Genomic DNA, 144,179 nt, shown 5'->3' on the forward strand with positions numbered 1-144,179 from the left:
CTACCTGCATAGAACATCAAACTTTCTCAGCAAAGATGAAATTAATGGTAGTTTTTCCTTGGGATTAAATTTTCAATAGTTCTCTTCAAAGATTTTCATTCCGTCAGATATATTACTGTATCACAAAACTCAAAAATCACAGTACCAAATAGTATAGATGCAATAAAGAAGAGCTACCACTCCAACACTGTGACTGGAGTAGGAAGATCTCAGACTGCTACTTTAAAGGTATACAGTCACCTGTAATCTAAATATGCCCATATATGGTCAAAGGGGCGTTCCTTGGTATTCAAAATGCCCATGTGAGGGCGCTGTTTTTTTAAAAGTGGCCACCCACTTAAAATCTGTGATTGGTTAGATTTTCTCTTTCCATGGTAACTGTGGCAAAATTGGAACAGGTGACAGTATACCTTTAATGCTATTCTAGCCATTGTGATAAATATAATTCTCCTAGAGGTCTGGTTTCTGTTCCTTTTCCCTTCTTACATCATTGAAACATACAATCATTTCTAAGGATGATCCTTTCAATTAAAATACTCTTTACCTATCTTGAACAGAAAAATTCATTATTGCAATATTGCATTACTGTGATATCGTGATATTATTGCATTATTGTGATATTTTAATCAACATATAGAAATATTTGCAAACAAACAAGTGAAAGAAATGTTTGTAGCTATTAACTTTTACTGAACAGATATAATTTGACTTGTTTGTTAGGTTGACTTAGGGTAAGTATTAAGATAACAAAACTAAACAAAACTTCAGCCACATAAAGTATATAGAAACTAAGCAGATGCTGTTGTTTTACATGAATGGAACACAGACTTTGAATGAGCAGAAGTACGTAATATATTTTCTTGTATAAAATATATGTGCATATAGGGAAACACATTTCCATAAATGTCATTTTTGGAACCACAGTCATGTGTGATGGGGTTCCAATAATTTTATGCCTATTACATGATACACTATGTCTATTCACAGTCCCTGAGAGAACTGCAGCACACTTGATGAATCTTAATGCTCCTTCAGATTCATGGCTTTGTTTTACATGTACTTACAGGCAATCATCAGAGGTCACAAGGTCAAAGCCATTCATGGATTCAAGACTGACTATATAGCCTTGACTGACATGTTTTGATTGCCTCACATTTTAGATGCGTCATTGACAGCAGTCTCACCTTAAATTACACTGGGACCCACTTTACAGCGGCCAGATTCAGTCGTGAAACACCAAGTAGATAATTGTCACATCTAATTAAATTTGGTGAGTTTCCGAAGGGCATTACAGCTCCAGTTCAGCAGATAGTCAGGAAAATCAATGGGGTGTAAGGAAATGATCATACTACCATCATAGCTGGTTGCTATAACAAGGACTTGAAAGCATTCATGAGAGAAAAGTATGTCTCCTGACCAGACAGAAAACAAAGTAAAGTGTCTGTATAGGGATCTGGGCAGGATGATTTGATTGATATCATAGCTGCTACGTATACACCTGAGTGGCACTTTAATGCATTTAAGTAAAACTTCTCATTTGTTTCCGTAATATCTTATCCAGCATATACCGGTAAAATCTCCATAATACTTTCAAAATTACTTGAGCATAGTACAAGTTGCCAGTGGACAGAAAAGAGTACATCCTAAATTTTATATTTACTCTGGGCATAACATTCTCAGCTCTGCCAAATTAAAACTATGTTGACATAATGATATAACCAGACCAAGAACTTAAATCATGAACCACCTGTTGTTGACCTTGTTTCTGATGTCAAATGATTACGGTACAACAGTATATCATGGCAAAGAATAATGAATAAAATTCATCGGTAACCTTCCATTCGAATGTAAAAACCTTTCAAGTTGTACCAGGTTGTATATTTCTGATTTTTCTAGTGGATTTACAAAACGACTGGTGGTGACTTTGGTGACTCCTGAACTCCACAATCAGAATCAAAAGACTAGAAACATGTACTCTCTACAATGATAAACACTGACATGCATTTGTTTATACACTTCACATCATGTTAAGATGCTTTGCTGTACTAAATTTGAATAATTGCTACTTGCATGTAGAAAAAAACAGCTTGGAAAATAAAATGACCGCTTTATTTGATCATATTGTAATAGTAACAGGTGCCACATATATCAGTATAAACTGGATATGTCTGTAATATAAAGCATCTGACATAACTTCATTTTACACCTTCCTTTTGTGAATATGACGATACCCCATTGTGAGTATGGGCTTTGTCTGATATCTGTATGAATCTATCAAGAGTCTGAACAGATTCACATGAAAGTTTGAATGATAGGATTTGAATGACAATGAATATTCAAAGGATGTTGTGTTATTCAAAAGCATGTTGTCTGTTATTCACAAGCATGTTGTGCTGTTCGAAGCATGTTGTGTAATTCATAAGCAAAGTTTTTGCAAAATAGACTCGGCATTACCTGTATTGGGTGCCAGATGGACTGGCATGGATCAATTGATGGATGCATGATAACTAAATCTTTGCATTCCCGTTCAAACTTCACAACTGACCGTGGTGATGAACAATGAAAAGAAATGCGAACGTTCCGACTATTAAAATAAAAAGTGATACCATAATTATGGACTAGCTGAGAGTCTACTATGTATTCTGCAAAGATAGGTGACTGTATATCATATACCATCTCATAGATGATTACATCATTGTCTATTTTTAGAAAATGCAGTCAGTTGCCAAATATTAGTATGCTTTAAGTATTTGATAATGTGCAAAAGGTTGACTTCCAGAATGTCATATCTAATATCTGAAATTCAAATGTTTTGTAGCGCTGTATTAAATATTAACAAAGTATCAACCAGCTCTGAGGAAATCAATATTGTTTTTGTAAAATGAAATGATCTCTCAACTGTAGCAGGGGAAAAAAATTCTGTGACAGATCTAGATGTACCTGTACAAGGCAATAGGAATACTCTAAGGGCAAGCTGATTGCTAGACAGAGTCTTGTTACCTGCAATTGCCTGAGTCATACACTTAGATGTTTCAGTCCTTTGGCACAACGCGGCAAATGCGTCCTGAATTAATGAGCCATCTCTCACGTCAGCAGAATTACCGGGTATTGATGTACCAGTAGCACCAACTATCACATGACTGGCAATCAAAGGGTCGAGCTAACCATTAAATTTCCACATTACGCCATTGGCAATAAAATCCAAGTATTTCATAATATACAAGAAGTTTTTTTGGAAGTTGTGATTCAGGATGACTCATGCGCTAAGTGCCTAAAAACTTGATTTGCAGCTCTTTAAAAACTCCTACCAGTATACCAAGTATTTCTCGGAACATATTGATGTTGGTGTGAATTTCAAAATTATGTGAGTGTTAAGTGCTGTCAGTACGTATATGTCATGCACAATGACCGCAATATTGCTGTTGAAAACTGGCATGACAAGATGCCATGTAAAGGTTGATGACTTGTGGTTCTAAGCCAACTATACAAAACCAATCAAGCGAAATAAAGTATTGTATTGTTGGGGTTCATTTTAAAGCTCTTTGTGTAAGAAAACTTTTCACTGGCTTAGTTTTTGGAAAATCAAAAAGTTTATTTTTTTCTCCATTGAGTTAACACAGGGATGGCGACCATTTGAATTTTAAATATTGGTAAATCTTGGGTTATTTGTTTCTCTAGTAACAAAATTTGCCTGTGACCCCTGATTTTTATTCTTGATTTAGTAAGAGAATGGCAGAACATTTCATTAAGGAAAGTTTGAGCAAAGGTTTAAGTCTTTCACTTTCGAGGTGCATACTACCTTAAATCACACTATACTTCTCTTAGACTCATACTCATAGGTAAATACTTTCTCACTCAAATATAGTCCAAAAACTACTGTTCTATGCAGGCATAATGACGATGAGCATCTATCTGAAAAGTTAAAAATACTGAGATGGTAGCTCTGGCGGTATGGGAGCCTTTGTGTGTGATGGACATACATCGGCACATACATACCCACAAATATACTGACATACAGACGCCACCGACTCATCATATAAGCTCTTTTTTGGTATTTATATACAAAACCAAATATGAGCCAAAAAAAATTACACATGATTGGCCATCAATTCATCTTCCTAAGAAGATGAAAATGCTAAATTCAAGGTACAAAGTATCAATACATGGTTGACTTGTTGTTATTCCTGGTAAATATCAGATGAAATGCTTTCAAAAGTTGTTATGTTCAGTTCATTGAACTGCATCAAAAAATAATTCTCTGACCTAGCGGGCACTACCGAAGATTTACATCAGCAATATGCACATGGATGGAATTACTGATTTTATTAGTTTTGAAATATGTGACTTAAGTGACATGATGATGATGAAATAAAAAACAATTACCATTTAATAATGATAAGTTGTTTACATGCATATTAAAAGAAACATCAATCTTTCATTGACTGAAATAAAGTTTAGTAGAATTTTAGACACTTAAGTTAGACCTCAAATTTGTATGCTGTTTTCAAAGTGATTATTTTCACAGATATCAAATTAATGTGTATGACAAAACCAAATTAAGAAATTGTCTTTTCACATGTATGAATGTATGATTTTTCTATATATGTTGCCTCAACACACTTTAGCATGGTGAAAAGTTGGAGACTCAGATGGATGACAAATACAAACTTTTGTATTTTCATTGCACCTTGTCGATGAAAACTGGAAATGTTACCACTATTTGCAATACTAAATTTTGTCATGCATTTGCTTTAATACGTACATTGTGTAACCTTCATGTAAATTTCTGTGATCCATATATATATATTTTTATCTCGCATGTGTTTCGTGCACACATTGTAACTTTTTACAGCGCTCAGAATTCATAATATCTGCTTTCATTCTTATGATATACCACAGTATGTTTATGTGCATTAGAAAACAAGCCCTCAGAAATTATACCTCCGTAATCCTGTATTCAGCTCGGGAAATTAGAAAAGAATGTCCTCTAAGTAATTCTGCAATATTGTACATGTATGATCTTGTCTTCTTTTTTACTTTGGCAGACTTCGTGGATTTTCCCTCTAGAAACAAGTCATCGTTGATGACACAGTCCCCGCTTGTCCATTTTGTTATAATCTTTGGTGTCTAGGTAGCTGTGGTCTGGGTCGCTGTGGAATGACATTGATGCAACGGGTGCATCAGGCCTGTGACTTGCATAATGAAGTAATCTGAGGAACGTTCAATAAATGACTCATCTCTGCCGGTAATGACCACTGAAGGAACTTTTGATTACATCACACATAACGATGCCATCACTGCCTCTAGTGTCATGACGGCACATACTATACACATGGTTGGTGGAATTTTTGAATGCTATGGGATTGGGTATGTTGTTGTAATCAGCCATCAGCCATTTCGGATCATATAATGAAACAATTTAATGTGCACAAGAATGCAGCCATAGTATTTTATCTTCGTATCACGTTTGAACAAAATCAGTCCATCGAGGGACAGTGACCTATGTTTATGTTTCAAAGACATAAAAAAATCACACCAAAATTGAAATCAAATGGCTGTCTCTTGACCATATGGATCATAGCACAAAATTAGTAGACATGCATATGTATGCCATGGTACTTTATCTTTGTACCAAGTCTCAACAACATTGGTTAAGGAATATTTGCATATGATTAAGCCTCAAAGACATGAAAAAATCCAAAAATGACCATCGGGCAGAGATATTGGAAAAAAATTTACAATCTGGCAGCCAAATTGACATGTATGCCATAGTGCTTGATCTTTGTGCCAAGTTTGGACAAAATGGGTGTAATGACCTTTGAATTATGCTTCAAAGACATGCAAAATTCCAACAAAATGGCAGTTCTGCAGCCATATTGGATCCTATCGCAAGGTTAATTGATACATGCATATGCATGCCATAGTACGTGCTTTGCCTTTGTGCCAAGTTTGAACAAAATCGGTTCAAGGATGTTTGAGTTACTGTTCAAAGACATGAAAAAATCGCAAACAAAATGGCCACCTGTCAGCCATATTGGATCATTTCACAAAATAAATTGGTGTTCATATGAAGGGCATACTATTTTGCTTTTGTGCCAAATTTGAACAGAATTGGTTCAATAATGTCTGAGTTATGGTCCATAGACATGAAAAATCGCAACAAAATGGCCGCCTCACGCCCATATTGGATCGTATCGCAATATAATTTGACATGCATGTGTAGGCCATAGTGTTATGCCTTTGTGCCAAGTTTGAACAGAATCAGTTTGAGGATGTTTGAGCTATGGTTCAAAGACACGAAAAATCGCAAACAAAATGGCCGCCTCGCGGCCATATTGGATCGTATCGCAAACTTATTTGACATGCACATGTAGGCCATAGTGTTATGCCTTTGTGCCAAGTTTGAACAGAATCTGTTCAAGGATGTCTGAGTTATGGTCCAAAGACACGAAAAATCGCAACAAAATGGCCGCCTCGCGCCCATATTGGATTATATCGCAAAATTATTTGACATCCATAGTGTTATGCCTTTGTGCCAAGTTTGAACATAATCTGATCAAGGATGTCTGAGTTGTGGTCCAAAGACATGAAAAATCGCAACAAAATGGCCGCCTCGCGGCCAAATTCGATCGTATCACAAAATAAATCGACGTGCATCTGTAGGTCATAGTGCTATGCCTTTGTGCCAAGTTTGAACGAAATTGGTTCAGCAGTGTCTGAGAAACTGTTGATGACGGACGGACGGACGGACGGACGGACGGACGGACGGACGGACGCACAGACGGGACCCAATCTATAAGTCCCCGCCGGACTTCGTCCGCGGGGACTAATAAATGTCGACTTTTCAAGAAATTTATTTGCCTTATCTCTGATCTCTTTAGAATTTATGTAGCCAAAGGGAATCATAATATCATGTGTATGTTTCTTTTGAGTATATTAATCATCTGATATACAGAGCGTAAATGCAGGACAAAAAAAATTTCCACTGGCTGCACCAACTGGGATTTTACGGAAATGTAACTAAAACAGATTGGAACTGGCAATGCAAGTCCCCCTCAACTGCTGCATTTTGATATCAGTGCCAGACTTCAAAGCAAATTTAATTGTTTAGGTTATTAAGGTAGTTCCCACCTCAAAAATGAAAGACTTAAACTTTTGCTCAAACTTTTCTCAAACAAATTTTAAACCATTCTCTTTCAATATAAAGAAAAAATTGGGTCAATATGCAAATTTGGTACTAGAGAAGCAAATTATCAGAAATTTACCAACATTATAAATTTCGAATGGCTACCATCCCTGAGTTATCTCTATGGGCAACAAATAAATTAACTGATTTTCTAAAACCTTTATGCAGACTCACAGTGAAAATTTTGTTCACTCCACAAGCTTCAAAGGGAGACCTACAAGTGATACCAAAAGAATATTGTAAAAAAGTTTGTGAGTTAAATATCTGTATCCAAGGTGCATTCTTCCTTAAACTAACAGTTTTTAAATTTATACAAATGACAACTTTTGCAAAATATTGAATCATTTGATAAAGCTGCAAGGTGGTTGAAAGCACATTCAGACAGTAAAATTCTCATCTCTGTGGGGGCTTTCCCATTTGACAGATTGTTGCATGAAGTTTATACAACCTACACTTAGGCAAAAAAAATGATTTGTTTCTGGTCACCACCCACATCACTTCAAAGTGTGCGCATCAACTCTTTTTTTCCTCTTTTCATTTGCCCATATGGAAAAAAGGGGAAAATGTATCAAATTCCACCAAAAATTTTTTAAAAAATTTTAAATCACATCGCTGAATCAGTTTTGCCACATTTCAATGACCAGGAAAAACCTATTTTTATTTTTAGCCTTAGTTTAATCTAGTTGCTAACCTCTGAAGCCACTTGATTAACTTTTAATCTGACCAATGCCAATCATGAAACCTGTTTTCCTCCAGAGCTAATCCCAAGCTGCAGTCAACTTCTGTCAAGTTAATCAAAACACATTATGTAATTGGCCCGCTTGGATTTGAAGTAGCCGAAGTGTCGCAAAGTTAATGAAGAGATCGTAAAAAATTTAAATTTTGTATCTTTAAATGAAAAATTCAACATCATTCGTGTAAATGCTGTATGATTCAAAAAATTTTACAACCTGCACAATCAGATAACACACCTGACACACGCAAGACGTAGTCTCATATCATTTAATTAAGCCCTAAAGCCTTGCCATTACAGTGCCCTATAGATCATTCTTTTCATACTTCCTGTCATGGGAGTAAGTCATTAAACAGGTTGCTTCCATATCTTTATAACAAATCTCCTCCTTATTTGCATACTATGATAATGAACATCTGGGCCTATTATAGCTTAATCCTTGAAACTTGTGATGGTCAACACATCCCAACACTCCGTCTATAACAGCAATTTGTTTTCCTGTAATTATATCTCAGAATACATACATTATTAGGAGATTCGTTTTTAACATTCGTAACTCATCATCTGTCTATTTTTTTGATGTTGACTGTTACAAACACAGAAAACATCCATTATTTGCAATGATGGTACTTTATTTATTGTCAGTAGATGATTCTGAAATGATGGTGTAAATTTACATATGACAGAGCTGTATATGCAAATGATGATGGTACAACTGAACGCCACAATTCAGTTGTTATACAGTAGCTCACTGAGACTTTCCTGTGCTGGGGTTCAATCACAGATATGCATGTGATACTGTAGGCCTCCGTTTGCAATGCTACAAGACCATTTACTTTGCTTTTCCATGCTATTTCTTCAAGTGCCTAAACATTAAAAGCACTCATTCACTATTGCTACATATATGCAAGCAACAGCAAAAACAAAACTGCTCTATCCATTTTGTGATGAATAAGACAATAGCAAATCTGAGAATCACGCGTATCTGTGGAAGATATCAAATTTTCAAAAGTCAAATGTCAAAAAAGCTGAAAATCAAAACCTCTTCTTTTCGGTTTCTATGGGCACAATATTTCTTGTTCTTTGAAAGCTCTACAGCTAGTTTCCAATTTCATCAAATACTGGACTTCCACTGAATCATTAATTACAGGATGAAGGACGCATCCAGGTATACGGTAACAAATGCAGGCTATGTATTACTTTCAACTGAAAGCGTTTTGTCTCTCACCTGCAGTGCACGTAATATGTGACTTCATTATGATACATGTGTCATCAATTACAAACCTGTGAAAAGAGTTTTTTCATTCGTATGTCTTTCCTCAATAAAGTTTTATCTTCCCTTGGATTACAGTAACCTCCTCTTGTTTATTTAATTTATTGTCACTTAAGGGTGATTAAGCCACTACATTTTCATTAAACAATGTGTTTTATATCTTTGTCATTGAAAGATAATCCCAAGAAAAATGACCAAAAAAAAGACAAGTCACCAGACTTGTTTCTCATTATAAGCTCTTCAAACATACAAACTTTTCCCAGTATGTTTTAAGTTTAACTCTATAAACTGGACTTGAACAATTTCATTAGAATGCGATATTTTTCCATTAAAGACTTATTACCTAGACTTCATTGTACATAATTTATAAACCAGCCATGCTTTTCCCATTTATATTTAAAGGAATAAAAACTGAAATACTTTCAAATAATTTACCATAATTTTTATTTTATGCACTGAAATTCATTGTTGCCACAATTTTCATATTTCTAAACTGTTTGTTTCATATTTGCATATATTGATGCTTATTCATTGTGTAGTAGATTGACGAAAGAAGTTAGGGATCACCAGACTTCTGTATATATTATTAAATTATACACCTCTGAACAACCCTCTCCAAGCAGCTTTCATTTTAAGCAACTTGAATTATCATTAATTTTTCATACTTTTTTTAAAGAATAGCTATTTTTTACCCCATTATCTTATCAGCTGCATATATCATTCTACTATCCTTCCAAGTGAAAAGAAAACCTAGCAGAAGTGCAACTGAGTGTGTCTAAATACAGTTTGCCCTGCAGTGAAATTACCCATAGTGCATTGCAACATGCCACATATTCCTTTGAGAAATGCTGAGAGAGTTTATAATCTTTGGGGCGTACAAACAACAAAAGATGCTTTTTATTTTCGCAAGACGATTACAATAAAGTCAGCTGACAAAATATTGATTGCAAAATTCTTCATCCTATGATGTATCAAGTGGCTTGATTACCCTTGCTGGGAGTTTCTGTTCTTTCATGTATCCTAGAACTAGTAGAGGAAGCTGATCATTTGAAGTTTTTTATCAGAAATCACATAAGAGATAAATTAAGCTGGAACCTTTAATCATTCAATACTCAACTATTTTTTTAATTTTTCATTGTGTATTGTTTGTGTATGTAAGAAAAGGGGCAATTTTCCACATAGTCTATGAAGACCTATGCGATATCTCACTTGTGTAAAGTATGACTATGAATGTATAATTTTACTTTGCAACATACTTTTGAGACGAAGGCCTTTCATCGATCATACAATGATGCATCTAAACTGAAGGTTACATTTTGTAATAGACAGGGCCAAGGTTGGCTTACAAGTCATTGACATACACAGAGCATGTTGAACTTCATCCATTATGCGTTCCATCACTGAGAAGGAAACTTACACAATTATCAGTGTTACAATCGCTGTGCCGAGCTGATAAGATGGATTTTCCCCCTAGGGAAATAACGCTGAATAACTTTTTACCTGTAGCCCGGGGTCCCCATGTATGATTGAAAAATTCATGGATAAAAAAGAAACAACGCTAATGACGTCCTACTTCATTCCAAATAATATTCAGTAATTGGTAATGTATGCATATAATGTAATCAGCTACAGCTGTAAAATCAGCACGCAAGTGCAATAAAAACTGAGTTATCACAAATGTATTTGAACAGAGAATCTGTCGCATCAAATCAAAGTGAAATTTAACCCAGAATTTTGTATGTAATCATGCAGTTTTGCGTACGTGTCCTTTAGGCGTACATCATCACTGTCTATCAACGCTTACTAATCAGAACAAATGGCATTTTGAATTACCTGCTCAGCTTGACCTATTTCCCTCACATATTGCTGTAATCTACTGTCATCTTTTCCATATGAAAATATCAATTTATATTAGATTGAATATTTGCTGTATTTGGAAATTTATTTTTGCACACCAGGACAGGCGTGTCCAGTCTGGACAAAAGCTTCAGTGGTCAAACCATATATCTCTGAATGTTAACGACAATTTATTAATCATTTCTTGTAGTAATGCAAAGCATTTTCTACCAAACCAGTTTAATGCACATCAAAATTGTACAATATCCTAATGAACTGCATAATGCTTGGCAAGATTTATCCAACACATTTTATCTGTTACATAAAAACCTGAATAACTGAAATATGAAAATGTTCTAAATGTTTGTTGAAAATTCAAAAGAGAAATCGAAGTTTAACATTGTGATATTTTAGAGTGAGCTCGGATAAGTATTTTCAAAAGATTTGATCGTCCTTTTTCATCCATTATCTGATATTTGTCTCATTTCAATATATTCATGAGCTGCTGAGCATTAATTATCATGATTTGTAACTACATGCAGTCCCTGGTGACAAAAGACAATTAGTGACAATCAACATGAAACGTGTCACACGTAATTCGTACTTGAATACCTAGCTCATTTAAATGACAGTAATTGGTTGGAACATACTCTTGTTCAACTATACCAATATGTGACATAATTTCATCTGCAACATTCAAAAATGAAAATAAAATATATTGAAAAATCTGGAAAGTTGAGGAAGAAGTAAATGATGTTTAACAAAATATTACTTAATAATGATGAAGGAAAAGCATATTCAATGGTTCTTTTTTAAGGTAGTTTATGCCTTGAAAGTGAAAGACATACACTTTTGCTCAAACTTTCTTCAATAAAACATTCAACCATACTCTTACCAAATTAAGAATTAAAATCAGGGGTGGCTGCAAGTTCGGTACTAGACAAAAAATTACCTGACATATACCAATTAAATGGCTGCCATCCCTGTGTTAAATCTATGAGGAAAAATAAAAATTTTCAAAAAACTAAGACGGTGAAAATTGACCACAAGTAGTAGATCAGAAAAGAATTGTAAAAATGTGAGTCCAAATAGCCATCTCCGAGGCGCATCCTACCTTAAGACTTAAGTACTGTGATAGCCCTATACAAATGCAACAAGATGATAGGACAGCTGTATGTAAGTAAATATGGGCATTTATAGATGTGTACATGTCACACAAAAAGCCTTGGACTGGAGACACAGTGTCTCTGACAATGTGAATGAACTGTCGGAGAGTAAACGGACTACATATTACTTTGCTTGGCAAACTTTCTCTGTGATTTATGCGTTTCCTGACTTCTGCTATAAGTAAGGCACGCTGTCAATGTCATTTCAAGTTGTTTACCGTTTTTCTCTGCGACCCTGTTTCTCGCATGAGTCATCATCATAAGTTGTAGTAGTCATTATTTACAGGAACTGCAATTGATGTGGTCAGGTTTTCATGTTTACTTCAAATCAATACAATCATGGAGGACGTCTCTCCATTAATTAAGCACGTGATAATTCCATCAAAAGTGAAAGAATTTTATTTCCAGACCAACTAGATCAAAATTATAGGTAACTCAACGATGCATTAAAATTATGATAATGACACAAGTTGTACATTGTGCGAGTGGCATCATGGTATAATGACAGGGGGCGATGACTTGTAGGTCATTAACCCCAACCACAGCCGGAGATCAATCATTTGTGAATCCACAGTAATCCCATTGTACAATTGGAGGTTTATTTTTTTGAGTAATTTAATGCATCACTGTTTAATAGTCGTAAAGTCTGAAACAGAAAAATTATAGCACTTGTATAGTACTTCTAAGAAACCACACTTTTGTCAACGATGGTTCTTTCCTGACTATTCAAACAAAGCTGGAGTTATTGATTTATGCACAATGACAAAACAATGGTACAAGATGAACTCTCTGCATTTTAGAACCAAACAGACAATAGTAGCCTTCCACAAGCTTTGTCATTAAATGGTCATGCCGGAAGACTAAAGGAATATTTGAAGAAAAGACACTAGACTACATTTACATCAATTGTACAATTATACGGGAATCAGTGTAGTTCACATACAAGTGTTATGTACACGTGCCAGTCCAATTGCTGAATTTAATGAATTTAATGACGTTCACGAAAAGAAGGTACTGGAATTTGGAAGGTCAAGGATGTTTATTTTCCACTTTATTTATTATCTCTTTTTTCAGAGTGATATCTACATTACATACACGTATGGTGACAGCTACATTGTACCATAATATGATAATGTATTATAAGGAACTTATTTCATATTAAGGCATTCCATTACATTATTTTGTGTTTTAACCCTGTTGTATTCTGTTTATTCAATGCATAAAAATCCATTTATGGATGCATTGGTTTTGAGAAATATAATGAAAGGAAATGAATGTGTTAAAATTGTTACTGTATTTGCTTTAGTGTTTATACCTATATTTTTGTATACGTACTGTGACATTGACAAATTCATTTGTAAAGTCAAGACTGTGATGGTTCATTTTACATTTTGTGAGTATAAAATTGATATTTTCCGGTGATATCCTATTTAACAACAGCGGAAATACTGTCACACATAGCAGGAATGCATATTAAGGATGCCATATCAAGACATATGATGTATGTGTTGTGGTAATAAGCTAACTTGGACTCTGCAAATTTTGACAAAATGTTACACACATGACTCATAAACGATAAATTGTTTTTCTGCTGATGAGTGATCAACTCTGAATTTTTAAAACAAAAAATTGTCATTTGTGTGTTATCTCTTCTGACTCACGTAATTACTTCACAACTTACCACCTGTGTGTACACCCTCTGCATAGTCAATTAATGCACACATAATTAATAATTTTGAGGTGATACATTGCAAACGCACGTTATAGAGGGATGTTCACCTCACAGTTAACAGGTTGTTGACTGTTTACGTCTATCACAGCACAAAGCTAACATAGTGTATTCAAATGTTCCTGGCACAAAGTCTGAAAACATGAACCATGCTGTGATTTCGAAATTATTTGTATTGAGCATCTATTGTCACTAGGAAATACCTGAAAATCCTGTGGTTTACCACTCTCAACTCAAAAGTCAATTCTCTTCATTAGACAATTGAAGGCTCAGCTCTCGTCGTGATCTGCAATTTCCCCTTAGCTTGGACACCTTTTCACATCTTGCGTCACGGGATGGTTTTTGTCATACATTATTTTGGATGGAAACAAACATGTGCACAAAAGTATTCCCTAGTTTCATTTAGTAACAGAGGATATGTATTTTTTATTTTTTACATGACCAACCTTATAAACATTAAATGAGTCTGCTGGGGCACAATATCTGTATATGCCTTGCTGTCGATACAACTGTTCCATCAATCAGTTATCTTTTGCAAAACTTAAGTTCACCCTTTTGGCTACCGTTTTCTGGAGACAGCACCTGGATTGGACCATGCAGGGAAAAAGATTGACGAAATTCAAATTTCCAGATCTTGTCAGTAACAAACACAGTAACACGTCTTACATGCCATTTGGTACACATTAGCAAAAATTTAAAGCAGCTTTATCACCATTATTTAGGCTTACTAGCAAATACTTGTAGTTCAAAAGTATCATAAATCTGGCAGCATTCAATTTATGAATTAAATTTGAATTAAATATGATGAGAGAAAGTTTATGACTATCCTCTTCAAGTATCAGGTTGTGCTGAATAAAATGTATTATGTAATGAGTGGCAGGGCGAGTTTTGCTCGGTTACAATACATCAAAGTTTTGTAAACAAACATACATGATAGAATCTTATGCAATTGAACAAATCAAATAAAATATCATTTGAAATGTCCTTTTTCTGTAGAATTCGAAAATCATCAAATTTGCATATATTTATGACACAGGTTTATCATTCAACTTGAGGCTCATTTCTTTCAAAATCAATAAACGAATAAGAAATCACATCAGGCTTCTACGATGGATAAAAAAGTAAAACTTTCAAATTTGCTATCATTTTGAGTTCAAAATATCACATCCAGCTTCTCTCTGAGGTTAGGCGGATAATGTCAACCTTAATAGGCTGGAACACATTTTGATTTCCCATAGGAATATATGTTGCATGTGATACTGTAGTATTGGCCTGTATAGAATGTAAATGTATTACTTGTGGTTGTTTTTGCAAATTATGGACTGTCAATTTTTCTAAAAATATTTTCCCAATTCCAAGAGGACATGGGATGAATTTCAATTTAGTTGAAGTCAGAAATAATATATTGTATTTTTCAATTTGTGAGGCTCTGTCCGATCAGAACTGGCTTTTTAAAATACGGTTCACGACATTTTAACCCATGCCTGACCCATCATAATAGCACACATCAATGAAGTGCCAGTGGTATTGATAGGAATCATATCTTGACGGATTGCAAGCTTGATTTCCATCCATAATACATGGCGACGTCAAAAAATGAAATCATGAATATTTCATGAACTTGATTGCAGTATGCTGAGAGCAAGCATGTACATACATCTCGACTTGAAGAAAGAAATTGATTTTTCTGTTTTCTCTGATTCTGGAGATTAGTGAAATACTCTGAGCAAATATCAAAAAATAATTCCATTTGTGTTATTATTTCTGAGTACTCCATCTGTACCAAAAATATTCTAATCCAAAAACATGAATGGAATTTTCAATCTTGCAATTTACTTGCTAAATATCAAAGAGACCTTGAGGTCACTTCACACATTTTCCCTTCACTACGCTGTTGGAAAATCAGATGCCAGGGAGACTTGGACTATCACAAGCAGTAGTGGCTATGTTTACAATTTCAGTAGGATCCTCACTGCCCGAGGTAACGTACAAATGTACGTCAGTGATTGCATCTGTATGCAGAGGAGGACAATATTGATTAGTTTGACGATTAAAGCACTAGCAAGAGCTCTATAGCTGCTATACATGTCCTTTCAACATCTCACAGGTGAAGAACAAAATTGTAGAAAATTTTGATTTTGTCTATACTTTTGCCATTTCTATTATTTCTAACAGCATTTTGACAGACAGGCACATATAAAAATAAGTAAAAGTGTCAACAAGAACATTTACGTTCACAAGTATTCTAAGATGGGCATGTTTTTCAGTCATGACAAAATTGAAGATGTTCTATGGAGGAAAATATTCATGGCTGTTGACGTAAGACTGCCTTAAAAATGTATTGCAGCTTTTGTCCTGGCATATTTTCACTTCTTAACAGTATTGAAAAAACTGTTTGTCTAGCTTTGCAAATCAAGTCACAGCTGTGGCGTATCGTGTATTTGCATGCACCCTGCCTTGGTATTCCATCCACCTTTTAGCTCAATCCACTGAAGTGATACTGATAATTGCAGTACTGCTGCCTTGTGATCGACTGAAATGTTCTCAGCCAATGGATGAAACCTGAACTACGTATACAGGCTATTAGCCAAATGTCAAATCAGCCCTATTGAGTTTGAAGTACCTGCACGGCATGGGCGAACATGATTCGACAGAGATTTTTGCAATCTGAGAAATTCGATTTCACAGTATTTGTAGGGGGTCAGTGGGGAGTCAGGCATGTTTCAACCCGGTGTAAATTGTAATGTTGGTGTATGACAGAAATCAATTACTTGACACTGACTGTGGAAATCTCACTCATAAATTACAAACGTTGATACCTTTTTGCAGCTCATCTCCGAATGGTAGTGTACAATCCTTCATCATATGAAGATTTCATTTTATCGTCCACGAAAGATCAATACTGTTCTGTCAGCAGGAAGTAAATTAGGTCGAGATTCCCCATTTGAAATTTACATGAAAGATTACCTCTCTTATTTGTTCAATAAATAAAAGTGTCATGACGTGCAGTATTGAAGGTTGGCCTGTCTCTGTGTGTTACCTGGGAGCAATTGGCAATGTTTGGACATGGCAGCTACGTTGATCTAAACATACTGACATCGGGATCTCCATTCTATATTGGATACTGAAGCTTGTATACATGTGAGGGCAATGGTGACCAACGTTCTTATACTTTTTTATTCCATATATTGTCATATGCATGGACTCAAGGATAGAACTCAATATGTCAAACTCTCACAGCAAAAAATCTTCCTCATGCTTTTAATGGTACATGTATTTGGATGAATGAAACGGTGTTACGTTTTGTAACTTTGCATCAACTATCACCATAATTTTCCTGTTGTTACCTTTAGACATACAGTGTACAGTAACTATACAGAAACTATTATTGTCAATATGACAGAACAACAAAGATGTAAAATCCAAGCCAACTTCTCTACATTTGATTTTAATCACATTCACAGGTTTCTATAACAATCAGGCATTCAGAAACTCTTACGGCTCCTGACATACACTTGCTATTTTCCATTACCGAGGGGAAATGAGAAATAAACCCATTGTAAAAAGGGTAATCTCTACCACTTCTCACCAATCCATTGAATCTAAAAATATGGCAAATCACTTGAAATTTCCCATTTCCATCGGCTTGCTGTTGCTGGGGCTCCCGATGCACTGAAACTTCAAACCATGTTTACTCCACTGCTTGTTGCTTAGCAACACTAATGTGTACAACATACATTACACTGCAGGCAATTATGTGTAAAATTTGATAAAATAGGGGGATAGCTACAGATACTTTGGGTACGATGTACCATTTTCAACCACATGTTCAATCATCTCTGGGAAACTGTCCATGAAATATTTCATCATGCACATCACTGACAACTCTTTCAGAGCAACTTTCCGAAAATTAATGAGTAAATATTAACTCCAAATTTCATCAGCAATTGTTGGACATCACATGCTGCATTGACAATGTCAAAATTTACTTCAATTCAAAGTACCATTTTCAACATCTAAATTTCTGAGCTCTTTTGCTAAATACTTTTCGAAATTTCTCTCAGTAAGCTCTGTACCAATAAATGCAGAATTCAACATTATTGAGTCGCTGGTGTGTTAACCCTTTCACCCCCAGTTCCCTGTATACAGGTCCAACTTTACCATAGAAAACAATGGATTTGGGACAAACCATGGTGGTGAAAGGATTAAACCAGTTTACTCAGGTCATTTACAAATTGCCTTTTTATTGTACCTTAGTCCATTTCTTGGTACACCAACCATCTGGCCTTTGGACATCTTGAGGAAATATACAGCCACTTGAAGTCTATTTGCAATCTAGCATATTTTCTGACTTTTAACAAAGTGATGAGTACAGAAATAAAATGAGGGTTGAGTTCATTTGTTAGGCCAAGTACGTAGATTTATTAATGTCTCAAATAAGTTATTGGCAACAATGAATTATTGTATTTGGCATAAATAATCACCAAACACGGCGAGATTATCATTTATGCATATGCTGTTTTTCCCCAGAGAGTGGTTTTATAGCCAGTACCAGATATCCTTGCCTGCAATTTATAACTTCTAAATCAACGACGAGTAAAATATTATACAGATTAGCTGAAGAAATTTCTCTTTGCTCAGCTTGATGAGTGAAAAGAAAGCAGAACAACTGGGTATCACGCACTGTAAGAAGGGGACAAAAATGCCAGGTCATTAGAATTCCCAGAATACCCCGGTACATCAACCGTACACAATATCACTCAGACAGAAACATTGAATAAAACAGGAGAAGATCCATTGTACAGAAATGACCCCAGGATCACACTTGAAGGTAAAAGCTTGCATAGAAGCAGTGATCAACAGCAGACATCTTCAGTGGCTGACAAGACAATATTTTAGGACTTTGCTATTCGACAGTCTCTCAAAGTATACTAAATCGAGAAGTGTACAACTCAATTTCAAGAGACCAGGCACTCTTTTTTTATTTCAAACTCTCTGATTTCACTGTTACGGGTTCTTTATTTATTTATTATTTACTTATTTATCTCATAATATACTGTAAACAGCCCGGAAGGCACCATTCTTTAATTCCTTACTTTTCTTCCTTTTCTTTTATGTATCATATACACATTCTCAGTAATTTCTACCTCAATCATTTCTCAATTTCAACCTCCTTCATGCGACTTTATAAGTTTAAATAAAACCATGCATATGGATTATTTACACGCCTTCACTTTGCAGGGGATACGACTTTTATCATCAAGATATATATACTCATGAACGTGTCATTCTCAAGGGTTAATTAAAAACATATATTTACACATAAAAAACCTGTCATACTGAATTTCGTAAATCAAAATTTTAGATTGCTTCATATCAGGAATGGGTATAATGGGCATCTTGCCACCATATGTACTGTCACGCTGTAGGCCTTGGCAAGTTAATTAATGAGAATTGATGGTCACTATCAGGGGCTCTCAGTCCCTGGAGTAATTTGACAAAGTAATTCATTAGGAAAATTGTAAATCAATATTAATGATAACTTTACCCTGTTTGAATATTTAATAGCGCTAAGCTCTCAATCTTCACTGTTTTCACTCATCATTTGAGGCTATGCATATTCATGATGTGGGTGTGGCTATGTATACGAACCAGGATGTAATACACTATAATTTTGTTAGTATACATATGGTCCTGTATGTGAACGTGTGTACAGGTGTGTGTCTACGTGTACAAATGTTAATATCATTAGTCTAGATAGATACAATGAAAATAACAAAATGACCCAGAGCATCAGCTCCCATTCATAATGTATAGATTTATGATTTCAAATACTACTGGGTGTAATTTTTTTTGCATTGCTGTAGATAGCAGAACATCATCACTTGCTATAAAAGGTTTTAGTGCAATCTGGTAGTAAAGAGTTCAACTTCAAATCATTGCAGATATTTTTTTTACATGTACATCAGTGTGTACATTTACAAGGGGATTGTTTAAGTTTGAGGTTTATATCATTTTTTATTTTGTATAGAAGAGAGGACGCCCTGCTGAAGTATGAATAAATCATAATTGACAATCAAAGGTGATGTTGAAAATAGTATATCAATAATCTAGAGTGTTTTAGTTATGTCTTCAGCTGATTGGTAATCTTACTACAGACAAATGAAACACCTCTAGGATTAACAATTCCAAAAGAAAATTACTATTAATTTCATAGCTGTATTAAACGTACCTGGCTAATAAAAAACATCACTTTAAATGACGAGAAAACTAGTACAGACTGCCTTATGCTGATTTTGACAAAGATGTGAAAATATAAATTAGTGTCATGATCTCATCAAATGAGGGGAAATAGGAAAACTGAGAAAATGGATGTCAACGGACCTGGTGACACTGATGAAAAAACTTCAATTATTTTCCAGATGGGATTGGTATGAGAATAATGTATATCCTGGTTCAATGCAACTAAACTGTACATGCCTATGGGTTCAGTGTTCGCAGGCGGAAAATCCTTCGATGACTATGATACATGAAGATACAGTATTTCAATGCTCTGATTAAAATGTTTGATCAAAATATTTATTCTGATAAAAAATAAGTAAATTCATTATATATTGAAAATGCATACTAGACAATTCTACATATTTTCAATTGATAGCGATATCAAATATCTGATTGCAAAAAAAAACGTTTTTATTATTCATTCACAATGTTTGCATTAGCAAACTGTCCTTGTCCAGTAATTGCACTGCAAAAAAAGTAGAATTGAAACAATGGCTTTCTGAGCAAGCTATTCTATAGGTACAGTAGCATGTCTGTACTAGCTGGAACTTAGTAAGGCACTGTAAATAAAAATTTTTGTTTGCCATCTGCGTGCTGGTAGGTTTTCAGAGAAAATTCAGAAAACAAACACAATGTTAACACTATTACAAATGAAAGTATTATTTTTTCAAAAGAAACTAAATAAAATATGAACTTATGTTAATACACTTGTGTTTTTTTCTCTGTTTGTTTTTTCCCTGGCTGGCTGGCAGGTTTTTCAAAAATCCATGAACGGTAAAACAAAGACTTTTATTTAAATGGCCTAATTGTCATTTTTGAAGACAAGTTTTTTCTGGATTGAGCCAGAGAAAAGGTGCAGTGGACATTTGTTTTGTAAATTTGCATCACTGAAAGTCTGCAGGTGGTTCACTTCAAATCTTCCTCCTCTACATAGTAAGTTAAATTATCAAGCAAGTTGCTGTAAAGAAACCACAGTGATTCTCAAATAAAATACAAGGGAGATAGTTATAGGACTTCATGAGTTTATAAAAATTAGTCATTCTTCAAGGGGATTTGATTGGATGGAAGATCCAATCAAATAAAACTTGAGGGAGACAGTTGAACTTCTTCAGTTCATGCAAATTAGTCATTCTTTCAAAAAGGGATCTGATTGGATAGAATATCCAATTAAAAATACTTGAGGGAGAGAGACTTCATTAATTTATGCAAATTAGTCATTCTTTCCACTAAATTGACAATGGCGATTGTGAACTGTAATCCCTGGGGAAAGATGAGGAATTATTAATATTCACAAAAATGAGAAGGTGAAATCCATACTTAACGCATTAAAGTTTAATTTTCTTGATAATTAGTTCCATAGTACAAACATTCATCTCCTGATCAGGTGTGTGTGTGCACCATAGACTAATTATTCTGTTTTGAAAACTGGTTTCAGGCATACTTTAATAATCATGCAACAAACACAGTATGGTATGCATTGCATTTACTTCAACATTGGTAGATATCGAGTTCCAGAAATTTCATAATTTATGAGGAATGACATACTTTGATATCGTATGTTCATCAATTATTCATGCTTTCCAATTTTCTGTTTTAATTCCAGGAAAGACATATGCAGTGCATATTATACTCCACAAATCCATCATTCAATTTAATGCAGTTCATCTGATGCAGAGCTAATCATTTTTTTTTTAGTGATACGTAGAGCTCCAGGAATGTGACCATAGAAGAAAGACTTGAAACTTGTATTATTTTCAGCTATTTCTTGGCAAGGACCGGAACAGGTACTGAATCACTAAGGGATGCACCATTAGATCTTAGGAGGAAATGGTTAGAATCAGGATTTACATTTCAAACTTTGTCTAACTTCCAAGATTTAACATTTTCAATCAGGGTTTCCACAGCATATTACTTTTTTCCAAAATTCAACATTATCTTGTTTCTTTTTTCCATTCAATTTGATATTTTACTGTATTTTTTCTTATAGCAGCATGATTTGTCATGACTACTAAATTCATTCTGCATTCTGCACATTTTTTTTCCATTTTTGTTTTCATTTTTGACCATCTTTTCCATTTTTGTTTTCATTTTTGACCATCCCTCCCAAAATCTATTGGCCCATCCCTGGGAGTGTAATCTTCAATACAGCAGCCAGAATCAAACCACTGATAAATTTCACTCAAGCATATGCCTTGTATGTTTCACTTATATCTGCCTTGCAGGATATTTCACTTTTTGCAAATTTTACCCTCCTGTGAACTTGTTTCTCAACGCTACAAAATACAAGATCAATTATATAAACACATCTGGCAGGTACATGTACCCATTTACTTCAAACAAACTTGGAAATCTCTAGCTATATATATACATGTATCATATCATACCACTTATCACAATAACTTATCCGTAACTTTTACATCTAATTATTTGCTTGATTTTTCTTTCAGGTAAGAAGTGCCTTGAAACAGAAAGTTTTCAACTTTCGCTCGAACTTTGCCATGCAAAGTTTGATATTTATTACCCACACTTTACAAATCTACTTAATTCTAAGCTGTCACTATATCCTGTGTTAATTCTATAGTGGAAAATTGAGTGCTGTATTTTTGCCCACCAAAACTTTAGTGCAAAATTTCACAGTTTTTATGAACTTTTCTGTAATTTTTCTGATATTTTTGGACCAAATGAACACAATATTTCATCAGCCACAGTTTTTTTATCAAAATCTAGGCAAAAATCTAACAAAAATTGACCGAGGTATATTTTATAAGGGTGACAAAAACTTTGGCACTCAAAGGATAAATTTAACATTTTCAAAAACACAAGACAATGAAAACGTCATTTTACAAGCAACAGACCAGAAAGGTATCGAAACTACACTAGTGTCTGTAAAACTGTTCCCGAGGCACATTCTACCTCAAATGTGAAGCTATATTCTACTCCTTAAAGAAAGACATTGCCGTTACAGAATGCTATACACAGCAGAGTAGCAATAAATATTATAATAGGCTTCATACACCGTCAGAATCCCATCAACGGCCATTTCAAGTTGATAATTACAGAAAACTAATGTTTAGATGTAATGGCCTATGCATGCATAAATGAAAACAACAGTCCTTTGATTTAAGAGTCAATTGAAACTGAGTGCTGTAAGTATACTGAATATGGGTAAGATCAAACATTTATTTCATCAAGTACTTTAATGCAAGTCTTTCAATGCCTATCAACTCTTCCTTAAATTACAAAGTGCGCATTCAAGAGATGTGTCCCGTACTATAGTCATAGGTAACATTGTACATTATGTAGTGCTATCCTCGTAGAAAGTTTTTCATCAAAAACACTTGTAGCTAAAATATAATTCAATATATACAAGACTTTATTTTGATGAAAACTTATCCTGCACTTGGATATATCCAGGAACTCAGGGACTGAGTAGGAATTATAGAGAAGAACTGATCACAAAATACCATACATGTACGTAACAAGTTATTTTTACAGTAACATGTAGGTACTCCATGGCCTTGGCGCCACTAAACCAATGCCTTGGACAATTATCATCTGGCATCATCACACAGCATGTAGCACTCATTAGTTGGAAAAGATGTATTTTAGCAAAAAAAAATTTAACATGGTATTAACCTTGAATATTTGTACTTTGATTGGTATCAATACTTCAAAAAAATATAATTAGTGCAAATCTATGCGTTTGATTTGGAGTAAAAAGTATTAGGCTATTGATTATATGGCCAAATGTGAACCAACAACATTGACCTATATTGTACTTGTTAAGCTGCTGGCAAAGACATGTGCTTAAAGTTGAATAGAATGCAAAAAATCCATCAACACGCTGGTAATCTCTTTTTAGATGAGATAGCAAAAACCTCATGAAGAAGTATTTGGTTTGATCTACCAAAGAGATGAAGCACATGAAGACGAGAAATAACTCTCCAAGGATGGCATTTGTAAAACACACGAAGTTCAGCTTTGGTGCCGGTGATTGAGATTCCAAAAGCCCACACACTTGAGTCGTTAATCCTACCTATCTGGAAAGGGATAAGTTTGGAGGGTTTTCCGTATCTGTCCTCATCAGCCTTACTATAAATATACACTGACATGTACACGTACATGACCTGATGGGGAAAATCCATAAACAACTACCGGTATTGCAGGCAGCTGATATGCAGCATGAGAATTGATTTCTTGTTCAAGCAGGAATTTGTCCAAACATTTCATTTTTCATGAAAATTTTTAGCACCTTTGAAATATGTGGCTAGTCATAATACAACACAGACATGTAAAAGTTTAAAGACATGTTTTTAAGAAAGGAAATGCCTGTATAGTCATTATTGGCAGCACGCTCTCAGGATATGATATAAGTGACACCTTGAATTACAGGGCGACTCAGAATAAGTTTCAGAAATTGTTACATGGACTGAACTTGTCTTGAAACCTCAGGGGTTCACCTGAACGCAATTACAGTAGCTGATAAAATGGAAAGATTCGTTGGGCTCGTGCCAATTATCTGAATTACAGCAGTGGCTACTTCAGACTTTCAATAGAATGAGGTATCGAACGTGACCCTAGAAGCAGTAAAACCGATCCAGTTCTGCAATTTGGGATTAATTTGGCTTGAGGAGTTGGGGCAATTAATCAATGTGTCCACAAAACAGCGGTTCACACAAGCTGATTCTTCTCATTTCAATTACAAATTGGCCATGTTGTCAAATGTACTAACAAAACACAGCAAATTCAGAATCAATGTTAATGAAAACTACTATCCATTAGTGGCCACTAACAATCATTCTGACAATGCTACAATTCAAACATTCAGACTTGCAGTTGAAATTTTTTTTTCTCTTCCTTACTTTATCCTTTCATATTCAGATACTATGGGGTTTCTCAGCCAACTTGAAGTAGCAGGTAATAAAGACACAATTTAACTGCTGTATGACTACACTAGAGTTCCGGCAGAGAAGAAATCGCTAAAAGACTTTGCAAAAACTTTAATTTGTTTACCAAGTGAAAAACAACAAAGCTTTGTGAGGGAAATTATTGCCAAAAAAATGTAACCAAAAGAACAAATAAATTTAGTAGCAAATTAGAAACTGTTCAGATTACTGAAGGATTATCATTATCTGATTATTTGTAGATATAAAGGGACATTTCCTGGACTTTACAAGTCTTTGTTTTCCATTGATTTTTAATCCAATGAGAAAATTTGCTATCTGTTCAGAATATTCCTCTTGAACCTGTTCATCCTAATTTGCTGTAAACAGGGCAACATTTACCACTGTTAGCAATGGGTTTTGGTCAAACTGTGTTGTGAAGAGGTTAAATGGAGTTTCCTTGTCACCCTTCATAACATAAAGAACTTCTTTCCTGCTATAAATCCATGGCAACAAGCCACTCTGTTTACCTCAGTCTACATAATATACAGTAAACATTTCAAACTTCACAGCTACATTCTCACCGACGCATTTCTGGCATGAAGCTAGTTGCTGTCAAAGTTTTTTCTGATTTTCCAGTTCATTAGTTCTATTCTACAAAACAGTTCCTTTTCCTACTCCAAAAATCTTATTAAAATTCTTAATGTTCAACTCTAAACTATATATTTTGCACATAACATCACATGTAATTATTGGCATTGCACAGAGAATTTTTAGTCCAGACAATAATTTGTTTTTCTCAAGTAGTGCACCATATTTGCAAAGCCGATACCTTGCGTTTTACCATATTTGACGAAGAAGAAGACAAAAATATACTGGTTTTCTAAAACAAACGTTATGAATATATTCTCGGAAATTACATGTATAGCTATTGTATTGTCCTTTACATATAAAGGATACATTGTTGTGGGAAAAAAAGGCACTTCTCAAGAAATTCCTCGATGATGGATGTCAACCGAAATGCTTTGCGAAATGTCACCTGGTCACGTTGGTCATACTCTGAACTCACACTGGGAATTCTAACTCTCATTTTCAAAACACCTACGTCAATATGGACCACAAAATTTCATGATGTAATTGATGAAGATGAAGTACACGTTAAATGAATTCCTCTAGGCTGAGAAAACCACACTGTGTGACTTATTGAAGTACACCTTTGGGAACTCAACAATCTTAAAGTGCACTTAGTGTAGGAGTCTGTCATGTACTGTATATAATTTCATTAAATATTGTTATCGATAAATATTAATATTTGATGTTCTCTTTGTTCCTTAAAATTGGTTTTCACAATTGATAGTAACTTGTGATGTGTATTTGTCACTTTTAATTCATACCAATTTCACAGAGTGTAAAAAGATTTATCTAATAAATAAATAAATACATTTTTCAATGTTTTCCCCCTACCTAGATTGTGATGGTTTTTTCTTACTCTTTCAGAATGAGTCAAAAAACGTTCAGAGTACATGTATACGAACCAGTGGTAGGCAATAATCCACTGCATCCTATAAACTACTGAACATAAAATTTATACAAAACACTTCTTTTTTTAGGTCAGACAAATTGAAAGGATATGTTATTATTTGGGTATTTTTCAATACAATACACTTCTTGCTCTACCAACAACTTGTATTTTCTGCCAGTGCCTGGCTTAAAGCATACAGTATACCTATATTGAATTTTGCAAAGCAAAGAACAAAATCTTTTCCAAAGGGTGTTCAAAACATTGAGACACACACAGCAAGAGGACCAGTATTTAAGCACATGGCCTTTATCATGTTCAGCAAACTGTACACAGCTACCCCCTGAAACTGCTCGGTCTCCAGAGAGTAGTTAAAAAAAGTTTACTGACCAGAATCTGCCTCGTATACCGTAAGTCGTGTGTTAGGAATATCTTACCCGCATACAGATATATGCCACTAAAAAGTCCCTAACTTATGCAATTCATAGCTTTTCAATGCAGGGCACAGCAACCAAATTTTATTGGATAATAAATCTCAAAATTCAAATTCAGAGAAAGACACCCCTTCTAGACATCCCTCAGGCTGCTGGTAATTTCAACGCAGACGGCCTGATTGAAAATAGCGGCAATGGCATGTTTAAGAATTCGTGACAAGACCCCAACAAACGCTTGAGACATGACGTACACTGTACACTACTTAAAGCATTAAACTGCCTTACGTGCAACAAATGTCAGAAGTCAAAGTGACCACTGAAGGGTAGTTAAGCTTGTATTTCTGGAGAAAGTTCAAGGATGTTTTATCAATGTCCTGATACTGTTACAGTATCGCCAAGTCTGAGGCTTGAATAACAAAAATCATTTGCAGATGCACTTTCAGAAATACACAAGGATTTGTCAGGAAGCACATACATGTAACATATTTATGGGGTTTTTTGCAAAACAAATATCTGGAACAACAGAAACTAATATTGAATATCACACATAAACAATTTATTGTATAAGTTTATTTTTCATTTTCATTTTTCTAACAAACTAAGACAAAGTGTGAGTAGAACCTTTTAAAACAATAAAAAAATGCTGCTATAGATATATGAAATTAAATGCATTAAAACAATGATAATAATAATTTGTTGTGACACAAAATATGAATACTTTCAGTGTGAAAACAGTTGTAATAATAATTTTTTTTTATTTGGAATGAATAATTAGCCAAGTGGAAGTAGACTGCTTTGCTGCTGTAGTAAAATTCACACAAGTATATGTATTTCCTCTGTGTTCAGCAGAATGGATAATTAAAACATGTGCATGACAAATAAACTCATGTCCTGGGAGAATATAGTCTAGGATCCAACTCCATCTTTTAGCCTTCGTCCATACCCTGGATGAAGGCCAAAAGACAAGTTGAGATCCTAGACAAAGGAGAACAATGAATACAGCTGAGATGGTTCACCATGACAAATTTCAGATGGCTTACAGTGAGAAATATTTCTATGAGAATTCTCTGGTCTCATAAAGGATAATACAACATTTCAAAGTTTGATCACAGGCCCTCAGTGATGGATCATCATTTGGCCTACAAAGTTTGGTTAGGTCAACATAGCATAGTCTCTGTCCGAAGAAAAACCCATGGCTGGCGAAGTTGTGATGGAGAGACTGTGGTTTAATTAATTAGCTACCAAGATTATTCTTTATACAGGAATTCTGAATAACTATCTTTTCCTGAAACAATTGCGCACATGTAGAAATTTGCTGAGTCATATTTTCCATCGTGGAAATGCACAAAATGAGATTCCAGGATGTAGGCCCTGGCAAATAACGGTTAGAAACAAAATATAATTATTCAAATATTACGACATTTTTAGTGTAATACTGGGGTTAATTGCAATACAGTGCACATACCAACACTATGATCATACTCTAAAACATGTGAATACCAGTATAAATACAGTAACACCAGTACATCCTGTATGGTAATTTAATATACAATATTCCAGGCAATGTTGACTGGGCCAAATGAAATATTTCCAGGGTTTCCAATTCTGTGGTTTCCCAAGAAAATTGACCCTCGTTATAAAAAAATTGGTTTAATATTAGTTTTATCAGCAATCAGTTATCATAATTCTGGGATTTTACTGGTTTTAAAGATGTACACACTGTGCCAGTACATGTACTGTACTGTAGAAGTCAAACTAAAAAGAGCTTCACGAATAGACCTCACATTGTACACGCCCTAATATTTCTACTACTTTTGAGGAATTTAAGGCAAAGGATGATTGATTTCCCCAGACAAAAGATGGACAACTACCTGTAATACAAGAAATTAACATGTACTTTTTTGTGTCCACAAAATCTGTATTCTTTGACATTCACATTTCAATAACCAATTAAGGTAATATGCCCCTCAGCGTGAAAGACTTAAACTTTTGCTCAAACTTTGCTTAAAATGAAACTTTTGGCCATTGTCTTAACAAAAGCAAGAATAAAAGGGGTCACCTTGCAAAATTTGGTGCTAGAGAAACAAATTACCCAAGATTTCCCTATATTTGAAATTCAAAATGGCCGCCATCCCTGTTAAACTCTGTGAGGAAAATAAAATTTCCGATTTTCAAAAATATAAGACGATGAAAACTTTTCTTTCATCAAGAGCTTTATAATGAGCCCAAACACTAGATCAGAAGAGAATTGATAAAATTTGAAAGCCCAAATTTCTGTCCCCGAGGCGCGTTCTACCTTAAAATATTGAGATAGTAACTGTAATCACTGATGTGTAGTATAAAATTTACAATACACTTGAAAATTAAAATGTGTGACTCTGTGAGAGATAAGGAAGTAATTCTGCACTAAGGGTTATCACTGTATTTACACTAACAACTTTTTCTCATTAAAAGTTACTTCATGTTCCCAAATGACAAAAAAAAGGCCAGAGGAATATGATTCGGATGTCTTTAAATCTTCCAGACATTATCATGCTGCTGGATCTGCACTCTGTGTTCAACGGAAAGCTCCAGCCAATAAAATGTGTTTTGATGAGATTTGGTTCTGATCGCTGTGTCATTTCCTATGGGGAAGGAATTCTGAGAACACTTTTCACCACTGATTCAGTGAGCAATACTATCAATGCAAGAACAACTGTCTACAGTGTTTTTAATGGACTTATCATGGACCAGAAAAGTATTTTGAAAAATTAATTGTCAATGCCAAAATGAGCATCAAAATATCCAATTTCAAATCTACAGTAATATATTTGGCTTGGTAAAAAATTTAAAATATTGTGAAAGAAGGGTAAAGAGTACAAATGTATCCTGTAAGTGGGTAATGACAATGAATTTTTTTCTTTGCATATGGGTTACATAATGAAAATATCTGTATAAAGCTCTATAAAATTATTCTTTCACAATACTAGTATTACGCTCCATACCATGTTGGTTTCAAAAGACAAATACTACTCATCAAATGCTGTCATCATGTGTGTATGCAATGGAACAAGGAACAAACTAGATGAGCCAATAATGCTATTCTGATCAGCAATACAATATCTAGGGAGGTGTTAAATTACAGAAGTTTTTGTGAAACTGGAAAATAGGAAGCTGGGCTTTTCAAAAAGAGCTTTTGTTCCAGGGGCCACATCGATGTGACTTGTGAATTCAAACATGCAAACATTCTTGTTATCTCATTAGCTGGAACTCCCTGCTCAATCATTTACTGGGCTATCAGCATGAATTATTTGTGACTTGACATCTGCATTATTAGTAACAGCTTTGAAATCAAGGTGCCAAGGTAACCTACTCTCACAGATATTCCACAAGGGATATTGAGTAAGGTCAGCTTTAATATTGAATGTTGACACACACGTATGATATTGTTATACTCCATGAAACAATAATTTTACAAATATTATAACATGAACAAATCCTAAAATAATAAAAACATTGCTCTTTCACTTTTGAACAATGAAAATTGAGATTCACTTTAAAGTATGTGGGGAGCAAGCAAAGTAATATCATTATCAGAATCAGCAAACTGACGACACATTTTCCTCTAAACTCATGGCATTCAAATAAAAGTCATGTTGTAAATAAAGAGCTGTGAAACATGTACATGTATAATATTTCCTTTTGGCTGTCTGCAACTGATCCTATCAGATGAATGTTCTGATGGCTACATTATTTTTAAGGAAACTATACAGCTTCACCTGTGAAACTGTATGCCCTCTGGGTCAATCCCGATGCACCACTAGAATTAGCTTGGTGTTTTGGCAAAAACACTTTTACATCATTGCATATATTGGTGTAGGGATGATTAAAAGGCAATTAAAATATTGACTGAAGGAATTCTGAAACAGCGCTGTTTGTGTTTAATAAGGTTTGTTACTAAATATAGCTCCACGTACGTAATATATATTGGACTCGGCTGCTTTAAATACAGACAAATTTTGTCATTGTTGCATGCGTGGCTGCTGTTGCACCTTGCAGTCTAAGCCATTAAATTAAATATGTCTTGTATGTGTACTGTTAATTGTAGCATTAGCATGCAGTCGCCTAATAAGTGGTATTTTCATCATTCTTGAATTAGTAATTTCCAAAAATGCAATCTAAGTTTGCCGACAGATTTTTATTTATGAGAGATCAACAATGTCATTTGCAAACAGCCCTATTGTGAAAGTTACGGTACACATCACACACTGCATGGAGTGAAAGAGACTAGCTTACTTAGTAAATATATCTCATCCAGTTTACAGCTTTTAACCCAAGGGTTTCACTAGCACTGTAGCAGACTGATATAGAAAATTATGCATGTGAACTGTATGAAATTTTAGAATCCATGTGTCATGATTGAAGTATTTAGCACCATAGAACAATGGATACATAGTTTGCATTAAAAGGTACGAAAATATTCAGAATTTTCATTATCACTTTGTGGGATTTATAACTGAAGTGAATAAAATCATAAAATTCTATAATGCATTATAATTTGCGTGCTTGATTTTATGAGAGAATGAGCAGTTAATTTGTTTAATATACATTTTTGTTTGGTTTACTTATCTGTCTGTCTGTCTGTGTCTATGTCTCTCTGTCTGTCGTGTTTTTCTGTCTGTCTTTCTGTCTGTATTCAGATCAGTGATTTATCTTTCTGTCTATCTACATGTACACATACATGTATCTGTATTTGGACCAATAATTGCAATGAACAAAATTATAAAATCTGGATCAGTGATTAGAAGAGGGTTTTAAATTTCATCACAATAAGATTCCGGTTTGACAGGATTAAAACAAAATTCTGGCACTACATTCTGTCCTACATGAATTGAAAAAACTAATACAACGGTAACTTATACCAATAAAAATGTACCAAGTTTGTCGGTTTTGTGAATGAATTGACCGTTTTTATAGTTCAGAGTATCACAGTAGATTCTCACAAATTTCATATATTTCTAAATGGTTAAAGAACAAATTATATTATATTTACAGGGTTCTCAAAAATTTTTGAAGTAGGCGGAAAATTCAGAAAAGTAGGCGGTTAGCTTCTGTGCAACCAGGTTCCTGGGCGGGGGGGGGGGGGGGGGGGGGGGGGAGAGAGAGACAGTTCTGAGCAATTTCATGCATTCTTATGCAGTGTATAAAAGGCTATTCCAAAATACACACAGGGGGAGGGTTTCAGGGAGGGGGTCCCCTCCCTGTGTGCAAGAAATTTTCAAAATTTGAAGACATTTTGGAGTAATTTCATGCATTATTGTACTGTATGAAAGACCATTTCAGCATGAGACTGTTAAGGATTATTTTTAAATTTGAAGACATTTCTGAGCAATTTCATGTATTATTATACAGTGTATAAAAAGGTTATTTCAACATACACAAAGGGGGAGGGTTTCAGGGACAGGGGGCAAGAAATTTTCAAATTTTGAAGACATTTTGGAGTAATTTTATGCATTCTTGTACAGTATTGAAGACAATTTCAGCATAAAGAATAATCATTATCATTGCCAATTACAACATGTTTTCAAGGGATAAAGTTTTAAAAAAAGTCAGACAAATTGATTTGATAACACTCGGGCCTGTCAACTGCATTCAGTTGACAAGGATAATAGCAAAATTTCACCAGACTGTTGTATAGAATTATGTTTAGCTCATTACTTGAACAAACATTTTGAAATACATCATAGAATGGGGCCTAGGTTTTCACAACCCAGATAACGATCCGCTAGAATCCTGACCAGCCTGGCTGTAAAAAGTGTTTTTAATATTGATTTAAATAAACTCGATTGAAGATACAGTAAAATCAAAGAGTTTATTCAATTCAATGGATTATAGGAACACAATTTTCAGTGATTTTAATTCACTGTACTAATTTCACAATAAAACGAATCCGCGAGCTGATTATTGATTTTTTTTGCTGATGTTGAATATCATCAGTCCGGGTCAGCTCCAAAATTGGAGACGCTATACCATAATATTTTCCCCTCTCATTAGCCAATCAGCGGCCAGCGCGCCATCAGTAAAAACTGTATTTCCTGGCAACCTCCACATGCGTCCTTCGTTACGTACGCCATACTGTGTCGAACTCCCGCGCCGTATTCTGTCATAATGTCGAACAGTTGTGTGGCCACTCTGTCAAAACACAATTTCAAATCGCGTACCAGTTTTATTCTGGCGAAGACAACCAAACCCCATATATCGCTGTGATTCCTAGACTCTGGCTTGAAGTCCTGCGAAATATAAATCGTGTACCTACACAGATCGTTAAGAATACCCCATTTGTATCGGAGATGGCAGCGATACAAATTCTACCGTATGGGGAACAGTGTGTGGCCACTCTGTCAACACATTTTCAAAATCGCGTACCATTTTTAGTCTGCGTTTGACAACTACAAAACAGGTATCGTTTAAAGCTCTGACATTGCTCTTCTTTCTTGCAAAATGTTATACGCGTACCTACACAAATAACCTTTATAACAGTATTTCTAATAGAGATGACGAACGTCCACAAAATGATTCTCGGTACTTGAGCGAAATCGATAAACTGGGGTAGAAATGAATCGTCAATATTTCGAATATTTGTTCACTAATCGGACTCCTTGTTGGACATGACCTTCTGCAGAACACGTGGATTATGTTGACTTTCGAAATTCGTCGAAATTCACAAGACAGGGGCTTAATAAGCGGCCCAAAACTGCCGATCACACTTGGTGGGTATTTGTGACCCAGCGTGACCTGTACTTTATTAATGATGTAATCTGGTCGATGATTGGCTGAATGCCGGAATACATTATCATAATGAGTCTCCATTTTGGAGCTGACCCGGACTGATAATTGGAAAAGAGAGCTAAATTTCATTGTTCATGTTTGATAAAACCTCAAACTAACGACACTGTACGCCAGCCTGTACTACACCGTGTGTGTACAAAGCACCGATAGTCAATTGTAACACAGTACACACAACGCGATATCGGTCGACCTGAAATTTGACACTGATCGACGTAGCGTTTCAAAAGTACGAAAAGTGAGACAAAGTAATTTTTTGTTTATTTAGAATTGATCTAAACCTCCCAAAACCAACAGACAAAGTCAGAAAATCAAAGTTTTCAAGCGCCGACTTTCTCTTCCGCGATGCACACAACCACGGCCCCTCCACGAAACACGATGTCGATCGACTTGAGTTGAATATTGACATCGTGATCGACCATGGATAGATTGACGTGGCGTTTCGAAAGTATGAAATATGAGATTCAGTAACTTGTGTCGCTTTAGATTTGATCAAAAACCTACCAAACCCATCAGACTAGGCCCTACTCTTACGCGGAAAACCAAAGCTCTATTAAAAGCGTCGACTTTCTCTTCCGCGTTTGAGCGAAACAAAAGTCGGCTTCATTCGGAAATGGTCGGCTATTCGCGGGCATAACGTAATTGTATGTTAGTCCAATTTTCGGCTATACCCGATGTGAACGTCGGAATAATTCGGGCTGTGATCGGGCGAGCGAGGTTTACCTCGAGAGCGATTTCCAGTGTACAGTGCAACACGTTCGAACGCGTTCACTGCCATCGCGGTACTACTGTGAATAGCAACAAGTTCACCGCGTAAATTGCTAGACTACATATAGCCACATCGGCACTTCTGAAATATTATCTGCGGCTTGCAAGATCACCAAAAAAATCTAATTATTGTTATCAAAACCAGAATTTCCGGGCCAGAGAGCGAAACAGTGCTGAAAAGTAGCCGGCCAAAATACGAAAGTAGCCGGTCAATTTGGCCGGCATCCGGCTAAAAATGAACACGCTGTATTTATATTAATTTCCACACTCATACTATACAATATACATGTATATTTGTGTGGTACTTCATTTGTATCTGTATACTCTCTTGCAAGGATCCTCAAGTAACTTTATAGACTCTTGTTGTAGTTCTCTCTGAGGGGACCTTGGTTTACTTGCTTCAGACCACATCATTTGACAGGTTTATCCTATATGAACATTTTTTCCCTTTTTTCACAGTTATACAAACAGCAGATATATGTATACATTACTCAATCCTAGCTCACACTTCTCTCAATATCCATTAGGTTGCATCATATGAAACCTGAAAATAAGTTTTCGGGTCAGATCCATTAAAATACAATTTTTGATATCCAAAAAATAATAATCGCTATGAAATTAAGATTATAATAATCAGATGTTTTTAAGTGACGATTGGGTTGCAAGAGTAGCCTACTATGCTCAGCCTGAACTGCCAATATGGAACCTGTACAGAAAAGTACATGTATGGGTCATTGTACTGTTCTCCAAATCATCAACAAATTTTTGTCCTTTCTTTAGAATAACATTTTTTTTAATTTTCGGTGTGTCATAGTTTTACTATGTATATAATTTATATATTTATATTATAACTACATGCATATGTGGCATTAATCACTCAACCAGTGTTTTCCTGCATGTAGAATTTTTTTTTTTAATCCATTTTATGTCGCATATTATATGTATAGCAGTATCTCTGGCCACTGTAAGGGGAATGCATTCAAATGAATCAGTCCAGAGTATACAAGCTGACAGTAAAAGCCCCCGTACAGAAACACTGGGTGATGCTCTGCAGATTGAGTTTGGCATGCATATACATGTACATTGGATCTATCTGTCAATTTTGATAATGCCAACTGGTGAAGGCAATTTCCATGCGGAATGGAACAAGTACAGTGGAGGTAATTGGAATTCAGTATGGGCCGTCTCTGTATGCACAGTCACTAAAACACACTGTTATATCACACACTTCAAATTTGATATAAAAATTGACATAAAATACTAAATGGCATCACAGTTTATCAGTAAATATGCCTGTGATATGATTGCACTGATAATAAGCCATTGAATTTCTTAATAGGCAGCAAAGATAAGAATATTGTGAGATGGCAATTTTTTTCCTCTTTTGAAATGAAGACGTGCAACCCTTTTTCTCTTCATTATCATGTTTCAAATGTTGACCACATGGTTTTGCAGATCAATTTGCTTGCTGTGAACATGGAGTTATTTTTTAATAACTGGCTTGAAGCCACCAAGACAGCTGCACGGGGAGCATGAAATAGTTTCGGCATGTCCACCAACTAAACAGAAGGCAATGATAGATATTCAAGCTGTCAAGAGAGATGAACTAGTCCCGTGACATGAAACATAATATTTCCAATCCTTCAGTCTATACGCAAGAGTTGACAAGAAAAGACTCCAAATCTCTGCGTGTTGCAAACACATGCTAATGCACAGCATATGCTGGGACTTGATTAATATGCAGTATGAGTATTAATAAACTGCTACATGACTACAAAAGTTCGCTTTCATTATGGAAATATATTACCCTATGTTCTATTTCAAATGATATATTGTTGTCTTATTAATTCTTGAATGTCACTGCATGGTGGCAGGGAATACTGATCAGTCACCACATAACATATACATGAAACACTATTCTCTAGCTGTATAACTTGGCATGACTTTTTGAAAATGAAGTAAAAACAACATCATTTGATACATGAAAATGTAATATCAGATCGTTTGGGCTTGAGTTTGAGCTTCTAGTAGTATCACTACTACTAGACCATATAACGTAATTTTTCTGTGAGACAATTATAGGTGGCAGGCAAAATTATATTTTGTATGAACCCATAAATTGCTTAATGTATTATTTTCTCTGCATAACTGATGTGATTGGATAGAAAAATACGTCTTGTTTTCCAAATGAATATATTCACTGTATGATGAAACTATAGTATAACAACTATGGTTGCACATTTAAGTATACAGGAAAATTGCAATGTGGAAGTACATGTATTTGTAGTTTGTTTTACAGCAATTTATAAACAAATTTCAAAGTCAGTAGACATAGAAAAGGCGGTTCTCGGGTATAATTATTTAATTCTGACTGTCCTGATTAATTTTCTGAATAATCATGGCGTGATCATACTGCACCCTTGTCAAATATGAGATGGAACAAGACTGTAGCCATACTGCACATCATCATGAAGTGAATTTGCTGTATACTGTACATGTGTCGGAATTTCTTCAAAGTTTTTCCTGTTTTTATATATTTACTTTCCCTTTTTATCACCTTGTCAAATATGAGATGGAACAAGACTGTAGCAATACTGTACATCATCATGAAGTGAACTTGCTGTATACTGTATATGCTTTGAAATTTCTTCAAGGTTTTTCCTATTTTCATTGCTTCGGAATTTCTTCAAGGTTTCTTCCTATTTTTATATATTTATTTACTTTCCCTTTTTATCAAATGAACCGGTCCAAAATCTAGCTACATGTTTCTGGTAAAGAATGACTCACAGAGCTGGCTACGCACAGCTAGGTCGTAAACAGTAATGTAGCTGTACTGTAAGCTAAGATGACTGCTGTAACAATCCATTCACAAGTACTTTAACTCAAGAACCACACCCAATGCCACATTAGGCACAATTGTTACTTGATTTATATGAAACTTCTAACGTACAGCTTCCAGGGAATCTATCTGACGCAAGCCAATCATGACCACGCTGGAGGCCAATGAGACATGAACCACCATCAAACTGTATTACTTTCACTGTAGGCATGGCTGTTTATAGCATTTCATGGATATAACTTCAGGAAACTACACCAAGAAATGTTAAAGATCAAATAATAAGAGCAAATGTTCAAATTTAAAAAAATTTCCATTTAAATTACAAAGTATGAACTTTTTTTACATGTAGCTACTCACAGTAATTTCTTCTATTGCCAGATTATCATCGCTAAATAGTCTCACTATTTAGCATACCGGTATCTGAAAGTGTACAATCAGCATTGATCACAATGTGGGTTTATCATTGCTTTACAGCCACTGTAAATTCACATGTGCAACACTGCATAGCCTCTGCAAACATGAATTATTTTGTCTATTGAGCAGCTGAGTTGTTCATGCTGCTGACATCTATGATTTTAATCACATCATTGGTAGAATGATAGTAAACTACAATTCTACATGTAGTCACTCCTACGTTTACTGTACCTAACCTGTGTATTTACAAAAGTTTGTCAATGATTTAAGACATTATACGTACATATATTTCTGTATGATAATAGGACTGTAACATCCCGGTACATGAATCAGCTATATTGATCAAAAACAAATTACTGTTATTATTACCAAGAATCCTGGAGGGTCAGAAAAATTTGAGGAATTGGTTATATTTTGTATTTTGGTTAAAAACCTCAACAGGAAACTGGACCCTGGATTACCACTGGTGCAATGATGTTTAAGTAACACGACAGATCACTAATTAAATTTGACACTTCTATTCATGCATCTGTGACATTCTGTGTCCTTGCTTTGTTGAGTTCTGACAGGTCGTCCTAATGGCACAGTATTGCAGACACAAACGTATCTTTTCCTGTCTCTTTGAATGCCTCAATCAAAAAAGGGCAATGGTTGCATTGCAATGTACTGGCTATACACACACACATTCCCAGACTGCAGATTTCAGGGGACTAAAAGTTCATAAAGATGCATATCTTAGAGATTACTCCATACAGCAGATAAGATCGATGGTGCCTCGCATTATTATTCCAAGGTTTATCATTAATATAAAGACTGACAAATGCTTAGCACATCTGTAACCTTTCATGACATTTGCCTCTGCCAGCAGTCATCCAATACAAGATGGCACTGCAATAGAAAGTGACATCACGGATTTGGATCACATCCCAATGCTATCATGCCTTGTTTAGCTCACAGCATGAAATACAAATATTCGCATTGCATCTCGGTGACATGCTCCAAACACTGATATTAAGCAAAGGGAAATCTCCCTAAATTTCACAGAATTCAATGAATCATTACTGTAATAATGTGTATTTATAGTAGTGGAGCAGTAACTATTTCAAGACTAGTACAGGAAGGTATAATGCACAGCTCTCAATGTGAATTCCAGTAGATGATTATGATGATCATGATAATTATTATTATTATTATTGTTATTGTTGTTGTTGTTGTTGTTTTCAGACAGTTGTGATATTTCACTGAGACCTTTATTGTAATTTAAATCAATTGAGATCCTGTAATTAAGGGATGAGATTTCAATAAAAGGAGTACACTACAGTACAATACAGCTACTGTATCATGTATGGTTTGATGTCGATACATACCAGAGCAACAGCATAGCCTAGAATTCTATTCGTCTGCTTACCTCCGTACCTCAAAGAATTCTAGGCTACCAACAACACAACTCACCTTCACATTTGTTTGGGGAAAAAGAACGATGTACATTAACATATGGCACACATCTGCGTGTGTTAATTGCTATTTTTTCATCCCGTGTTTGTCATACGGAAAGTGAATTGCGATGGAGGGTATCAGTATCAGGGACGGGTGATACCACTAGACAGTGTTACAGCACTAGCTTTCACTTTGTTGTTGGTATGATTCTACATTTTGTTGACAAACCCTGTGGATAACCTTCACCGTGCTACGCTTACACTTTACTCCGAATATCACAGTCTGTCACAAACAACCTAATATGAAGAGTTTTACCCGTGTAGTTGTACATGTATAAATAAGGACTTAACATAAAAAAAAACTAGAAAACAGAAAAACAAAAATTTACAATCAAATATCTTAATTTTCAAATACAAGATGTTCCTTTGAAATATTTATTGGCTAATTAAAAATTACTTTTTCGATATAAACATGCAATTTCCCCATAAATTTCCGATCTCTCTTCTCTTAAAATTTCTAATTGAACCACCATGCGTGCAACAGGTGATTCACCTTAATTTATAGAATTAAGTTTGCATTGACAGATGGGTATAATATGTTTTCACACACACACACTCCTGTCCCAGTGGATAAATGCAGTCACTAACTACAGTACAAACATTCTTCACATGGTTGGAGTGGGATGTCATCCTTCATGCAGGTCAGCATTGTCCTTGAGTGACCTCAGTCAACTGACCCTACTCTTTTCTGAACTTTTTTTGTCTGCCGGTCACCACAATGTCAGGATTCTTTATAAACATGTTGACTGGCACAGAGGGTCTCTTATTATGTAAGTGGCATGTGACAATAGGAGCAGACAGTCCCAGTCAAAATCACAATAGAACCATTGTCAAATTCGTGAATATTAAATTATCTCTGGCTCAAGAGAATTTTTATATTCTACATTAAATTAGTATCGGGCTGATTCATGAAAATTTTGAGAAATTCCCAAACTTATTGACTCAAAGATTTAAGAAATTTTTCAGTGAAGCCAGGGCATACTGGTCAACAAATGTAACATTACTGAACTAGTCATGTGACACGCTGAGCTAAAATAACTCCCAGCTGATATAAAGTTCTCCACACACAGAAATGTTATACAGTAATATATTACATCATGTATTGGTATAGGGTTGATCCAAAGACATTTTTTCAGAAGTTACAGTAACTCACTTCATGATTTTGTGAGATGAAGGGCATACCCAGGCTGCAATGTTGAATGTGTACTACAGTAATCAGGTTTGCAACAATGCCACACATACAGCAAATGAACGCACATACTACCGTCAAATTAAAATTTTTGACTGACTTATAAGCTGCATTTTGAGCACTCAGGGAAAACTCACAGTTTCTGGCAGTGTACTAAAGAAATAAAGAAACAGCAATGTCAGAGAAAAAAAATGCAATGTTTGTTGCTTTCCTTGACAATCAATATTATAAACACAAACAATGGAAATATGTACATGTACACTTTATAAAAGGATAACAAAATAACTGAAGCAATCATCACAGTGGGAGGTCATCTGATTTTTCTCCCCAAAGATCATATCACTTCACTGGTATTACTTTCAAGTGGACTTCTTGACGAAATAATCAGGCCTATTACCGACATACGATCTATGACTTTTGAATGTTTAGTCAGCAATTGACCTTGGCTTCCAAACTTACATGTACATGACATGTTTTTGCATTAATCATTTGTTGTTACAACTACATGTATTATCTTTGGTAGTAGGCCAGTATCTTTGAACATAATTGTTTGGCCAAACATAAACATGTGCACTCCATCAAGGTGATTTATGTTCCATTCTGCGATGTCTTTTCTCTACTACAGTTAGTATACAGAAGCCCTTCCTTTCATTCCAAAGGTCTATCCTACATTCAATGACCTATAATATTAACTCAAGCAGTCACTTTATTTTCACTTCCCTCTCTGTATGATGTAAAGTTTCTACAATGTACATGGTTTACACAGGTACATGTAACAAAGGCATTTTCTCTTTCACTCACCCAAAACTTTGAGTTTTACATGTTCACACTTGAAGTATTTCACATATCCTAAAGATTTACAAAATTTTCAAAGTAACCACATGCCATTTGGGCAAGATATAAAAACACCCATGCCAACATAGAGGTTAGCACCATTGTTCTGTGCAACTAAACCCAAATATTTATGATTGCTGGAATCTAAAGAGAGCTACTTTATTAGAAATATATAAACTATGATGTTCAAAATGAAAGGTGATTTTTTCCAAAAACTCTTATGAAATATTCATCTAGGTTTCACTTCCACATTAACAATCTACAGCTAAAATATACTGTAGCCAAGAAACCGAATTTTGTCCACTGAATATTAGTCCTCTGAAAATGCAAAATGATATTTCAAAGGATTGCATACATGTAGGAATGAAACCTATAATATAAATATTTCAGTATTATGTTCTCTCATCTAAAGTAAGCTTCAAGGTAAGAACATGACATATTATAAGCACTCAGTGACAACGAAAATTTTAATGACAAACTTTTTTCATGCCAAATCCTCAGATGCATCTCATAGTTAGTTCTATCGTAAGCCTTGAAAACTGATAGCAAAGTTTGAAGATTGTACACAAGTAGAGTGGAAAGTCAATATGGCTGATCAATAGAAGAACAGTATTTCTAAGTGCTGAGTGGATTGGGTACTTTGCTGCGCACTTGTATGTAAATATGAACATTACTTTTTAAGGTCATTTCTTATTGATGACAGCACACAGTAGAGATAGAAGTTCCAGGTATGAATTCACAAGACTTATACTGCACTGCAAACCAGTTTAAATTTTCAACGTAATATTTGCTGTGATAAATCAGGATCATATTTTATCAAAATGACAAAGAGAATGGTGCAGTGTAGCGTACACTATCCGATTATTTTTATATATAACAAAACATTTTTATTTGTTGTTGTATTTTTTTTTATATTATTTTTCATTATTTTTATTATTATTTCAAGATCCCATACTGTATCCACAAACAATATATTAGTGTAATAACATTAAATACCACAACTGATGTATTCTTGTCAAAAAATTCAATTTTCTTCAGATTACAAATAACTGAAGTCAATTCAAACATTTAAGGTTGCAAAAGTGTAAATGGAGTTTATTTTTGCCACGTAGTGGCACGACCAAATCAACATTTTTCACTACTCCAGGCTGACAAATGGGAAGTAAATTGACCCTAAACTTGCAATCTGTAAAAAAAAATGAATTTTTCAACAGAATACATCAAGCCCGGCAGGATGATGGCCATTTAGTAAAAGTTTGAGTCATGTAATACGGATCTAATTACAATTGTTAGGCCGACTGCCATCTTTGTATATAATGACAACTTTCATTTTTCATAACACTTGTGTGGTTAAAACATTCACATGGACAAACAGCAATGCAATTACTTGTAGAATAACACCAACGGTTGGGCCTCCTACACAGCCTGGATATAGATGTACATTTTCATCATAGAATCATGTCAGTGACACCAATATTTTGCCTTAACAGAAAATTACTGAAAAGGAATGGCTCAGGTACATTTCTACACATGAACAAAATTGATACTGGTGATTCAGTTCAGTCAGGAAAACATGCCCTCATCTTTATCAATGTGGATGGCCACGAGGATTTGTTTTCTTTGGTACAGCCTTTGCAAGGTTGTGATAGCATACATGTATGTCACTGGCTGGCAACAGTCCAGATAAGATACCGTACGTGCATTCGTTTCATGATTCAGCTGTTGGTTATGACTGATGCATAAATAGATTTTCATTGCCGAAAAGTAGAAAACTTGTGTGAGATTGTTATCACTGGCCTGTACAATGACAGTGTGAAGGACGCTAATGTTGCCGTATGAATTTGATTATTTCCTGACCAATGTCCATCTAATCACGGTTCCTCCTTGGTGGAGGGACTGTGATCTAATTCAGGACAATCCGGTGTCACAGACTGGATATCAATAGAACTAACTCTCACACACAGACACACACACACACTCTCTCTCTCTCTCTCTCTCTCTCTCTCTCTCTCTCTCTCTCTCTCTCTCTGACAAAGCCTTTTTTTTGACCAGCAAAGCTTGCATGAACTGTGTACATTCCGGTACTACCAAATTACAAATCCCAACCTTCCACTACCATCATAAATAAATTAAATGATACAGGCATGTATGTTATGTGTCATCCAATAAGTCACATTCCAGTTGGTTTCCTATTGTCATATTGTCAACAAATATCACCAGTACTTGTAATGGGATCCACTCACTGATGATCTTTTCAAGAGAAGCAAAAACATCTACCTTAAATTTTTTTACATATAAACATATAAACATAAACATCTGTACCCCTCATCCTCCATTTCACTGTCAATTCAAGCTGGTTAAAACTAGTGAAGCATAACAAAAAATTGAACATTTGAAGGTCCCTGATAACATACTGTCAATGTAGATACTGTAAAAATGACTTTTATGGGCAAAAGCTGCATTAACAGACCAAGAGAAGAGAATGAAAATATGTATGACTTTGGTTCAATTTTTGGTTCAATACCGATTTTTACTGACTTGGTAGATGAATTCAAAGTGCTACTGTCTAGCAGGAAAAGGGGTACATATATGCATGTACAATTATAATACATGTATGTCACCTTTGCCTAACTGCTTATGTGATATCTGTAACACAACTGCCAAACGGTAATATACATGTAGCTGGAGTGAAAGGGATACAACACTACAATTTATCATGTATTATCAAATACACCATTACATGTACTTACACCAAAATTTGTAATCAGATTATATACTACATATTACACCTTTTTACTGGAAAAGATGCTCAATTTTGATCAAAAATCCACTCTTTGCAATTTCCTTTCCTTGACCACGATCTCATGCTCCATATATGTGTCTTTCCTCTAGCTCACTGTTAATTTCACCTACATAATTATACCCTATTTCTTCTTCAAATAGATTATTTTATTGTGCAACCGCAGTTCCTTTTATCACTCATACATGCACTGCTGCAAAACTGACAACACAAATTCAATTTTTCAGTCTGTCTTGTTTTATTAGACAGAGAACATTGCACGCAGAAAATTCTGTAAATAGGAAAAAAGGAACGACTTTCATTTCTTCCCCTGAGGTATTTTTCTATTATTCACAAACCTCAATAAAATTTTACTACAATCCACACTCAATATCCAAGCAGTTACTAATAGCCTGTTAAAGAATAAAATCACAATTTCCATATATCCCTGTTTTGCATTTGACTTCCTATAAAGATTTGTTTTGGGAAATTAAATGTGTGATGTTCTAGCCGTCTACACACAAATATATTAACCGACATGATTTATCGCTTGCTCAGGAGAGAATATCCAATTACATTTTATGGCAAATGCTGAAGTACATGTACCATTATGTACAGCATACATGTATATCCAAGCTTTGATTTGATTGACACAGTTACTTTATTATTATATCACCTAGAAGACGTACATATAAAATCTAAAATCACTTGGATTTCCGCAGATTGAATTTCTTCCAAGTACCGCGGCAAATATTTCATGTTATTTTTGGTACATGCATGGAATTGTCTTATGTCTGAATTTTTTAAGCTATTCACAAGTGGTATGGTTGTTTGTAATTCAGCGTGAATTATTTGAAAGTGATTCATCGTAAAAGTTGCCTGTATCACTTGATGAATTCACATCAAGAAGGGAATTGATTAATATGAAATACAAATGGACATCATGATAAAAAAGTTGACAGGGAAAATATGGTGGACAAACACACTCCTGTGATGATGGAGTAGTCGGTACAATGTATGCCGCGTTTCACATCAGCGTTGCTGACAACCCTTACGAAACCTGTTTCACTCATATCCAAACACATTTCTTACCCACACATTGGGCGATCACAAACATCTAAATATTAATGAATTGGGAACAATCCTTACTATAGTAATATTTTGATGTCTCAGAAACATCTGAATATTATATTATTAGTAAATTGGGAAGTATGCGTTACCACAGTAACATTTTTTTGTTCCCTCACTGTTGCTATGGTGACTATAACTAACAGCGAAACAACGGTAACAATTTACCCCTTCTACTGATCAAAAATAAAATTTTCTCATAAGAGGGTTACTATTTTACATTTCAAACTATGAATTCATCAAATATTGTTCTCCTCAAATTACCACAAAACACAATTTCCATTCTCAAAAAAAATTAAATGAGCAAAGTTTAGAGGAAGAACCTTGTGATAGATAAACATTTTCTCCGCCGGCTAAAATGAAAAAAATCAGAGGTGACTTTGCAAAGTTTAGAATCAGAGAAACCAATTTATATCCACAATTTACCAATACTTAAAATTATTCAAAATGGCCTCTATACCCTGTGCAGCAGTCATAACTTTGAGGCAAATCACTTTTGAATTTTTCTATTTTCACTAACGTGAACACCTCATTTACTCACAGGCTTCAAAAATGAGTCTACAGCAGTGTGTCAGAAAAAGGTTGTAAAAATTGAGAGTGCCCCAAAACTTCAGGAGAGCAATCTACGTTGACATGAACCTACCTATATTTAAATTGACAACGTCATCGGCTTACAAATTTAAGACACAATTTGTGAAACCTACAATGTATGTTGACTTTTCTGGGAAGACCTATCAATAGCTTGTTACTGACTGAGTTCTTTACAAGGAACAGAAAATTTACACACACATTGATGTCAGTAACCCTCATTATCAGGTGGGCATTACCATGAAATCAGTAATGTCTCTAATTTACTGTCAAAAATCAATATTTACCCATTACAAATGTGGATTTGATTAAAATTTGAATGAAAATTTAGCAATTAACAGCTACATGTATTGGAGGAACTGCCTGACATCATTGAAAAGTACAGCTCTCTGAAAATTCCTTAATCTCTCCCCATTCGACAAAACTTGAAAATTTGTCATTGAGGTTGCAGTTGACAGGCTCATTACTTTCCAAGAAGTCGACTTTTGTACATGTTACAACTGCTCCACTTTGACGTCAAAGTGATTCCTTTATCATACTTTATGTATGGCTGATATAGGGGTCATTAGCAAACAGCGATATCACTAGAATGAACACTTCACTTTGTTGTGCCACGGGTTTATCATGATTTTTTATCACATGAAACTCCAAATAGCATTAACAATAACATCTCATTAGAGTCTCGACTAGGAAGGGAAGTGCATGATTTTTACAAAAGGTAATTAATTTTTATAACTATTCATGCTTGATATGAGTTTCATAATAACATTGAAAAACGTTTACGAAACGTTTGAAAATGTTTTTATAAATATTATTCCCTGGGAGTTCTTTAGTGTATAACATTTTCCTATAAAAAGCACAACCATTGAAAGTGAACATTACAAAGGGAGCCATCTCATGAAAACACAAATCATTCTAGATTTTTGCTCCAGATGACAAACACACACAAAATATTTATGTAATGATGAAAGGTATGTAAATTTAAGACTTCACTTCCTCCAATTTACTTTTGGATTAATATTTGACAGAAAAATTTAGGATGATGTAAGCGGGGTAAGTTTAATTAATCAAAGCAGATTCATGAATAAATAAATAAATACGAAAAGAAATGTTAATGATTGAAATCTTACCAAACTCTGGCATTTCATCTGATAGTGACGCTGTACATATAAAACTTAAGTCATTTTAATTTTTTCTCTGATTAGATTTTTTATAGAAACATCAAATAAAAGGAAATTGCACAAAAATGACTGCAGGTCTTGATTAAATTTTGGAAACGCTGGCTCACATGAATTTGTTCTCACTCTTTGTATTTCTCGATTTTTTTTACTTTTTCTATCTGCAGTAGTACATCTCTGCCGTTCAATCAAGTCAGCTTTTCCTTTTGATCCCGTCTTCAGGGTAGATTGGATTTGTGAATTTTAAAAAGCAAGATCTAAATGCAACAGAAGGGATACTAATCTCCAGAAGAGGGGAGGACCGATAATCTGACATTCGGTGACATCAAGCAGGAAGTAACATAAAATACTGCGCTATTAGATGTGAATATTTTACTCCTGTAATTTTTGGATATCAGGTCATCTTCTCAGCGCCGAACAATAACACCAATATTGAAAGCCATGAAAGTAAATAGCCTTCTGAAAGTGATTATTTTTTTAAAGTGCAGAAGTAATAAAAGTATACATCATAGGAAGGAATTATGGTGCAATGTGACCTTATTTTCTTTGATGATGTGATTTTTCTAATGTTAATCCCATGCGCAGTACAGCTCTGACTAAGAGAGGAACTTGCTTGCTGCAGGGAGGAATACATCAGCAGAAACAGCAATTATCTGTTGTGAGCTTTCAAAGGGATGGCCACTTGACCTGCAGACTTAACTCAAATGCTGCAAAGTGGAATGTACTGTTAAAAGATAAAAATATTGAAAGTGGAACTTCCAATCAAAAATTACAAGTGCAGAACTAACATAAGTGTGCAGGCAATATCAGCCATTTTGAAATTTCAGAATGCAGCAAAATCTAAAGATTATAATTTGAACTATTAGGGCAGAATTGGGTGATATCGGTAATAACTAATTACAACAAAATAGCAGGGTAACTGTTCACTGTTGTGAAAAATATGAACATTCATGTCTGAGAATTTAATTGTTTGCATGCAGATTCTAATATATTAAACTGCAATGACAGAACTAAACTGACTTCTGCCTTTCCTGGTCAAAGTTAGGCCTATGATTATAAAGAGAATTTTTAGGCAGATTTGCATTTACTATGGAAGATTACACAGTACCTCAAACTCCAAAATTGGTGTCATATTGAGAAACAATGTGCTTTATGTACAGAAAGTTTTTTGGGTCTCAATTTTATTGAAAGTATATCATTGAAATTAATGAGTTCACAGTACAAGGAAAAACAAACTGGGTATCATAAAGCTGTCCACTGCTGTGAAATATTGAAATAATACATCACCGAGCAAAAACTTCTCCTTAAATATTAATGAACAGTATTCCTGTTGTGCATCAAAGGTTGCATAAAATTTGTCTAGTTTTTTAGTATTTATACTAAAAAAGCAATATTTTTCTTTTTTTCCAAACACTCATATTAGCTGTATTGATTATGTTCATAGCTTGATTCTTCTACAAATGTACAGGAAATAACAAGACAAAAAAATACTTTTTAAATATTGACTTTGTGATTCTTCACAATGGCTTCTAAGTTGTATTAATTAATGAAACTGTATTAAAAAACTATTTTTCCAGATAAAAGCTCTTTTATTCAGTGTGATATGTTATTTTCCAAATTGCACAACCCCAGATATGTCAGTAATTATTTTAAACTAAATTTATGTGCGAACAATTAAAGATAATTTGGGTGAAAATTTATCAGACAATATTTTCACATTCTATTGCTATGCAATCACAGAGTGAGCAAACGAGCCGCACGGTTGTTCTTATTTCTTGCAATGCACAGACACACTGCATGATGACTGTAGCAGCTACATCTTTCAACAAGATAATGTATTCTGGAATAAATTGGTGAACTTGACCCTGGGTCATCTCCTATTGGCTGATGTTTGGTTTTCATAAATACCTCGCCTTTAACTGACCTTGGAATCGACAGAATGCCTCAATATGACTAGACCAAAGCCTAGCGCCTCATGATACAAATACAAAGATGCGTAAGTGTTTCAGTGGTGACAAATCATGAATACCACCACCCACACCGACAACTACATGACATTGCGCAATATCCAGCATATTTTCTACGTCTCTTTTACCGCTTCAAAGAATGAAAAAAATAATAATGCAATGCAACATTACTTTAGTCATAATCCTATAAATGGACGAGAGGGAGAAAAAAATATCTGCTGCATATTCTCTCTTGACCTTTGACACCATACCACTAATCAAAGAAAATTATGGGAAGTCACTTTTTGCTGACAAATAGGTGAAAATGTGTGTGTTCATGATAGTCAAAAGGTAACACACAAATTATCTGGTTGCAAACTGAGTCCAAAATACTGTTGACACAGATCAATGCTGAAAAGCTCTTCCATGACCCTAACAAGATATAAGAGACTTTTCAACCTCAAGATTAATTAAAATAAGAAACGGTCTTCTGGCAAACTATCAAATTCTTCCATACCACTGCAAATATGTTTGAAATGTGACATTTCCTAGAATGACAGGAAGAAACTAAAACTTAATTCCCTGAAGGGAAGCCTTGTGTGGCACTTACATCACCGTTTGTATACACAAACTGAACACATGTAGGCTAGAACCTATAGGAATATACCATGACAAAAATGTTATGCAGCATTTTCAAAATGGCACATTTTCTTATTTCCTGAAAAAACATGAAGTAACATAAAAATAATTTATTTTTCCAACCATCTTCCTTGAAAACTGTCAAAATTACATTTTCTTCAATTTGATGAATAAGTACATGATAAAAATATCCCAAAAGTTACATCCACAGAAAAGGCACTATCCTCCACCTTGTTAATATTATAGATTGTCAAAAAAAGTGATTTATTACAACAAGCATGCCCTGAGCACTTGCAAAAGTATAAAAGGTATACTACATGAGAATCATCGATTTTCAGATAAACAAAATACTCTTATCACAAATGTGGCGGTTTGCTGTCACTCTATAAGTATAATGAGAACATATGGGCTTCAAGTACACACTTAATTAGTAAACCTTCACATCTCTACCTGTCAATTATAAAGACGCCATCCTTACATGCAATTTGATACAAAACAAGCCATAATTTATCTGACTGCTGACAGTCTAACTTAAAATTGCAATTCTAAAATTATCAGGTATGTATCATATTATTATTTGAGTATTTACACCCAAGAAATGAAAATGTCAAATATTTGAAACAGCTGTACAAAGCATTGACAATCAATCTCTCTCATCGCTCTTGGATACAAGTCTCTAGAAAGCATGCAGTAAATAGTCACCCATGTGATATGGTTTGACTGGTTGTCGGTCTTGTCCAGTTTTAATATCGTTGATGTTGCAACCCGATCTTTTTGGCCAAAACTGCTTCAGAAGAGATAAACATCTTGATATTTTATCATACCTTGCTACGGGAACCGGTGAATATTCTCTTTCATGATCAAGAATAAAACGTCAAGGTCACTCATTGTATAAATTTTTGGATCTAGCGGTGCAATATCATATTTGAATTTCAAGATGGCGAGCTTTGTGTTGTAAGTTTGGTAAATTACAAAGTTCCAGCTCAACAAAAGCATTGACAACTGAAAATTTTGAGTTTAAACATAAAAATGAATCACAACAATCTGCTGACAAGCAAAGAATACAACAATTGTCAGAATCATTCAAATTATGAGTATGATTACTATAACCATTGTTATTATCATAATCATTATTATTATTAAGAGAAAAAGCAAACCAGATGCTTTTTGAAGACTTGTGCATTTGAGAAAAACTATAAAAAATATTTATTCTTGATAAAAAATACCCCTAGAGTAAAATTTTTATTGCAATTCCATATATTATTCCAGTTATGATAATTGTGTAGTTCTTTAGTCTATTGTTGTTGTGGTATTAACTTAGCAATTTCATTTAGTATACACTCACATAAAAATTACAATGTTTTCCAAAACTAGTGTTCTACCTGCCCTTTACAAGCTATTCTCTTCGAATCATTAACATTTAATGTTTATGAGTACCTCCATGTACTATTTTTCATTACTTGGGAATTAGTCTCAAGCAGTTAGTTCTAGAACGCCAAGGCAGTGATCCCTTTTGGGATCGATTATTATTAAATGCAGTTTTACTCACAACGTTGCGTCATTTGAAGTGACGAAAACCTGGTTCATAAAACACTCCCCTTCCAGCAGTTGTTGTCAAGCCACATTAAACAATCATATATTCAATAGCATGTCAAGACTCCAAGTTTTATGCCTCATGCCATCGTACCAAAGGTGAAAGATGTTGCTTGCGCTCTTTAAAAAAGTCCTGGCATAATTTTTTTTTTCACTCACATTCCAAGACCGGCAAAATAATAAGATCTCGTCATTACGTCAAAATCATTGATAGCGCTATCAGCCAATGGTCTAGAGACTTCGACACACAAAGTATTCTCAATCCGAGCCTTCCAAATGTGATGTAATATTTCGCAATATGATATATCTACTGATGTAGATACAATCTACAAAGCGCAGCAATCGTAGTGAACGCAAACTTCACAAGCTGAGCATGTATAACGCAGATGTTGTTGAAATGAATAGGCAACGCTCGAAAATCGACGTGATTACAGGAACACTTTTTGTTGACAGCATGTGCAAACTGCACTGTAATTTTGAATTACTGCTTCCATAAAGACCATTAAAGAGAACATAACTTGAACGAATTTATTTGTGGCTTCAGCAAACCAACGATGGGGAATGTTTCGCAAAGACGTTCGGTGGCACAACACTGTGCAAATATGACCTCTGCACACCGAAAGTACACACACGCAGTCTAGACGAGACTTCCGGGTTGCATTCTCGCTACTTGCCGTCTTGTTTTGCATGTAACTGTTTACTTGCAAACTTTACCGCGTTATGTGTCAATGAAGGGCCGACTGATTTTTCATGATCATGTGAAAAGTACTTACCGTTAACTGCAAACAAAAGCTGGCTAACGACCACGGCATAAAACATCGGCCGAAATATCTTGCAGTGAACCGCCATCTTGTGAAGAAACTCTCGTACAGTTCGGTACGTAGCGTCACGTACGGGGAGCTGGACAACGGACGATGTAAGAGTGTTTTTCTCCGCTTTTGAGGCAGCTTCACGGTAAATTTTGACAAAGTCTCATTCTTATAGACTTCTGTGGTTAGCAAATCCAAAAACTGGACGCCTGAGCCTTAGAGGCTGTGGAATTTCGCGAAAACTTTCGCAGCACGTATCAGCAGCAGCGTCGCCCGAACACAGCTCTTTGATATCTGCTCGAAAATGAGCGCGAGTGCGTAATACAGTGCGACATATGCAAATGAGGAGAGTGTGCAGGCCTTCTGATATCATCACATGTATCACCTAATCTCTGACGGTGACAGCGCCAATTATTTAGTTATCTGATAACTCTCCCCTCTTTTACAACATACGATTAATACATTTTTCCTCGGTGCCATATTTTGCCTTTGCGAGAAACAAGCAAGTAATGATGATATATCACCCGATTAGCTTGTTTATTGGAGGGACCTGATCGAATCGAATTTACTTAAAATCTCCATATTTTAGGGATTCAACAATCAACTAGACGTCCGCTGGAATAATAATTTTATTAAGTCTGTCATCATTTTGTGCAATTATTTCTTCCGTCGGAGACAGAAAAAAGTGGTAATTAATAAAAAAATAAATTATTTTCATTTTCAATATTTATTGACGATAGGCCTAGATTTTGTGTCGATATTTATGGTTAGTTGAACCTAATCACCAGAAGCTAGCCTCTCTCTCTCTCTCTCTCTCTCTCTCTCTCTCTCTCTCTCTCTCTCTCTCTCTCTCAACATTCACAGAAAAGAACATTTAATCAGATATACAATACCGACGATAAATGTATTTCAGACCGGCCGATAACCCCTTGTTTCATTCTCAAGACCTGAAGATCTTACTCATTCAATTCTACTCTAGGGCCTACTGGGAGTCATTGCCTATGAGTGAAAATTGCGTAAGCCGTGAAAAAGAATTCTCCCCAAACTCCTCCAAACACCAATTGAGTCACACAGCAAGCCCTGAGGGTTAATATACAGAGCTATTTGCTGACTTAAGGGAAAATCAGAACAGTAGAGAACCTCTTCCTATTTCAAGAGTTGATGCGCAGAGATGACGTCAGAGCTCCAGATTCGTGCATGTGACAGTATGGCCTGAAGCCGAGTAAAATGTTGTAAAACTTACAGCGGCGCCGAAGTACGTCAAGATATTTAAATATATCTGGTGGTGACTGCGATCAGTAATAAAATGTAACAAAGCTCGTTCAGCCTATCAGATCAACAGTTAGCATTGGGAAAGGCTCGGGCTTGCCCAGCCTCTCAAATGAGTACCAGAAATGCCATAGGCCTATGAGAGAGAGAGAGAGAGAGAGAGAGAGAGAGAGAGAGAGAGAGAGAGAGGAGAGAGAGAGAGAGAGAGAGAGAGAGAGAGAGAGAGAGGCACCTGTAGACGGGCAGACAAAGACTGGAGGAGGGACTGAGTCAGGGGGTCGAAAACGTAGCAGTGAGTGGTCTATATGATTTTTGCGACACATTTCAAATGTACACACTTATTTTGTTTTTGTTGTTTCACACCGACTATAAATGGCTGAACTCGTTATTACACTTTGCAACACCGCAATTTAATCTGCAGCCATTAATACCCCCCCCCCCCGTTACTCTGAAAAAAAGGGTTTTGTGTGTCAAATAGGCTTACAGCACAATGAAAACACGCAGCAGCCTGTCAGCAAACAAGGTAATACGTACATACCGATTAATCTGATTAAAATGTAATTAGAGCTGAAAAAGAAGCGGATTATTTGACCGCTGACTCAATACACCTGGTTGAATTTCCGATTATGTAAACAAATTGGCAACAATAGGTGCATCTTTGACTCCTATCGCGTGCTCGGTAACCGCCGCTTTGTACATGTTTTATTATCAGCATATTTTAAAGGGACAAAGTCGGCCATTTTCCATGAATTTTGTTTGATGCAAGATACTTCTTATATTGTTTGACATGTTGAAAGATACTGAATGAATAGGTGACATGCATATATTCGACCCCCCGTTTTTAGACACAATACATGAAACCATTGCAAAACTGAATTAATGGTCATGACCATTAATTCATTTTCGCGATGGTTTCACTTAATTTGTCTAGAGCCTGGGTCAAATATATATGCATGGTCACCCATTCATTCAGTATCTTTCAACATGTCAAACAATATAAGTAGTATCTCGTATCAAACAAAATTCATGAAAAATGGCCGACTTTGTCCCTTTAATAGGACTGGTGCTGTTTTTATTTTGGCCCGTTTGTTTGCTTGTTTGTTCGGGCCTAAGCTTCTGACTAGATGGGTCGCTCGAACGATGCGCGAAAAAACACTTCTTTTCTGATGAAATATGGTGAAAGCAGTTTCTAGCCCTTAATGCGCCTCGAAAGTGAAAGATTTAAACTTTTGTTCAAAATTTAAATTTCCTGAATGGAACTTTCAACAATTCTCTTACCAAATCAACAATAAAAATCGTGGTCACCATGCAAAGTTTGGAACTAGTGAAACAAATTCTTACCCAACATTTTAATTGCGACATTTAAATTTCAAAATGGCTGTCATTCCTGTGTTATATCTATGGGGTAGAAATTAAATTTTGGATTTTCGGAAAGCTACGACGGTGAAATTTTTTCTTTCTCCAAAATGTTTAAAATGAGCCCCCACGAGTGGTAGATCAGAAAAGAATTGTGGAAATTTGACAGTCTGACTATCTGTCCCCGAGGCGCGTTCTACCTTGGTGTGCCCTGTACGCAGGAGAAATAGTTTTCGTAAGGTTATATTCATGACAATTCACTGTGACAATGACCGAGTTGTGTGGGGGTTGGGTGTGGGAGTGTGTGTTTGTGGGCATGTGCACGCACACATTCGTTTGTTATTTGTTACATACATTTGCTCAACAATGACGTCCACAATAACAGAGCGCGCTTAATTTTATGCTCATCCAGCTATACTTCAGAGGGGCGCTGTTCATCTAGCCAAATAATTTCGGCGGGCGAGACATTCACCAGTAAAATATATCGGGATACGGGGAATATCCTTCACGCACAGAAATATTTGATAATCCCTGAGGACCAAGAAAATCCTGCGTTTCATACGTTTGATCGTGATTTATTTCTTAATCGTGTATTTGATATGACTTCGTGTCACGACACCATTAGTTGAAACTTGTCAATGATGACAAAAACGAAATATTAATAGGTAGCCTGTCGTTTTGATAGTCTTCCCCTGAAGCTAGTTCACTGGTGCGAAATACCTTAATTTGAATAAACTTTAAGATGACTGTTTTCTTTAACCACAGTTTAATTTTAATTTTCAAACATAAATCTGTATTTTAAGTAACATCAAATCAACCACTACGAGATTTCTGGCATACGCTTATAGACGGGCGGATCAAGTCAACTGTGAGGGCGTCCTCCAATCAATATTTTGAGCGTTTACGTTTTGATTGGACGTAGCTTAAAGATATACTGTCACCTGTTCCAATTTTGCCACAGTTACCATAGAAAAAGAAAATCTAACCAATCACCGATTATAAGCGGGTGGCCGCCTTTAAAAAACAGCGCCCTCACATGGACATTTTGAATGCCAAGGAACGCCCCTTTGACCATATGTGGGCATATTTAGATTACAGGTGACTGTATACCTTTAATACGGGTATTCTTTTTATCAATTTTTTTACAGGCTGGAAAATTTAGTTATTCCACAAATTTTAAGTTTGAACTCTCTTGGTTGCGATTTCGCGAAAGAAGAGTAGAAAAGAAGAAATGAAAATATATTCGTTTGTCGTCATCGTCACTGAGATTAAACATGAGGGTTCATTGTGGAGTCTGCATGCAAGGCAGGTTCAGTTTTGTTGCCCAGGCTTTATCAGCAAAGAATTTCAAATCTGCAACAGCATGATGACAAAAAAGACCAAGTCAAAGCATAGTATCACAGTTTCAATAGACAGCAGTCACCTAAGGGAGCGTTCAGTTTTTACGGCCTGGGGGGGGGGCGGCAAAATCTTGTCGCCGGTGTTCAAAAAAATATAGACCCCCCCTGCATTTTTTGTGAAAAAAGATGACCCCCCCTTTGTCAGACGAAAAAAATTGATGGCCCCCCCCCCCTGAAAAATAACCAAACCCATATGTCAAATTTACCCGCATGGTTTGGATTTGAACTCCGGTACGTGGAACACTTTATTCGTGTAGCAGAGATGCCAGTGCACAAACTTCTCAGCCACATCCATTGAAACATCTGTTAATTAGGACGACTGTAAGGCAATTTTTAACTTCATTTCCATAGACAACTCATGTCCATGAACATTGTATAAAGTAAACTTTATTGGAGTGGTTCGCCAAAGGCAGCCCTCCGGTTAAGAGGGTCATGGGCCATTACGTAAAGTCAACTTTATTCTACTGGGCCACCAAAGGTGGCACGCCGGTAAAGAGAGTCGATCATGGCTATTGCATAAAGTAGACTTTACTGGACAGGGCCGCTGATGGCGCGGCCATTACCATTATTCAGTGCGTGATCCCAGGGGTCCCTCAAAAATGTTTCTAATACAAGCCGCGGCTTCAATTGGGAATTTTATGGTAAGATTGCCGTGGGGTATTACATAAAGTCAACTTATTGTAGTGGGCCGCCGCAGGCGGCCCGCCGGTAAAGAGGGTCAATCATGGCCATTGCATGAAGTAAACCGAATTGGAGTGGGCCGCCAAAGGCGTCTGCCCGTTAAGAGGGTCATGGGTAGCCTAATACATAATGTATATTTATTGTAGTGGGCCGCCGAAGGCGGCCGCTGGTAAAGAGGGTCGATCATGGCCATGGCATAAAGTGAACTTTATTGTTGGTATTATGTTTTTGAAAATGTGGTGACCCCCCCCCCTTTCCTATCAGTGAAAAAGCGATGACCCCCCCTTTGCGGATTCCAAAATTACGATGACCCCCCCCCCCCTGGATTTTGCCGCCCCCCCCCCGGCCGTAAAAACTGAACGGTCCCTAGCAGCTTGTGCTTTATGTCGTACGTTATATCCAAAGTTCGTGTATACCAACCTGCATGATTCGTGTCGTGGTTCATTAAATGTCAGTTCTGCTGTTAAGGAGTGTGTTTTTGTCTATCTTACTGTCTATGGTTTATCTTTTTCTTTTAATCCTTCTTTGATCTCTCCAAAAGCTCTGTCGACAGATTTCAGTTGGTCGATTATCCATAAACGGTAGAGCTGGTTTCATAAGCCAATATTGTAAGCAAGATTAGGAAAGTTACATAATTAATATTTTCATAACTTGTTTCTCATCTACCCCTGATTCTTTGAACGAAAAAGAATCGTGTAAAATTCCTAGTTTCCAGGCGTGCGCACACATTTGTTAGAGGGCGCCCTAACAAAGGCCGCTGACAGTTCATTCCGTTATGCCGTCCCAGCGATACTGACAAACGATCCACACGCAACTCATCTGGATGTCTGTTCACTTTTATGGAAACATAAAAAAACATTTTGGAACAAAACATTTGCGACAGCCTGTCATGCAATAATGTGTAGCAAACACACGTCTTTAAGGGATGGACCATAAGATCTTGGGAGGGGTGGTCAAAAACAAAACAAAATTTCAAAGCAAAAATATAGGGGTAAAATATTCAGACTAGTTTCCAAAATAAAATTAATCAGGACGCAAAATATGATAATCTGACAATTTACTAAGAAAAAAATTAGCATATCATGACTGCCTTGGGGAAAAAAATTCAAAAATTTACAATTGTAAAAAATATATTCACAATCTGATTGTGTCCCCCCCCCCCCCCCCCTCCCAAGCTCTACTAGTCCCTCCCTAAAACCAATACAACTACAGTCCATATATGGATGGTCTCCGGCACTGTCTGAGAGATCTGATAAAACTACGCTAGGTCAAACTCTTCCATAGACTATTGAGAACGACCGCCCTCTACATTTTTTGTGAAAACAACATGTTTTCCCTCGCAGATACGCTGGATTAAAAAAGTATTTTCAAAAGACAGAACAAGCGACCAATTTACATGACGGTGCTTACCTACAGGAGGAGTAATCTACCATAAAGATAAAAAGTACATATTCTGCCTGACATTGAGCTAGTAATACTGAACTCTTTCAAACGTTTGAGTGTAAATATTAACACATGAAAGCGAGGACAAGATCGTGATTTGTCGCCTGCCAAAGGGGTAGTTCTCATGACTTTTGATAATGTCGTGATCTTGCTCTTGCTATCATGTGTAATTTAAATAAAGAACTTGTCATCCATGTTTTCAAGTTGAATACAGCTCGCTACAGCCGAAAACATTTGTCCCCCACTCACTTACATTTCTATATTCTACGAATTTGTTTTGTTGTTGTTTTTCAAAATTTCCATCGTAATCTAGAAATTTAAACTATTGGACTCGCTGCCTCATCTAAAAATGTAATCTGTCATACATTTATTTCCACCTAACCCCGACCGTCAGACAAAAAAAAAGACTCGTTATACGCATTTACTGATAACATCAACGACAAGGCGGGCCTCGATAACGATAGTTTTAAACTTTATTCCGTACTTTGCTCAAGAAAACTTCTAACACGTTAATATTATTTTCGTTCATGGTCAAGAATAATAAAAGAGGGTTTGCGTGCAAATTTCTGGATTAAGTATGCAGACTTTCCTAAACTTACAGAGTTTGAAATTAAAAATGGCTGAGCATGCGATGCACTGCTTCAATTCCATGGGGAAGCCTGAAACGATTTCGATTTTCACAAGAAACAAGACGCTGAAATCTTCATTTTCTTCGCATGCTGCACATGAACACAAATCGTACAGCTTCAAAGAATTGTGAGACTCAATCTGACCGCAAGAAGTAGTCCGTTAAGGTAGTATGCGCCTCGAAAGTGAAAGACTTAAATTTTGTTCTTATTTTCCTCAATGAAACTTTCAACCGTTCTCTTAGCAAATCATGAATAAAAATCAGGAGTCATTGTGTAAAGTTTGGTACTAGAGAAACAAATTAACTATTATAACATTTGAGCTTACCGAGATATGAAATTCAAAATGGCCGCCATCCCCGTGTTAACTCTATAGTGAAAAATAAAATTTTCAAGTTTTGAAAAACTAAGACGGTGAAACTCTTTCTTACTTCAAGAGCTATGAAATGAGCCGTCACAAGTGGTAGACCAGAAAAGAATTGTAAAAATTTGAAAGTCCGAATATCTGTCCCCGAGGCGTACTCTAGCTACTAAGTAATACAAGTAGGCCTACACCTACATACAATCGATGCACACATCCAAACACTTATATATACATGCACGTATGCATTCCAACGGACAAGATGAAAAGTGAAATAAATGTGTAAACTCCTGGAAGTAATACTAGTACGTGTCACAGTTGAATCCATATAATTCCCAGACTTAATCGATGCTTTACGGTTTAAAGGAATGATGACGAGTTTCGACCGCTGTTAAAAATTCCATCGGAGAGTGAAAAGTTTGTCGGCAATGTGATCCGTGCATTGGTGTTCATAATATTCGAGAAATTTAAACGCATGTGTCATCAAAATTAAACGGACGGTATCACGTGACGTTCTCCAAACCTTGGCACACGATCAAGAAGCTATTACGCTTGCAATATTTTGACACATATGTCATGTTTGTCATTAGAAGACCTGGTATTTCACGTCCATCTCGTGACTTGCCAAGGGTACACGAACACCGTTCTTGCGACTGATTCCTTCAATTTGATCCGTTGTGTCCCGGTATTCATCTCCTAGAGCAGCGAGCACCGGCGTTTCTTACTGGATTTCCTCGTGGCTACACCCAAACCAACACGACAGGCCTCTTCGAACACCTGCAGAGAGTAAATTACACTCTTCAGAGACCACAAAAGGTTGAAAACAGCATCGCGCCCCGGGATCGCGCCATGTCTCTACGTTTCTCGGCTCCGAAAATATATGTTTTCAATGAGATTGACAAGTACCCTGAAAGAACTTACAGGAACGTTTTCGCGAGAGCAAGAAAAATAATATTATAATAATGCAACATACTTTGAAAAGAATATAACTTATCTTTACACAGTCATTCATTTATCCATCCATCCATCCATCCATTCATCCGTCTATCTATCTATCCATCCATCCATCCATCAATCCATCCACCCATTCATTCATTCATTCATTCGTTCGTTCGTTCGTTCCTTCATTCATTCATCCTACCTGTTGCAATCCATTTTGCGTAAGTGCCGAACATTCCATGTACCGCACGGCTTTAATGCTCGCTGCCAATTTTTCACCAGCTTCGCGAGTGATGGGGGCTCGTCCCTTTTTCGATAACTCCGAAATGATCTCACCATCTTCTCTGAGATCAGCTTTAGTTCCTGTGATAAACCATTTAACAAACACATTGTAAATCGGATGGTTTTTCCTTCGTTTGAAAACTTCAAAACACGTGGTGCTGCTATCATTTCTTTTGAGTGCATCTCTATCAGTTGCAACTGTTAGTGCTTTTTCCGGTATTTTGTCCTGTTTTGGAAAATGCAGTCTCTTTTTCTTCTCCTAAGGTCGTGTCAAAATGACATGAATCCACTTGTCAACATAGCCTACGGTGTGTACCGCCAAAATGTATTTGTTGACAATTGATCCTTAGTCCAGACTATAGAATTCGTCATGCATGGACAGTAATCGACAATAATTATCGACAATAATCATAGGGGGACAACAATATTTTCAATATTTTTAGGAGGAGAAGAAAATCATTTCTTGAACAAAAACACTGAAAATTCCATCTCTTGGTCACCAGCGTGACCAAAGGTTCGATCTCCAAATGGTAAGATTCTACGTATGTCCTTGTCACGTGAGGGCGAGTTTTAACCATGACGTCACACGTATCAACCACTTACCGACGAGGAGGTAGCCCGTTTCCGGTGCATGGTGTGTTACTTCCGGGTGCCACTTTGAAGACACATTGTCATATGACGCTTGGCTTACGATACTGAAGCAGATTAAGAAGACATCAGTCTATGAAGAAAAGAATTGAGCAAAATGTAAAGAATAAATTTGAAAAAATAATAAATTATCAGACATTATATCTATGTCTGTATCAATGTAGTAAATTAGGACATAAGTGTACATATATATATATATATATATATATATATATATATATATATATATATATATATATATATATATATATATATACATACATATATACATATATATATATATATATATATATATATATATATATATATATATATATATACGCATTTTATTTATTTATTTATTTATTTATTTATTTATTTATTGCAAGCAAGACCCCCGTTCATGTGTAATAAATTGTAGATACAATAAATAAGGTCAGCTGTGAGAACAAAGGTCAGGAAGGAAATGTCTGTTTCCGGTGATGAGGACCCACTTTCGTGTGACCTCAACAATAAAAACATTCCCTGCCGCCTACTCTATATTCGGAGCAATTTTTAAGAATCTTGTGCATTTTGTGTTTCACAATATTTGCCATACACGTGATTATGAAATCATGGCTCTGAAGAGTCTGCTATATGTTTTTGACCTTGCTTTGTAACTAATGAAAACTTATGTTTCGTAAAAAAAAAAAAGCATGCGTCTGCATTTTTTTTCTCAAGCTGTACCTTGCGTTATTTTTAGGCGGCTTTGTATGTCGCGTTTGTCTGCAAAACTGTACTTTTTTCAGAAGTTGCCGCGATGTAAATAAAGAATAACGTTTTCAGTGTACGCTGTACGGTCATAGCCAACGGATATCTGAATCTACGGCAATTCATTGAAACTGCTACTTCGCCCTGCAAACAAGGTATCATAATATTTGAAAAGGCATCCACAATAGCAACCTTTCCACAACGTGGAATGGCTTTTCCCACACTATGGTCATATCTTACAAACATTTCGTGAAAAAGCAGAACTGAAAGTCACTAAAATGGTTCTCTATTCTACTGCATTGTTTTTACGTTGCTACGCACCTGTGGATAGGACAGTGGGCGGAGTCTGTCATAGTCTTCTTGGCCAGCTGTATCCCATAACCCTAAGTTGACCACTTGAGAATCCACCATCAGGTTAGCGCAGTAATTATCGAAGCTTTATTTACAGCGAATGAGAAGTAAGAATTGAACGTAAAAATACTGGTTTCAACTGTAACTGACCTTTTCATTCATGCTGAATGTCACTCCATATGTAATGAGTTCAGTTTCGCATCGTATGCCGGTATGAGGTGAATTCAAACAATGAGCGAGTGGTCTGGGCTACGATACATTACGGGAACGATAGTTTTATATGTAAAGGATATTCTATACTGCAAAACAGATAATATTTGTCATATGTCGACTCGAAATACCAGGTATTAGCCTTGCCAACACAACATGCAATTTTATTATTGGCAAATGAATTCAGACCAGGACTAAGGGACTGGACACATATTACAGGGGGGTGGGCCGGTGTTTTTGGGGATGGGTCGCCATTTTTCGCGCAAGCATTTTTGAAGGGTCATAAAATTTTGTGTATGCCTATGGGGGAGAGTCACCTTTTTTTATGCATCAAAGCTGAAATTGCATGTGCATGTATTGAAGAATATGGAATACTGAAATAAGAAAAAATACCTCCTGGCAGTTTCATTTTCTGCCATTTTCGGCGCGCCCTTCGGGCGCAAGTTTAAGGGTATGATAAACAATGTATTGATGATCAAAACAGCCACATTGATTTAAGTTGTCATGATTTCTACTTATCCAACTCCTCTATTGTGCATAACTGTCCCCTATTATGACTCTTTCAATAACAATTTGGGAGATCACTTATTTGATATCATTCTCCCATTGGCAATACATTGGGTATAGGTCGGTGTCAAATGTTCATGTCGCTGTATGTACATTTTTTATTTTTTGAGGACATTGACAGAATTCGAATACAAACTATTCAGAATAGTGCAAAATTTCATCAATAACAACTGGAAGCTTCAGGTCGAACAACTTTTGAATAACAATTTAGGATCAGATAACCTATGAGTTATTTGTAGTTTCCTCATAGCCTACAATGTATAGTGAATCAACATTTCGATTAAATTCCAAAATCAAATTTCTTGCACAACCATGGACTTGAAATCACCCTAGTCTAATCATTAACATTAATACTAATAATTAAGTGTACATAAATGCACAGATTTACTTAGTTTTGTATTGGAAAAATATCATAGTTTCATCATAGACTGCTATGCATAGTGAATTGACATTTCAGTCAAATTCCAAAATCAAATTTCTTGCACAACCATGGACTTGAAATCACTCTGGTCTAATCATGAACATTAACAGTAATACTTAGGTGTACATAAATGCACAGATTTACTTAGTTTTGTATTGGAAAATAATTATTCATAGTTTTGTCATAGACTGCCATGTATAGTGAATCAACATTTCAGTGATATGCTAAAATGAAATTTCTTGCACAACCATAGACTTGAAACCACTCTAGTCTAATCATGAACATTTATACCAATAATCGAGTGTACATAAATAGACAGACTTGCAAAGTTTTGTATTTTAAAACAATTATTCTTAGTTTTGTCATAGACTACAATGTATAATGGATGAACTTTTTATGCGAAATTCAAAAAACAAAGTTCTGTACACAGATGCACGTGTTTTTTTACCACCCTCTTCTAATCAAGTACAATTATGTCAATTATTCAGGGTCCATATATGCGCAAAAAGTGCATATTATTAATTGTGAAAGATTTTTTTTACAGTTTTGTCATACACTCCCATGTATAGTGGATCAACATTTTGAGTGAAATTCAAAAATCAAATATCTTGTTCACATGTGCACTTGTAAACAATCCATGCTAATCAAGTATATTTATATCAGTTATTAAACATCTATAGATGAACAGATATTGCTAGTTTTATATTGGAAAATACACGTTCATAGTTTTTTTTATAGTCAACTACCATGTATAGTGAATCAACATTATCGATGAAATCTAAAAATTACATTGTTTGTACATGCATGCACTTTTTACCTGCCACTTCAAGCAAAGTACATTTACATGAATTATCACACACATATGATTTGAAATTTTTTGGACAAAGCGTTATATCAGCCACATTTTGCCTTCCTTTTGGGAGGGGGATTTCAAAAGTATAGCAAGTCAGAAGGGGGGTCTTGAACACATTGCGGGTTTGTTGGGGGGTATTGAGTAACAGGGGAGGGTCATTTATTTTCATGCACTGATAAGGGGGAGAGTCACTAATTTTTGTGCATGAACTTTTGAAGGGTCACTATTTTTGATGCAGCGGTGTTTCGAAAAACACCGGCCCACACCCCCCCCCTGTAATTTGTGTCCAGTCCCTAAGATTGGGTTGTCAAACATGACATCACACAAAAACACATATATCGGCTGTATTAGTATTTACAAATCTAATACTACGCAATTCGATATGATTTTGGCAGGAGAACAGAAATACTTAAGTTCTATCAAATTAAAAAAATTGAAAAGATAAGAAATGTTACTAGATAACTGGGGAACTGTGATAACGTTTAGGTCTATGCATGCTACGTGTCACGCACTTTAAGGTTAGGGTGTACTTCAAACTGGCCCGCGGCGATTCTCTCTTTCTCACATCCGCACAGATTACCACTGATAAGCCATGTGTATATATTACCCCCGTGTTGCCTCGTCCGATAACCCGTCACCTGATCCATGCCCACTTCCTCATCATTGATATTTTTTATGACCTATTAATCTCCGAGACAGACGACCCGGAAAAAAACTTCATCAAAATAAAAATATAGATGATCAAGTCCGTCAAACACTGCTGAAGTGTTGAAATTCGTAACCCTCTTTCATTAGCCTGAGGTGTCTAAACTCACAAAATTAAAATTAATGAAACTTTGAAACAACACATGGGGAAATTTTTCCAAAAGAGTGTTATTTTCAATATATACTATTCCATTTTCAATAGTCTCGTTTGCTTGATTTTATAAAAGGACGTGGCGTGACAGATCGAAAATTTCCTCGACCACTGACACAGCAAATCTCGACAGAATATGCACGCCCATGGTACAAAGTCTCATGCCAACGCCCCGACTGATAGAGTTGCACCGTTAAACCTGGGAATGGAGATACCTGAACGCGGATATACACCACAATTTTCGCCTTCCGGGATCTGACCCGTTTTTCGGAATAAGCAGAGCGTGCATAGTTCTTCTCGGGAATCAACATTTTTACTCTGTCTATAATAAGTTGTTTTTTCCCTACAACTTGGTATTTACAACACTTTTCAGTATTTTTCCAACTGGACACCCATACAAGATTCCATCGTCTATCCGACCGTGTGACATCAGACAGGGGAAGTTCAGAAGAATCATAACATGAAAGTACGTTTGTATCCTGGGATGCTGTGATCTGAATTCAAGAATCATGAATTAAACTGATCAGAAGTAGTGTTACCGTAATATCGCAAATTGGTGCATTACGGTGTACAATGAAAGGAGCAGTCAACTTTCGATAAAATTCTATCATCCTTGTAACATTTCAGTTGCTGTTGTTCTTTTCGTTGTTCTTTTCGCTTTGTTTGTTTTACGAACACTGCTCATGTTATTTGATGAAGACAAAGCTATTACTGTCCGGTTCCGTGCCGTTGTTATCGCGTACAAAGACATTACTTGAAGTATGTATGTATGTATGTATGCACTATGCACATAGAACGGACTTGGTGGACATTTTGGATAATTAGTGACTTAAATTTCTATCAGCAGAAAGAAACAATAACTTTAACGCCATGACAACAACCGAATGTAAACGTAAAAAGATGGCTACTGTCTTTCATCAGGGAGCATGAATATTAATAACACGTGCATGGCATTGGACTCACGAAATCTCATCGCACTTGACCTTGGCACACCCCTGACCGAAAGTTTAGAAGTGTCAAAATCCAACGATGAAATTATAATTTAAACCACAGACGCTAAGTTTAAATTTTCCTCAACTACCAGCTAGTAAGATCAATTGCCAAAATAGGTTGTCGGAAGTTTAAATTATTGAAGGCTGAGGACTTCGAATGATAAACTATTTACAGTCAAAATTTGAAAGGTGAAAGAAAATTACTGAAATATATGGTTTCCATGGCGTAACCGCGGCATATAGTTAGTGCGAATCGCACACACAAGAATCGAATAAGCCATAGACCCCTTCCCTCTAAACGTAACGAGTTGTGCATGCGATGCCTGTGTTTTAGATATTCACGGCCCCATAGCACATTCTTATATTTCTTCACGCTGTAAAAATACGCATAACATAGCATGGAAAAACGTTAGAGTTCTCTCGAAAAGTACTTACACTGTTGGGATGTATTCGCTGGGAAATGCATTCTGTACATAGGATATCAGCATACAGGTTTTACCAACTGCACCATCGCCGACCACGACACATTTTATAGGTTTGGCGGTGGCCATATTGCACTGTCAAGAATAAAAGTTAAGTTCAGTCTAAGTTCATTCTTATCGGTACATTTATTGATTTATCTATTTCAAGGAAACCCATAAGTGCATAAAACATTCTTTTATATATATATATATATATATATATATATAATATATATATATATATATATATATAATATATATATAATTTCCCACGAGGACACTGTATACTTCGATGAACATCATATCTATTCTTATATATATATATATATATACACATATATATATATATTTATGTATGTATGTATGTATGTATGTATGTATCTCTGTGTATAATAATATTCGTTGTCTATTCTGATCAAGATTTTTTTGTTCATCTTACTGGCTTACTCAGGTTCACGCGTTTACAATCTGCTAGCCGCCATTTTGGTAATCGAACCGAAGAGAGTGGCTAAGGGCGCAACTACGATCAAGTCAACGGAAAATTTTCACAATATCAACAGTAATTACAAGAATTGTGGAAGTTTGCGGTTTGAATTGGTTAGTTAATGATTACTGTACGAAACGGTCAATAAGTCAACAGCTGGTCACGTGCAGTGTGAAATACCTTCTGAGGTTGTTAAGCTCTTAATGTATTGTTTGCACTTTCATATATACTTCATTAATTTGCCTTTGGTGCCTGGAAATCAATAACTTTATCTTGAATAATAAGAATGCCACGGTGTCTGGCCAACTTGTTATGCACTATGGTGCGGACACTACACTGAGATCACACATAAACAACAATGCGGGGCCGTAACCTATCCCGATAGCCAGATGATGGCGCGATGTGCGACCGGCCAAATCTAAAGCAATACAAAGTTTCCGACTTCACGACTTCTTGAACCGCAGCTTGCAAGCCATGGCCATAAATACATGAAACAAAGGAGACGACTCATGCGTGAGGAAGAAAGATACGCTAACATTCGTGTCAGGTTATCTGACAGGTAGGGTCACATTCATGGATGATTTGGTTGAAAATACACCAATTTTGTGATTCTGTGTAAACTGAATGATAAAAATTTCAATTTTAGAAAACTATTCACTTTCAGTCTGCTCTGTTTATCATTTTGTTGTATAACTGACTTTTGGTAGTATACCAGGACCAAGATTTGCAGTACTAGTGACTACGTCATATGGTCTGTACGACATACCGGTAGTTACAAACAATACTCATGCGTGTGTACATTGGACTCTTACCATCGCAATTTGCAGCTGATCAGACCCGGCCTGTGGATGTTACTCCTGACCAACGTTTCTGGGTTTTTTTAAATCTATCTTTGATGAGATATACTGATGAGATATACCGAAATGTTCCCAATGAAATCAGCCCCAATGCACGAACCAGGCTGGATTGACAAGTCAACTTTTGCGCATCAGACGGTCCCAGCGAGTAGTTCGCTGTTTTTGGCGCGTTCTGAACCCCACACCCTCTGAGCTCTCATATCAGCTGTAATTTTGCTCCCATCGGTGGTAAACAGTTCAAATTATCTAACAAAGTCCGAAGTTATAAGACCGACAAATCAACACCAATAACTACTGCAAAACTCACCTGTTTTTTTGCCTTCTTGTGTGAAGTTACCGGACACAGCAAAGAGCAGCAGAGAAATCCAATATATCACACTCTACGACTAGTTGGAAGCGCGACAACCAAACACTGTGGAGGTCAGTTCGCAGACTCCAACACGGAAATAGGTGGATTTGAAACACACACTGACGTTAAATAGTAACGAATACGTTCTATAAATATCTACTAGAAAAAAAAGGAAAACTCTCAAAACTTTGATTTTCTTTATACAGTTTATGCTAGCCCCGGCCAACACTATTGACCAGTTATTTCACGTCTGGATTGATGAACTGGTGCGTACGTCTGCTCTTTGAAAGCGTCTGTCCAATTTAGTCTCTATTTGGCATTTTTAGTAATCGACTTTTTGCAGATTTGCAGAAAATGATTCTACGTATACAGACCCTGTAATTTGCCGAAAGTTTCGTGAAAAAAGCCCTGTTGTGAATTCTGTATTTCGGTCTCATCCCACGACGAAATAAACCTTTCCACGGATATTTATTGGACTTGGCAAGACCTTCAATTCATTAACTCACCGATTCTATCGGTAAGATTTGACCAATCATATAGAATGAGTGACGTCACTGTGATGTTCCCTAACACTGACTGACCGATGGTGGACACAAGAATTATTGGAGATTTCCCATGATTTTTCACATGCGACAGGCAGGAAAGTGATTCGATTTGACTAATCACCTTATAGTCTTATTCAACGTAGTTTTAACGAGTTTTTGTTAACTGACTAGGCTATATCCAATAGAAAAAGTTCTTCATATATCACGGTACACAAGGAACATGATGACATTCAAACGCTCTACCCATGTCACACCTTCCTCCTTCGTATTCAAGGTCAATGCTATTTCAGGTGTAAGACTATAGTACAATTTTCAACACCGCCGGTAACTTTTCGATTTGAACTTCCTTGACATTAAATTTCATCAACCTACATTGGCACCGGAAGTTCCCAAGGTCATTTCATTTATTCTGACACGAACACGAAAATCTAGAGGAAATCTGCACTGTCTGGAAGTGCCTCTTTTTAACAGGTGACAACAAAATCACGCACGTGAAAACACACTGTCTTCACATGCAAGTAAGATTAATAACATCCGGAACGTAATTTTGTAAATCTTGGTCTAGAGTAACACTTACAGTAGATGAGTTTTAAACTAAAAATTGTAAGCATATGGTATGTGCTCACTTGCACTGGCGGGTTGGGTAGTCTGCTTTACCGGCCCTTAGGGACCGGCGCGGCGCACAGTCGCTTCTGTAAATTGTACCAAGCCGACGATTGCTGTGATCGAACCACACAAGCGACTGTGGACCGGCGCTACTCAGCCACAGGCGCTCCTTAGCTGGGTCGTCTGCTAAGTAGATCGATTTTCGGATCGATTTATCGATCCCGTAGTCGATATGCCCGCCACTGCAACCTAAATACTCACAAGGTGTGCAACACAATCACTCAAAAAACACACCACCCGATTTGTCTACTGGCCGTGCGCTCACACAAAACATTCAGAACTACACTCCCATATACCTAGTTGTATCACAAATTTAACCATCTCCTCGAAAATCACGCAAAGAGCGTGTTACTCACGTCATCTTGAAGAAATCGGCCGTGTTTTGAGACTAAGCGGGGTGAAATGCAGCCTGCAGAACGATTCTACCATATGACGTAATTTTTTCCACTGCTGATTGGTTCAACTGTACTTCACAAGTGACGTCTTGCAGTGACCTTTGTTTTGGCCGTTGATTAGCCAATCAGCAGTGGAAAAAATTACATCATATGGTAGAATCGTTCTGCAGGCTGCATTTCACCCCGCTTGATCTCAAAACACGGCGATTTCTTCAAGATGACGTGAGTAACACGCTCTTTGGCGTGATTTTCGAGGAGATGGTTAAATTTGTGATACAACTAGGTATATGGGAGTGTAGTTCTGAATGTTTTGTGTGAGCGCACGGCCAGTAGACAAATCGGGTGGTGTGTTTTTTTGAGTGATTGTGTTTTGCACACCTTGTGAGTATTTAGGTTGCAGTGGCGGGCATATCGACTACGGGATCGATAAATCGATCCGAAAATCGATCTACTTAGCAGACGACCCAGCTAAGGAGCGCCTGTGTACTCAGCCGACAAGTAAGCTACAAGAAATCAAAACTAGTGTCAAACACATGTGATGATAACAAAAAGCTGTGTAATTTATCCTTCCACCGGAGTTGGACATTCGTCATCATTGACATTCGTGACCTTGATTCAAGGTACGGGTTACTGCGTCCGATCATGTGACCTGGAGGTCAGCAAGTCACCTGACTGTATACGGGGCGTGAAAACATGGCGTTTGACCTAAAACATCACTGTGCTCTCACTTGTATTATCTTTGCATCGCTCCTGACTTTATCTGTTTCTATTTCCCCCAAAATTATCGACGAGGTTGTTCTCTGGCAGTCCAACGAAGCAGGTTTCACATATTTTCGCATACCCGTCGTGATTCGCATCCCGAATGGCGATCTCCTTGCGTTCTCGGGCGCTCACAAGTCGAGCCTGAGTGACATCGACGCGAAGGGGTTGGCGATGCGGCGATCAACAGATACGGGTTATTCATGGAAACCCATGGAAATTATCTACGAAGATTTGTCGGTCAAAGAAGGTTACCTGAACATAGGGGCGGCGTTAGTCGACCACGACAAAAATATCACCATGTTTCTGTACTGTCACTGCCCACACCGGCAGTGTGGACCTGGCGTCATACCCGCAAACTACATCATCAAAAGTCATGACTTTGGATACACCTGGTCTGAACCCGAGGATTTGTCCGTCAAAAATCCAGCCTTTAAAAACTGGACTTGGTGTCCTGGCCCTGGCTACGGAATCCAGAAGCGATTTGACCCCGCTAAGGGCAGATTGATTGTATGTGGCCATACTGTCGACAGAAACAAGCAGGCGTCAGAGATAGTGTACTGTGTTCACAGTGATGGTGAGTTGCTACTTTCCTCCATGTATGATGACGTCCCCATGGTGATGTTAAATATGCATTTTGAACAAAAATGACACAAACTCCGTGATTTCAGAGAGAAAAGTGCGCTTTTGTTTTGTGCGTGGGACATCATGTGACTGAGCCAGTTTATATGAACTCAGTGTGCTAATTGTCACACGCTTCTTACCATCATCATCATCATTGTGTCATCAGTAGTATCAACACTGTTCTATCATGCCATCATATCACTATCCAATCCCAGTCTTAATGACAGCATTCATCATCATCATCATCATTATCATCATCATTGTCATCATCATTCTTGTGGTAACCATGATCACCATTAGAATCACCATATATATCATCCTCCTCCTCACCATTGTCATCATCGTCATCATCATCATGGACGACATAATTGTCATTATCATTTTGAACATCTTTCAAAGCACATCTCTTGCAGCACTTCGATGTTCATCAAAATTATGCATATTATTCAGAGGCATATGCTGCAATGCAGAGGTTTCTTCCCTTTCATATGTAACCCTGAATTTTAATACATCTTTGAACACTAGATCATGGAAGTTCCTGGCAGATAGGTGGATCCCTGGTTGGTGTGCCGTACAAGGTTCCAAAGAAGACTGGAGACTTCATGCCAGATGAATCACAGGTCAGAATCTTCCTCTAAATAATATCTTTCTGAAAAGAAACAGTCATAAATGGAAGCTGATGACATTATTATTTACAAAAAAGCAACAAGAGAAAGTCAAAAGTATTACCTCAGTATTCTTGCATGAAGTTCTTTCTTCTGAATCTGTGGTTGTATAATAAAATCTGCATGGCACCCAGAGTCAATTTTTATGGAGAGGGACTCAGGCTGAGCGAGTGTTTATGTTTTAAAGTCAAGAATTTGAAGAGTTTTAAGCATGCTACGTAAAGTTTTCACCATAGAATTAATACAGGGATGGCAGCCATTTTGAATATCTAGTTTCAGTCTTTAATAACAAATTTTCATGGAAAACTCCCATTTTATTCTCCAGTGCTTTCCACAGCTTGGAAAACAATCAGAGGGTTGGCTAATTTACATAACAATTTATAATTTGCCTATTCTTTTGTTGTTGAATTGTATTCTAATGTATGGTTATTAACATATGAATATAATGCTGGCAAAACAGAAGGGTGGCCCATCCCTCAAAATCATCTTGTGGGAACCCTGTTCTTGATTTGGGAAGAGAATGGTGTAAAGATTTCTCGAGAAAAGTTTGAGAAAATGTTTAAGTCTTTTCAGTTTAATGTGGACATTTCTGCTTGGATCAGTACACTACTTTTTATCTGAAATATGATATAATTTGAAGATTCCTTCTGTTTTGAATCTGTTAAAGTTTCAGATCTGTTTTGGAAAATCTCTTTACGCCTTCCTTCTGTTTATCAGATATTTTAATACAATTTAACTATTTGGGGATAATTGCATGACAAGGAAAGTATTTATAGTCTGTTTACATTCTTTTTAGCACAGCCAACTTATAATTACAAACTTCATCCAAATACAAAAGACTCTACAAAATGAAGAAAATGCGTAGATCGCTATGCAAGGATCCAAAATTGTTCCTACCATGTTGTTTTGAAGTAACATTTTAAGTATTAAGGAAATGACGGCACACACACACACATTTGCATAATAAAAAATATATCCTGGTGTGACATTATTATTGCATTTTTAATCAGATAAAATATGAGTCAGTGTCTTTTTTGAGACAGGTACATCAACAAATTCTACTGAGGTGCCTTGGCAACATCATCTTTGTTCTCTTGGTATGTCAATGCAATCCTATGTTGCTGGGTTCCATATCGTTTACCTATGGACTCAAACTGTACCAGAAAACACTGTGAGTAAATTATCCATGGTCAACATTCAATTTTATTTCAGATTGTGGAACTATCAGACGGAAGTCTATTAATGAACTCCAGGAACCAGTTTCATTTTCACTGCTTGTGCCGAATCATCTCAAGAAGCTTTGACGGTGGCCTGTCCTTCCCAATGCCACACGTGAAAGTGGATCCAAAACTTATCGATCCCGCCTGTGATGGCAGCATCATCATCCACAAGGGAATCATGTTCTTTTCAAATCCAGCAAGCACCAAAGGACGCGAAAATATGACAGTCAGATGGAGCCTGAACAACGGCACATCATGGGAGGGCGCTTTATTTGTTTTCCCAGGGAATAGTGAATATTCCACATTGACAGAGATAGACAGTAACAGTATAGGTTTGCTTTATGAAAAGAACAATTACAAGGAAGTGTCTTTCGTGAAAATCCAAATTCACTGACCCAGAATTACAGTGGCTAGGCTTTTATTTATGCAGATGTGTGTAGTTTTATTCTTCAAGCACAGTCTCGCTGTGATGGTCAGACTGTACTTAAAGTAAAGTTATGTCTCAAATGGTTCGGACTCAACCCACGAGAAAATCTTGTGGTCTGAGGCTTAGATGATCCATGTGGAGATGGATTCCAAAGAGAAGTACAAACAACTTCATTTGTAATCCAAGGGGACAATCGACACATAATTCTTGAATTTGCTTGAAGCTAATTTACTGACTGATAAATTGTGTGCCACTGAGAATAAATAAACCTGGCCACGTGACACTATGGATTTATCTCTGAATGGACAGGTCAAATTCATGGAGACATAGCTTTAAGGTAGTATGCGCCTCAAAATTAAAAGATCTAAACTTTTCGCTCAAACCAGCCTCAAGGAAACTTTCGACCATTCTCTTTCAAAATCAAGAATAAAAATGATTCATTATGCAAATAGTGATACTATTGACACAAAATACCTGTAATTACCAATATTTGAAATTCAAATTGCTGCCATCCCTGTATTTAGCTCTATGGGGAATCCAATATTTTTGATATTCAAATAACCACAAGCCAGTGAAAACTGAAGTTAGTCCATTAGTTTTCAAAATAAACTCTCGCAAATCAAGTGGTGGAGCAAAATGGTATTATGAAATTTTAGAGTCTGAATATCTGTCCGTGGGGCGCATTCTGATAAACAGTGAGTACAAGTAAGCTGTACCAGTATTCCAGAATACATTCAAGGCCAGCATAGTTTTGTCCTGGATTTTCATTCACAGAATTATTCTGCCAAATTCTTCATCACACAGACTAAGACACGTTCACTCTATTTTACCAAACAAAGGTCCCAACTTTGACACAGAAATCGAGTTTGTACACTTTATGTCTTTCCAGACCAGATACAGTGTACATGTAGCAGAAACAGAAACGCCTTATTGCAGAAGACCAACTGTAGTCTTATGTCATCTTTGGTAACCAAGCGGTCTTGGCTAGAGTTTATTAGAAACTGCATCACTCAAGCCATGTAGACTAGATGATGGCTCCCAAGACTGCGTGATACAAATGTTTATGCTTTTTATGCACTGAACCAGCACATCTTATACATAACTTGTATCATACAGTCAGTCTCCTCCTTTCTGTCAATGTGCTGATGCAGGCAATACCCAAGTACATTACTGTTTTCATCAGGTTTTTCTTCTAATGTTTTTCACAGCAGGCACCATCCTCTTGAATATTCAGATTGTACAGCGAGTTGCAGTGTCTGTCAGTTGAGTCCGCATATCCAGCATGAATTCTACTCATGCACTGGGCTATTAAAAAAGCTACTGTCACTAGTCAAAGTAACAATGAATAGTCTAGATCAATTGCCATGTCTCAGCCCTTTTACCCCCATTGTACTCTCAAGAGGTCCACTTCACCATAGAAAACAATGGAATTGGGTCAAACCATGGTGGTGAAAGGGTTGTAAAGGGTGAGAGGTAGTACATAAAATTTACCCGGTTCTTGCTCTAGTTGCAGAGGCGCAGCTGATCTTGGCATTGAGGACAGTGTGTAAGAGGCAGTCAAAGGGTCGCACGAGGCAAGTGACATTTTAGACACCACCTTCACTGCCACAAACAGCTGCGCTTCAATGGCTATTCTTGCTTTAGTTTGTCAGAGTGCAATAATTTTACACACTTTTACTGCTTTTGAGTTTGGAGTACAGTGCAGCATTTACCGAGACACAAAAAATACACAGAGATCTATATTTTGCACCATTGAGACAGAAGTAACTACAATGAAGAGGCTTGTCATATATCATGTTTTCTCAAGATAAAAGCTCTTTGACTAACTTTTTGTATCGTAATTCTTTCAGAACTTACTGTAGGCTGCATAGATGTTAAATTTAAGATGCAGTTTTATCTAAGGTGGAAATTCACATCACAAGAAATGAAGAAAATAAATCTATTTGGACAAGAATGTGCTTTGGGGAAAGTCTTTTGAAACACACATGTTACAGTACTTGTATTGTTTGCTGTTTGCATGGAGTCATTTTGAAATCTGTGGAGTAAACGAAAAATCTCACCATGTTGTTATAATGAAAATTTAAAATTTAGTTTTCACTGCATTTTTAACACATGGTGTTGAGGCCATATGGTTTTAAAAGTTTGTTCACCTGATCCAAATCTTTGCAAAGTGACCTTGAATTTTATTTTAATTATGTGAAAGAGAATGGTTTTAAGTTTCCTTGGGGAAAGTTTTAGCAACTTTTAAAACCTTGTGTTTCAAAGCACACATTGTACATGCCTCAAAATTGAAAGATTTAAACATTTGTTAAGTAAACTTGAAACCGTTCCCTATTGAAATCGAGAATAAAAATCAGGGGTCACTGTTCAAAATTTAGGACTAGAATTATTAATTAATTAATTATTAATTTTCGACATTCAAGATGACCGTCATCACCATGTAAACTCTAAGGGCAAAAATTCAATTTTCGATCTTCAAATCTTGATAGAAAGACGATAAAAACTTTACTCACTCAACAAGCGTAAATGTGACCCCCCCCCCCTCCCGAACAAGCAGTAGACAGAAAGTATGATGGAGGGACTGTGCTAAGAACCCATGATTCCGCCGCTATCAAGATCAGTGAAAAACGGCACCACTCTGTCGATCAGCAAATGCTTGATTGAATCAATGAAATCCTAAGAAAATCTCCTTGAAAGATTACACAGTTGAGAAGGTTGCAGTCACGATTGTGGGTGCAGTATATGATGATTTTACAACCGTATCACTTTATTTTTTCAGTGGGCTTATCTGCTACAATGCTTGATATCCGGCGGCCAGTTAAAATCTAATGACTCTTTCGGTTACAGTCTCAAACTAAAATGGAAACGACGAAAAATTTTTTTTGTAAAACGATTTTTGCCCATAACGTTGAACTGCTCGTAGAGGGCGCGCCCAACAAACACCATGACTAACGTACGCGCGATCATGTAAAGTTGATATAGTTTGTCATAATACAACATTCCTCGAGCCACCTCGACACTTATCATAGTGAACTTTTGTAAAAAGACCTATTCAGATATTGTAAATATCACTATCTGTCATGGAGATTTTGAATAAACTCGACGTTCACATCAGAACAAAGTGCTGAAATTACAGTGTTTTGGTCTTACAAGTACAATGTTCCTGTATACCGTTTTCTTCATGCATGTATCGAGTTTGTTCTGACAAATAACAAACTCTTAAAATTTAGTTTATTCATATTCTCTTGGCGACAAACATAAAAATGAAATTAAATAATATTGTAATATTAATTAATCATATTAATTTATTAATTTACTTAAATATTAATGTACGAACATGACATAACATATCAATTCTTTGCTTAAATGAAAAGCCTTATTCATAAATGTGTATAATTGGCATAATAATTCTTCATCGGATGTACGTACATAGGTAATAGAATTTACATACTTAAGATTAGGATGTATAATAAAGTCACTGGGAATATATCTAATTGGAAGTCAGTACAAGCAGGGCAGTCAAATAAAAAATTATATCCATCTTCAACCTTATTTGATTGACAAATTCTACAAAATCTGAAATCACATTAAATGCCACCAACTTTATTTGTTAGTACATTGCATGATATCGTTACAGCCAAGATAAATAATGATTCATGCTGTTTCAAAAATTGCAAAATATTGAATGCTCCAGACAAAGGTAAAACACGAATTACCCAATAAACTCCGTCAACGTGGATCTGATCATCCATAGCTGAACAAAATACACCGAGAATGTGAAGTGACCTTATGGCAGTTCGCGCCTCGAAGATGAAAGACTTAAACTCTTGCTCAAACGTTCCTCAACAAATTTCCACCATTCTCTTTTCAAATCAAACACAAAAATCGGGGGGGGGGGGTGTCTCACCCTGCAAGACACAAATTACCCAACATTTCCCATTATTTGAAATTCAAAATGACCGTTAGCCTTGTGTTATCTCTATATGGGGAAATAATTTTCCCAATTTTCACAAAACCAAGCCGGTGACACCTTTATCCAGTACTCCATAAGCTTCAAAGTGCGCCTTCAGTATGACACAAGTGGTAGACCAAAGGAATAAGTTTGAGAATCGGAATACGTCCCCGAGGCGCATTCTACCTTAAAACATGCAAATCAAATCGTCATTATGCAAATTTTAATTTCTACACTCAGTCATTAAACACACTGTAAATTAAAAGACCAGTTTAATATAAGGAATCGCTTTGAAAAATTCTTCAGGTAGCCCTATGACTGCAAAAATATCAGTCTTTTAGTTAGTAAGTGATGATGTGACTTAGTTATCTCGTCTTACACGAGCAAATAATGAATCCTATTGTGAAGCTACCAATTTGTGATTAAGTCTTAATCAGGTTGATCTGAAGTTGTAGAGTTTCTCATAATAAGGTTGAGCATCTTGTATGGCTTCGTGGACATAGGTTGGATACGATGAGATATCTTCTATCAGAGAAGAGCTTTGTGTTTCAGGATTTCTTACGAAGCCAGCGCTTCTGGCAACTGTACCATACCAGGCATCGTCCCATTTCCATTCCTCGGGACGGCCCGGTTTCCAATGAAGCATGCTTTCTTTGAACCCAAAGCCTACAAAATCACAAAACTTCTTCATCGTAGTTGCAGGGTCACGAAGCAGATCATCATCAGCGTCTATAACCATTGGTGTTTGACCTTTGACATCTCTGATGTGTTGATATAGTTCAAACATTTCTCTAAAACCGGCCTCAGAGGTTATGATTTCACGCAATTCATTCACGTTTTGTTTGGAGAAACATCTGTAAAGAGAGGTGATGGATTTGATTGGGTTACGTATAAGGAATGCATGGCGGTACCCATCGGGAACATAATCCATTTTCCCCATCGCGACCAAGTAGATGGCCATGTCTTTCAAGAAGACACCTCGATACCCGGGAAAAATGTTCTCAAGAGTGATCTTCACCTCACTAAACCTTAACCCTGGCAAAGGAATTGTGGTTCGGAACCCTGTGTCCGTGTGGAAGCTCACTGCTTGGCGGAGGGAATCTGACCGATCTTCGCCCAACAAAGCCGCGTCAGTAAAAAATTCATGAATCACTTTAACGCCCTCTAGAGTCCGTATTGATCGTTCGAACGCTGTCGAACAAGATCTGAATGTAGTCCACAAACAGGCCCTGGTAATCGTATCTTCGGAAGGATTCATCGCATTCTGAAAGAAAGCAGTCATTGAAAGCCTAAAACTCATGATCTATTCATGTTTTTATCTTGTCTTAAAGTGGCAATCATAGATTTGGTCAACGTGTCAACAGTTCTGCGTTGAAAACACATTACGGGAAGGCTCCATTAACTGAATACCCTACTTCCCTATGAGGATCACTTTCACAGATCTGCCTTTCCTACAATGGCACTAAAATGGCACCAGCTGGATTAAATAAACATAACAATGGAACATTCACACTTTGAGGGATTAAAAGTCTTGTGTTTGTCACCCGAGTTGGTTAGGCAAGGACTTGGGTTTCAGGTACCATGCAAGTTAATGCAGTCTTCCCGTAATGAAGCGCTGTTCTTCCATCTGCTTTTGAATAAATTCAAATGTTCACTGGAAAAAGCATGCATGATGATAATTATCTTGCGTGCTTTTCCAAGTCGATTAAATCTAAAATAACGTCTTAAAATAATATCAAATATAAATTTGCCCTTCCAAAGTATTCAAATGTCGCCATTTTGACCACCCTCCCCAAGATCCCAGTGTCCGTCCCTTCAAGTCGGGTTTGTTTTCACAACTAGTGTCAGTCCGACCACAGTTCTTGATACCTTTGCCTTTTTGCACTATCCGGCCGGTCAACATCGCTTCTTTAAGCCTGAGCAATCACTCGTCATCTGTTCTATTCCTGATGAAGATTCCCTGTGTGGAATCGAAACGTCGAAGTTTTAGAATATACTCTATTTTGGAACAGTCTTGTTTTTCATCTCCTTACGTCATTAAACGTCACCAGTTGGGACAAGTGCGAGATCTAGATTAGAAATGACTCTCACACGACCAATCATTGGTCAGTTCACGATGTAGAAAGTAAACGACTTTCAATATTTCATGCCAAAATGTTTACTGTAGATGAAGTACTAGTAGGTTGTAGATTAAATATCTCGACAAGTGCTTTTCTGTTGTTGTTGTTGTTGTTGTTGTTGTTGTTGTTGTTGTTGTTGTTGTATACTACTCTGCTTATATAGGGTAAGGTTATAGTAGTCTAGCTTCCTGGCCCATTTCTACCGCTGGCTGCGCTGCTAACGAAAATAGGGGCCCTATTTTCGTTAGCAGTGCAGCAGCGGTATAGAAATGTGTCAGGGAACTGGACTAAAGATTACAGGTGTGTAAAGCTGATGACTTGAGGGCGCTCTTTGTGCAGAGGCCTGTCATTCTTTAGCACGTTACATGATAAAGTAAGGTGTTTATATCATTTTTCAATAAACTAATCACACAACGCCCAAAGTCCTAGTTCGCCTGTACGACGTAAATTTCGCTGAGGGAAATCTGGTTGTTGTTTGTATTGTTATTTATGTTTATGTCAGTCGTGTTGTTGTTTATGTGGTTGCCCAATTAAATTCACCGAACATAACTGATGTGTTGTTGTTTCAAACGTAATGTAGATGTCCTAAGAAAGTACAGTGAGAATTGAAATTCACGGGCGAGAATCATCAAGACCCGCCGTTCATTGGCGAGAATCAGCAAGACTCCCAATTCATTGGCAAGAATCAGAATTTCAATTCTCAATGTACTTGGTGAGAATTTCCATTCTCACCGGTGAGAATTTGTTCTCACACTTGATTCTCGCCAAGGAGTGCATTTCTCACCAATCTCCACGGGAGATTAAAATTTTCGCACCGACAGCGGTGAGAATAAGAACAGATTCTCAATGATTGCGAGAAAGCGTCATTTTCTCGCTCTAGTCTCGCAACATACTATTATATAGTGTAACAAGTCATCGTTGATGACACAGTCCCCACTTGTTAATGGGTACTTTGATTACAGGTCCTCAGAGAGGATAAAGTCCTCTTCATTAGGTCTGTGATAAAAATACTTTTGAATAAATTTGCTTGATACATGTCTGAGTTGTAGTTCAGGACATGAAAAAAATCGTAATAAAATGGCCACACGGTGGCCGTATTGGATCGTATCACAAAAAAAATAAATGTGCATATGTATGACATAGGTCAATATCCTTGTAGCAAATTTGATTAAAATTGGTTGAGATATGCCTGAGTTATGGCTTGTACATGAAAAAATCATAACAAAATGGCCGCACAGCAGCCATATTGGATCGTATCACAAAACAAATTAATGTACATATGTATGACATTGGTCAATCTCCTTGTACCAACTTTGAATAATTCGCTTGATACATGTCTGAGTTATGGTTCTGGACATGAAAAAATGTAATAAAATGGCCGCACGGCGGCCATATTGGATCGTATCACAAAACAAATCAATGTGCATGTGCATGACACAGGTCAATGTCCTTTACCAAGTTTGAATAAAATCAGTTGAGTTATGCCTGAGTTATGGCTCTGTACATGAAAAAATAGTAACAAAATGGCCGCACGGCAGCCATATTGGATTGTATCACAAAACAAATTGATGTGTATAGCTATGACATTGGTCAATGTCCTTGTACCAACTTTGAATAAATCTGTTGAAACATGCCTGAGTAATGGCTCTGTACATGAAAAAATCGTAACAAAATGGCCGCACGGCGGCCATATTGGATTGCATCACAAAAAAAATTGACGTGTATAGCTATGACATTGGTCAATGTCCTTGTACCAACTTTGAATAAAATCTGTTGAAGCATGCCTGAGTAATGGCTCTGTACAACTGTACATGAAAAATCGTAACAAAATGGCCGCACGGCAGCCATATTGGATCGTATCACAAAAAAATTGACGTGCATATCTATGACATTGGTCAATGTCCTTGTACCAACTTTGAATAAAATCTGTTGAAGCATGCCTGAGTTATGGCTCTGTACATGAAAAATCGTAACAAAATAGCCGCATGGCGGCCATATTGGATCGTATCACAAAAAAATTGACGTGCATATCTATGACATTGGTCAATGTCCTTGTACCAGCTTTGAATAAAATCTGTTGAAGCATGCCTAAGTTATGGCTCTGTGCATGAAAAAATCGTAATAAAATGGCCGCCTGGCAGCCATATTGGATCGTATCACAAAACCAATCGACGTGCATCTGTATGACATATGAAGTAATCCTTGTACCAAGTTTGAATGAAATCGCTCCAGGCATCTCTGAGATATCTGCGTGAACGGACGCACGCACGCACGCACGCACGCACGCACGGACGCACACACGCACGGACATGACCAAACCTATAAGTCCCCCAGGACGGTGTCCGTGGGGACTAATAAGCGACAGAAAAGGCACAAGGGACTGTCAACAGTCTAATGCCAGCCATACTTTAGCACGTCACATGATAAAGATAATGATTTATATCATTTTCAGTTAACTTCTAGTCCGCCTGTACTGTGTTAATTTCACTGAGGTCAAAATCCGACTTTCTGGGTACTAGGATAAACCACTGGTGGATTGCGAGTAAATCATGGAGATTACTCAATGGTGAAATAATCCGCCAAAGATATGAACCTGCGATATTTAGTCCCGATTTAGCTAAAGCAGCTCGTTGATGATCGATGGCCGGAGGTGACGAACCGCGAGTGCTTTGAGCGTCCCTTCGCGAAGCTCCTATGCTACAACAATAGGATCTTAGGGACTGGACATAAATTACACGGGGGGTGGGCCGGTGTTTTTAGAAACACCGTTGCATCAAAAATAGTGACCCTTCAAAAGTTCATGCACAAAAATTAGTGACCCTCCCCCTTATCCGTGCATAAGAATAAGTGACCCTCCCTTGTTACTCGATACCCCCAACAAACCCGCAATGTTCAAGACCCTCTTCTGACTTGCTATACTTTTGAAGTCCCCTCCCAAAGGAAGGCAAAATGTGGCCGATATAACGCTTTGTCCAAAAAATATCAAATCCTATGTGTGTGATAATTCATGTAAATTTACTTTACTTGAAGTGGCAGGTAAAAAGTGCATGCGTGTTCAAAAAATGTAATTTTTAGATTTCATCGATAATGTTGATTCACTATACATGGTAGTCGACTAGAAAAGTATGAACATGTATTTCCCAATATAAAACTAGCAATATCTGTTCATCTATAGATGTAAAATAACTGATACAAATATACTTGGTCAGAATGGGTTGTTTACAAGTGCACATGTGAACAAGATATTTGATTTTGGAATTTCGCTCAAAATGTTGATCCATTATACATGAGAGTCTATGACAATACTGTAAAATAAAATTCACAATTAAAAATAAGCAGTATTTTGCATATATAGACCCTGAATAATTGACAAAATTGTACTTGATTAGTAGAGAGTGGTAACACATGCATCTGTGTACAAGAACTTTGTTTTTGGAATTTCGCATAAAATGTTGATCCATTAGGCCCTACATTGTAGTCTATGACGAAACTATGAATAATTTTTTCCAATACAAAACTTGGCAAATCTGTGAATTTATGTTTGCTTGATTATTGATATTTATGTTCTTGATTAGACTAGAGTGGTTACAAGTCCATGTATGTGCAAGAAATTTGATATTGGAATTTCTCTGAAATGTCGATTCACTATGCATGGCGGTCTATGATGAAACTATGAATATTTTTTTCCAATATAAAACTAGGTAAATATGTGCATTTATGTACATCTAATTATTAGTATTCATGTTCATGATTAGACTAGAGTGGTTTCAAGTGTATCGTTGTGCAAGAAATTTGATTTTGGAATTTCACTGAAATGTTGATTCACTATATGCATGGCAGTCTATGATGAAAGTATGAGTAATTTTTTTTACAATACAAAACTAGGTAAATCTGTGCATTTAATGTACACCTAATTATTAGTATTAATGTTCATGATTAGACTAGAGTGGTTTCAAGTCCATGGTTGTGCAAGAAATTTGATTTTGGAATTTCACTGAAATATTGATTCACTATGCATGGTAGTCTATGATGAAAGTATGAATTTTTTTTCCAATACAAAACTAGGTAAATCTGTGCATTTATGTACACAGCACGATTGGAACTAATTTGGATAATTGGATTTTCATATTTTTCAAATTTCTCAAAAGCGTGAGGTGCTGTTTAGCTGAATGTCGCAATATTGCAAATTACTCATAAAAACAAGCGCGTAACTTAAAAAGAAAAGCAGATGAGATAACATTTGTAGATTAAATCGATATTACTTCACCATCCAATTATCCAAAATTAGTTCCAATCGTGTTACATCTACTTATTAGTATTAATGTTCATGTTTAGACTAGAGTGCTTTCAAGTCTATGGTTGTACAGGAAATTTGATTTTGGAATTTCACTGAAATGTCGATTCACTGTGCATGGCAGTCTGTGATCAAAGTATGAATATTTTTTTCCAATACAAAACTAGGTAAATCTGTGCATTTATGTACACCTAATTATTAGTATTAATGTTCATGATTAGACAAGAGTGGTTTCAAGTCCATGGTTGTGCAAGAAATTTGATTTTGGAATTTCACCGAAATATTGATTCACTATACATTGTAGTCTATGAGGAAACTACAAATAACTCATAGATTATCTGATCCTAAATTATTATTCAAAAGTTGTTAGACCTGAAGTGTCCAGTTGTTATTGATGACATTTTGCACTATTCTGAATAGTTTGTATTATGTCAATGTCCTCAAAAAAATGTAGGACTTGGATAAGTAGAAATCATGACAACTTAAATCAATGTGGCTGCTTGGATCATCAATCCATTGCTTATTATAACCTTAAACTTGCGCCCGAAGAGCGTGCCGAAAATAGAAATGGCAAAAAAATGAAAGTGCCAGGAGGTATTTTTTCTTTTATCAGTATTCCATATTCTTCAATACGTGCACATGCAATTTCAGCTTTGACGCATGAAAAAAGGTGACCCTCCCCATAGGCTTGCACAAAATTTTATGACCCTTCAATAATGCTTGCGCGAAAAATGGCGACCCACCCCCAAAAAACACCGGCCCATCCCCCCCCCTGTAATTTGTGTCCAGTCCCTTAGCGAAGAGACGATCGAAGCGCCTGTGGTTTCGAACTCTTCCTTTCCATTGCGGAACGTTTACGTACTCCACGCGTCGCATTGTCTGTGAACCTCAGATATACACACACACCACACACACACACACACACACACACACACACACACACACACACACACACACACACACACACACACACATCTTATCGCGTATTACCCACAATTCCTGATGTGTTCGATTCGGCGATAAGAACTCTGGTTCCGAGAGTGACACACACACTCAGGTGCCGTCAACTAGACTTCGTGAAAAGGTGTTCGTGCCCATTTTTTCAGCGGGCGGCAAGTTTGAAAACTAATCAGCTGGCGGGAAGAATCGAAAATTTACTGTGCGGGGAAGAAATTTTATTTTTAGGGGGTTTGGGAAAGAAGTTTTGACATCGGGTATCGGAAAATACGTAGGGGAGGGGAAAGCCGTGGTTTATAGAACTTGAGGGGAGATTAAGCGCCTAACGTAGAGGGGAGCAATGTTCAAAGATACACTGCTAGCTGCTTTCACGGTTTTGCGTTGATCTGGGTTGCCTAGTCAGCTTTGTGGGGCATCTACCGGTACAGGGCAATGGAATTCAGTAGGGGGAAGGGCAATTGAATTGAATTGTTGTTGTTGTTGTTGGGAGTGGGAGTGGGAGCGAGGAGACCATTATAGACCGTGGCACTGGAGGTCAGTGGGCATCGAAATTCAGTTGAAGGGCATATTTTCGGCATATGCCAGTGGGAGGGCAGTTTCGAACAGCTCTACGTTCCCCCAAATTTTAGGTCAAGGTCTAAAATACGTAACATTAGTATGTCAGCCTTCAAAACATGTTTTGTTATGATTTTGCGAAATTGATGAAGTTTACCAGTTGGCGGCACCAGTCTTTGCTTGAGTGCAATTTGTTGTTGAATCTCTGCCGACTGCGGTGGAGCTTGTATCACGATGTCAGATTAGTAATTCATTTCCGGGTTCGTTACCAGATAGTTCGGGTAAAAACAATTTACTTACCTTTGCCTTTTGATTAGTGCACTGATGCTTGTTTGGCTTGTGCTTTGATTCGAAACATGAATTAGCACAAATCAGTGTATGCTTGAATCAAAATGCAGACTGTTGTGAAAGACGCTGAGTCACGTAATCCTGCGTAGACCTGTAGCTATAAAGGAGCCGAGAACTGCCAAGGTTCCTGTTCTTATGAAGCAATGCTTTTCTATGCTGACCTTCCCCCGTACCTTTTCAAGGTCGACTATGAAAAGGCAATATCTTTACCAGGAGGTCATGTCAGCTTAGTGCAGCATGAATTAGGCTGCATTCAGAAATAATGGTGCGGGGTGCTGGAGGAATCAAGGAGGAATTGAAAATTCTGGGGCTAACAGAGGGGGACTCGCAAATTTTGCTCTGTGAATAAAGGGGGATCTGAAAATACTTTGGTTCCCTATTATTTCTGACATTTTCAGATTCCATAGTTTGTTAGGTAATTCAATGAAAAAATGGACAGCATTTTTACGCCATCCAATGATTCTAATGTAAGGAATAATATAACAAAAACTAGAACCATTTGTTGCATGACTTTTATTTCGAAAATCTAAAATGGTATGAATGCCATTGAATTTTCATTCGAAAAACAACAAGTTGTGTTATAATGGGACAGAAGCTGCAACTGTTTGATAATATTTTCAATATTTCAATGCAATGTAACTTATACAGTTTCTTGCTGTTTCCCTACATCATGCTGAAACACATAATATGGAGTTTCTTAACAAAGATTGTATATGTGAATACTATTGGGGTGATAATTGAATCAGAATTGAATTTGACAGCGTAATATACAATTTTGAATGGAATGTTAGTGTCTGTTATTTTGTTTACAGTTCTGTAAACGCTTTACACAGCACTGTGTTATGCACTATCGTCGCGTATTTTTGCGGGTTTTTTCATTTTATTTCCTTCATCAGCAGAACAAAAGGTTGACGCGGCGGGCCTGAATTGACGCGCGCGAGGATGAGAAACAAACGTTTTATTTTTCTTGGCCTTATAGAATTGTCAATTTGTAAAACTTTTATAAGTCGCATCCTACGTCACATAGGCCCAGTATGTCTTGTACTTTTTAGAAAAAATTCTTCTGTAGGTCACCGTGCTCAATTTTTCGTTATTGCCCAAGTGTAGCTCGGAATCGGAATTCACAAGTTGCATACACTCTCATGACCGTCATTTTGTGTGCTCTTCAGTGGGTTCAATATAGCTTGTGATTGACTGAAGATATATAAGAGCGATATATCCAAAAAGTCTACTGATGTATTTAAAATGAATCTATTTTATCTGTGCGCACCTCCCTTATAAATATGCGGCTATATGATAGTTGGTAGGGACATGAAAAGTTTTGATCATACACATGGGGGTATTTGAAATTTTGTTGAAGGTATAGAGGGAGCATCTGAAAAAGACAAGATTTCACTCGTGATTCCTCCAGCCCCCTCCCCCACATTGTTTGTGAACGTAGCCTTAGGTCACCTGGCTGTATATATAAGCGCCTGCGATGATAACCTTGAAGGGGAAACGTGTTGAGTTCGAGACTTCATTCATCCGCAGACAACTACCACGGCCTGAAATTTGACACTAAATCGCACAAGGCCAGGATCTGAGGTTAATTGTCGAGATTTCTTCAAGTTGGTGGTGTGGCGTGTGGGCTCTACAAACCTGGTAGGAAGTTTTGTCATATATTGGGTCTGTATAGCGTCACTAGCGAGACTTCGTTGGGCCATGGCACACACACACACACGGCCTAGATAGAAAACTTTCAGAGTGTCTTTTTTTCTTTCAGAAAGGGAAATGAATTCTTCCGGAGATATAATTACCAGGGCCATTTTGTGGACAACATACCGATCTTGTTCGACGGCATTCGAACGATCAATGCGGACTCTAGAGGACGTCAAGGTGATTCATGAAATATTTGGCAACGCGGCTCTGGTAGGCGAAGAGCGGTCAGTCTCCATCCGACACGCGGTATGCTACCACGCCAAAGATCCTTTGCCAGGGTTTAGGTTCGGTGAAGTGAAGAGTGCGCTTGAGAACGAATTCAACGGGTATCGAGGTGTCTTCGTGAAGGATATGGCCATGTTTTATGTAACGCCGGGGAGAATGGAGTATGGGTACCTCCATGCATTCCTGATACGAAACCCAATCAAATCCATCACCTCCCTTTACAGATGTTTCTCCAAACAAAATGCGAATGGATTGCCTGAAATCATAACCTCTGAGGCCGGTTTTCGTGAAATGCTGGAGTTGTATCGATGCATCAGAGATGTCAAAGGTCAAACACCGATGGTTATCGATGCCGATGAGGATCTTCTCCATGACCCGGCAACAACTATGAAGAAGTTCTGTGATTTTGCAGGGTTTGAGTTCAAAGAAAGTATGCTCCACTGGAAACCTGGTCGTCCCGAGGAATGGAGTTGGGACCATGCCTGGTATGACACAGTGATCACTACTGCTGGCTTCATAAGAAATCCTGAAACGCAAACCTCTTCTTATAATGACGATATCTCATTGTATCCAACCTATGTACAAGAAGCAATACAAGATGCTCAACCTTATTATGAGAAACTCTACAACTTCAGATTCACGCGATAAAAGTTGATAGAAGTCTCATTTTACTCTCTCTCTCTCTCTCTCTCTCTTCTCTCTCTCTCTCTCTCTCTCTCTCTCTCTCTCTCTCTCTCTCTCTGAACTCGGGCAAGTGAGTAAAGTTTGGTTGTAAATTTTCTAATGTTCTGAATTAGCCAACAGAACTCTCTGTTCAGAATACAGGAGGCTATGTACGAAAAACACAGACAATTTATGAATATTTCCTTTCACTCTACATTTTTCAAGTTTATAACGTCAACAATTTATCTCTGTACAGTCAAGCCTTTCTCATGTCAACAATATAAGCACATGTACGTACGGTCTTACTTTGTTTGTTTTCACCTACTGAATAATAAAGTTACAAAATGTCTAAAGAGCTAGGCCTTCAGAATTTCATTCTGTTCATGGACCAATGAGCCATGTTAATTTCTCTATAGGCAATTGTGCCGGTGGTATACACATTTTAGATACACATATTTGAACCAGTTTTATGCTTGTACTGTACTTGAGCGTTTCTTAGTATATTTTATCCAAACTGGATACCCGCCAGTTTGTGCATTCCCTAATAGCTTAACCAGGAATCTGCCAATATGATTGGCTTGTTTAACTCGATAAGATATGGTGTGGGTAACTCGGAAGGCGTCAAATGATCAAGTTCGCCATCGAAACCTTTACATTTTCAGGAATCTTCTAGCTTGTCAGCTCTGAGGCAAGTCGAACTTAAAAGACGTGCAAAGCCTTTTCTCCATCAATTTCGACAGCATTGGGATCAGTACACGATTTATTACTGTGTCGTAATTCAAGGAGGAAGAATATATATGGAAGACGCTGGAAGTGACGAGTGATGATATAAAAATGGAACTTGTTCATTGAATACAGAACCATGGCTATAGGCCTCACGGCCCGTCCGCTGTACGTCAGAGCACAGGCGTGATGTTTTCTGGGTAGTTTCTATTAGTGTAGTTTATGCTACGTTCCGACGTTCTCGTCCGTAGCAGTTTTTAGGCTAAGGACGAGAACGTCGGAACGTAGCATAAACTACACTTATAGAAACTACCCAGAAAACATCACGCCTGTGGTCAGAGTAACCCTCAATGAGAGAGTGGGTCTCCACTGACTTAGTCTTTCCGCTTGCCAGTGTGGTCTCAGCCTGTGTGCGAGCACGGATGTAAAAAGAGAACTACAAGAACAGCTCTATATGACAAGTGGTTGAAATACAACAGAACACGGAGGTAGCAAGCAGAATACCTCTATGGGAAATTGGATAAGTTACCGGGTGAATTGTTAAATATATAAACGAAATCGGCCATGTTATTGATGCCGTGCTGGTATTTCGCGGCGCAAGTAATGTTATGGCCCAAAGCGGTTGGAATTCGGTGAATTTACAGCGTGCAAGGCTACTAATATATCGAGAGCGTGAAATATTATTTTATAAGGATGACAATAGAATTGTAATATGTCATGCAAGGGGCAAGTTATAATTTGTACTTTTGTATCTTTTCTAAAGTCGGTAGAAAATAGAGCATTGTAAGTCATGTTACAGTGCTAAGTGGTCTTTATGGGGTCGGTATCAGACATTGCCACGGTACTGTATAAATGGACACTCACACACTAACTAAAACACACTCAGAAACGCAAACACTCAGAAAGACAGAAACTCGGGGAGGCCAAGGCACTCCGAGACAGGCTCACTTTGACTCACTTACTCATGGAGGGATACTCTAGATCTGTATCTGGGTCTTGGTCGCAAGGACTAGCCATGGTTCCAGTTCTACATCATCACTCGTCAGTTCCAGCGTCTTCCTTCCTTACATTTCCCACTGAATTACAAAAATTGAATTATGATAAATTTGGCTGGAATATTGTCTAAATGAATTATAAAATCGCTTATTTAAGAAATTAAAAAAACACGGGGAGGACAGCCTATTTAGGCAGTTTCGCCTTCAGAGAAATAAGGTTTCCAGACTTATCAAACGAGCAAAATCCGATTTCTTCAAGACAAAATTAGTCAATTGTGGAAATAACAGCAAAGAGATTTGGAAAATCTTGAAACTTTGGGAGCTCCCCTTAAAAAAGTTGGTTCTACTTTCACAAATATTGGCTTGGTATAGGCAATGAGGTTTGTTTTGATAAAACAAAAGTTGCACAAAGATTTAATCACTTCTTCAGCACAATAGCATCTTCATGCACTTGTTGACAAACTACCTCCTATGTCAGGTAAGTTTGGCATAGACCACGTCAAACATTTTTACTCTAGCAAAAGAGTTGCAGAAAACGGTTTCAAACTGTCCGTTGTTAGTGATTATATTGTCTAAGCATCTTTCCTCTCTTGACAGCACTAAATCGACAGGTTTAGACAATATTCCAGCCAAATTTATTAAAGACGGTCCTGAGCAAATTGCTGCTCCTCTAACTCATGTTATTAATTTATCAATTCATCAACAAGTTGTTCCGAATGATTTAAAAAATGCCAAAGTTGTCCCAGTTTACAAAAAGAATGACAAAACTTTTGAAGGTAATTATGGGCCAGTATCGATTACAAGCATTGTTTCTAAAGTTCTGGAGAGAATAATTTATGACCAGCTAGAAGAGCACCTTTTGAAATCAACTTACTGTATGAATTTCAATCAGGATTTCGACTAGGGTACCCTACTGATACATGCTTGATTTACATTACTGATCACATTAAACACCAAATTAACCAGGGTAAACGAACAGGGATGGTGCTTATCGACCTTCAGAAGGCATTTGATACCGTGGATCATACGATCTTATTAGATAAGCTTAAAGCGTTAGGCCTGAGTCACAAAGCTGTTCGTTGGTTCAGTTCTTATCTGACTGGCAGACAGCAAGTGGTCAACGTAAATAATCATATGTCATCATTTAATCAGATTAATTGTGGGGTGCCTCAAGGATCGATACTGGGTCCGATTCTGTTTTCAATATATGTTAATGACATGTGTTCTGCTGTAAATTGTAAACTTCTTTTGTATGCTGATGACTCAGCACTGATGGTCTCTGACAAGGATATTGGTAAAATACAAAACGAACTAAGCTTAGAATTGCAAAGTTTGAATGAATGGTTGGTGGATAACAAATTGACTTTACATCTTTGTAAAACGGAGTCAATTCTTTTTGGCTCGAATCATTTCTTAAAAGAACAGTCTAAGCTGGAAATAGTCTGTAACGATACCAATGTCATCGCCAAGGATATCGTTAATTATTTGGTGCCGATCTGGATCAAACACTATCAGGAGAGAGTATGGCCACACAAATAATTCAGAAGGCAAACTTTCGTCTTAAGTTTTTGTTTCGCAAACGTCACTTCTTGGACAGGAAAACACGTAAACTTCTTGCCAACAGTCTCATTAATTGTCTTTTTGATTATGCCTGTTCCTACTGGTATCAAGGTTTGAAGGTTGTCAGTAAACATAGACTACAAACAACACAAAATAAAATAATAAGGTATGTTATAGATATGCACCCCAGGGAACATATTCGGCCAGCTCACTTTGAAAAACTTGGGTGGCTTTTTGTAGAGCAAAGAGTGTCGTATCTGAAACTGAATCTCATGCATAAAATAATAAGGGGTCAAGGAAACTGAATCACTCAAACTTCGAAAACATAATTTTCAACAAAAACCCTACTTTCAAAAATTAACGATAGCCTGAATCGACAATGACATTATGAAACATTATATCTTACCTACTGAGAAAAAACACTATTGGCAATGTAAAAACATGTTTTAATGAACTAAGCCATTCTTCAATCCTCTTTTACCTGGAATGTTATGTTGTCTCCACGGGTGAATATCTTGTACTTCATTAATAAGATGAATCTGTAGGTAAATAAGCCTATTCAGAGACTTAATGGTAAAAAAAGCACCTTCATCTCATTATCTCATTCCTATGTTTCAATTACTTTGTCTTCTTTCACACTGCCTGTCGTCAAACCTCTCATGCGTACATTTTCTTATATTTTCATTTACGCGTTCATTTAAAATTATGTAGACATGATGTCCCATGCTAATGGTGACTATATCTGCTATCAAAGTTTCTAAGTTGACGTAGAAAATTTAAAATGTTACACAAACCACGAAATCAGGACATCAAAGCTTTTCTAGGCCATTGCTGAAGCAAGTGTACCGAGAATGTGAAACAACGTCAAATAACACCAAACATCGCCTTTATGCAAATTCAAATTCCTACTCTTAAAATCCTCATTCACGTTCTAAATTTCGAGACCGGTCTTAAAGGTATACAGTCACCTGTAATCTAAATATGCCCATAAATGGTCAAAGGGGCGTTCCTTGGTATTCAAAATGCCCACGTGAGGGCGCTGTTTTAAAAAGCGGCCACCCGCTTAAAATCTGTGATTGATTAGATTTTCTCTTTCCATGGTAACTGTGGCAAAATTGGAACAGGTGACAGTATGCTTTAAGAAACAGCAATAAAGACCAGGTTATAGGTGTTTTATAACACGCCACACGCTCATGTTCTTTTACTGCAACAATTCATTGTGAAAAGTTTACTTGGATATTTTTCGACGGTAACAGTAGTACCAATTTCTTCACAAAAATATCCTAAGCATACCTAATAACATTCTTGGTTGCACCATAGACCCTAGATAGACTTGTCGTCTATGAACCGTTCAAATTCCTTCGCTGTTCGAATGAAAAGTCTTGCTGTTTTAGAGAGAGGCTCGTCGCTCATCCCGGGCGTCTCACATGTTCTGAGCAATACGCGTGTGGTCACGTGACCCAGTACTTATCAAAATTTGGCCAAAAACTATTTCCCAAGGGAAATAGTCGTTCAAAAATACCCTTTGACGTCACTTTTGCCGATTTATTGGGGATTTAATGTATGTATTTTCTCGTCACCTGACGTAATCTGGCGAATTGCAACACGGAATGAGCAATTGGCGAGGTATAATTTAGACTTTCCCAATCCAACGACCTGCCAAGATACCAGCGCCTGTATTTCTCTTTTTAAATAATGGTGTGATTTGGTCGTCTGGTCCTAAAAATCAAAATCATGAACACAACTATGGAGTGGTGAGCTTCCCATATCAAATTTTATTGCGTGGATCTCAAGTTGTAGAGTTTCTCATAATAAGGTTGAGCATCTTGTATGGCTTCTTGGATATAGCTTGGATACAATGAAATATCTTCTAACTGAAAAGAGTTTTGCGTTTCAGGATTTCGTATGAATCCTGCGCTACTGGCAATTGTACCATACCAGGCATCGTGCCAACTCCATTCCTCGGGACGGCCAGGTTTCCAGTGAACCATACTTTCTTTGAACTGAAACCCTACGAAATCACAGAACGTCTTCATTGTGGTTGCTGGGTCACGAAGCAGATCATCATCGGCGTCGATGACCATTGGTGTTTGACCTTTGACATCTCTGATGTATTGATATAGCTCAAACATTTCTCTGAAACCGGCCTCGGAGGTTATGATTTCACGCAATTCATCCACATTTTGTTTGGAGAAACATCTGTAAAGTGAGGTGATGGATTTGATTGGCTTACGTATCAGGAATGCATGGCGGTACCCATCAGGAATATAATCCATTTTCCCCATCGCGACCAAGTAGATGGCCATATCTTTCACGAAGACACCTCGATACCCTTGAAAGGTATCCTCTAGAGCGATCTTGACCTCACTTAACCTTAACCCTGGCAAAGGATCTTTGGTGCGGAACCCCGTGTCCGTGTGGAAGCGTACTGCATGGCGTAGGGTGGCGGACCGATCTTCGCCCAACAAAGCCGCGTCAGCAAAAATTTCATGAATCACTTTGACGCCCTCTAGAGTCCGTATTGACTGTTCAAATGCTGTTGAACAAGATCTGAATGCAGTCCACAAATAGGCCCTGACAAGCGCATCTTCGGAAGGATTCATGTCACATTCTGAAACGAAAAAGTCATCGAAAGTCAATCATTCATGATCTTTTGATGTTTAATTTTGTCTTAAGGAGCCAACAAAATCAGTGGTGTCGTTAAAGTGTCAAAATTTCTCGAAAAAAGCGGTATTCTTCCAACTGCTTTTGAATAAATTCAAACATACTCATGAAAATCGACTAGGAAGAGCACACATGATATCATGCGTGCATTTCCCAGCCGATTTCACCTGAAACAAAACGCCGAATTATATCTGAAAAAAATATCAAATATAATTTTCATTGGTCCAAAGTATTGGAATGTCGCCATTTTGACTATCCTCCTCCCATAGATATAATTGTCCGTCCCTGCAAGGCATGACCCGTCGTCAGTTGAACATGTGCGAGATGGAAGATATATATACATATATATACATACATATATATATATATATATATATATATATATATATATATATATATATATATATATATATATATATATATATATATATAAGTCCTTCTCGACCAACTGTTCACGATGTAGAAAGCTATTGAGTGTCAGCATTTCATCCAAGAAAAATTGATAATTGGTGAAGTGTCAGTAGATGGTAGATGTAACGTTTCGCCGGATACTTTCCATACTGTTCTGTTTTTGTTGCTGTTGTTGTTGTTGTTGTTGTTTACTACTCTATTATATAGTATAAGATAACAGGCATGTGAGCTGATGACTAGATTGCGCTCGCTGTGCAGATGCCGGCCAATCTTTAGCACGTAACATGATAAATACCATCTTCAAATAACGTCTAGTCCGCCTGTACTTCGTTAATTTCACTGAGATGAAAACCCGACTCTCTGGGTACTAGGATAAACCACTGATGGATTGCTAGCGAAATCATGGAGTATACCTCCATGGTGAGATAATCCCGCCAAATGTATGAATCCGCGATATTTAGCCCCGATTTAGCTAAACCAGCTCGTTGATGATGGCCAGAGGTGACGAACTACGGGTGTTTTGAGCGTCGTTTCGCGAAGCTATTAAAGCTCCCATGATCACGGTCCTTTTGTGGAGGGACCGTGTTATAATACAACAATAGCTGATAAGGCTGGTAAGGGCTTCGCGAAGTGACGATCGCAGCGCCTGTGGTTCGAACTCTTCCTTTCCATTGCGGAACGTTTAGGTACTCCGTGCATTGACCATGAACCTCTCAGATCTTTTCAGTGTCTTTGCTTGTGTGCAATGTGTTGTTGAATCTCAGCAGATTGCGGTGGAACCATTATCACAAGGTGCACGATAGTTCTGGTAAAAATTCTCACTACCTTGTTTGGTTTGTGCTTGGATTTGAAACATTTTTGAACAGATCAGTGTCTGCTTAGCTTAAATGCAGACTGTTGTGAAAGATGTTAAGTCACGTAATCCTACCGTAGACCTGCTAAAGGAGTCCAGAACTGCCGAGGTTCCTGTGAAGCAATGCTACTATGCTGACATGGCCCCTGCCTTTTCAAGATCGACTATCTAAAAGGACGAGCGTACAGTTGGCGTCACGCGAAAATGAGGATGAGGATGACGCTACAGCGTCAGCTTCACTGGTGTCGGATCCGATTATTCCTAACTGCGTCTGATGGAATGATAAGTGTAAAAACGACTTTAAAAATGGACCATGGATGCCTTTTCTTGCACCAATTTTCGGAAAATCTTAACGCAAGAGTGACAGGCCATAAACAACAATCATATCCATAAATATAAATATTACCTGCGAACCAGTTTTACGATTCAAAAGAAAGTTGTGAAAGAACGGAGTTGTTATTTTTTAAAGTTTGGGCGAGTCTTATCGCTTATCCGTCATCAGGTAGCGTAACTTCGGCATTCTTCTTATACGACGCTGAAGCTGACGCTGAGTAGCGTCATTTTCAGCGTCAGCTAGAAAGGTCACCTCAGGTTGAGGATGAGGATGATGCCAACTTTACGCTCGTATGAAAAGGCACTATCTTTATAACAAGGTCATATCAGCTTTGCGCAGCATGAATTAGGCTGCATTCAGAAATACTCCAGGGCGAGGGGCTGGACGAATCTAGGTGTAATTGAAAATTCTTGGGGTAACAGAGGGGTGACTTAAAACTTAGCTCTGCGTATAGGGGGGGGGGGGCTGGAAATATTTTGGTTCCCTATTATTTCTGACATTTTCAGATTCCATAGTTTGGTAGGTAATTCAATAAAAAGAAATTAATAATATATTTACATCATTCAATAGTTCCAATGTTAGTATTAATTAAACAAAATGTAGAACCAATTTGTCGCATTTCATGACTTTTATCTCGGAAAATCTAAAAATGTATGAAGCCGTTTAATTTTAATTAGAAAAACAACAAGAAGGGCTTACATTCGGAAAGAAGCTGCAAGTGTTGATAATTTTTGTCAATTTTTCTATGCAATGTATCAAATACATTTTCTTGCTATTTCCTTTCAGCAAGCTGAAACACACAATATTCAGTTTGTCAACACTGGATTAGAGTTCAGATTGAAAGTCATTTGTCAATTATACAAATGCACAACACACATACACAGGCTGCGTTGCAAAGCTGAATATAATACTGGACAGTTCAAATATTGCATGCAGAAGAACATGAACGCAGTTGTTGAAACTGAACAAAATACTGTCCAAATTATCAAAGAGAATACAGCTACTGCCTTGCTACTGCCTACGGGCAGTGTCACTAGCCGGTCCCTCTATCACATAGAGGGACCGTGCCCTGTTACTGCATACCAGCAGTGGCAGAGATAGCTCTGACTCTGATGTATACGAAGTTGAAGAAGAGTTTTGGTCATTTGACGCTCATGATAGTGAAATATACTTGTACACAACGTCAGGCCGGAGAGCAAAACATAGAAGACTAGGAGACTTGACAGTTAGAAAATGGCCAAAAGGGACAGTAGGTGTATGACTGTTCACAAAAAATTTTGACTGTGGTACACAAAAAGAGTGCATCTCCTTGAACGAAGTGATTGAGTGTATCTTCTTCAAAGTAATGGTGCAGTTTACTTCTCTTCCGATATGACTACCTGTATTTGTCATTTCTTAAAGAATAGAGTGCATAGAGTGCAACAAATGTGAATGATCAGTATGTATGTAAATTCGATTGTTTTTTCAACACGAGTGTATATCGACATCATACTTTTGTAGTTTTTTTTAAATCATGTTGAATTGCCTTAAACGTATTCACACAGCCTGAGTATTAATATGCAGCAGTCTTATGGTATATTGACATTTCAATGATTACGAAATGCAACTGGCAGCAATCACAGTGTACATGACACATAAGTAGATTGTGTTGATAGTCTGAAGACTGAACACTTAAACATAATACGATATAAAGCAAGGGATTGGAGTTAATACAATAAACAAAAATACTAAAAGCACCAAAATTTTATGTTTGTAATATTGTTTGCTTAAAGGTATACTGTCACCTGTTCCAATTTTGCCACAGTTACCATGGAAAGAGAAAATCTAACCAATCACAGATTTTAAGGGGGTGGCCGCTTTTTAAAAACAGCGCCCTCACATGATCATTGTGAATACCAAGGAACGCCCTTTGACCATATATGGGCATATTTCGATTACAGGTGACTGTATACCTTTAAGTGTGCATGATCAAAACATTGTAGCTATAATTGTTATACTTTTGCACTGAGAGATTTTTGAATTCTGATACATGAGAAAAATCATATTTTCAAGAAAAAAGATGGGATCATCCAAACTGTCGACAGATCCTTTTTGCTGTCTATTAGTGATGTAGTCTCTATACGGGAATGGGGGTTTGCAAGTGCCGACGGCCCGGACGGCACTTGCAGTAATGCCTGCAGCATTCCCGGCACAAGATTGATCAGCACAAAATTGGTCACTGTCTACCATTTTCATCGGTATCTGCTCGTTTCCGGCGTTTGTTAGAAGAAAATATACATCGTCATTCAAGAAGTCCTGCCCCCCTTCGTCAAAATCCAATAACCCTTTTGCTGCTTTTTGTACAAACGGCCTTACTTCAGATTAAATTAAACGCCTGGATTCAACAAAAAGAACATTTTAGTCTTGATTTTAATCGCCGATTATGATCCTCTTTTCCAGGCTCTGATGGCCATAACGTAAACAAAGAACCTCAACACTCCCAAATCAGCACATAGGGAGATCAATACGTCGATTGATAAAGCCTTGGTTCTTGTAATGAAATGATATCAATGAAAATTCTTCAAAGAGTATTTTGTCGAAAAAGGTTATATGAAATTTGGAACCGTCCAAAGTCTACCACGGCACCGCATTTTTTCAGTAGGCCAATGTGCTTCGATGCCTAAGTGGGGTAGTCCTCTAAAAAGAGATGAACTTTTCTCGAAATAAACAACACTGGAAAACATAGGCAGAAACTCTTGCACAATATCATCGCTTAGGCTCAATCTCAAGTACAGGAAACACTTAACTCAGCTTGCCCACATGGCCGTCCCCGATATCTGTGACGAAGTATATACGGATATCTGCATAGTTTGCTGGTCTTCCCTTCCCGATACATAGACCTTTGAAAATATGACGTTAAAATCCGCCATTGGGTGATACTTACAACACTTTCCCCCGTATATTTGTCAATTTTTGAGAAACCCCTTCCGTTCATCATTTTCGATTGACACCCCCGACAGTACATAATGACAGCTCCCCTAGATCAAATTCTCACTGAACCATGGAGGTTACACACGGTCAAGCCGTGTGCTATTTACATAAATTAACCCCACATAAATATACACAAAACGCACATCGCTAAGACCTGCAATTATTTATCGAGATTTCTCCGTGATGTGGCGTCAGAAGATGTACAAACCTGGTAGGAAGTTTTGCCATTTATAGGGGCGGACATAGCGGTACTGGCGAAACCTCCCCAGGGCCTGTAACCCGTACACGCGTAGTTATATTACCTCCATGATCAGGGCGAGATTCCAACAGTACGCCTATGGCTATCCACACGTCACATTTCGTTTTAGCTAAGGCTGCGTTCACAAATAATGATTGGGGGGGGGCTAGAGGAATCTCGATTGAAATCTTATTTTTTTCAGATCACCCCTAAGTACCCTAAAAATTTTCAAATGCCCCCCCCCTCTATATGGTCAAAATTTTTCAAGTCCCCCCAACTATCACAGGCCGCATATTTGTAAAGGATGTGAGCGTAGAAAAAATAAACATGTATTGCGCCATTCTGCTCACAGGTGTTCAACACTACCTGTATTAGCACTTTGTATAGTCATATTCCAAAGGCAAGTTCTTTAAATGCATCAGTGAATTTTTTAAATTTTTGGTCTAAAACCCAACTTGAGTTAATCCAACTCTGGCCAGGTCAATTGCTCCTGCTGAAGAGCACACAAAATGACAATCATGAGAGAGTAGGCAAATTGTGAATTCTGGCTAATTGCCATATTGCACAGTGACCTACCAAAATTTGTTTCAAAACTACAAGACATATATGGATTAGATGCTACTCAAGATTGACAATACTTGAAGGTTAAAATATTCCATCAAATAAATGTTATAATCTCTGAAAGATTGGGTGTAATAATTGCAAATTTGGTTAAAAAATAAGTTGGTCACATATTTTTTCTTTTAGTCTTTACTGTTCAAAGTTTTACTTCTGTATCATTGTATAACAAGAGAATGTGAAAATTTAGAAAATCAAGCATGGTGACCCTATCTTTTTTCTTTAATATTTGATTATTCTCATATGCCAGTATTCAAAAATTTCTATGTGTTCTTCCATGTGTTTATGCTCTCTGGCCTGATCTTGTGTACAAGTATGTTTCACTGTCATGAGCGTCATTTGATCCAAACTCTTCTTCAACTACCATGTACATCAGAGTCAGAGCTATCTCTGTCACTGTTCAGGTATGCAGTGACAGTGACACTGCAGTAGCAGGGTATTAATGATAGTGACACTATCCGTAGGCAGTAGCTGTATTAACTTTGACAATTTTGGCAATATTTTTGTTCAGTTTTACTACTGCGTTCTTGTTCTACTACCCACAACATGTTGAATTGTCTAGTATTCAGCTTGCTATCACAGCCTATGTATGTGTACCATGCATTTGTATCTCTGACAACTGACTGTCAGTCTGGACTCCAATTAATTATCACCAAATACAAATTTATATTTATATATACTGGCTTTATCGACAAACTAAATATTGTGTGTTTGAGCATGCTGTAGGGAGATAGCAAGAAACTATAGTGTTATATTAAATAGAAATATTGCAGAAATCAACAGTTGCAGCTTCTGCCCTGTTACTAGGCTCGTTTGTTTTTTTACGACAAATCACAAGTTTAGATTTTTTTGAGATAAAAGTCATGAAATGTGACAAAATGGTTCTAGATTTTTTTAAATTATTACTAACATCACAACATTTTGATGACATAAAAATGGTATTCATTTTTCATTGAATTACCTACGAAAACTTGGAATAGGAAAATGTAAAACACAAAAAGGAACCAAACATTTTCAAGTCCCCCCATACAGGTAGAGCAAAATTTTCAAGTCCCCCTTCTACTACCCCCAAAATTTTCCTCCCCCCTGAATTCCTCCAGCCCCCCCCCTAACCGTTTTTTGTGAACGCAGCCTAAACAGACTTATAAATATCGCAACAGTATATTTTTGGCATAATTTATTTCATCACTTGCCGTACATCAGTACGTTCCTGATAGGAGTCCAGTTTGCACCTCAGCGAAATTTAAGTTTAATCACAGTCACCTGTGGTCTATTTCGCTCTGCGTCTATATATGCGCCCCATAGACGTGTGTACATGTGCCTGAGAAGAAGTCATATGTACACACGTCTATGGGCGCATATATAGACGCAGAGCGGAACAAACCACAGGTGACTGTGGTTTAATACTATAGTTGAAACATGGGGGGGGGGGGGACAATTCAAGATTTGGAGCTTGTGACGAAACATATACCTGTATTAGCATTCTCTCACTCGGTCGTTTTATTTTCAGCCATCTTTGGAGTGAACCGATATGCGGAGAGAGGTTGGCAGACAGCAATTAAAATTCTTTAAATTGGTTAAATCCCGGAATTCGAAATGACCACGGTACAAACAAACCTACAGGCGTAAACGCGCATAGCTGTATTTCCCATTAGCCCTACGAGTATGACGAGAGTGTCCGGCTCGTAAGGCTATATTTCCATAAGTGCTTGTACACATGGGCTCGTTTGTACTGCCATCACGTGATCTTTTGGTAGTAATAAGTTTGTAGAACACATCGTGTCCTTTTGAGTAGAACCATTTTTCTGTGTCCACTGAAAATTTGATAGGTATGAGGTAGCTGTGGATCCATAGCTGTGGTGTTTTCAGACGGGATTCCTGCCTTTTAAGGGCTGGTTTTGACTTTTACGATTTTAACCCCGCGGGGTTAAATCGTAAAAGTCAAAACCAGCCCGTAAATGGCAGCAATCCCCGGCCGTCTGAAAACACCACAGCTATGGACCCATAGCTAGGTCTTAGGGAGCACTTCAGTAATTACAGGGAGTGGGTCGGGGGAATTCCGTGAGCACCGGTACTGTAAAATGTGACCCTCCCAAAATCCTTGTGTCTAAAATGTGACCCTTCCCCTGTCCGGCATTCTAAAACACGACCCTCCCCAAATCACTGCAGTATTCTCCCCAGGGAATAACTGAAACAGTATCAGCTAATTTGCATAACAGTTAGTTTAATTGTTATGTAAGTTACGGACAGAAATTACAGGGGGGGGGCTGGCGTTTTGGGAGAGAGGGTTGCAATTTATCACGCAAGCATTATTGAAGGATCATGCATTTGCGGGAGGGTCACCATATTTTGCGCAACTAAAAGGCGGCAAGATGTGACTGATATAGTGCTTCACCCAAAAATATCAAATCGTAATACATGGGAATCTATCAGGTAAACTATTGACAATTTACCCACACAACAAGCTAAGCTTATATCTGTACATTTACATATGTTTGATAATATATAAATGTACTTTGCTTGGAGTGGGAAGTAAAACGTGCATATATATGTGTACAAGAAATTGGATTTTTTTGATTTGATTGAAAATATCGATTTACTATAAAAGTAGTCTATGAGGAAACTATCAATAATTTTTTTCCGGTATGTTACGTGAGAGAAAACGAACAAATGGTGAACTCAGCAGTTTCCTGTTAAAACGAAATTTATCACAAAAAAACAAAACTAATGGCTAAGTCAAGGGATAGAATACAAACTGTTATAGTGTACAGGCTACTTATCTCAGCTGCGACGGCAAAGTTCCAGTCTCAGAGTTGTAATAGTCAGTCGGATGAATAAACAGTCCTTTGGCTTGCAGGCTTGAAGTTGCACAAAGTCCACAGTATAAATCCAGCGTGGCAGTGAAGGTCTTGAAAAGTCTTGAAATTAATACTGCTGGAGTTTCCAAAGACTTGAAGTAACACGCAAGAGACACGATCCCAAAATGTCTGACTGCAAGCTGTGCCGGTCCCCTATTTATACTCAAGTGGTTATATAAGAGAATATAAGAACAATCTAGAACTTCTATTGATATGCTAATTACTGCTCTAAAATTATCTCCCTTACATGACTAATTAAATTTCCAGAACATTCCAAACATGACTAATTGAATTCAAGGTCGTGAGGTCGTGAAGGACAGTGACCTTGAGAATGTTCTAGACTAATTAAACTCAGGTCATAAGTGTGCATGGGGGAAACTGACCTATATAACAAGTACGAAACTCAGTAAATTTGTGTATTTATGTATGATTGATTATTGATATCAATGTGACTTGATTATACTAGGGTGGCTACAAATAGACGTGTGAGCATGCAAGAAATTGAATTTTGGTATTTCACCGAAATGTTGATTCACTATACATGGTAGTCTATGAGGAAACTATCAATAATTTTTTCCAGTACAAAACTCGGTAATTCTGTGTATTTATGTATGCTTGGTTATTGATATTAATGTACTTGATTAGACTAGGGTGGTTACAAATGGATGTGTGTGCAAGAAATTAGATTTGGAATTTCACCGAAATGTTGAATTCATTATACATGATAGTCTATGAGAGAACTATGATCAATTTTTTGCCAATATAAAACATAAAACTAACAATATCTGTGCATTTATAGACATTTGATAATTGATATACACTTTGCCATCTGTTCCATATGTTTGTGTCTCGTGTCTTTCATCAGTTTTAACTGTTCAAGGTGTTAATGTAGGATACCACTGCATCGTCTTTGCTTGTGAAGCTTGTCGATAATGTGTATGTATTTAAAAGAGTCAATGTATTTCGTCGGCAATTTCCTATTCAGGAAATATCAAATGGAGATTCAAGGGTTTGGCCTTAAACTCATATTCTATTAAGAGTGACCCTCCCCGCAAGATAGGTTTATAAAAAGTGACCCTGCCCTTTGACAATTTTCTAAAAAAGTGACCCTCCCTCCAGTGATCCAATAGTCAACCCAATACGGAAAAAATTAAAAAATGAGTACGCTATTGCCTAAATTGAATACTTGCACTGAGTCCTTTTTCTTTCAGAATGCGAGATGAATATTCCCAAAGATCCAGTTACCAGGGTGATTTTGTGGTCAGCATTCAGATCTTGTTCAACGGCGTTTGAACGATCAGTGCGATCGCTAGATGGCATCAAAGTGATACATGAAATATTCAGCAACGCAGCCATGTATGGTGAAGATCGGTCAGTTTCCATCCGCCACGCAGCGCGCTACCATATCAACGATCCTTTGCCAGGGTTTCGATTCACTGAAGTGAAGAGCACCCTTGAGGACGATTTCCCCGGGTATAGAGGTGTGTTCTTGAAGGATATGGCCATTTATCTAGTTGCAACGGGGAAAATGGATTATGTTCCTGATGGGTACCGCCATGCATTCCTTATACGTAACCCAATCAAATCTATACCCTCCCTGTATAGGTGCTTGTCCACACAAAATTTTGATGGATTGCCTGAAATTATACCGACTGAGGGCGGGTTTCGTGAAATGTTGGAGTTATACCGATATCTCAGAGATGTCAAAGGTCAAACAGCAATGATCATTGATGCTGATGATGATCTTCTGCGAGACCCGGCGGCTACGATGAAGAAGTTCTGTGACTTTGCAGGGTTTGAGTTCAAAGAAAGTATGATTTACTGGGAACTTGGCCGTCCCAAAGAATGGACTTCGCCCGATGCCTGGTACAGTACAGTGTTGAATACCGTTGGCTTCATAAGAAATCCTGAAACACAAAGCTCTTCCCAGGATGAAGATATCTCGTTGTATCCAACGTATGTACAAGAAGCTATACAAGACGCTCAGCCATATTATGAGAAACTCTACAACTTGAGAACAACGCGATAAAATGTGATTTCAAAAGTTGACCTCTGCATAGCTATCCTTGTTGAAGGGTCGTGCATGTCGAGACTTCTACATCACTGAAAGACTGATACCTTGCTATTTGAATAGGTCTTAAAATTGATCGAAGAATTTACTGAGATTTCTTCTTGGAGATCGAAGAATACAATGTTTATGATAGGGAGTTTTGTCATTGTTGTTTTTTTCATACCATACGGAATCGAATGAGATAATATTTTGTATTTATTGTTGTCTTTGCTGTTATTTATATCTTCATCAACTGCTTCTATAACGGATATGAACTCTTACTCATACTTCTGTACATCCATTGCTTGATCAGACAAACTTGAACACAAATAAACAATTGGGGTAGACATGCCAGTCAATGAAGTAAATGTTCGGCAAGCACATTATCCTTGAATATAAAAATCGTGATGACAACAATATTGAGACAACAGGCATAAGCAAACAGATAGATAAATAGATAGATAGATAGATAGATAGATAGATAGATAGAAAGATAGAAAGATAGAAAGATAGGTAGGTAGATAGATAGATAGATAGATAGATAGATAGATAGATAGATAGGTAGGTAGGTAGATAGATAGATAGATAGATAGATTAATTGATTGATAGATTGATCGATTGATTGATAGATAGCTTTTGGTTTTATAGTTTCACAATACACATATACATTAACAATATGCTAAATTCTTTGTGACATACAAAAAGAAGTTAACGTTGAACTCCAACCAAGTAATCGGCTTATGAATACATGTATACGTGTAAATAAATAAACCATGTGTTCCTCGACAAAATATCTCTTGTATGGATCGCTTTAAATTAATGCATGATTGCTTTCCTTAAAAAGGAAGGATTATGCTACGGAAGTCATACGCTGTTAGTGTCTTCAGTCTTTTGAAGAGGGCTTGGTTAGCGAGCTACTTTCAGTAAGAAAAGTCTTGTCAGTCGCAATACGGAGCAAAAATTGTAGATATAGATGCTGCGTGTCAACAGTGATTTCCTGTTCCACGATAGGCGTGTCAATGGCGCTGCCAAAACTGGGCCAGCACCTGCCGGCTATCAAAATCGATGGGGTCCACTATAGCTAGCTATTCTTTGGGAGCAATTTTTAAAGGTCCAATGGCTGTATCTTTTAGCATTATTTTCGTGGAAATGTACTCATTGAGGGGTGTTTATACAAGTATAATAAACTGTCCACTGGTACTGCATGTGCAATTTTGAGCAAAATAAATAATAAACGTTTGCCCAAACGTAAAATGGCGCCCTCATGCAAATAAAGCAAAAAACACTGTATTTCGTGCATATATGCATTGGAATCTTCACTGAAACAACAGAGTGGTCCAATATAATGCGTAGTGCTAAATGTTTTCCACTTGGACATCATATGCTTTGTTTTTTGTAATATTACCAGTTTTTAACCAGTGAACTGAAAATGCTCACGTGTTTCATTATATATCGCAGTTTTGTGTATATTTAAACTTTTGCCACATGTTTGCAACTTCATTGAAAGTGTTCATGATCAACATCATGAACAATGTTCACAGCATCATCATCAGATATGCAAATTTATAAATCATCTGACATGGAAATGCGAAATGACTTTCAATATTGTTTTACCTGGTATCACTAATGTACATAGCCTGTTTCACCAACTTTTATCAAGTAAATCCAAGTACATATCCCTAATTAGGAAAGTTCATTGAATAGGCAAACTAGGAATTGGCTGAACAAAATGCTAAATGACTTTGAATAATGAAATCATAATGTCTTCAATGTACATAGCAAGTTTCGTCAACTTTGGTTGAGTCAATCAAGATATATATCCTCAATTAGGAAATTTCATTAAATATGCAAATTAGGAATTTGCTGACGTAAAAATATTTCACGACTTTGAATAATGTTATATCATATTATCATCAATGTACATAGCAAGTTTCATCAACTTCGGTCCGGTAAATTCAGATTAATATCCCTAGTTTGAGAAATTCATTAAATATGCAAATTCGCAATTGGCCGAAGTAAAAATGCTTAATGACTTTGAATTTTTTGTATGATAGTATCTTCAATGTACGTAGCAAGTTTAGTAAACGTTGGTTGAGTCAATCGAGATATATATGCTTAATTAGAAATGTTCATTAAAATGCAAATTAGGAATTGCCTGAAGTAAAAATGCTTAATAACTTCCAATAATGTTATATCATAGTATCTTCAATGTACATAGCAAGTTTCGTCAATTTTGGTCGAGTCAATTCAGATAAATATCCCTAATTAGGAAAGTTCATTCAATATGGAAATTGTTGGAGATCGGAGAGCCACACTGTGAACAATTTAAAGTTGCAATATTGGTCAAAATTGTCTTTTTCTATTTCTTCCCAGTTCTCCAGGAGTGATGTTTGATGTCTCTTGCTTAGATATGTGGATTGTATATGGTAGTAAATATCAACTTATTAGTGTTGTTGTTGTTTGTTTGTTTGTGCTTTAAATGTGTTTTTCGTGTTGCGTAATCTGTTTCCGTATTGATGTTCGATATGTCTTGTTGTGAATATCCTCGTTGTAGTAATTTTTCATTAAATGTTTTGACTTTTGTTAATGTCCTCTTCGTCGTTCGATGTCCTCATGTACCTTAATGTTTCGCCTTTGATAAGGCCCCTGAAGGTTGATTTTGGATGACATGATTCTCTGTGTAAGAACTGGAATGTATCTGTTGGTTTTGTGTGCGCTCTAGTCTCGAGTATATTTTCGTTATTGTATCGCTGACCTTTGTAAATGACTAGGTCAAGATATGTTATTTCGTGTGAAGAACTTTCATATGAAGATTTGAAAGTTGGATGCATTTTGTTAATTATTGTGATGCATTCGTTGAGTTATGGTTCTGTTCAAATAAAAATTAGGAAAATATCGTCTCTGAATCTAAACCAGATTGACATTTTTGTTGTGTGTTCATGTAAGATTTTCATTTCCAATTCGTGAAACGTGATGTCGCCAATTTCAAGTGAGGCCATAGGCGGCCCATACATATTGATAAGCTTATTATTGAGTTTTTCTCAGTTTTCCCTTTCACTGTCAGTCCCTCTCCTTTTCTTCATGCTCTGACTGATCGTAGTAAATAAAATAAATGACTATATAGCCTAATCTATAGCCTCTTGACTCTTTATTCATTTTACACTCCATTACAAGGACGTATATCTCTCATACACACATGCTGTAATTGATTAGTCAACAGAACCAATTATGCTAATCCGTAGACTTATCAGAGGTTGGTCAACATCGTAAAGATAGTGATGTTAACCATTCCTATCTTTCGCGATGTTGACCAACCCGTAAAATCCCTGATGAGTCCACGGATTAGCATAATTAGTTGTGTTGACTAATTAATTACAGCAAGTGTGTATGAGAGATATACGTCCTTGTAATGGAGTGTAAAATAAATAAAGAGTCACAGGTTAGGTTAGGTCAGGTTATATAAACCATATATTTTATTTATTCCGATCATTCAGAGCATGAAGAAAGAAGAGAAAATGATAGAGAAAACAGTGTGAAAAACTCAGTAATATTTGGGTCGCCTGTGGTGAGGCAGGCGATCCCATGCTACACACATGTCTGTTTGTAGAACTCGTCGTTAAATTCGATTGTGTTTTTTTCAGAATAATGTTTAGCATAGCTAGCAAGTATACTGTTTTTGGCGTATGAATAGTTGTTTGTTAATTGTTTGTTTGCGTTTCATTGTTTAGTGATTTGCCGATTGCTTGCATGGCGTTATCGTGTTGTTTGCTTGTTTACATAGAAAATACGTCTAATGTGGCTAAAATAACATTGTTCGGAACCTGGACTGAATCCATTTTCCGGATGAAGTCTGTAGACTGTATAGTGTCTTTTATATATGGTTGTTGTTTTTTCACGACTTGTTTGAGGACATGGTCTAGAAACTCCGACATGTGGTATATTGGACTTGAGCATCTGCTTATAATTGGGCGACCTGCGAACTTTGTGTCCGGTGGTGGCGCTTTGTGTAATTTTGGTAGTAGATACCAACGTGGTATTCGCGTATTAGTGTAGGATGGATTCATATATGTCTAAGTATGGTAGTCGATGGGTTTTTGTTGCACCTTTCTGTTGTTAGTTGGTTTATTTTTTTTCTATTGTTTGTTTTGTGTCATCTGTTGCCACTTTTGTGTAGTACAAACTACGGGTCGCCGGGTTGTCTTTCACATTCTCTTATGTAATCTGTTGTATTCATGACTACTGTCCCTCTTCCCTTGTCAAATGGTTAAATGGTGATTTTTGTGTTTCTTGATAGTGTTTTGATCGCTATGCGTTCGACACGTATCATGTTGTTGTTTTTTTTGTGTGTGTTGAAGAATGGAATTTCAGCTAGTGCAAGTTTATTAGCCTCTAGATAATTTTCCAGGTTTGTGTTTTCAGTTGCTGGAGGGACCCATGTTGATTTGTATTTGAATTTATGCTTCGTGGTTTGTTTATGGCGCATGATTTATTGAAGTTTCATTTTTCGAATAAAGCTTGTTTGCATCGAAGAACAGATTGATTCTTTTCGGACGTTTTGGTGTTGGAATGACTTTGAGCCCTTTGTTGAGTGCATTTATTTCTGTTTTTGTTTGATCGTGTGATTACAGATTTTTTAATGAATCTGATATTGTTGTTGGATTTTGTTTGTAGTTTGTATTATTAATGTTGCGGCGTTGTATTGTATTTTTTATTTGTTTTGTTTCGTGTTCTCTGGTTTTCTTGCTCTTTTGTATTTACTGTTTTTGTGTTCAGTAGTGTCTTTTTCTGTTTGTATATCTTTAACCGTTGTATTACGATAGTTCTCTTTTTGGAGAGAGTGGTGGCCTTGAAGGTTTGAAGTTATTACCAATTATCTTCGCCATTATGATTTTCAGTCGAGCGCTGAGGAGGTTTGCGTACCGCGTACGCGTACATGCGTACTCTACTTGGCGTAGAAGAGCTTGGTTATAAGTGACCTCACTTTGAACCCAATGTGACAAGCAAGTTTGTACGTCACTTCTGGTTTCCGTGCGTTCAGCTTGTGGCCACTGCGCTAATACGCGCAAGTGAAAGTGAATGAAACCAACGCTATTTTGTTTATTTTTCACTAAATAACGACCTGATTACCTAAGAAAGTCTGGGTAAATTTCCCCTTGAAGGTGCGGAATTGTGATTTTATCGTTGTTAGAAAGTTTAGCTAGAAGTTTTGAAAACTAAATTAGAATCGTCTAAATCTAAATCTAAACTTAGAAAGTTTAGCCAGAAACGATAATTATCGCTTTCTAAATAGCGTTCTAAGTTTAGAAATTAGCTGTAGTTTGGAAAGTCGGGCCTCTGGTGAAAAACATTTTCCAAGGATATATCGGATAAAAACGATAATTATCGCTTTCTAAATAGCGTTTTAAGTTTAGAAATTAGCTGTAATTTAGAAAGTCAGGCCTGAGGTTGAAAAATATTTTTCAAGGATACATCGGATAAAAACGCTAACTATCGCTTTCTAAATAGCGTTCTAAGTTTAGAAATTAGCTGTAGTTTAGAAAGACGGGGCTCTGGTGAAAATTTTTGTCCAAGGAGATATCGGATAAAAACGATAATTATCGCTTTCTAAATAGCGTTTTAAGTTTAGAAATTAGCTGTAGTTAAGAAAGTCAGGCCTCAGGTGAAGACATTTTTCCACCGGTATGTCGCCGGGATAAAAACGATAACTATCGCTTTCTAAATAGCGTTTTAAGTATAGAAATTAGCTGCAGTTAAGAAAGTCAGGCCTGAGGTTGAAAAATATTTTTCAAGGATATATCGGATAAAAACGATAACTATCGCTTTCTAAATAGCGTTCTAAGTTTAGAAATTAGCTGTAGTTTAGAAAGCCGGGCCTCTGGCGAAAATTTTTACACTTTTGTTCGTGGAATTCACTTTTTTTATGTAATGAAGTCATGCTGTAGCTATTTTCCAGTATTTGTCTACACTTCTGTATTTAATGCTGTATCAACTTTTAAGGTGCGGATTTATGATATGATAATACCAACTCTTTGTTAAAGCGCCGGAAATCAGTTACAATTTAAATATGCAATAAATTCCTTTGTCAAGTGAAAGTGGTATGTAATAGTTGGGGGGGATTATGGGCTATTTTCCAACATCGGCATAGTATTACGTTTGAAAAGGCTTTTCACATTAATCTGCATATGGAGCTACCTCAATGACTGTACAAACACACGCGATGGCTGAGGATCTATGATAATCCATAGACAGTAGAGGGGGTTTACAGCCCATGGATAATCTAAACAAACCTTGGTCATTTGAACTTTGGCATTTGACTGAATTTATATTCTGGCAGGTATATGATTTGACAGTCTTTCATTTTGAGGGGAAAAACAATTCACAATTTTCTTCATCAAAGATTTTTCGATTGCTTCTTCACTGCCACATTTCTCTACTTCGTTAAATTCAATGTCTTGCTGTGGCAATGTTCAAAATTTATACGAGGTAATCTTCTCAAGTCACATTTTAGCTTTGGATTTTAAGCTTTCCTCTAGGAGAAATTGCTATTATTTCTTGGTTCTACAAGACTACAAGCTCACACTTTAAGTTTGATACGTTTGTGAAAACACAGATGACAACATAAATGGTGTACAATGGAGGTGAAGTACGGAACTTTGATTGCTATAAATACGGTCACATGCTAGGTTCTATGATCAGTGTGGGTTGTGTTATTTTTTTCCCTTTTGAAAACGATGTTATTTTCTTGGCTATACCGCAGCAGTCATATAGACAAAAACTTTAACTTTGAGGGCGCTTGATACGTAAGATGACGTATCAAGTAGCGCGTCTTTCTAACCTCAGTTACGCACGCATGGTCACACGTACGTCCCAGTGATTTTGTTTACGAAAATGTTTCCCTCGCAAACCGGCATTAATTTCCTGGTTCTACCACAATATTTCTACAAACAAGCTAATTTAAGAAACGAACTTCAGCTAATTTCTAAATTTTGAACGCTACTTAGAAAGCGATAATTATTGTTTTCATGCGATGTATCAAGGAAAAATTGTTTCACTATCCTTCTTGTGGTCAGTTAAGCACTGACGGTTCTATAAGTGTATGACTTAAGCGCAATCACAAGGACTAGAGTCGTTTTTTTTAATTAACAATGTTGAATGCTGTGGTGGCGCCCAACAATCACCTCTGATTCACTTGGAGGCCAAATCACAGATTTATGCAATATTTTAATTTTAAGAGATTGGAATTTTCATATTTAGGCGATGATGAACCTTTTCAAATAAGCAAAGAAAACTGGGCAAAATTGATTTCTTACTCCGTTCGAAAACACTTCAGCAACAACTCTGTCATCACAAATTAACGATAGCCCTAATCGATAATTACAACCCACGATGAAAGATCAGATCTTATCCACCGAATCACTTTCTAAAAGAAACACGAAAAATGGAATGTAAGACATTCATATTTAAAGGAATTAAGCTACTCTTCAATCCTATTTTAACTCAAATGCCATTTTGTCTTCATGGCTCAATACTTTTTACTTCATTAATAAGATAATCTTGTGAGTAAATAAAATGCGTGTACGTAGCGTCCAACCAATTTATTGAAAATTGAAAATTGAAATCACCTTCAAAATGCAATTTTCATTTGAATGAAATAACAACCAATTTTTAATATTCGTTTTTTCTGACAAAATTTTTATTTTACCGATTATTTGGTACGGTTTTAGCGGCCAATCAATTCTCAAAAATATTAAAATGCATTTTAGCACAAAAAGCGTTATTTTAATGATTGAAATAGAATTTTATTTTCCATATTCATCTTAATTGAAAATACCAATTGACAGACCAGTTTTAATAAAGCTTCTATTATTTGGTTATTAGTGAAACATAACTCTGTTTCGCCTTGTTCATATTTTGTATCCGAAATGCAATTATCAGTGAAAACAAAATGAAATTTAATCTATTAATTCTATTTTATTTCTTAAATTTCAAAATCACGTGTTCTGGATTATTTTTAAGGAAAGTTGCTTGTTTTCATATTATAATTTGTATCCTAAAATGATGTTTTCATTTTCAACAAAACAAAAAAAATCATTACTAGTATCAAAATATTACCTAATCTTAAAATAAAAAAATAGTACTATTTTCAAGATTCGTAAAATTTATTACGGGACATTGTACGTATTTGATGAAGAACGAAATGAAGAGAAAGGAAACTCTTTGAAATAAAATCATGTCTTACCGATTTAAGAGGAATTTGCAATTTTACTTTAGTGCGTGCGAAAATTAGAAATTGAAAATTGAAAATTGTAAGTTTCAACCTTTTTCATTTTTTTGAAAATGGTCGAAAGACGACTCATTTGAATTGCTGTTCCCGGCCCTCTACCGGCCAGTTGGTGAGCAGCATCAATGCGTACGAGACTTCCAGTTTCCGCAACGCATACTTGTTCCCGCGCTCACTGCATGTGCTGCGGAAGACTGGCCACCGAAGACAATATAAAGTAAATTGAGGGCAACTCTAAACATTGGCCCTACGGGTATGGCGAGAGTGTCCGGCTTTGGGTACGCCGCCTCCCACGGCGTAGCCAAAGCCGGACACTCTCGCCATACTCGTAGGACTACTCCACACATCGGCTCTACCAAGATTGTTTAGTATTACCATGTGGTGAATAAAAGGATCATTGCATTTATTTTGTGTGGAATACATGGCGAGACACCGGTGAATCGGGGTAAGCCTAATTCACGTGCCACGTGCCACGCGCCGCGAGCCAGAAGTAGGTGAATTTTCACTCCAATTTAATTCATTGATTCATTTTCATGAACAAATCAACATTCGGGCTTCAACGCCGCCTTATATGAACTGGGGACCAGCGAATGACCAGCGTGCATATGCAGAAAGGGACTCAAGAGAAATTATAGGGAGGGAGGCCAGTATTTTTCAAAATCACACTGCACGTAAATTTGTAACATTAAAAATTGATCAATCAAAATTCCGTACATTGATTTTGTAGACCATATGTTAAGCAACTTGTATCAATCAAAATGTTACCAAAACGCTGTATTTCGCACGCGTGCAAGTAAACCACAGTCCCACCACAACACATAGGCTGCGGGCAGGCCTAACATGAACGCGATAGGCATACTCGTGTCAGGCCAGGTCAACATTGATTTTCGAAACACGATACAGTCTTGGCCAGTCTTGGTGTCCTAATCACGGGCAAAAGACGACTCTCACTTTATACCTCCATGCGTAAACAAATGTATTTCCAGTTAACCACTGTGACGCTTACCAGAGACTCTGCATGTAGAGGTGTCGAAATTGGTCAAACTCTAAAGACTTTATTCCATCTAATCAATTTCAATCCCCGACTTATGTAAGTTTGGCGCAACAAAGGTAGTGTTGAGATGGGTATTGTGGTGTTGCCTGAATATACTACGGGCATGTATGTTTATTATTTATTTATTTATTTATTTATTTATTTATTTATTTCGAACTCCAACACAGATATGATACAGTTAAAAACCATATACATCCGCACTTACAGGAGGATTTTAGTAAAAATACAAATAACATGATGTTACAGGACAAGAAAGCAAGTTAAAACAAATGACATGCACAACAAGGACAAAGTAAAAATTCAAAAGCAAATGCTTTTAGCTTTTCTTTTAAAACTCGAAACAGAAATATTAAAAATTGGTAGTGTTATGTAGGTCATTTACCCCACACTCATCATGACCTGAGTTCAATTAGTCTAGAACATTCTCAAGGTCACTGCCCTTGATGACCTCACAACCTTGAATTCAATTAGTCATGTTTGGAATGTTCTGGAAAGTTGATTAGTTGTGTAAGGGAGATAATTTTAGAACAGTAATTAGCATGTCAATAAAAGTTCTAGATTGTTCTTATATGCCTTTATAAAAGGGACGCGCTCAGCTTCCAGTCAGACTTTTGGGATCGTGTCTCTTGTGTGTTACTAAACTCCAGCAGTAGTCATTCTCAAGACTTTTCAAGACCTTCACTGCCAACGCTGGATTTATACTGTGGACTTTATGCATCTTCAAGCCTGCAAGCCAAAGGACTGTTCATTCATCCAACTGACTGTTACAACTCTGAGACTGGAGCTTTGCCGTCCCAGCTGAGATAAGTAATCTGTACACTTTTAAAGCTTGTACTCTATCCTGACTTAGCAATTAGTTTTATTTTTGTAATAAATTTTGTTTAAACGTTAACTGCTGAGTTCACCCTTTTGTTCGTTTGCTCTGCACGTAACAAATTGGGGGCTTGTCCGGGATACGAATATTTTGAGCCGTTTGACAACATTTTGACAGCCTTTTCAAAACTACTGTATACTGTGAACTCAGCGAAATTCAATCATGGCGGAATTCAAGCCAGACGAATTTATGGATGACCTTGATCAGGACACATTTAATTCCCTCAAAAAAGACAACCTCATAGCACTGGCAAATTTCCTTAAAGTAGATGTCAAAAGATCTATGCGCAAGCGAGAAATTCAGTTCAAGATTGCAAAACATTTAGTTAAATCTGGCCATTTTGAAGAGTCTGCCTTAAAAGATTATGAGCCAGAGTCTTCCTTCGAACTCAAAAAATTAGAATTAGAAATACAGGCAGATTTGGAGCTTAAGAAATTGGAATTAGAAAAGGAAAATTGCAAATGGAAGAAAGGGAAAGGCGGAAAAATTACAAATGAAAGACAAAGAATTACAAATGGAAGAAAGACAGAGAGAAAAGGAGAGAGAATTGGAAGAACATCGACTACAGTTAGAAATGAGACGTTTAGAGCTTGGACAGTCAGGAAAATTCTTCCCTTCAGACAAGTTTGACATCACTAAGCATTTCAGGTTAGTTCCCCCTTTCCAAGAAAAGGATGTTGATAAATATTTCCTTCATTTTGAGAAAATTGCTCAGAGTCTGAATTGGCCTAAGGAGTCCTGGTCTATGCTTTTGCAGAGTGCTTTGGTGGGTAAAGCCAGAGAAATTTACATTCAGTTGTCAGTAGAGCAGGCTTCAAATTATGATTCTGTGAAGGAATTAATTCTCAAGGCTTATGAGTTGGTGCCTGAAGCTTACCGTCAGAAATTTAGGGATTGTGAGAAGGTGAAGGATCAAACTTATGTTGAATTTGCTCGAACAAAAGAACAACTGTTTGATCGTTGGTGTTCTTCGGAAAAGGTCAGTCAGAATTATGACAAATTACGACAGCTTGTTTTGATTGAAGAATTTAAGAGGTGCATTCGGAGTGACATCAAGACGTTTATCAACGAACAAAAGGCAGATACATTGGAGGTTGCTGCACGTTTGGCCGATGATTATTCATTGACCCACAAATCTCCTTTCTCAGCAAACCATCCCAGTCCTTTTCATACAGAAACAATGCAGGTAAATTAACTCCTCCTTTTCATCCAAGAATTTCTCAAAGGACAGTAGAAAATCAAATGACAACAGTTCACAAAATTCAAGTAACACTCCCACATCATCAGATCCCAAGTCTCAATCTCCTTCTGACAAACAGTTCGGTACACTTTCTTGTAATTATTGTAAGAAAGACGGCCATTTAATGTCAGATTGTTTCAAATTGAAAAGAAAACGTGAAGGTCAAAGTGGTCAAAGTGGATCTAAGCCCACCGGCTTTATTTCTTCATCAACTCAATTAGAGTCTAATAATGTGTGCAACACATTTTCTGAGGTTAAACCCCTCTTATCCCCAATTAATGAGGTCAAGGTCAATTCTTCTCAAGATAGCATTATGGGTATTTTCGAACCATTTATTCACGATGGTTTTATATCACTTTCTAGTGATTTTCTCTTCCGCTACCCCTGTCAAAATTTTAAGAGATACCGGGGCTTCCCAGTCTCTTTTGTTGGCAGATACCCTGCCGTTTTCTGAAAAGTCATTTTCAGGTTCTAAAGTTCTTATTAAGGGGTAGATTGCAATGACTACATTCCTGTTCCTCTCCATAATGTCTATTTGTCTTCGGACTTTGTTTCTGGACCTGTGGCTTTAGGTATTAGGCCTTTTTTGCCTTTCGAAGGATTCACCTTCTTCTTGGAAACGACCTTGCTGGGGACAAGGTCATCACTAATCCACTTGTGACTGATAATCCTAGTTTAGATCAGGATCCAGAGCCAATTGAACAAGAGATACCCGATTTATTTCCTTCATATGCTATTACTCGAGCCATGTCAAAGAAAACTTCCGAGAATCAAAATACTCTCAAAAATAATGTCACAGATGTTGACTTAAATGACACCTTTCTCAGTCAGGTGTTTGACACGGATCATTCCGTTATCCCTCGTGGATTTGAAACTTCCAGTAAAACTTCTGCTGACCAAAGTCAGACATTTTCTAGATCAAATCTCATTGCAGAACAACACAAAGACCCAGATATTTTGTCTTTGTTTGACAGGGTAGATGATGAAGGTAAAACTTCAGATAGCTCTGTTTCCTATTATACAAAATCTGGTATTCTCATGCGTAAATGGAGACCTCCAGATGTTTTGGTTGATGACGAGTGGGCTATAAAACATCAAATTGTGGTTCCAAAGCCCTACCGTGCTGAAATATTGCGCCTGGCCCATGAAACGCCCTGGGCTGGTCACTTAGGAGTCAGGAAAACCTATCATAAAATTCTCAGTCACTTTTATTGGCCTAATCTCAGGCAGGATGTAACACATTTCTGTAAAACTTGTCACACATGTCAAATGGTAGGAAGCCAATCAGACCATTCCAAAGGCCCCTTTACAGCCAATTCCTGCATTTCAAGAACCATTTAGTAGGATACTAATAGACTGTGTTGGGCCCCTACCAAAACAAGATCAGGAAATGAGTACATGTTGACAATTATGTGTACATCAACTCGGTTCCCAGAAGCCATACCACTGAGAAATATAAAGACAAAGACTATAGTGAAAGCTTTAGTCAAATTTTTCACTTTATTTGGCCTCCCTAAATGTGTCCAGTCCGATCAAGGCTCCAACTTTATGTCTGGAATTTTTCAACAAGTAATGGATCAGCTAGGCATTAAACAGTATAGGTCATCCGCCTATCATCCAGAAAGTCAGGGTGCTCTTGAGCGATTTCATCAAACTTTGAAAAACATGATTAGGACCTACTGTTTTGACACAGAGAAACAGTGGGATGAAGGAATTCATTTTTTGCTCTTTGCTGTTAGAGAGTCAATTCAAGAGTCTCTTGGTTTTAGCCCATTTGAGCTTGTATTTGGACATACAGTCCGTGGCCCACTTAAGCTCGTTAAAGAGAAATTCCTATCAGACGATGATGATTGTCTGAATATTTTGCAATATGTGTCAGATTTTCGTACAAAACTCTCTAAAGCATGTGAATTAGCCAGAGAAAATCTTGAGTCATCTCAGCAGTCAATGAAACCAAATATGATAAAAGCACCTCAAAACGGAAGTTTGAACCAGGTCAAAAAGTTCTTGTTCTACTTCCAATTCCTGGCAAACCACTCCATGCTCGTTACTTTGGGCCATACCTAATTGATAAGAAATTGAGTGATTTAAATTACATCATAATAACACCTGACAGGCGAAAACAAAAACAGCTATGTCACATAAATATGCTTAAGCCATATTTGGATAGGGATAATCCTACTATAACTCAGCCTGTCAGTGCAGTCAGTTCAAACCATTATGAGATAGTGATACTGAAACTGACTTGAGTGAAAATACTCTAAACTCAAAGCTGGGCTCGGTCAAGCTTCAGAACTCAGAAATCCTGGAGAAGCTGGAGTCTACAAAGTTGGCACACCTCCAGCCAGAACAACAACAACAGGTGAAAGAACTGCTCCACGAATATAAACACCTGTTTCAAGATGTTCCAACGAGGACAAACGTCATCTACCACGACGTTGATGTTGGGGACAGTAAGCCTGTAAAACAACATCCATACAGACTGAATCCAACAAAAGCGAAATATCTCCAGGAAGAAGTCAAATACCTGCTGGACAATGACTTTATTGAACCCAGTAAAAGTAACTGGAGTTCGCCGTGCATACTTGTTCCCAAATCAGATCACAGTTATCGTATGTGCACGGACTTTAGGAAGGTCAACACTTTAACAAAGACAGACACTTTCCCAATCCCGAGGATTGATGACTGCATCGACCGAGTGGGAAAAGCCAAGTATGTGACAAAATTTGACCTACTGAAGGGATTTGGCAAGTCCCTCTGACTGATCGTGCTCGTGAAATATCCGCCTTTGTTACACCAGACGGATTGTTTCAGTACAAGGTGATGCCATTCGGAATGAAGAACTCTCCGGCAACGTTCCAACGGATGATCAACGACGTCATATCCGGGCTAGACGGGTGTGCAGCTTACGTTGACGACGTCGTCCTGTATAGTGACACCTGGGAGGAACACATCAAGCTCATGCGGAAGTTCTTTGAGAGACTGAGTAAAGCAATGTTGACTGTCAACCTTGCCAAATCTGAGTTTGGTTGGGCGAGGGTAACTTACCTCGGACATACTGTAGGACAGGGTGAGGTAAAACCTGTTGATGCCAAAATCAGTGCCATTTCAAGTTTTCCCATACCAAACTGCAAACGACAACTGATGCGCTTTCTCGGTATGGCTGGTTACTACAGAAAATTCTGTCCAAATTTCTCCACAATTACTGAGCCTTTGACTAACTTACTTAAAAAGAAAGTAAAGTTTTTTTGGTCAGAGCAATGCCAACAGGCATTTGATACACTTAAAGCCATACTGCAAAGTGCTCCAGTGTTGTCTGCACCAGATTTCACTTTGCCATTCAAATTAGCTGTGGATGCTAGTGATACGGCTGCTGGTGCTGTTTTATTGCAAGAGGATAGTCATGGGATAGATCATCCTGTTTGCTATTTTTCACGCAAATTTAACAAATCCCAGAAAAACTACTCTACAATTGAAAAAGAGTGTTTATCTTTGATATTAGCTTTACAGCATTTTGAAGTTTATGTTACTTCTTCAAATCAGCCAATAGTGGTTTATATTGATCACAACCCTCTTGTTTTTCTGCAGAAATTTAAAGGCAAAAATCAGAGATTGCTAAGATGGAGTTTAATGTTACAGGAGTTTAATCTTGATATTAGACATATCAAAGGCAGAGACAATTTAATTGCAGACTGTCTCTCTCGTATTTAGAGTTTATTGTTGTTCACTTTCAAGAAATTTTACTTTAGAGTAAAAAAATTTTGAGTACTTAAATCTTTTTCAAGATTACATTTGTAAAAGAAAGATTTTTCTTTGAAAAATTTTCTTTTTTTGAAGAGGGGTGTGTTATGTAGGTCATTTACCCCACACTCATCATGACCTGAGTTCAATTAGTCTAGAACATTCTCAAGGTCACTGCCCTTGATGACCTACACAACCTTGAATTCAATTAGTCATGTTTGGAATGTTCTGGAAAGTTGATTAGTTGTGTAAGGGAGATAATTTTAGAACAGTAATTAGCATGTCAATAAAAGTTCTAGATTGTTCTTATATGCCTTTATAAAAGGGACGCGCTCAGCTTCCAGTCAGACTTTGGGATCGTGTCTCTTGTGTGTTACTAAACTCCAGCAGTAGTCATTCTCAAGACTTTTCAAGACCTTCACTGCCAACGCTGGATTTATACTGTGGACTTTATGCATCTTCAAGCCTGCAAGCCAAAGGACTGTTCATTCATCCAACTGACTGTTACAACTCTGAGACTGGAGCTTTGCCGTCCCAGCTGAGATAAGTAATCTGTACACTTTTAAAGCTTGTACTCTATCCCTGACTTAGCAATTAGTTTTATTTTTGTAATAAATTTTGTTTAAACGTTAACTGCTGAGTTCACCCTTTTGTTCGTTTGCTCTGCACGTAACAGTAGACATTAATAAAAACTATTATATAGCTTTGGAATGCGATTAAAAAGTGAATTGCTAGTAAATTTAACTCTACCACCAGGTTCATGAAATGTCCTTTTCTGTCTAGTTGATCGCCCAGGAATGTGTAAATTAAAAATTGGTTGGCAATCAAGAAGGGCATTAATTGATTTGTGAAGAAAAACAAGGTCAAAATAAGTGCGCCTTTTAGACAGCATTGGTAAATTAAACATAACACACAGATCATCATATGAATAATCATCAAACCTTACTTTTACAAGATAACACAAATATTTAACAAAGTTACGCTGTACAGCTTCTAGTTTGTCTGAGTACACTTTGTCAATGCTATTCCAAACAACTGATGCATAGTCGAGTTTAGTTCTAATGAATGTTTTGTAAACCACGAGCAATGCATCCACCGACAACCGTTTGCCAAACCTTTTTGAGCATGCCAAGTAGTCTTCGAGCATCAGTGACAATTGAAACAACGTGAGTTGAAAAAGTATAAACTAACGCAATTCCTAGATTCCGTATACTCTTTTTAATTAGGCTATATATATGTATAAACTAACGCAATTCCTAGATTCCGTATACTCTTTTTAATTAGGCCCTCCCTCCCTACAATTTCTCACGAGTCCCTGGCACGCGGCACGTGAATTAGACCCTAGTCATGTAATCTGGGTTCCCGGTAAACCGGTTTGTTGATTGAGTGATTCGTCTTAACGGTGTTTCGGAACCAAAAATGGGGTTCCTTCATCAGTCGCTCTCTTGTTTTGTATCCCCTCCGCTTGGTTGTGTGATGAAGTCATCTTCGTCCTCGAGGAGGAGAAGCCAGATTCGTTATTGAGAGAGTTCAGAGAGTTAGCCACTCTATTGACTGACTATAGTGAGCGATCCGGTGTGTGGTGTCATATTATAATTAACATGACCCAGCATCGACCGGAGTTTCTAGACGCTTATAAGGATTTTTGTTTTAGGGCATATTTTGAGCGTTGCTAGTGCTCGTTATGTTAACAGTATACACATATTGACTGGCCATGAGGGCAACAGCATACGTCTGTACCCCGAGGGACTGTGAGTCACCCCAAAAAACAGACTGTTTCCCGAGGCCGTAGGCCGAGGGAAACAGTCTGTTTTTGGGGGTGACTCACAGGCCCGAGGGGTTAAAGACGTATGCTGTTGCCCTCATGGCCAGTCAATATGTGTTTTGTAACACACCTCATCCGTATTCATACATAAGAACGTACCATACACAAAAGTTGTCGCATGTAAGAAATATGATGTAAGATGTTGGAGTGGTTCAGCAAGAAAAAGTTTTTGCCGACAGGGTCGCAATACTTCTGCAAAACGTTCGATGCACCTTTGATTATCGTCTTCGTTCGTTTCGAGTCCTTGTTTGAAACCAGAGCATTCAGTTCTTCTTCAGAAAATAGGATAAACCGAGAAATTTCTCGACTATCGTTTCGCTCGTCCGCAGACGGCATCTTTGTTTACATTCCAGTTCGCGCATGCGCCAATGTTTTTTTGACGTCAGCGGGCATCATTTTTCGGAACTGATGCCTGGCAGGCAACAGTTCCGACAAATGATGCCTGATGACGTCGTTTACGTGGATCAGCACAAAAAGAACGCATCCCACGTGACTGTCAATTGGCGAATTAGAACACAGACTGCGGATGAGGTGTGTTACAATAAATGTTGTTCTAATCATTGGTCACTGTTCAGCGTGTGGCGTCGCTTAATTTCATGTATTTCACAAAATCTGCGCACTGATCTCTCGCTTAATCCTGACAGATATCATGTACTTTAAAAGACTTGTTTCCTGATCATAATCTGTCAGGATTAAGCGAGAGATCAGTGCGCAGATTTTGTGAAATACATGAAATTAAGCGACGCCACACGCTGAACTGTGACCAATGATTAGAACAACATTTACTGTTAACATAACGAGCACTAGCAACGCTCAAAATATGCCCTAAAACAAAAATCCTTATAAGCGTCTAGAAACTTCGGTCGATGCTGGGTCATGTTAATTATAATATGACACCACACACCGGATCGCTCACTATGGTCAGTCAATAGAGTGGCTAACTCTCTGAACTCTCTCAATAACGAATCTGGCTTCTCCTCCTCGAGGACGAAGATGACTCTATCACACAACCAAGCGGAGGGGATACAAAACAAGAGAGCGACTGATGGAGGAACCCCATTTTCGGTTCCGAAACACCGTTAGGGGTGGACCATTTGATATCCTGGGGGGGGGGCTTGGAAGATTTGGGGAAAAAAAAGATGCCAGGTGGAGTTGCTCGAAAAAAAAATCTGGCTGTAAGTGGCTGATGGAAAAACAATTATTGACCATTGCGACTCGGAAAAAAAAAATCTTGGCAATTGTTCGATGCACACTGCAGCATCAATAAAAATCAAGCAGTAGCTCTGGAGTTTTATAAAGCATAAACCATTTCAAGCTTGAGGAACAATAACTGAATATGAACAATTGTACAGTATACATGACCTTCTGATTAGAGGAAGTATGCTGAAATTGAAATTGCTCACCAGTGTTTTCCAGAAATGTGTAAATCTGAATGTATGGATTTTGTCAAAATACCACAAGAAGAGAGACAGCCTGCAAACATTTTACTATTATCGTTTGCGTATAGAAAACTCATAACAATGAAAATATGCGTAGAGACTCAATCCAATGCGTAATATTATTACGCATTGGATCGACTCTCTACACATTTTTTCATTGTTATGCGTTTTCTATATACGTATGTTTTATTCGTTAATGCGAACACTGTTATAGTGAATTATCTTACCGATGTTTTTCTTAACAAAAGCGAATGTGTGAATTTGATGGTTTTGGGGAAACTACTATGTGGTAATGAAGAATGGGAAATGGGCAATGAAATGAGCAGACAGCAGGTGATTTAAGATTAAATGTTACATCTTCACTGCAAATAAAACCATAAGTGTGTCATAAATAATACAAACAAAACAAAATCATGTTTGTTTGTTTTGTTGTATGTGAGCCACGTCTAAGACACACAACAAAAGTACTGTTTCAGTCTGTAAATGTCACCTCAGATGCCACCAGAATAAAACCATTTCCACTCCAAAATTTCATTTTTCGCCTTGCGAGAGGGGGACACCCCCTCTCGCGCTCTCCCCCCTCGTTCGCTACGCTCACCCGCCGCTCGGTCGCTTCGCTCCCTCGCAGTCACCCAGTCTACTTTCTTAAATTACCCGGCTACTTTAAAATGTAAGGACAACACTGACAAATAAATGCCATAAATGTAAATGATTTTACAAATATATGTAGGATACCATCATCTCTTCTGATGACACCAGTGATGTTCTCAGCAAAGTTTTCACTGTAGTTATTGTTAATGCTTAATGTAGAACTCAGTAATCAGGTTGTTTGATTTGTATTTTCAGTGTGTTACCCATGGTATAAATAAGATCTATAAACTGATATTTTTGTAAAGTGAATCAAAAATGTACATGTATTTACATATCTTTATTTAGTTTCTTGAATATAGTCTGTGTGCGATAGAACAGCATCTTGTTACTGGGTGTGAAAAACCAAGCAAACAAACATTCCACCGAAATTTGGTAAAAAAAAAATATATCTTGAAGAAGGAAAGTGAAAAAAAAAGTTGCCAGCATATGCCCTGTAGAAAAAAAATATTTCATGGTGAAGCAGGTGGGAAAAAAAATAATGGCTCTCCACCAATTTCCAAGCCCCCCCCCCCAGGATATCAAATGGTCCACCCCTTAAGACAAATCACTCAATCAACAAGCCGGTTTATCGGGGACCCAGATCACATGACTAGGGTCAAAGCACTATCGATTCACTGGTGTCTCGCCATGTATTCCACACAAAATAAATGCAATGATCCTTTTATTCACCACATCGTAATTCTAAACAATTTTTGTAGAGCCTATGTAGGGCTAATGTGTGGAGTTGCCCTCAATTTCCTTTATATCGTCTTCGGTGGCCAGTCTTCCGCAGCACTTGCAGTAAGCGCGGGAACAAGTATGCGTTGCGGAAACCAGAAGTCTCGTACACATTGATGCTGCTCACCCACTGGCCGGTAGAGGGCCGGGAACAGCAATTTAAATGAGTCGTCTTTCGACCATTTTCAAAAAAATGAAAAAGGTTGAAACTTACAATTTTCAATTTTCAATTTCTAATTTTCGCACGCACCAAAGTAAAATTGCAAATTCCTCTTAAATCGGTAAGACATGATTTTATTTCAAAGAGTTTCCTTTCTCTTCATTTTGTTCTTCATCAAATACGTACAATGTCCCGTAATAAATTTTACGAATCTTGAAAATAGTACTATTTTTTTATTTTAAGATTAGGTAATATTTTGATACTGGTAATGATTTTTTTTGTTTTGTTGAAAATGAAAACATCATTTTAGGATACAAATTATAATATGAAAACAAGCAACTTTCCTTAAAATAATCCAGAACACGTGATTTTGAAATTTAAGAAATAAAATAGGATTAATAGATTAAATTTCATTTTGTTTTCACTGATAATTGCATTTCGGATACAAAATATGAACAAGGCGAAACAGAGTTATGTTTCATTAGTAACCAAATAATAGAAGCTTTATTAAAATAAGTCTGTCAATTGGTATTTTCAATTAAGATGAATATGAAAAATAAAATTCTATTTCAATCATTTAAATAACGCTTTTTGTGCTAAAATGCATTTTCATATTTTTGAGAAATGATTGACCGCAAAAACCGTACCAAAAAATCGGTAAAATAAAAATTTTGTCTGCAAAAACGAATATTAAAAATTGGTTATTATTTCATTCAAATGAAAATTGCATTTTGAAGGTGATTTCAATTTTCAATTTTCAATACATTGGTTGGACGCTACGTACACGCATTATGGCAACATCATTTTTAAAAAATGAATTAAAATCAAAATATGAAACAAGGAACGTTCAATAAAAGTAAACCCGAACTTGTGTCTTCAAATCTTATGAATGAAACACAATTAATTGATTAAAGCTTAATTTGTGTTTACTGAAAATTGCTTTTCGGATTCAAAATATAAAGAAGGCGAAACAGAATTATGTTTCATTAATAATGAAATAGCAGAAGCTTTATTTAAAACGGGCCGTCAATCGTTTTTTTTTCAACGAAGATAAAAATGAAAAATAATTTTCGATTTGAAACATTTCAAATGTTGCTTTCTATGCCAAAAGGCTGTTTAATATTTTTGGGAATTGATTGGCCGCGAAAACCGTACCAAAAGATCGGCAAAATAAAAATTTTGTCTGCAAAAACGAATATTAAAAATTGGTTGTTATTTCATTCAAATGAAAATTGCATTTTGAAGGTGATTTCAATTTTCAATTTTCAATAAATTGGTTGGACGCTACGTACGCGCATTCCCCTCCTGTGGCATTTTCTTATGTTTTTCTTAGTTCATTTAAAATTGTGTAGACATCGACATTATGTCCCATGCTGATGGTCAATATATATATCTGTTATCCAAGTTTTTAAGTGGACGTAGAAATTATAAATGTAACACAAAACCACTAAATCAGGACATTAACGCTGTTCTCAGCCATGGCTGAAACAAGTGTACCGAGAATGTGAAATAACATCAAATGACTTCAAATCTACAATTACATCGCCGTTATGCAAATTCGAATATCTACTCTTAAAACCTTCGTCCATGTTCTAAATTTCGAATTCCAATATAAAAAAGTGGGTTAATGATTTCGACTAATCCTACGACGTCGACCTGCCCAGATATCAGCGTCGGTCTTTTACCTGGTAAGTACTGATGTGGTTCGGTAGTCTTGTCTAACACTTCTAAATCATGAACACGACTATGGAGTGGTCAACTTTTTATATTAAATTTTATTGCGTTGGTCTCAAGCTGTAGAGTTTCTCATAATAAGGTTGAGTATCTTGTATGGCTTCTTGGACATAGCTTGGATACAATGAGATATCTTCTACCTCAGAAGAGCTTTGTGTTTCAGGATTTCTTACGAAGCCAGCGCTACTGGCAACTGTACCATACCAGGCACCGTCCCAACTCCATTCCTTGGGACGGCCAGGTTTCCAGTGAAGCATGCTTTCTTTGAATTCGAACCCAACGAAATCACAGAACTTCTTCATGGTGGTTGCCGGGTCACGAAGCAGATCATCGTCGGCGTCGATAACCATTGGTGTCTGACCTTTCACGTCCCTGATGTATTGGTACAACTCCAACATTTCACGGTATCCGGTCTCTGAGGGTATGATTTCAAACAATCTATCAACGTTATCTTTTGACCAAGTTCTATATTGCGAGGTGACACATTTGATTGGGTTACGTATCAGGAATGCATGGCGGTACCCATCAGGAACATAATCCATTTTCCCTGTCGCAACCATGTAGATGGCCATATCCTTGACGAAGACACCTCGATACCCGGGAAAAGAATCCTCAAGCGTGCTCTTAACCTCGCTGAACCTAAACCCTGGCAAGGGATCTTTGACGTGGTACCGTAATCCGTGGCGTAGGGAGCTGGACCGATCTTCGCCCAACAAAGCCGCATCAGCGAAAATCTCATGAATCACTTTGACGCCCTCTAGTGATCGTATTGATCGTTCGAACGCTGTTGAACAAGATCTTAAAGCAGTCCACAAATAGGCCCTGGTAATCGTATCCTCGGAAGGATTCATTTTACATTCTGAAAGAAAAAGAGTGATTTTAAGTCTACCATTCATGATCTAATGTCAAACTATTTTAAAGCACAGGTGTTTAACCTGTGCTTTAAAAAAGTTTGACAATTGATGTAAATGTACGTGACCAGAATATCATATTTGAAAGAGCAGATCTGAAAAACCAATATGATATTTGAATTTCACCCAGTGATTATTTGTAAAGTTCAAAAAGGATTCTTTGAAAGTTCAAAGTTCAAATGGAAAATTATACGTCAATTAATATATTATTGATACGGACTGTGACATCTGGGGAGGGTCGCTGTTTTTTGTGCATGAAAATTGGGGTAGGTAACTCTTTTTCTTGCATACACTTTTGAAGGGCCTACTTTTTCAGCCAAGGGCTGTACGATGCGAAGGGTTAATGAAACAAATCTGATGAAATTTTCTTTGGGGTCACATTTGACAATTGATGAATTTGGGGGAGGGTCGAATTTTAGAAATTTCATTTGGAGGGGGGGTGGCTTTTTACATTTCATTTGTCGCTCAAGTTCCACCGACCCCCTCCCCTCCCCGTGAAAAACGAATGCTCCCTAAATGGGCACTATAGCCTGAATAAAAATCAGGTTATAGGTGCTTAATACTCCTACCTGCTTTGAATAATTCCAACGTTCACATGAATATCGACTGGGAAAAGCATGCATACAAAATCTGAAAATATAAATTAAATCTAAAAAAATCACCAAATTTAAATTGTTTCCCCTAAGTATTCGAATGTCGCCATTTTATTACCCTCTGCTAAAATCTAAGTGTACGTCCCCGAAACTACCTAAATGTCATTTGTTGAACAAGTGGAGACCGAGATACGAGTGTCTCACGACCAACCATTCACGATGTAGAGTAAGTTAATGACTTGCAGTGTTTCATGCCAGAAAAGGTGATTGTAGAAGTGCTAATAAATGGTAGGTCTTTGTTGTTGTTGTTGTTGTTGTTGATCTGTCTTGTCAAAGTGAATAATCTCCGTAGCATTCCCCTCTTCTTTGTGAAGACGTCCCTCATGAATATTCATGTCGGTCACAATGTAAAAGGTAAAACGTATAAGTTATATAATACTAATCAAGTTGACATCAAAGCGAATGATCTCTGTAACAATGGCTGGACGGTTGCTTTAATTGTTGCAAATGTGCAAATGTGGCAAAACTAAAATTTGAAGTGTATTATCTGGGTCAATATATGATCCTGAGAAGGGTGCGAAGGGTTTATGAATCAAACCTGATGATTTTTTTTTGGGGGGGTCACATTTTACAAATATAAATTTTATATAAATATAAATTTATATAAATATATACAATTGATGAATTGGGGGGGTTCAAATTTTAGAAATTTGATTTGGAAGGGGTCCCTTTTTACATTTCATTAGTCGCTTAAGTTCCACCGATCCCCCTCCCCCGTAAAAATGAATGATCCCTTAGTCAACGCTTTTATGGCCAGATAGCCCTGCGTACGATGCTGTGTGTTCCCGGCATTATAAGGCCTCCCACCACATCGGGAACACACAGCAACGAAGCCGTATAACGCCGGGAACACACAACATCGTACGCAGGGCTATGTGTGAACTAGCTTTGTGCCCCAAGAAAATGGTACAACTTACTATAGGTTTGGTGAACTGAAGTCCAACGTTACAGCAGCGCAACGGATAATAATAGCGTTCTGTACAATATTGGCGTTCATTGAATAACAAATTATCCAGAAATAAAAGTGGGCTTCAGTAGTCTGTTACATAATGGAGGTACAAAGAACGTGTCTTTCTACCTCAATGGTTACATAAAGACAATCAACATTTAAATTCAATTGCATAACGTAAAATGGTCTTTAAAGTGTACAGCCCCCCGACCTTATTGTCGATTCTGGCGTCATTGGCAGTGCTCATTAATCGACACACCATATTCTTGTATAAAAAATACGCACATTAGAATTTATTTATGAAATACTGCAACTTACTGGTATGAATCACAGTCACCACTTGTGCAATGGTTAGGTACAAAGCGGAAAAACTATTAGCCCCATATTCTCTGTAGAGACTGTGGTAGCCCAGAAAAGTGGCGGTCCGCCGCTTGCATGCCATGAATGACGAAGCAAAAGTAAAAACGAAACAAAGGGAAAACCCAAGAAAAAAATATTGCAAAGCCAGGGAAAACAGCCGTGGGCGCGATTGTAGGCTAGGGGTCATACAGACTGAACTAAGTAACATGACCAGATCAAGAAAGATGGGGAGCGCTATTCCTAGATGATATATTACACGAAATACAATAAAACCAAACATTGCAAGAGATCAATATAAGCATAAATATGGCAACTTTTGTCATGTATAAGGTAAAGATCTCAAGTGTTCTGAATGTTACACAGGTTTTTTTTCAAGGGAATATTTCTCATCTAAGATGACAAGGAAAGCCCCTCATACTATTATATTTTCAAAAAGCAGAGACTCTAAAGTTTAGTATGGTAGCAATAGTTTAATCGAAGGATGGAGTTGTGTATCTTTGGGGTAAAAAAACTCAATTTTGGTATTAATGACTAAAGTCAATTTCAGTCAAAAACGATACTATTCGGAAATATAATATTTCACTTGAAAACAAGAGTATATGTAGAAAAAAAACATTTTAATTTGCATCTTATATATCCTAATTCTAAAATAGCATGGGTTGAAAGACTGACACTCAAAAAGTGATTAAAAACATGATTAGAAAAATTAAAATGCCTGTTATTCAAAATGTAAGAACTTCATTGCCAAATAAAATAGTTGCTTTGTTATACAGCATTTAAAGAACATAATATGAAAATTTCAGAAAATTTGACTCAGAGTGGAGTTGAAAATCTTTAAATTGGGAGAAAAGAGATGCCATACATGTGCATAAATTAACACTTCTTTATCACGCAACTTACAACTGCTTGACCAGCTAAAAGGTGAACCAAACTAATGTTTTAATCTTCGGTTAACAAATTAATTAAAATTGAATGAATATTTGAAAAAAAGTAATTTTGAGCAAAATATGTTGAGTTGGATGCAGCGCCCCCTTAAGGAATTTAATCTATTTTAATTTATGCAGCATGAAGAGGGAAAGATAAAGCAATGATATATTTCTCACTTTGTTCGTTTAGCTTTTCCCCAGGGCCGATAAAAATGATTTAGACATATGTGAATTATTTGAAATATCGGATCTTCAGAGTCAGTCATGGTCCTACAGGGATACAATCATTTCAAATGCGAGGCATAATGAACGTTCTCGCCTTCTTCAGGAGGAAGGACAATCAAAGGGTTGAAAAAGACAACCGGTTCAACTTCACGGCGTAATCTCTTCTCCAACCACTCTCTGTAGAAATCAATAAATAAGTATTGATAAATCAGTCAAGTTTGTATCAATTATGAGTTCCCATATGTGTGATCGATTTAGCCACGCCCCTCCGGGAAAGTGTTGCTTAAGACATGTTAGCAATAAACCATCTAGTTCTCAGTGTAAAGTAGGTGTTACAAAAAACACGCTTCAAGCATAGCAAGATTGTTCTTCTGTCCGATTTTTGTCAGTATCTTTCATCACAGACAATTAAAAAAGAACAACCGTAATTAGTTAACGTTTTACGAAAGTTTATGTATCAACGTCGCAGATTTTATTTGTACATTTCATATTATATAGAACAACATGATGCGATAAGGTTAAGGCTGAACAAAAATAGCAAAAAGTAGCCTAGCATTATTTTTTCGTGCCAATGATCTTGAAAGGCCATAAAGCTACATACACGTATTAAGGGGATGATCACGGTCTTCTGTGCCTGAGAGGCCAAACTCAGCGGCGTTGGTCTTTATTTTGTATGGTGGTTTCCTCAACGGACCTAGCGCAGTCAGCGAAACTGTTTGCACAAGGACCGCAATATTTTTCTGTATTTATAAACCTAGGCACATGCGCAAACATGCTGTAGGTCCCCTGACTTTGTCCCCCTATCGATACATACGGTACATATATAATCATGAGAAAACAGCATGCAAGTTCAGCCTCTATTGCTAATTTATACATTTCACCGCCATAGTTTATTTTTAGCATCCGACCTCTCTCCTGAGCTCGTGAGCCAGCCTAATACTGGCATTCGAACAAACCCGAGTTGAACATTTCGAACACGATCCGACGCCGTCGATCCTCTTTTCCATGCTCTGATTGGCCCTCAAGGGAACCATTTAGTCCAACACTACTAATATCAGCACAAAGGGGGACTAATACGTCGATGGGTAAACCCTTGAGTTCAATGAAATCTCGAAAAGCTTTAACGATTCCGTGGTCGAAAAAAGTACATGATCTTCGTCGACCATATCACCATATTTCTTTTTCAGAGGGCCAATGTGCTTCAATGTCTATGTCTGGTGGTCAGTTAAGCACTGACGGTTCCATAAGTGTATGACTTAAGCGCAATCAAAAGGACTAGAATCGTCTTTTTTAATTTATAATGTTGAATGCTGTGGTAGCGCCAAACAATCACCTCTGATTCACTTGGAGGCCAAATCACAGATTTATGCAATATTTTAATTTTAAGAGATTGGAAATTTCATATTTCGGCAATGATGAAATTATTGAAACAAGCAAAAAAAAATTGCAAAACTTGATTTCTTATCCCGTTCGAAAACATTACTTCAACAACAACTCTGCTATCAAAAATTTACGACTATAGCCCTAATCGGTGACAACACATGATGAAAGATCAGACCTTATCTACTGAATCACTGTCTATAAGAAACACGCAATATGGAATATAAGAAATTCATTTTCAATGGAATTAAGCCACTCTTCAATCCTATTTTAACTTAAAAGCGATGTTATCTTCATGGCTCCATCCTTTTTACTTCATTAATAAGATTAATCCGTGGGTAAACAAGTCTACTGAGACTTAAAGGTAAAAGACTTTCATCTAATACTTGTAGTTATTCAATACTTTTCACTTACACTGCCTGTCGTCAAACCGCTTCTGTGGCATTTCTTATGCTTTACTTAGTTCATTTAATTATAAAATTATGCAGACGTCGACATGGTGTCCATTTTTTTTTCAAATAATATACTCTTTATTTCATAACAAAAAAGGGTATAACAATATAATTTCCAGTCATTAAGAAATTTTGAAATGACCTTACTCTTCTTTGAATAATTATTACAAATCAATTCTTCAATTAATAATCTCTGAATATTATTTTCGTTGATCACTCTCGCTTTATATACTGAAAAAGTTGCAACCATTATTATAAAATTCAAATCTTCTAGATTCTTTTGTTTCAGGAAATATCCATAAATTATGTGTTTCCACAATAACTTCAAACTTATTCTATAAATTCTATTGATTGTCTGTACAACATATTTCCAAAAGTCTTTCACAAAGATACATTCAAAAAGAAAATGCTGACAATTCTCAATGTGCTTACAGTATTCACACATAGGTGAGTAAACTTTCTTCCATTTCCATAGATTGTGCCTGTGTGGTATTTTATTATACAAAAGAAAAATGTTCAATGGTGCATGTTTTCTAACTGTCATAGTTTTCACCTTTACATTCCAAATCGTACTCCAATCACAGCCTGTTCCCAACTGATTTTCCCAAATTACCTTTGCATATGAGTCGTCAGTGATTTTTGTTATGTACACCCAATAGAAATCTTTACATGAAAAATCATATATGTCGGAATATTTTCCCTGGTAATTCTTTATCATTATTGGTCTTCTTTGTCTATTGACAAGTAAATTATAATTTAACAAATTCATACATCGTTTCCGTCGACATGGTGTCCATGCTGATGGTGTATATATCTGCCATCGAAGTTTCTATACAAAACCACCAAATCACGACATCAAAGCTGTTCTCAACCATGACTGAAACAAGTGTACCGAGAATGTGAAATAACATCAAATAACATCAAAGCAATAGTTACATCGCCTTCATGCAAAGTCGAATTTATACTCTTAAAGTCCTCATCCATGTTCTAAATTTCGAATTCCGATAAAAAAACGCGTTAATAATTTAGACCTTCAAGTTGCTAGATATCAGCGTCGGTCTTTTACCCAGCACTGCCACTGAAAATGGTGATGTGATTTGGTAGTCTGTCTTGTCACACCCGTATGCAGACTTATCAAATTCTCTAAAACGCTGACTTACGCTGAACTGCGATGTCTTATTCTGCTTATTCAATTTTGGGCATCTTGACACATTTCGACTTATGAGTAACTTTATACAAGTAACGTGTGTGAGCGTGTGTCAACGGGCGCATAACCTACCTACAACTACTTATCGCCTGCGTGTGCGGGACGTATGAGCCATACGCTGGCATACGTCGAAAAGTTTTCTGAGTTTTGTGCATGCATAAAAGTTTTCGACGACCTCGCCGTACTACAAGCGTGCTTCAGCGTGCTCACAACTTATACAAAACTTACTCGTAACGCCCAACATATTCGTCAAACTTTTCGTAATTTATTGACATACGCTGGGTAAATCGGCAAGGTGTGACAGGGCCTTTACACATCGAAATCATGAACACAACTATGGAGTGCACTTGGTCAACTTTGGATATCAATTTTTATTGCGTAGATCTGAAGTTGTAGAGTTTCTCATAATACGGTTGAGCATCCCGTATGGCTTGTTGGACATAGCTTGGATACAATGAGATATCATCATTCTGAGAATTAGAGTTTTGCGTTTCTGGATTTCTTACGAAGCCAGTGGTATTGATCACTGTGCCATACCAGAGATCGTCCCAACGCCATTCCTCGGGACGGCCGGGTTTCCAATGAAGCATGCTTTCTTGAATTCGAACCCTACAAAATCACAAAACTTTTTCATGGTGGTTGCCGGGTCACGAAGCAGATCATCATCGGCATCGATAACCATTGGTGTTTGACCTTTGACATCTCTAATGTATTGGTACAACTCCAACATTTCACGGTATCCGGCCTCGGAGAGTACGACTTCAGACAATCCATCCAATTTTTGTTTCGACCAACTTCTATATTGCGAGGTAATACATTTGATTGGGTTACGTATCAGAAATGAATGGCGGTACCCATTGGGAACATGATCCATTTTCCCTGTCGCAACCATGTAAATGGCCATATCCTTCGCGAAGACACCTCGATACCCGGGAAAAGTATACTCAAGCGTGCTCTTCACCTCACTAAAGCTGAACCCCGGCAAGGGATCTCCAATGTGGTACTGTACTCCGTGGCGTAGGGAGGCGGACCGATCTTCGCCCAACATCGCCGCGGTAGCAAAGATTTCATGAATCACTTTGACGCCCTCCAGAGTCCGTATCGATCGTTCAAACGCTGTTGAACAAGATCTCATTGTAGACCACAAATAGACCCTGGTAATCGCATCTTCGGAAGGATTCATTTTACATTCTGAAAGTCAACCATTCATGATCTATTTAATGTGTTCAATGAGAGGGGTCAACCAAAAGTGCTGGTGCATCGAAAAGAACGTTATACTCGCAACTACCTTTAAAGACATTCAAACATTCATATGAAAATCGACTAAGAAAAGCATGCATGATAATAAAATCTGAAATGCGCCAAGTTAAATTTGAAAAAAATGCAAAAATTAAATTTGGGTGGCCCAAATTATTCAAATGTCGCCGTTTTGACTACCTCCTTACCGAGATCTAATTGCCCGTTCCTGAAGTAGCCTTATAGGTCGCCACATGAACTATTGCGAGATCGAAATAGGAGTTTTACTCGACCAATTGTTCATGATATAGATAGTTAACTACTGCCAGAAAAGCTTATTGCAGTTGAAGTGCTAGCAGATGGTAGATGAAATGTCACGACAGGTGCTTTGTGTATTATTGTTATTGTTGTTGTTATTGTTGTTGTTGTTGTTGTTGTTGTTGTTGTTGTTGTTGTTGTTGTTGCTGCTGCTGCTGCTGCTGCTGCTGCTGCTACTGCTGCTGCTGCTGTATTCAACGCTACCACTGGGATAGGATTACAGAGATGTGAAGCTGATGACTGGAGCGCGGTGTAGCTGCCGGCCATTCTTAAGCACATCACATGATAAGTATAACATATATAGCATATTCAATAAACAAAGGCTCCGTTCACAAAAAAATGGTGAGTGAGGCTGGAGGAATTTAGGAGGGATTCGACAATTTTTTGGGTAGCAGAGGGGGAACTTGAAACTTTTGCTCTGCCTACAGCGGGACCTTGAAATAGTTTGGTTCCCAACATTTTGATGCCGTCCAATTGTTCTAATGTTAGTAATAATTAAGCAAAATCTATTACCATTTTGTCGCATTTTATGACTTTTATCTCGAAAAAAATCTAAAAATGTATGAATGCCGTTAACTTTTCGTAAAAACAACAAGTCGGCCTTGCAGCAGGGCAGAAGCTGCAAATGTTGATATTTTTTTCAATATTTCTGTGCAATGAATCAAATACAGTTTCTTGCTGTGTCTCTACAGCATACTGAAATACACAATATTCAGTTTGTCTGCAAAGCATGTATATATTAATATTGGTGATAATTGAATTAGAGTCAAGACTGAAAGTCATTTGTCAACTATACAAATGCATGGTACACGCATACAGGCTGTGTTGGCAAGCTGAATTCTGGACAGCTCAACATGATGTAGGGAGTAGAACAAGAACGCAGTTGTATAAGCTGAACAAAAATATTGTCAAAACTACTAGTATCAAAGTTAATACAGTCACTGCCCCGCTACTGCCTACGGAGGGGGACTTGAACAATTTTGATCATATAAACGGGGAGACTTGAATATTTTGAGGGTATATAGGGGTTGTTAAAAAAAGATTTAAATCAAGATTCCTCTAGCCCCCCCCCCCCCCACTTTTTGTGAACGCAGCCTAATCACATAAACTCATTATCCCCCTGTATTGTCAAAACTTGAGATCAAAACTTGATTTTGTGAGCAGAAACCACTGATGAATTGCAAGTGAAATTATGGAGATTACCTCCACGGTGAATCAAAAATATGAACCTGCGGTATTGGCTCCGATTTAGCTAAATAAACTAGCACGTTGATGATGGCCAGAAGTGAACTGTTTGAACTCCCCCCTCGCCATTGAGGAAGATCGTTTCATGGCGGTACGTTCTCCTGGTACTCAATACACTACACGTTTACTGGCCCCAAGGAGATCCGGGCTAGTACCTCCATGGTACCCAAATTTGAAGAGCTTTCAAAGCCACGGCTCCGAGTAAATATTGACTATAGACCTTTGCGTCGTGTAGTATTGTTGAATCTCAGACTGGATTTGTCTGAGGTGGTAATTCACTTCCGGGTTCGTTACCCGATAGGTGGGGTGCAAACTACTATTAACCTTTACGGGTTTTTTTGTATGTGTCTTTACTTTGAGAAACTTTCTAGTGAAAACTGTAAAACTTAGTTTTTTGCGTGCCCTTCTGACGAGTAACCATTATTCCTTAACCTGTGATTGGAAATTTCAGACACTGCTCCAAATTTCAATCTCATTTCGTTTTATCCAACAAGTTTCAATTAATATTCCGAAAATTATTTTGTTTAACGTTTCGAAATGTGTATGGTTACTGACAGAGCCCAAAACAAAGATGTTTTAAGTCACTGATTCTACGAAAGATGTCTATTACTTGTATCAATATGTTTCTATCTGACAGCAAACCAACTTTAAGACCGTCTCTATTGAAAAGTTTCAAAACTTTTAAAATGTGACAAGGTATATTATGTGGATCAATGTTTGATCTAGGAATGCTTCGACATCTCTCTGTACCAAATAAAGGAAAATTGCTTTATACTTTGCGTTACTTCGATCAAAATAATTACGAAACCATTTACATTTGAAAGCTAAAGACAATCATTAAAAATTAGGTACATTTACACCTCCCAATTCTATCGGTGCTAAAAGGCATTCCTTCCATAATTTTATGTCTCGTAAGTCAAAAAATTCATAAATTAGTTTATCAACAATTTTTACAACTTCTTTAGGAACGTACACCTAAAATAGACGCTAAGTACAGTAAATTTGACAAACTAAAACTCTAACTTTTCCATGCGTGTGGTTTACGCATCCTCTATTATTTGAATGCGTTCTCAAGTTCTTTTAATTTTGGCTCCCAACCAATGTACCGACTTAATACTTTAACAGGTTCTGATGACTACCATAAATTATCACATGTAGATTGTGACTCTCTCAAGCTGCCGATCCAAATAGCTTGGTTGTTTTCTTTTATTTTCAACCCTAAGACACTTTGAAATTGAACCATTATTTGTAAAACTTTACAATTACAGACCTTTCATTTTCTTCTACAATATTTGTAGTGTCATCTGCTAACTGTACGACAAATGCTTATCTTCTTTGATTCAACAACGGAATGCCACAAAGGAATGCCCTGTCAAGGCTTTGTCGTATTTTACACGCTAGTATTTCGACAAAGTATGAATAGCTGAGCCCTCCTTTTGTGGAGGGACCGTGGTTGAGGGCATCCTTGTCGGACACCTCTGTATAAGTTTACATCAATTGTCATCCATCCATTATACTTGACACCACTGGAAGTGCCATTGTATACAGAACGTTGAACCATTTTTGAAAGTTTTCCCCAAGGTTATTTTTAATATATCACGTATATAATACCTGTCAACTAAATAAAGCACCTTTTCAAAACATATAAAAAATTACAGCTCCTGCCATGGTGAATTACATTTCAAATTGTAATGAAACAGATCTTGAATCAATCTTAACACTTTATATGCTTGTATTGCTTTCATGAAACCTTTAAGTTTTGATGCCTGCATTGATGCTTGTTTGGCTTCAGCTTCAAGCTGGATTTGTAAAATTTTTGCAAAGATCTTTGTCTGCTTGAATGAAAATGCCGACTGTTGTGAAAGATGGCTGTAGCAGTCTTTCGTAATACAGGGAGTTAGGTGTGAATCATTTGATATCCGTGGAGGGACTGGAAGGTACATTTTATATACTATAATCACAAATAGTGAGGGGATAGATATAGGCACACTGTCTTAGTTCAGGCTTGCGTTATAAAAGGTTTAGGATAAAAAAGATATCGATCATAAATTGATAGATAATTGTATGGCTGCGACATTGATCTTGTAAGAGCTCATTGAACCTCATACAACTACCACTATCTGAAATTCAACACCGCTTGAAACTCGACAAGTCAGGAGCTGAGGTTCGTGGTTGAGATTTCTCGGGTTGTGTGACGTGGGAAGCTCTACAAACCAGGAAGTAAGTTTTGCTATTTATCGGGGCGAGTACGGGGTTATACTAGGTAGACCTCGGGGTCAGTAAACAGTGCACTGAACCAAGTACCTCCATCATGTCCATGATTTGGGTAGTGGGATAAAACTTCGACAAGTTACCCTCTTCCTATAGACGTGTTGATTTAGCTCAATCGGGCTTAATATCGCGTACGTATTCAATATGTTTTTGGCACAATTACTTGACTCGCAATTCTAACAAGAATTACGTTTTGACCTCGGCGAAAATTAAGTTTTATACTCCCTCTACCGTCTAGGAAGTCCATAGACGGCAGAGGGGAAAGACTATCTTTGGGTAATCCGTTATTTGACGTTTTGATGCACAGGCGCTTGGCACATTGCTGGGATAATAATCGTATTTAATAAGTAGAATGTCTATATACGACTTGATTATTCAATAAAAGAATCACCGTACGTGATATATATTAGTGTAGGCCTATAGGCCTACATGTAGACTGGCATTATATACGAATGGCTATGGCTGCCTGGCTCGGGCCCGGCGAACGCACTGCATAATCATCAATGTGTAGAATGTCTACATGACTTGATTATTTAATAAAGACACAGTCACAGTCGCTCGAGAGCTATTCAGCTCTGGGACTATTCGCCCCATAGACGAGTATACAGAAGCGAGTATTTCTCGCTTCTGTATACTCGTCTATAGGGCGAATAGTCCCAGAGCTGAATAGCTCTCGAGCGACTGTGATAAAGAATAACGGTACGTGATATTACTGTACATGTCGGCTAGCTTAACCGAGCGGCTGTAGAGCTCTGCAGGGCTTGGGCCCGTTGTACACTGCTGCACAGCAGTGTACAACGGGCCCAAGCCGGGCCCAAGCCCTGCAGAGCTCTACAGCCGCTCGGTTAAGCTAGCCGACATGTACAGTAATATCACGTACCGTTTTTCTTTATTAAATAATCAAGTCATGTAGACATTCTACACATTGATGATTATGCAGTGCGTTCGCCGGGCCCGAGCCAGGCAGCCATAGCCATTCACCAGTCAACATGTAGGCCTATAGGCCCACACTAATATCACGTACGGTGATTCTTTTATTGAATAATCAAGTCGTATATAGACATTCTATACATTAAATACGATTATTATCCCAGCAACGTGCCAAGCGCCTGTGTTTTGATGGCTAGATGTACTGTGGCTTTATGCCCCAAAGAAATGGTACAAGGTACTTACCAGGTTTGTTGAGCTGAATTCCTACGTCACAGCACCTTCACCTCGAATACTAGCGTTCTGTGAAATTGGTGTTCAACGAATGCACATGTAAGCTTACACCTTATCGAGACACAAAGGTGCGCTTCAGACAGTCGAGATTAAAATCAGTTGCATGACGTAAAATAGTCTAGAGTGCGAAGTCCCTCCACCTGATTGTCGACAGTTGATAGTGGTGTCATCGGCAGTATACGTTAATCGGCAGACAATCACATTCTTGTAAAAAAAACCACGTACGATACAATATATACAAACGGGACTGTGGTATTACGAAATAACGGAATATTACAACTTATCGGTATGAATAGCAATTCATTTGGGCTAATTATAATCGACGAAATCGCGAAACGGCGAAATGGCGAAAAAAATAAAGAAACTGAAATATATAGAGTGAAAGAAATCCGACAGAAAGCAAAACAGACATAAAAACTATATTACTCGCGCCACTCGCTCCCCGTTGTCCTGTTATTACAGAGCCCGTATGTGGGTAAGGGAAGGGAGAGAAATTAAAGGAAGGGAGGACCGGCATTTTTCAAAATGACGCTGTGCATAAAATGGTGACCCTTCAAAAGTGTTGGTCACCTCCCATATTTTCATGCACAACAAACGGTTGCCTCCCCTGAGTATCACAGTCCACATCAGTAATGTTCAGACACACACTTTCTCTTGTGGCCATCTCGGATTTTAGGCTTAAAATTTACCTAATTTGTTTAAAAATTGATCAATTAAAATTCTGTACATTAACTTTGTAGTCCAATATATCCGACAAACAGCAAAACTGACAAACCAAATATATGTATATATATATATATATATATATATATATATATATATATAATATATATATATATATATATACCGTACTCTCTGTGCCCAAGTTCAGAGATTGCCATGAAGCCATTATGGTGATAACCGGGAGGGCATATTGTATACATTTTGTGTATATATATATATATATATATATATATATATATATATATATATATATATATATATATATATATATATGCGAACACACGTAACTTTTAACCCTAATTAAACAAATATAAATATGACTACAAATTTTTATTTAGCTCAATAATTGTCGACATTATTCTGGAAAACTCCAAACTTTCAGTGAATTTACGGTTAGGCCTATAGTACATAATTCTAATTTTGCTTTCTAGATTTTTTGCTGAACTTCCTGAAAAATGTGAATAGCGGAGGGTGCCACCAATCCCGTAAACTGTGAAACTGATTCAGATTCGAGATCACGTATGACAAGTTGAGATCTCATGTAGTCTTGTCTCCTGCCCCGTTTCTACCGCTAGCTGCGCTGCTCACGCCCAGCCGGGTCGAGTCCTGAGGTCACACAAGGTCGAACCCCTCAGTCTTATAGTACCTCCACGCAGCCAGGTAGCTGCCGCCGGTATGGTCGTACTCGCGACGGTCTTATCAATGTAGGGTCAAGGCTCTGTCGAAATGGCCAAACTCACGATATCTTTACATTAAGCACCGAAAAGTGACATATTTTCTTGGCATATACCTGTTATACACACGGCGACAAGCAGAGGTATAGTCAAGACTTACAGTGAGTAAGACTTGGCACCGGGGCTCAGTCCAAGTAGTAGTACTAGACGGTAAGTATACGAACTGCTGGAGCTCTACAGTTACTGTCTTTTTGTGTAAAACTAATATGTTTTCAGGTAAAGTGCATTTGAAAATAGATATCCAATGAAAGTTTCAAATTATGTTGTTGTCAGTCATGTGAAATATGATATTATAAATTGAAAGCACCCAAAACATGATACCATCTTGACTATACTGAAGACACAGTGGCAATTATGGCATATGTCTGTACCAGTGGCCCTGAATTTATCCAGCTAAGTTATACTAAACTTTCGGCAACTCTGGCCAACAGTGCCATCAGCTCTCAATATATTGACATATTGACCTAGCCCTGCATACGATGCTGTGTGTTACCGGCGTTATACGACCTCCCACCACATATGCCGTGAACACCATCGCACCCTTGCTCCAGCCTCCGGGGTCTATGAATGATCATACGCAAGGCTATTAGCCTATTGACCTAGATCTGCATGGCAGGGCTGTGTGTTACCGGCTACACCCATCCTCAGTGAATTTCTTGCATCTCTTGAATAAAAGTAAAATTGTGATTTTCCAGTAAAAAAGAAAACAATTCCATTTCTTTCATCTGCAAGACATGGCTTTTGAGGTGACCTCATCAGGAATACCATTGCTGATTCAGACGTTGGAAAAATGGAATCCGGAGTGTCTACAACTGTACTACCTTGTCAAGAACAGTCATAAAACAAACAATGTGTGGCCGTGTATTGATGTTTATGTGGATAATAGAGATCTGGAAGAACTGACCAGCGTGGTGGCAGTGTGGCACCTGAACTCACAACATACAGAACGTTGGTATGTATGCTTCACAAGGGATGCTCAGAAGATGAAGTTGATGATTGGGACGCTTTCTATTGCTGACAGTTTTGGACAGAATAGAAAGATTTCATTCAACTGTGAAAATCAAGCAAGTGATGTTATTGCTGACTTTTTGACGGAGTCCGGTTTGAAACCTGTTGTTATTCCTCAGGCCTATACGTACCTCCTTGACAAGACGGAACTCGCAGACCGAGCATCAAGCAGGGAGATCCCAGCAAACTTTAAAATAACCCCACTGCGAGTTAAGTACGCAAAGCTGTTACAAAATGCCTGGGGTCACCATTATGGAAGACCACATGCCCTGGAGAGTTATGAGAACACCATCAAATACCAAACCACGCTAGCTATTTACAACGAGAATGACGAGCCAGTTGCTTGGGTTGTTGCCAAAGAGTGGGGTGATATTGGAAGCACGTACACAGCAGAGGAGTATCAGCGTCAAGGCTTTGCAAGCATTCTGACTGCAAAGTTGGCCAAAATGATCATGGCAAGAAGCGAAATACCTTTCATAAAAATTATGAGAGAGAATAATCCTCTGCTGATATGCATGTTAAACTTGGCTTCACAGAAAGAAATACGCACAATACATGGTTCATACTAAGCTGATGATAAACACCATTGCCATGGTTTCCTCCAAGACTGACATCACATCTGACAATGGAAGCGTTACAACCTACATCAGACTGACATAAAACATATTTAACCTGTTCATCCCAGTTCACTGTAAACAGGTCCAAGATCACCATTGGTAACGATGGGTATGGGTTAAACCATGGTGGTGTAAGGGTTAAAAGCTAATATATTATAACCATGAATACTCATTTACACAGAAAAACACAATACTCTCCAAACATATCTGGGACTTAAAGGTATACAGTCACCTGTAATCTAAATATGCCCATATCTGGTCAAAGGGGCGTTCCTTGGTATTCAAAATGCCATGTGAGGGCGCTGTTTTTAAAAAGCGTCCACCCACTTAAAATCTGTGATTGGTTAGATTTTCTCTTTCCATGGTAACTGTGGCAAAATTGGAATAGGTGACAGTATACCTTTAAAACAAAAGTCTGTGTTGCATCAACAGGTTCATTGTCTCCAATGCTATGCCGCACACCAACAAAACCAAGTGAAGCAACCAGTACCTTACTCATAAACTCAACATAATCAGTGCCAAAAGAGAAAAAAATACTTAAAGGCCCCAATAGCTATATCTTTTAGCATTATTTTTGTGATTTTACTTCCAAACTTAAACAAGTTCGTGGGAATGTACTCATTGAGGGGTGTTTATACAAGTATAATAAACTGTCCACTGGGACTGCATGTGCATTTTTGAGCAAGATGAATAATAAACGTTTGCCCAAATGTAAAATGGCGCCCTCATGCAAATAAAGCAAAAACACTGTAAGTCATGCATATATGCATTGGAATCTTCACAGAAACAACAGAGTAGTCCAATATAATGCATAGTGCTGAATGTTTTCCACTGAGACATCATATGCTTTGTTTTCTGTGTAATATTACCAGTTTTTAAAAATGGCTGGAAATCAAAATAATGGTTAAAATTTAAATTTACTTGTCCATTTTTTCAGTAGTAAAAGGCTATATCCTTTAAATTTGTAGAATTTGAAGAAAACCAGAGAAAATAGAAAAACTTGTTCAGATCAACAAATTTCAAGAGTCACAGTTATAGGGGCCAAAAAAAAAGAAAAACATTTCTGGTCACCATGAGTGTCATTTCAGAACCTGTGTATCATGTCTTTTTTTTTGGGGGGGGGGGGGGTTACTCATCAGTATAGCTATCCTTGATATCCCTGTTTGCATGTCCAATATGCTAAAATGAAAACAGAAGTATTATGCAGCCAGTGATAAAAGACAATAACTGTTGTATCAATAGTGCCAAATCAGCATAGGAATAAAAAAAAAGAAAAAAGAAAACAGCGTCGCCGCATCAGTTTTGCTGAATGTAAAGGATCAGAAACAGTTTTTTTTTGCTCAACAAAAGGACACAACAAGTGTCAAAATGTCATCAGTTGAACAAATTTTACCGCATGAAATTCACCTGAAGAACAATAGACCCCTGCATGCTGTCTC

General features: G+C 37.2%; 5 protein-coding genes and 1 long non-coding RNA gene across 7 annotated transcripts; 2 read left to right on the forward strand and 4 right to left on the reverse strand.

The window, feature by feature from the left end:
- Positions 1 to 57,813: 57,813 nt before the first annotated feature.
- Positions 57,814 to 69,843, reverse strand: LOC139119167 (ras-related C3 botulinum toxin substrate 2-like). Its single transcript, XM_070682833.1, has 6 exons — positions 68,160 to 69,843; positions 66,486 to 66,607; positions 62,122 to 62,236; positions 61,027 to 61,144; positions 60,344 to 60,504; positions 57,814 to 59,979 (listed from the first exon to the last, which is right to left on the reverse strand). Exons 2-6 carry the CDS (start codon positions 66,599 to 66,601, stop codon positions 59,899 to 59,901), a joined length of 591 nt encoding a protein of 196 aa, XP_070538934.1. The 5' UTR covers positions 66,602 to 66,607; positions 68,160 to 69,843; the 3' UTR covers positions 57,814 to 59,898.
- A 480-nt stretch (positions 69,844 to 70,323) lies between these two features.
- On the forward strand, positions 70,324 to 75,456 carry LOC139119169 (sialidase-1-like). The gene is made up of 3 exons (XM_070682834.1): positions 70,324 to 71,143; positions 71,716 to 71,810; positions 73,068 to 75,456. Exons 1-3 carry the CDS (start codon positions 70,501 to 70,503, stop codon positions 73,467 to 73,469), a joined length of 1,140 nt encoding a protein of 379 aa, XP_070538935.1. The 5' UTR covers positions 70,324 to 70,500; the 3' UTR covers positions 73,470 to 75,456.
- A 1,628-nt stretch (positions 75,457 to 77,084) lies between these two features.
- On the reverse strand, positions 77,085 to 85,864 carry LOC139119168 (uncharacterized). The gene is made up of 2 exons (XR_011548857.1): positions 85,681 to 85,864; positions 77,085 to 78,718 (listed from the first exon to the last, which is right to left on the reverse strand). It is a non-coding gene; the product is annotated as an uncharacterized lncRNA (long non-coding RNA).
- Positions 85,865 to 92,223: 6,359 nt separating this feature from the next.
- LOC139119170 (uncharacterized) lies at positions 92,224 to 96,004 on the reverse strand. Its single transcript, XM_070682835.1, has 2 exons — positions 95,493 to 96,004; positions 92,224 to 94,203 (listed from the first exon to the last, which is right to left on the reverse strand). Exons 1-2 carry the CDS (start codon positions 95,521 to 95,523, stop codon positions 93,368 to 93,370), a joined length of 867 nt encoding a protein of 288 aa, XP_070538936.1. The 5' UTR covers positions 95,524 to 96,004; the 3' UTR covers positions 92,224 to 93,367.
- A 2,947-nt stretch (positions 96,005 to 98,951) lies between these two features.
- Positions 98,952 to 105,126, forward strand: LOC139119171 (uncharacterized). Its single transcript, XM_070682836.1, has 2 exons — positions 98,952 to 99,035; positions 103,750 to 105,126. Exons 1-2 carry the CDS (start codon positions 99,008 to 99,010, stop codon positions 104,565 to 104,567), a joined length of 846 nt encoding a protein of 281 aa, XP_070538937.1. The 5' UTR covers positions 98,952 to 99,007; the 3' UTR covers positions 104,568 to 105,126.
- A 21,201-nt stretch (positions 105,127 to 126,327) lies between these two features.
- Positions 126,328 to 128,860, reverse strand: LOC139119174 (uncharacterized). Of its 2 annotated transcripts, XM_070682838.1 has the most exons (3): positions 128,786 to 128,852; positions 127,785 to 127,845; positions 126,328 to 127,163 (listed from the first exon to the last, which is right to left on the reverse strand). In XM_070682838.1, exon 3 carries the CDS (start codon positions 127,153 to 127,155, stop codon positions 126,346 to 126,348), a length of 810 nt encoding a protein of 269 aa, XP_070538939.1. In that variant the 5' UTR covers positions 127,156 to 127,163; positions 127,785 to 127,845; positions 128,786 to 128,852; the 3' UTR covers positions 126,328 to 126,345. The 2 variants fall into 2 exon arrangements, with proteins under 2 accessions (XP_070538939.1, XP_070538938.1); XM_070682837.1 differs by lacking the exon at positions 127,785 to 127,845 and having other exon boundaries at positions 128,786 to 128,860.
- Positions 128,861 to 144,179: the final 15,319 nt, after the last annotated feature.

Source organism: Ptychodera flava, chromosome 19 (assembly GCF_041260155.1).
Source record: "Ptychodera flava strain L36383 chromosome 19, AS_Pfla_20210202, whole genome shotgun sequence".
Lineage (NCBI taxonomy): Eukaryota > Metazoa > Hemichordata > Enteropneusta > Ptychoderidae > Ptychodera > Ptychodera flava.

What these genes read in the sequence shown, in the direction of transcription:
- LOC139119170 (XM_070682835.1), bottom strand. Translation starts at nt 95,523, where the DNA reads ATGTTTCAAATCCAAGCACAAACCAAACAAG. An exon ending in CCAAGCACAAACCAAACAAG is followed by an intron (nt 94,204 to 95,492) that starts GTAGTGAGAATT and finishes TTTTCGTTTCAG; the next exon opens with AATGTGACATGAATCCTTCC.
- LOC139119174 (XM_070682837.1), bottom strand. Translation starts at nt 127,155, where the DNA reads ATGAATCCTTCCGAGGATACGATTACCAGGGCCTATTTGTGGACTGCT.
- LOC139119171 (XM_070682836.1), top strand. Translation starts at nt 99,008, where the DNA reads ATGTGGCGTCAGAAGATGTACAAACCTG. An exon ending in TCAGAAGATGTACAAACCTG is followed by an intron (nt 99,036 to 103,749) that starts GTAGGAAGTTTT and finishes TTTTTCTTTCAG; the next exon opens with AATGCGAGATGAATATTCCC.
- LOC139119169 (XM_070682834.1), top strand. Translation starts at nt 70,501, where the DNA reads ATGGCGTTTGACCTAAAACATCACTGTGCTCTCACTTGTATTATCTTT. An exon ending in GTACTGTGTTCACAGTGATG is followed by an intron (nt 71,144 to 71,715) that starts GTGAGTTGCTAC and finishes TTTGAACACTAG; the next exon opens with ATCATGGAAGTTCCTGGCAG. An exon ending in TCATGCCAGATGAATCACAG is followed by an intron (nt 71,811 to 73,067) that starts GTCAGAATCTTC and finishes ATTTTATTTCAG; the next exon opens with ATTGTGGAACTATCAGACGG.
- LOC139119167 (XM_070682833.1), bottom strand. Translation starts at nt 66,601, where the DNA reads ATGGCCACCGCCAAACCTATAAAATGTGTCGTGGTCGGCGATGGTGCA. An exon ending in AACGGGCTACCTCCTCGTCG is followed by an intron (nt 60,505 to 61,026) that starts GTAAGTGGTTGA and finishes GGTTTATCACAG; the next exon opens with GAACTAAAGCTGATCTCAGA. An exon ending in CGCAAAATGGATTGCAACAG is followed by an intron (nt 59,980 to 60,343) that starts GTAGGATGAATG and finishes TACTCTCTGCAG; the next exon opens with GTGTTCGAAGAGGCCTGTCG.